The 141,432-nt window shown below is 40.4% G+C and overlaps 1 protein-coding gene and 1 long non-coding RNA gene across 5 annotated transcripts; one reads left to right on the top strand and one right to left on the bottom strand.

The window, feature by feature from the left end:
- Positions 1–31,517: 31,517 nt before the first annotated feature.
- On the bottom strand, positions 31,518–34,442 carry LOC130151441 (uncharacterized). The gene is made up of 2 exons (XR_008822572.1): positions 33,715–34,442; positions 31,518–32,721 (listed from the first exon to the last, which is right to left on the bottom strand). It is a non-coding gene; the product is annotated as an uncharacterized LOC130151441 (long non-coding RNA).
- Positions 34,443–73,178: 38,736 nt separating this feature from the next.
- On the top strand, positions 73,179–141,180 carry ARMC2 (armadillo repeat containing 2). Of its 4 annotated transcripts, XM_056343690.1 has the most exons (20): positions 73,181–73,275; positions 73,837–74,017; positions 77,202–77,423; positions 78,703–78,775; positions 81,032–81,197; positions 82,455–82,662; positions 87,563–87,613; positions 97,794–97,864; positions 101,574–101,666; positions 103,842–104,020; positions 105,258–105,360; positions 108,355–108,575; positions 113,328–113,473; positions 115,743–115,842; positions 127,728–128,049; positions 129,582–129,704; positions 131,577–131,690; positions 133,089–133,221; positions 135,409–135,566; positions 139,951–141,180. In XM_056343690.1, the coding sequence occupies exons 3-20, from the start codon at positions 77,206–77,208 to the stop codon at positions 140,106–140,108; spliced, it is 2,637 nt and encodes an 878-aa protein (XP_056199665.1). In that variant the 5' UTR covers positions 73,181–73,275; positions 73,837–74,017; positions 77,202–77,205; the 3' UTR covers positions 140,109–141,180. The 4 variants fall into 4 exon arrangements, with proteins under 4 accessions (XP_056199666.1, XP_056199665.1, XP_056199668.1 ...); XM_056343691.1 differs by lacking the exon at positions 73,837–74,017 and having other exon boundaries at positions 73,179–73,275; XM_056343693.1 differs by lacking the exon at positions 87,563–87,613 and having other exon boundaries at positions 103,845–104,020.
- Positions 141,181–141,432: the final 252 nt, after the last annotated feature.

Genomic DNA, 141,432 nt, shown 5'->3' with positions numbered 1-141,432 from the left:
CCACGGTCTTCCTGTTTTGTAAAGAGATGGACTTATCACCTAGACGCTGCTGTGATGGGTGCATTGGAAATGCAGGAAGATAAAAGTAGTGCACGGGCAAGCTCCGGCCCCGTCTGTTTGTGTTCTCGTTGTTTCATCCACGCATGCAGTCAAGCAAAATCATCATGACTCGATGCAACCAGAAGACAATATTGACATGTTCCTTGCTCACCAGTAGTCCCACGACATTTTGCAATGTAATTGCTGTTTCACATCTGGCTGCTGAGCGCAGAACGAGACGTGGAGCTGGCCCTGCTAAGGCCAGGATTCAGCACAACAGTGACCTCTTACACACTTTATTTGACTGCTGTCCTGTAGCATCCTAAAGGGCGTGCTGCATGGTGCATGAACTGGCTTCACAGCTTCTTCAGTCCTCATACATTTTCAGGGGGTATCTGTGGCTCCTTTGGGCTGAAGTCGTGATCCAGTCCTCTGGCACGTGGCTTGGTCTCAAAATAGCAGGGCAGTGGCTGAATGAGAAGAAAAAAACCACCTGCTTTGAAGAGACAAGGATGTTTGGCTCCTGCCTGTCCTTCTGCCACCAAATCCCTTGGCCTGGGCAGCCTGGGGCTACCCACCACTCTGTCTGAAAACAACACTGCTTGTGGTTTTGCCTGAAAACCTTTTCTTTCTATGGCCAAACTCTTTCTCTCACTCTCCTTGGCCTGGAAAATGCTGTGCCAGGCAGGGAGCTACCCGTAGGGGATTTTTGTGCATCCCCTTCAAACTGAGCAGGAATGGTCTGCTGAGCTGTTGGTGACCCAAACCATCAGCAGCCATCCTAATGGCCCAGCTTCCCATCTCAGGCACCAAAGAACTGCTGTCACTGTCAAAAATATTTTCAGAAGTGTAACCAAATAGAAAACAAGAATCTAGAAATTCTCCTTCTTGACAACAGTTGCAGTGTGTCTGCTCTTGGGAGGAGAAATGATTTTTCTTCAGCTGTTAAGCTGACACATCCAGCAGGATTTGGAGGGCAGAGGTAATTGACAAGGTTAGATTAAATGAACAGCAGGTCTTGAGAGAATCACTCCTGACACTGATCCCAGCCTCATGCAGGCAAGGCCAGATAGTCCTTTGTGCAGAGGGTGCAACATGCACTTCATCTGCACTGGAAAGATCAGTTGAGGAGAATCTTCTCTGACATCATTTGGACTTTGCCTGCTTCTGTCCTCCAGGTAGCGAGGAGCATTTTCCACTGTACCTTAGAACACCTCAGGCTTATAACCATGCACTTGCCAGCATAAAAGTTTCTGGCAACATTTTGCTGAGAAGCTTTTGTACTTCTGATGGTCACATATGGTCTCTGACACTCAGCAGGAGCGAAGCTGTGGAGTCAGAAATATGCTTTGTCTTTGTTCCTTTAGCTGCTGCTCATGTTTTTGGCTGAGATAAAAACTCTTTTGGAAATTATACATGTCTTCGTTCAGTGCTCTGGCAATCTGAGGGGACTGCATTACTCGACGATACTTCGAGCTAGCGATGGTAGGGCCCAGATATTCTTGGATTTGACAACCAACAAATGTCTTCATCAGTGAACTCATACAAGCTGATGTTTTGATGTGCAATTAAGTTACTAGGGATGTAGTCACAAAGCAGAGCTTTGAACTGAGTAGCTTCACTGTTTGAAGCAAACAGGGGAATAAACACAAATGTGTATGCTTCTGAGGCTCGGTTTGCCAACGGGCAAACTGATGTAAGCGGGGTGATATTCCTCAGCAAAGCTGGCTCAAGTGGAGAAGGTGGAGGCTTGAATGCTGGGGAGGCACAGGAATGGAGGTGAGGGATCCCGCAGCCTGCCTGCTTGCTCCACGTGTTGGTGGCACTCAGTTCTCTGGTTAGTCCTGGGGAGCCTCAGGAAGGCTGTTAGGAAGTTGCAAGGGTTCACAGGCTGCAGAAAGAGGACCCGGTCATTCAGAGGTCAAGAAACATCAGTATAATTGTCAAAAGGAAGCCTGAGCAGAAACTTGCAAAGTATTCCAGAAAAACTGGGTAAAACGTCTTCAAAACTCAATGCAGGAGAGGAAGAAAAGCAGAGTCAAGCTGCTGTGCAGTAAATGAGATTAAAGATGATCTAGGCATGGCCTAAAATCAAAGGAGTATTTTACCTCTGTTCTCATTTAAGGAAGACAAATCCTAGGGGCAAAAGCAGGCTGGTTAATGGGAACAGGGATATGGAAATGGAATCGCAACTGTGCTCCAAAAAGCAGGCTGCATTCCTCTTGCGGGGGCAGGTCATGCCTGTCCAGGCATTCTGGAAAGACCAACATGTGAGATGGCACTAACAGCAACTGTTCTTACACATCTGTCAAGTCAGTGAGGGACCCTGTGGCTGTGGAATATCCATTACAATGTGTTTGGTTGTGCAGGGTTAAAAAATAATCCAGCCAACCATCGTCCTTGTAACTCTGACCTCACTGGTATGCGGGGCTTTGGAACATGCCTTGAAGGTTAATTAAAAATGCAAAGGCACATCAAAAATGGTATGAAATGCAACTAAAGGTACATCCCGCCAGACTACCTCGATGATTCTCTTTGATAAAACAATTATTTTTCCAGACAGGTGATATCTGCCAGATTTCCTTTATCTAGACTACTTTAATGTATTTGCTATGATGTCGAGTGTGAAACAACCGATGTTGTTGGAGACAAAATAGATTAGCAGAGGAATTGCATCGTTGGTAGGAAGAGGAGATACTGAGTGCTGAGGGTGGAGATCTCTGGCCAGGAGGAGCTGGGAGAGTTCTTGAGATGGGAGTTTGGGGACTAATTTTGTTTTAATGTTTGCATTAATAGCACGCTCCTGGCCCATGCAAGCATTGTGCTGATGAAATGTGCTGCACAAAGCCGTGACGCATTGCTGGCACAGAGGTGGTTTGCAGGCCAGGCAGGACGAGCGGGGCACCTTGAGTACAGCTGTAATAAAAGGAGGATGACATTCAAGTAAAAGACAGAGAGTCGTGCAGGTGAAAACCAGTGTCAGAGGTGGCTTTTGCTATTAAGAGAGAGTGAATCAGTTAGGAAAATAACCGAGGAAAAAGAAAAATCAGCATTAGCTAGTCATAGAAGAGTTGTGTGCTGCCAGCTTGATCCTTAATGTTGCATCTATTTCCAGTTGAGATGAGGAAATATAAGTGCCAACATACACAGCCCAGATCAACTCGCTTTCTGTCCCTCCTCTTGGGAAAGGTGCATTAACAGCACAACAGCTACAGAGAAAGGCTGCAAGGGGGACCTGGGGACTGGAGACCCTCTCTCCCGGGAGACCACAGGAAGGTCCTGCAGCACATGCAAGCAGTGATGGGGATGGAATTTGATAGAGCAGACCCCCTCCTGCAGTCATGGGCTCAAGTATCCAAATGCTGCCTACACAGGGCAGCTCTAGCCTAAAGCCAGTCCACATTGCTGCCAGCTGCTAGCATGGTCACATTTATTTTCTTTGGATTAGGGGCAAAAGCAACCCCTGGGGCAAGCGGCATAGGCAGGGGTAGGGTAGAGGAGGGAGGAAAGGCCAGGCTGGACCAGCTCCGTGGTGTCTCCTAGTGCTTGGGTGCCAAATGAAGCCCCGGTGCAATGTTTTGCCCTCTGTCCTGGGGGTTACCAGCCCTTCCACCAGCACCTCGTGCTGCAGCTAGGCTCAGGCTGTGCCATAGCGTCAGAGATCCAACTGCAACAATGGCATGCCGTGAGGAGCGGTTGCAGTCATGTGCAATTTAATATTTTTCCTCAAATCTGGGAAAAGCAACTGAAAAATAATAAAAGCAACTGCCTGTCTATGTGTTTCACAGCCAGAGCAATTAATTACATATTGCCCTGCCTAGCAATTACCAGAAGTTTTTTTGCATTTGTTGTGGAGAAGGGAATTTGTAGGGGGGGCCCAGACAAAGCCTGAACAAACAGGTATGAACAGCGCCTGACCCTCTGGCTGTGCCTCAAGCTGGTCAGACATGGAGCAGCCTGGGTCTGGGAGCCACACTGTCACCCCACCTTCGTTGGAGACACTGTTGGAGAGAGGGTGTTGCTGGGGGCAGATAAGGCCCAGAAAGTTGCTAAGAATGGCCTCCAGCCCAGGTTTGTTGCCCAAATACTCAGGCCAGCAAGGGAAGCAGAGGTGCTCGGGGCTGTCAAACTGGGCTGCGGGGACGTGCCCTTTACGGAGACACTTTATTTATGGGCACTGTGTGGTTGCTTTTCTGAATTTCTTTAGCTTCTCTAGGAGCTAATATTGTCTCCATCGCTGATGCCTGTCTAAAGAGAGGGGTGAGAGGGAAAGGCATAGCGTGAGAGGAGAGTAAATAAGAAAGAGAAGAGCTGGATGCCCGTGCGAAACCGCAAGAATTAAAAGTGGAAGCTCTTAAAGCTTGTGTAAGACCCACACGGCATTTGCAGGTTTGGCAAAGCAGCCAAGAGGGCTCCGGCCCCTCTCGCGAGAGCAGCCAGGAGGAGAGTGGGACTTTCCCACCAGGGAACCCTGGCAGCCTTTGATAAACATGTTGGTGTTGAGAAGCTAAGTCAAATACAATTATTAAACTGATTATTCATATTGCATTCTGTTCACTGTGGGAAGATACTCCTTTTGGGGTTAGGTTTATGGGCCATACAGATTGTCAGAGTGGATCTAATTAGCAAGAGAAATACAAATGGAACAGTGACTGGTAATTGTTGTTAACGATGCAAGTGTGTTATACCAGCTAAAATGAAATCTTGGGTCGCAAGCAGTGCTGAAAGGCGAATGAACAGTAACAGTTGTACATTAAAACACTCCGAGTCCCTGCCTCACTGCTGTCAGGTGTGGTTAAGCTGAGCTCCCACCGGTAAAACAGCAATGACTTGCCAAATGCTTCCCAGTGGCCACTGGAATAAAATGCTGCAAGAAATGAATGACCTGCAGAGCGCTGGTAGGAGGGGTGGCCTGGAACATGGACTGAAAACTACCTCCTTCTTTGCCTTCACTGAGGCAAACCTCAGCTGCCTCCAGAGCTGATTTAAAAAACAGGATCCTTTTTACTTGCACAGTCTCTGGATTGTGCTTCTGTGCAGGTGCAGGGCCTCCAGCCTGGGAGTCGGACTGTCCCGGGCTCCCCAGCTGTTGGTGCTGTTCTTGGCATGCCTCTCCAGCTCCACCAAGCAAGTGTGGGGCAAGCCACCATCCAAATGTTTTGGATTAAATTTGGATTTTGAATTATGCAATGCACACAGACACAGACACAGACACACACAACCTATTTTGTTGCTTCTGCCACCAGAGGTGGGCATGCAGACCTTTCCGACCATACGGCGAGCTGTGCATCTGAATTCGTTGGAAAGATCTGGTCCAGAGCCTGCATTTTTGTTAGCAGCCCCCAAACTAGACTGCTGATGACTGGCACTCTCAGTCTGTAGAGACTGCCATGCTTAAACAGTCAGTGGAACCGGGACAACTCGTAGCAGCTGTGGATTTGGCCCAGCACTGAGCTTCAGCTCTCACGTGGGATGGCCCTGGTCCCGTGCCTTGTATTCTCTCTTTCCAGCCTTCAAAATGTTTTGAACTGGTCTCCAGTTCAAGACCCACTTATTCCTCTGTATTTCTTGGGCAGGATGGGTTTGTAAGAGGTGAATTGTTTAGAAAAGTTGTTGGGAAAGGTGGTTCAAGCTGCATACTTTTGTTTTTCCGAGATTAAAGACAAATTAGCTGCCTTTTTAGCAATACTATAAATGTAAATGTGATGGGAAGCCTGGGCAGTTGAAACATTTTCTACTTATTCACCCTTCCAAATGTGTGTGGGCAAGACAACCTGGTACAGACAAAAATGCAATCTCTCCCTTACATTACTTTACATTTTCTGTGGCATAAAAGGTGAGAGTTATAATGGCCAAGGGTGGGAAGGAAAGTGGAAGGAAGAATGTGAGAGTGAGAGTTTTAAGACCACAATATTGGATAAGACTTCTATGCCTGCAGACCACTGCGACCTTGACCAGAATGTGCAAGCTGGCTGTTAAATATCACTTCATTGATATGGTGTGTTGGAGTGTTGCAGATGAAGCTGGACACTCAGCTAAAATGCAAATGTTCTTGTTAAAAAAGAAAAAAAAATATATTAACAGTTGTAGAACTTGAATAAAAACAAACAAGAGGGCTGGTAAAATCGAATCTAGGTACTTTTGTTTGAAATAGCATTTAAGAGTGGTCTGAGATGGTTGGTGTCTTATAAAAACCCTCAAAATTTCAATAATAATTTCCAATTTTTTTTAAAATAGGTTTGCATATTTTAAAAATATATATAGAAAAGAAACTTTTCTTTTGTGTAGTTCTCCTCTTCCTGCTGCAGGTTTGAGTCATAATGAGTCCATTCATAAGCATTCCATTTTAACAAGGACGTGTAAGGTTAAAAATTAAAAAGCTGTGAAAGTACTCAGTACATTTAATACATTTTAAGGGCTTTTGTCTGAGTTTTTGCAATGACTGGCATAGAAGCTTTTTTTCATATATCCAAATTCATACCTAGAAATGTATTTTCCACAGCTAAGAGTGTAATCATAACTTCATTTTTGTCTGTTAAAAATAATGTCGATATTTGACTTTTTCTATGCTTTTATTTCCACAGGAGTATAAATGGTGAATTTTTATTTCTTTTTGCTATTCAGATGTGTTGAGGAATTTCAAAAGAAAGCAAAAATTTGCCATTAAAAAAACATTCCTACACTGTCAGGCAACCCCAGTTTTAAGTATCAGGAGTGAATTATTTCTCTGCAAGTTATTTGAGTAAGAGAATGCATTAAACCAAAATCTTCAATTTTTGGAGAAATTAAAACTTCGTTTGAACAAGGCACTGAGGAGCATGAACTAGTGTAGCAGCTGGTCCAGATCCGAGCAGGTCCCTTCCAGCCCAAATTATTCCATGATGCTAAAATCAAATTTTCTTACTTCACGATTCTTAGTATATCCTTTCTAGTCTTACTTGAATCTAGAGTTCTTCAGTATTTGAAAACTTTTTAATTAATTTTTTAAAATAAAAACTGGGGCAGAGTTCATTTATCTCTTCATTACTATCAATTACAATAAATAAATCTGATACCTTCAACTGGAAGGCTAGGGAATGATTAACAACTACAAAAAGTCCTGTTGATATCTTTAAAAGAATGAAAAAAATGCTCAAGAGGAATCTTCACAAACCATTTTGCTAATTCACTTACAAATACTGTGTAAAAAGGCATAACAGAACCAGCAAGGTATCTCTGATCATGTTATAACCCAGCTATATTCTGTAACAGCTTCAACATACTAACAAAAACCTTGTGTCTTTATTACCAAAACCCATCACACTGTGTCCAACTTAAATACACTGGTGTTTTAAATGTACTTTTACAGACAGATCTCTATAATACAAGTTTCTCACGTACGTGGCTTGAAATTATCAATCAATGGAGCATTTAAAATACAGAATTTGGGTGAAGCATGGCAGTACGAGCCATGATGGGCCCTCCAGTACAGAGTTTTTGCAGTACCTTAGGGCCACAGCTCACATACAGTCCCCAAAGTAGCCAAGAAGGGTGTAAGTTCTATTTATTCTAGAATCCATGAACCTGCACAGGTGGAAATAGTTTGTTAACCCACAGGTGAATCTTCCAAGCCTGTTTCTCTCAGCACGACTGCTGTGGGTTTTCAAGAACTAGAACTGTCCCACCTGTGAGTTGGTGACTCTAGTGACCAAGAGTGGCTGTCAGTAGCACCGAGACTTGTTATCATAACCTTAAAGGATAAAAACTGCAATTAGCTTTATTGATTTAAATGGCATCATCACCATTTGCCTTGATGTACACTTGATGCTATCCCAAGATGTTGTCTGATGTCAGTGTCCACTCCCCCTTTTTGTCTACATGACTTCTTCTCCATTCGTTTGCTTTCCTATGGGTTGATGTTTTGTCTTGTCTATTAATACAGAACCAGAGGAGGCAGCAGCAGGAGGTGAAATCCTAGCAGCTATCCAGCCAGGATGGGAGACAATGTATTCCCAACCTGTGAACACGGAAGTGTGAGAGATCTGCATTGAAGCAGGATGAGGTTTACAGCAACTAAATTCCACCTCAGTCCTGACACCTGATGTCTGCTTTTGGACATTTGTTCATCTCCTGAAAAACAATGGTTAAAAAAAGAGCCCAACATTTTTTAACCTCACCTCCCTAATCCAATAAACCTTCTTAACCGTATAGAATATGGTTATCAAAGAACAAAGAATCCCCCCTACTTTCTTCATTATGTACAATTTACATACTACTCCATCCTTCCAGTGCAGGTTGGTAATATTTTAAGGGCACTGAAGTATGACAATAACAAGTGCTATGCTTGCTGATGTATTATGAAATGTATCCCATTAGTCACTTTATACCTGAAAGGCAGAAAAATTTCCACCTAGCAACAAAAAGGCTTTTAGGATGAAAAAAAAATATTTGGCAGGCAGTAGGCATGTTAAACTGCACCAGGATGAACCCAATTGGAGGTTTCTAGAAACAACAGGAGCATAAGTTGCCATCGGTGTTGCCCACCACAAAGCTGGAAGATAATTTGAAGCTCTGTAACCTAAAAGAGCAAAAGACAAGCAAAAGGCAGCCCGGTGGCAGCTGTGTGCTGGCTGTGGAGATCTCTGGGAGGAACCATTGCCCTCCAAAGCTGGAGAGAGAAACATGGCAGCAGATGCTCCAGCTCACCTGATCCCCTATGTGCCATGCTCCTGCTCATCATGTGGGCCACAAAGAAGATGTCTCACTTTCTTAGCTTAAAAAACCTGATCCACTATCAAAATGTTCTATGAATGATGGTGCTGGTAAGAGACATTGAGGCGTTCTTGCCAAGGCTCCTTTTTTCGCTCCTACATAAAAACATAGCTGGTGCAAGAGATCTTACCACTGGAAAGACCTGCAGAGCCAGCAGATCACTTTTTGGACACAAATTTTGGACACAAAGCAAGCCAGACAAAGGACAAGAACTTTTCCTGTTGTTTATGTCATTAACTACCTAGCAAAGTTCTTTCTCTGGGACCTGTAATTTATCTTGAAACAGAAATGTTCTTGTGTCCTGGTTTCAGCTGGGACAGAGTTGATTTTCTTCTTACTAGCTGGGGCAGTGCTGTGCTTTGGATTTGGCATGAGAACAATGGTGACAGCACACCGATGGGTTTGGCTGTTGCTGGGTGATGTTTATACCAAGCCAAGGGCTTTTTGGTTTCGCAGGCCCTGCCAGCGAGAGGGCTGGAGGGACACGGGGAACTGGGAGGGGACACAGCCAGGACAGCGGACCCGAGCTAGCCTAAGGGATATTCCACACCATAGAACATTGTTCTTAGTATATAAAGCTGGGGGAAGAAGAAGGAAGGGGGGGATGTTTGGAGTGATGGCGTTTGTCTTCCCAAGTAACTGTTATGTGCAATGGAGCCCGGCTTTCCCGGAGATGGCTGCACGCCTGCCTGCCCATGGGAAGTGGTAAATGGATTCCTTGGTTTGCTTTGCTTACACATAGATTTTGCTTTCCCTATTAAACTGTCTATCTCAACCCATGAGTTTTCTCACTTTCACTCTTCCAATCTGCTCTCCCACCCCACTGTGGGGGGAGTGAGTGAGTGGCTGCGTGGGGCTTAGTCACCAGTCAGGGTGAAACCACGACATCCTGATAGGCCAGTCAAAAGTTTTTTTCCAAAAGGACTGTGTTTTAATCACACTAAAATTTCCATTCAACTCTTTTCCTTTGGAGAAGGAGCTCTTTTAGCAGAAGAGGGGAACGCAACCAGCAAGCCTCCTTGCACAGCCCAAGAACAGCATGCTGAAGAAAAATAGGCAGCAATACTTTATTTCCCAACTGTGTCCAAGCCCAAGGCCAGGGATTTCAGAAGGTGACCAGGGAACTTCTGCTGGCTTCGGTGAAGTTCAGAAATCTTCTCCTACCTCAGAAGGACACGTGCCTCAGCCTCACAGTACTGCATTCCCAGAAAGTCATCCTAAAATGAGATGGAGGAATTGCCTTTTCCACCTGTGAAACAACACTACTTTCATATCAGACCACAAGTAAAATGAGCAAAATTAATATGAATGAGCATAGTGAATGCATGTGGCTCCTTGGTCTGGCTTCTGGTCCTGGAAGGAGCTGGTTTATTTATAGGACAGTCTTTCTGCTGCACAGTGGAGACCACCAGAGGAAGGAGACCTGAGAAAGGACAAGCTTTGTCAGCTCCAGCCTTGCTGATGAGGCAGGAGATACACCCACAGGAGTTTATGCCCCTGCCCTCTCCCTATGAGTCATTACATGGACATTGCTGGAGGTCTCTGGCCATTTGTCAGGAGGAATGGATCACATCCTCATCTGGGACCCACCAAGACCCTCCCCTAGTGGGAGGTGAGGATGATTGCTTCATTTTATTAGCGGGTGAGTGACAGGATTTGTGACAAACCTTTGGGAAAGCTCCACACTGCCCAAGGTGGCAGCAGGGTCGCTCTGAACTGAGTGTGTGGCACACTGAAGAACCAAGAAACATGGTCTGTGCCCACTGCAGACTGCCCCCCACATGCCTTCCAGCACAAATGGCTCAGTGGTACCCCATGGAGGATGCCGGTGAGCAAAACATCACTGGGCAGTGGGAAGTGGGCTGTTGCTGGTTATCTAAGAAGCCTTCAGATGCTTTGTTTCTTATTCCCACCTACTGAAGATGGTGCTGGGGCTGATAAACCTCTGCCAGGAGTAAAACTTTCCCCCCTGCTTTGTGTTAAACAGAACCCACTTTACTCTAGTTTGGGGACAAGTCATAAGCCATAATTTAAAAATAACTAAAATGGCTGTGCACTTCCCTTCGGTTCAGCCCAGTCTTTGTGTTTCCTATCGTGAATTAGGTAGGGCAAATGCAACCAGACAAAACAAGGGCTGAAACCTGCCATCAGAGCTTGGTCCCATCACACAACCAGTGCCCGAGGCTGGAATTCGATCATGGGGGAGCTAATAATAACAACACACAGCAAAGAGCAGAGTACTTTGCTGCTGTTGCCGAAAGCATGAAAAATACCATCTTAATTTAGAGACTTATTATGGCATATTACAGCAGGCATGCCAATAAATGTGGAGCAAGGTAGAAGTGCTATGCTATGGTATGTACTCCTATTGCAGTAATAAAAAAAATTACCTTCTGAAAATACAGTTTCAAAAAAATGAAAGGATGTTCTGCTGTTTATTCAACAATAAAAACAAAAAAGCTGTCATCCACAAAATACTTTCCCTTTAAAATGGGCAAAAATAAACTAAAAGGCACCAAATTACTTTTATGCCTCCGAAAACCTGTTAAATGCCCCTGTAGCCTGCAGAATATTGCACACAAATGCTTTGTATCTTTTTCAGATTTGTTTTTCATCATACTTAACATGTCCGTTTTATTGCATTTTATTCTTAAAAATAACAAAGCTCACAGCCAAAGAAACACAGGCACTTCAGAAGCCTGGTGGCACTCCATGGCTTTCATTTTCCCTGGATGTGAGAAAAAAAAGCAAAAAACCTTTAAGGCATTGCAGTGAGCTCGGCTAGGACTTGGCGTTTGCTTAGGTGCACCAGAGGCAGCAGCACGCATGCAGGGCGCACCAGCCTGCTCTGCTGCCTTCCTGTGCTGCTCCAGCCGGGAAAGCAGAGGTGGGCTGCAGACCTGCTGGAGGCTGCCTTGGTTGAAGGAGGATCTCAGTTTCAGGAGTGAAATCCTTTGGTCTTCACTGCCCTCAGCCTCCTGGCAGACCAGGAACTGGAGAGGTGGAGAAACCTAGGTGTACCATGGGGTTGCTGTTGACTGACATCCCTCAGGGCCATTACCGGCAGTCTGTCGACACCCCAGCTCCCCGGTGCCAAGCTGAACTCAGGCTGCTCTTTGCCTTTCCATGGCATCTCCTGTAGCACTGTGGATAAAGCCACTGAGGTACAGGAGCAGGCTGCACCACCAGCAGCAGTCAGAGCTTTCTGCGTGCACCCTGGGAGGTGACCTGCATTTCATTTAACAGTAGCTTATAATTATTATACAGCAATTGTAGGAGGGTTTCTTAGTGAAATACTAGAGAAATGCTAATTTGGTTGGAAAATGGTCAGTCTCTTCTGTTTGCAGTTACTTGGTGGAATGATTATTCTCAGGAGTTATAAACCAGCAAGGAAGGAGTGTTTGGGATTTCCAGCCATAATGCTCCTAAGAAATCATTTGGCTGTCACTAACATTACATAAATAGATGGTTCATGTTTATACTCTACAAAATGCATTTACAAGAAAGAGGATGACTAATTTGAAGGTCGGCTTCTAATTCAAGGTTAGCGCTCAACAGTTTTTCCCCCCCACCACCAAATAAAACCACTAAAGGCCAAATTCAAACCATGTGTTCTAACCTTTATGTAGTTACTGATATAAAGAGGGTGGAAGCAGTTTTGCCATCAAATTTAATGCCACTGTCTAAGGAGTGAAGTAAAATGTCCTACAGAAGCTTTTCCACAAGGACACATGTCAAGACCACCTGACCTAGAAGGTGTGAAGTGCTTAAGTACATAAAAGCCACCTTCAGTGACCTGTCACTGTTACAGACTAGAGGCTTGATTTCCCAGGAATACATTGAAATAAATAGCAATTTAATCAACAAGTCATGCTCTTCATTAGGAAGAACAATTTGCTATAGGAAAAAAAAAAGTGATCAGCATGATGACATTTGATCATCTTTTGGATGTCTGGATATCCCAGTCATGGTGAAAGAAGTTAGGTGTATTAACTCCCTTAGGCCCATACTAGATGGAAATATTGCAGATGGCTGCCATATTTCTGAAAACTATCAGCTGCCAAAATTTGTACCAGAATTTTATTCTGCCTTCTAGCTCTTTGTTTGTCACAGCTTAAAAATTATCTGGTCCTTAAAGTTTCACTTAAAACAGAAATGAAAACTAAACCCCACTGTTTTATTATTAGCTTCTCAGGTGTGAGTAAAACTTGAAATTCACCCGCCATCTACTTAAAATGTTTTGCCTGGAGAGAGTGGAAGTGTTCACCTGAAGACTTGAGCAGAAGGTTAGTGATGCTGCTCAGCTTCTGCCAGACTAAAAGCAGGGTGCCAGGTTTCCGTTCAGCCTCACAATCACACTCCCAAACTGTCTGAGAACTGAGGTCTGTCTGGTCACATCTTTCAAAACCCCTCTAAGAAATGTTTGGCCTAGGGCTGTGAGTGTGTGTCAGGGTGATAAAAAACCAAGAGATGCAGTGCTTGTCACAGAATCACAGAATGAATGGCTGGGGTTGGAAGGGACTTTTGGAGATCATCTCGTGAACTCCCTGCTAAAGCAGGTTCTCCCAAAGCAGGTTGCACAGCATCACGTCCAGGTGGGTTTTGAATGTCTCCAGAGGAGACTCCACAGCCTCTCTGGGCAGCCTGTCCCAGGGCTCTGTCGCCCTCAGGGTAAAGACGTTTTTACTCACACTGAGATGGATCTTCCTGAGTTGCAGCTTGTGCCCATTGCCCCTTGTCCTGTCCCTGGGCACCACTGAAAAGAGCCTGGCCCTGTCCTCTTGGCACTTACCCTTCAGATATTTGTAGACACTGATGAGATCCCCTCTGAGTCTTCTCTTCTCCAGGCTAAACAGCCCCAGCTCTTCCAGCCTTTCCTCATAAGGGAGATGTTCCAGTCCCCTCACCAACTTCGTAGCCCTTTGCTGGACCCTCTCCAGCAGTTCCCTGCCTCTCTTGAACTGGGGAGCCCTGAACTGGACACAGCGCTCCAGGTGTGGCCTCACCAGGACAGAGCAGAGGGTGCTCCCTCGACGTGCTGGCCATGCTTCTCCCATGCACCCCAGGATGATCCCATTGGCCTTCTTGGCCACCAGGACACACTGCTGGCTCATGGACAGCTTGCTGTCCACCAGCCCATGGTGTTGAGTGGCGGGTGTGCAGCATGCAGGGAGCTATCTCCCATGTAAAGCCAGCTCAGTCATGAGCTTCCCAACTCCTCGGCCACTGAGCTACAGACCTTGCTGGGGTCATGCAGGCTCTCCCACAGATCCCAATCACCATTTCTAGTGCTTACAGCTGCAGAAGAAAACCTTCAGTTCATGAATGGAGAATTCAGTTGTACAGCATTTGTCTGGAGAGCCAGCCAGCTCAGAGAGTAGATTTCCTTCTGGCAAAATCATTGTGGTTATTTGAAGTAATCTGCTAACTTTGGAATATAAAATACAAGATGAATTATGAAATAAATAACAAATGGTTGCACTTCATTGCCCCAGTAAAAACAGCCACTTAATTTGTATTACAGGGGTTTGCACCTCATCCGCAGCATCAAATATTTCACCTGTCCAAGAGCTCAAATGTCCTGTTTCTCGCAATGTCCAGCTTTTATAATACTTATACATCACAGTGGCTGACGTGCATAATGCCGACTACTAGTGCTGCAAGGAAATACAAATAACAGCTAACTGCAGGATGTGTCTTCCATTCAGCCAAGGCCAGGAAATAAAGAGCATCCATTTATTTAACTGCCGCAGGCAGGCACAGCATGTGCATAGGGCACCCGTGCACGGGGCTGGGTTTGCCGTGCTGTGCCTGCTTCCACCCAGGTTGGGAAGGCTCCTCTGCCCTCCATGTGACTGGAAGGGCAGCGAGAAGACCGAACACGTGTCTGCAGCCACAGCCGGTGCAGGGTGGATGTAGCAAATGAGTCTCCCAGGTGCTGGGTATTTGTGCTACCCTGCCTGAAACAGAAATAACAGGCAGGGCTTCAGGTCTGAGGCACTGGTTCGGACACTAAACTGACACTATAGCCTGAAAATTACTGAATCTGTCCAGAGCAAAACAAAGATCTCACAAGTGCTGTGAAAAGTGGTACGTATTCATTCTCCCAGAAGGATTTCTCCGATGCTGAACCTCAGCCGCCTCTGCTGAAATCTCTCTTATTTCCCAAACCCGCTTCTGATTTCAGGCATTACATCCATATGGTACCTTTAAACCCAACAAATCATGAATTTCTTTGCAAACTGAACTATCACCAAAATGTAAAAAGATACATTTTAAATACGTGCCCAGACTAGAGGTGGTGACTCCAGAAGAACTGCAGTTAGGATCATCTGATATGCAAAATTTTAGTATCTAAAAATGGTGATCACACACTTTTATAATAGGCTCAGTACTGCCTGTAGGTCTAGGACAGTATCCAGGGGTGTACTGACCCAGCAGAGAGTGGGAATAATCTGAGTGATTAGAAGCTAACATTGAGTCCATGTAACTTTAATCGATCCTGTTCCATCTGTACCTGGATTCTGACCATGACTATAGCAGTAACACATCTTTCACAAGGCAAGGTATGCACCCTGAAAAGAAAGAGCTTTAGGGTTTTGGATTAAGTGGAGAAACGGTTTTGAATGGATCAGCCAAGATAACAATAATTGCCATGAGGCTTAATGTAGCTTGTGCAGAAAATGTTTCTCAATTGCTTATGGTGGATTGTCAGATGTAAAAGCAGACAAATTGAGCAGACTGTGAAATAATTCTAGCGTAGCTTCCAACAACAGAAGTTAAACTTTTTTGTTGCTAAGAAATGTGAAATTACAAAAAACAGTAATACCGGCTGCTGCAGAACCAACAAAAGCATAAAATATCATTAGCTGCAATCATTCATTATATATCATCTGATTAAAAAACTTGCTAAGTAGCATATTCCAAGACTTGCCTTTAGATAAAATGATACGTTTTGGCAGAAAAGGTCTTCTGTATTGACACGTACACAGTGAAGCTCTTTGCAAATTGAAAAACCAGTTTTAAAAACTTTGCTGAAAAGAGCGTATTTTTTCTGCTGTTCACTAGAGACTCAAATCATATTAAAACACTTTCAAAGGTTTTTCATTATCTGAAAGGGGACTAATCAGTTGTTTTTCTGAGTGTTTTCAGTATAACGATGCAATGTTAGGAATTTTGGAAAAAAACAAACAAACACACACCCTCGATTACAACCAAATTATATGAATTTCAATACAATCCTTATTTGGAGATGCCAGTATTAACTTTGGGAGATGCTACTTTCTAAAGGTTTAATGAAAAATGAGAATGAATGATTGCTGCCAGCTAACTGTTGAAATCATATATATTGCATACATCCATAATAGATGAACATTTAATCTTCATTTAATCTTGAGGGTTATGCATAGCTTTCAATCATTTAGGGGGTTTAATCATCTCTCCAAATGTCAGAATTACTAACCTTTGTCAGACTTCAATTCATGGGAATGATAAGGCATGCCCTCACATGACAGTCTATCTCTATACGCTAAAGTTGAAAGATCTTAAAATGTTTTCCAGCTAATAGAAGTTATTTTTGTCCAGTAGTTAAGAATTGCTCAATTGCAATTTAAAAATTCCTTAAGGATGAGAAAGACGGTGATGAAGGAAAGATGTTTTCAGTGACTGAATACTCCTTATCTTCATGTCATGCTGTGCTAAAAGTTTGACTGCTCTAATTTTAAAGCTATTCTAATCTTTTATGTGCTAAAGGATATGAAATCATGCATTATTAGAGTTACGAATTACAAGAAGAGTTCATTTATTTTGTGTTATATATAACCTTTATCTAAAATGCATTATGTGGTTAAAAAATTTTCATTTAGTAATATTCATTAAGTCTCAAACTTTTATTTCAGAGAACAAAATTGCTTCAACCTGATTGAGATATCTTATCTGGGGGGGAAAAAGTGACTTTTTTTACAAAATCTATAAGCATCAGTGAATGTTTTGATGCTTGACAGTGAATTGGATGTGAATCCTGTGTATAAAGGATGTTCCTTACTGGGAGATCCATTCAAGTGAGTGCACAGGCCTCAGAAGTCTCACACTGGAAAAGTCACATACTCTTTCTTCAGAAATGCAAGTTTTTCTATTTCTTAGAACATGTGGAATGTGTTATATTCATTTCACTGTTGCATCTGAGGTATGTATGAATATTTTCTTTGTATAAACATAGTTGGAAAGATTGCAGAAATCTTTTAAAGGCAAAGTGCACTTAAGGTTGAGCATCCACTTTAAATTTGTTTTAAATGTAGAAGTAGGGAGCTTTTCCAATTGTTTTTTTTAAGATGTGTTTATATGTACTAAAATTATGATTAGCAGTTTACTGATAAACTGAAGCTTATCAGAGTGGAATGCCACACTTGAGAGCAGTGGACACTTCCACCTTGGAGAAAATCATTCTATACTTGAAAGGCAAAACAGCATTTTCCTGAAATGTCAGTTAAAATAATGTTCCTAATTCCCACCCGGACAGGTGGCCAACCTGCCCAAGAACCATTCTTTCACAACAGATGATTTGTTCTACAATGAAAACACAGTGGGAGTCTGCACCCCTGCTTTTAGTTTAGTCCTAGGACTTGGGGGGGGTTGTCTTTTGTTTTCAAGTGTCACTAAATCTTTCTCCCTGCCCCTCTACTGCTAGATTAATTATTTTTTGTGCAAGGGCCCTTCTTTCAAAGTCCTCCATTATTCTGTTTGGACCATACTGGGGAACTTATCCAAGTCAACAAAAAGGCAGCCTTTATCACAGAGAGGCTGTTCATGAAGTGGATGGTTTCATACATTACTGGGGGAGAATTGCCTTAACATCGCCTATTCACGCTGATGTGCCAGGTGCATCCACTTACAGAGCTCAAAATGCTGCTACCACCACATCCTCCACTGCCAAGACCATTATGTACTCTGAGTGATGGAGCAAGAGGCAGGACTCACATCTCCTCTGCTGGGAAGTGGAAGGAGAGAGACTGATCTTTGTGTCTCAAAAAAAAAAATCTGCTGTAGGGAGTCTTTTAACTCTCTGTGGCTCTGCAACTGTGAGAGCTTTGGAAGAAGACAGGGAGGAAAATAGCATGAGTTTAGAGCAAGACACTGCTCTGCATCACTGCCCCAAGATACTGTAAAGAGGACAAAGGGAAACTGGGATATAAATAGAGAATGACATTTTCCTTGCATTGTCCACAATGAATACATTTGTACATGAACGAAATCGTTGGAACGAGACAACATGCATGCCTGATGTTGAAGAAAAGCCTGTTTGTGCTTAGTACATTGGAGACATTGTTCGAAAATAGTTCATCCTTTTGTAAATATTGCCTCGGCATTGGTGCCAGGGTCACTGTTGCTTTGCGCTATCAGCTGAGTAAGTATCAGTCATGCACATGCTGCTGGGAGAAATTTTAATATGGGCACCAGATTTAAAAGGAGCAAATTATCCTCCTAAGGACTGGCCCATTCATTTGTAGTTAATATTCCCTGCTTTCCTCTTCTTGTTTCTTCCAAACTCACCCTGTTTTCTTGCACCTAAAGGGTGTTTCACACGTCACTGGGAAATAAAACTTGCCCCATCCCTCAGGTGCTGCTAGTATGTGTACAGAAAGCAGATGTCCTTTTTGGACAAAACCCTGGTTGGTGGAAATCTTGCCTTCGTTTTTCATCTGTAGTGATACAGCTACAACAGGTCCAGGCTCTGCTCCCTGCTCGTGCAAAGTGGCTGATGTCAGCTAAGTGGTGCTGAGTTGGAGATCTTGGCTCTTCAGTTTGTTTGCTTGTTTTCTGGAAAGACATTTACATGGAAACATTTTTTTTCCCCCTCCAGAAGTTTTAAGAATCCAGGAAAAAACCACACCAATAAAACCAAAAAAACTTGTATCACATGCAAAACAATATTTATGAAATGAATAAAATATGTTCTGCACCCAGTGAAAGCCTCCTTGTATCCCTGAGCAAAAGGCAAATCTGATGAACGAGGTACTTTTGTATTCGTCCCCATGCCCAGCTTTTTTGGCATGAAATACAGAAAAAAAATCAGAGTTCATTAACATACTGAGATAATGGACCACAACTTGTCTTTAAGTATGCTTGTGCAGCTCCACTGTTATTAGTGCAAAAGAATGGGTGCAAATGAGGCAGAATGTAACCATCAAATGAAAAAAAACCTTCCTATGATGTATCACATCAAAACATTTGTGATCCAAACAATTCATGCAGTCCCCCTTTAGTCAATGGGAAAAAATGGGCTTTCTGGAGCACAATTCCCGTGACCTACTTCAGATCCCTAGTTCAGACTGAGATGACCTGGTACTCATTTCTCTCTCACAAATGTAACGGGAGTTCAGAGAGGAAGAGGTGCCTGCTGTGGCTGTTTAAAGAAGGGTGAGGTGAATCCCAAGTTTTTGTTAACGGATATGTACAAAGAGCTTTTAGCAGTAGCTATAGCCTTGTATGAATACTTAAATAAAACTGAAAGCAATACCAAGAGGAGAACAATTGCTCCAAACAAGGATGCTGGGATTTCCAACAGACTGTGGTTAGTTTTGGGAGGTAATTCTTACTGCTTGCTATTCGTTTAAAAAGCTTTTAACCAATGTGTTGGGTTTGGCAAGCCAGGAGTCATGCAGGTGTGGAGGAGTGTGAAGGACGGCAGAGTCAGTCTGCTCCCTGGCTGTGCTGGCTGAGACCTGGTTTCAGAAAAGGTCGTTGGAAATGGAAAGGTCTTAACTGAACAGTCTTTGAGTGACCCCCAGCAGACAAATCCTGGCTCTAGGTGGCCTTGGCCTTTTCTTAGACCCCAGCTACCCATACTCAGTGGGGCTCATTTATCTCTAATACAAAATAGAATTTTATACAATTTGAGTCAAATAATATTATCATTTTTCATATTTCCTTGTTCAAAAAGCAAAGTCAGCACACTTACATGTGCATCTTATTTTAAAATTACATGTATTTTGTCTCATTTTGGATATGCCATGCTGCTCTCATTTCCCTGCCTCACTAGGAATGGGCTTTTATTTCCTGAAAACTTCCCACTCCAGGAAGGAAATGAATACATTTGTAAACTGAGAATACTGTTCCTCATCAAGATAAACCATGATCTGAAACTGCAGAAATTTCAGGACCCTCCACCATTTCATGCTACTGGGCAAATACAGTTACCCCTATGATACAGACAAATCAGGGGAAAGTGAACTACTGACTTGCCCAAAAAATAGTCAATGGAAAAGCTGAAAATTATACCTTTAAAAAATGCTATGATGTTCAGGCAATTTTGAAAATGTTTCTCTGCCCTAAAGAAGGTATAGTTCAAGTTCAAACAAGATGCAGTAAGAGCTATTGTATCCAGCTCATACAGTGTCTGAGGATAATGATGCCACACATCCTGAAGATTACTGTACTCTGCCACTTGCTGCTTTTATCTCTGTGGACATGCCCCAAGGTTAAAAAGTGGCACCCTTCAAATCAGGCCTCCAGATTTTGCAGTTGGCAGTGGGAGTTTCATTAAGCTCCCTGACAAAATGGGAACATCACGAGTATTTTTCTTTCAGCTTACATTGCACCCAGTTTGAAGTTAAGTCGTGTTGCGCTCACCCACCTGCACCTGGGCAAAAGGGCCAGTCTGCTCCCAGTCAGCAGGACAGGGCTTGGGTGACACAAGTCCTGCTCTGCTACTGGCCTGCTGGGTGACAGCGGACAGCTTCTCTGAGAGCCCTCTGGAAGGAAAAGGACCATGGCATAGGTAGGCACCACAGGAATCCCAGTTTCTTAGGAGGTCTGTATGCTTCAGTTCCACAACTGCTTTTGTGCATTTGACCTCTGCCTGGGTTGACGGCACAGAGGCTGTACTCTTCTGGGTATCCACTTCTCACGCAGACGTGTATTACCACCTTGACAGTGGTTGCTTAACTGATTCCTTTTATTTTTTGCCATGTTATTATAATAATAAAGGGCTCTCATTCTGCTGTATCCTAAAAAAAAAAAAAAAGGTAAAATAATCTATAGGTCAAGATGAATGTCCAAAGACTGTAGTAATTAATTAATGGAAAAATTACTTCATATCTGATAATAATGATTTCCTAGAAATTAGTCCATCATATGTTGCTTCAGGCTTTCCTGATGAATACCTTAATGCAGTCAATTTCCATGTCTTCTAACTCAGGTCTGCTGTTCAGGAGCTATTTGCAGTTTGTGAAACATTAGATAACTGTCTGCTAAACTGTTGCATCTTTTTTTTCGCAGAAACAATGCCATAACCCCCAAAATTAAAACATAGATATGTTTTCACACATATAAGAGTCAACTAACAATGGTAATAAGTACAGAATTGGAAAGAAAAGGCAGACAACTAAAACTCATAATTCAGTCTTTTTTTTTAATTATTACTCAAAACTTTTGTGGTTACAACACACAAGGTGATAAATAGATTTTATTTTTTCCCTAGGTTGGTTATGTAGTTTTCTGGACAAAAATGTTTGGAAGACCGCTCAAAGCCAACTACAGTACCCAAACAGCTTTTGCTGGAACTCTGAACACTCTGGGCCCTCATTTCGGTGTAGTTCTCTGGACGTTTTCCAGCACTGCAACAGGGCTGGGATTCCATCCTTCCTGTTTCAACGATTCGAAAAGAGTAAGAAAATCGGGGGTCAAAGTAAAACGAAATGCTTTCATAGTAAAATTAGGTTGACTAGAAGTATGAATTTAAATGAGAGCTAGAATCCATTTCTGCAGCATATGCTGTAAGTGATTGACTTTCATGTATTGTAGAACTCAGCAGACTTTTTTAGTAAAATCTGTAAATTTTACTCCAAAAAACTGAAGTAAAAAAGTTCCTCTAGTCCAGCAGAAAACAGAAGATCAAAAAGTTACCATTGTAGAAGACTGATTACTCACAGAAATAGAGGACTGAGTAGCCAAGGAGACAATATACTAAACCTAAGCAGCTATAGCTTTCTTCCCCAGTTGCACTCTGCAATGGTTATAGACCTTGACCTCGTGCCATATTTCTGTTAAGTAGCAAGGAAGTTTCTCCGTATCTTCACAGGACAGAATGATAACACTGCAATACAATGGAGCTCTTCCAAAACACATTTTCTCTCAGGGTTGGGTGGTTTCTTGGTAGACAATAAATAGGGAGTTAAGTATAAATATTCAAGAGAAAATACTGTCAACCAAGGAACATCCTGCTTTACACCTTCGGAGTGATTTAAAGTAAGCAATTTTATTAATAGGATTCTAGCAGTAGCCTATACTACAAGGTTTTACCACTGTCTTTAGATGACATTCTGACACCATAAACACAATATATTATTAATTATAATTTGCTTTTATCATCCAGGTGTCCCACTTCAGAGCAGGGACCTTTCCTCTAGGCACTGTAAAAATTCATTAGAAATGTGTCTGGAGAGATTAAGATGAGTATCTGGCTACATCTTGGCCTTGATTGCAAAAGAGCACACTGTCAAGCATCTTAATAACATATTTACTGATGTTCAATTAGATGCTAGAGAAGAAAATTGATCACCACGCTTAAAAATATTTGCTGCTGCCTTACAGTTATGAAAAGTGTTACCATCCATCATGCATACAGCAGACCTGTTGGCTGAACACCAGTTGCCGCAATCGCTCTCCATGGCTTGCGGAGGAGCTGGCAAATGCATTCAGTGCTGCTTTCTCCTCACCTTCAGTTTCCACACGTACCTGAGCAGCACAGATGGGGAAGTCTGTGGGAATCAGAAAACAAAAGCCCTTCAAGAAAAATATCTCCTCCCTGTCCATCGCTGGTTAATTAACACAATGTTTTTAACCAGTTCTTGCAAGACAAGCTCCATCTTGTCTTTGTGCACGTGAGTAAGTTTCACATTTCCTGAGTGCAGGTGTCCTAAATCATGAATGATGCCACAGATGTCATTTGGTCTGAAAAGCAGGTACTGGAAATCCTGCATATGCATTTGCTATACCCTACACCTGTGTTTGCTTCTTTCCCAGCTGCATCACCCTAGTGCCCCACGAGGTCATTCCGTGAGCTTCGCAGATCCTCGTGACTGTGTTGGAGAGCCTAACTCATAAGCTCCCATCTGTAGTTGAAACTCTGACAAGTTCCTCAATATGCAGACATGGTTCTTACTTACATTTTTACCTGCTTTTATGAACGCAGTGCACACAGCCATTCACCACCACTGTTAACAGCCTAGTCCTCTTCTGTACTGACAGCGACTCCCAGCTCTTGCCTTGTTAGCAGTTTTCACCTGTACAGCTGATATATGCATTGTGTTGTTGGTGCAGGGCCATTAATAAAAATATTAAATAACCCCAATGTCTGAGCTACTCCCAGTTGCCTCATCTAGGAAACCATGTCAGGGGACTCTGCCATCACATCTCTTTTGCCCAGTGTTTTGTGTCTGCCACAACCTTGGCCACAATGTTCCCTCCTGCTTACTAATGATTTTTGGCATGGCATTGTAATAACTGCTTTACCATTACTAATAGATTTGATCTAGGAAGATAAAAGAGGGGAAGATAGGCGCAAATAAGGCTCAGGATATAATCAGACTATTCTACATACTCAACTTCATCAACTCCTTATCGGGTTTCCAGCAGCGTCACAGCTGCCCTCTTACATTGTTTTCTTTTCCTCTTGGCCTTTCTAAAGGTAAGGGAGAAGCCTGTGAAGCAGTTGCTGTTTTCTTTTAGTAAAGTGGGGTTTGTTTGTTTGTCTAGAATTGGTTTTCTAGCTTTCATTTTGCAATGTTTTTTAAACATGCATGTTGCTATGCATTCATATTAAAAGTAGCCAGGCCAAAGAAACATGTGCAAACTTGGAAAGTGGCAGAAAAGTTTCACATAGCACTATAATCATGTTTGCTTGCTGGTTTTTTTATTTATTTATTTTGCTCGCTGTCCCTTTCTTTGTAATTCCTAACATTCTGCTTGCTTTTTGAACCACTGCCAAGCAGCGCATTGACGTTTTCATGGAAGCATCTATTACAGCCCCATGATACTGCTCCAGAGGCAACAGCCAGCTGAGACCCCATCATTTCCCCCCGTGTGTCACAGTGCTGTTATCTACCCCAAGGTTCATCTGCTGCTTTGTTGCTCAGTCACTCAGCTTCATGGTGTCTTCCCTTGTCCTGTCTTCGTGTTGACAGTAATCTCTGCAACTTTTATTCGTGCCTCGTCCCAGAACATCTCTAAGCACACTGTTTAATGCTGTTTGAGGGGCTCTGCTATATTTGTCCCCCATTGTCATGAAAAGTGTTCATTTCTGTCCTCCGCTTCCTCTCTTTTCATGTGTTATTTGTCCACGTGAGAAGCCGCCTCTTTGCCCATGCAGCTTAAGTTCTTTGACAGCCTTTGGTAAAAGATGTGTCTTTTTTTATTATCTTGTAGGTGTATCAACCAGAGCTCCTCCCCCTGTACAGAGGGACTCATAAGGCACTGCTTCCCTTCACAAAAGCTGTTCGTTTCTTTCCCTAAGTCACACTTACTTACCCATTTGTTCACTAATTCTTTTCTTTAACTAGTTCACCTGGCTTGGTCATCAGGCTTAATGGTCCGTAGCTACCTGTATCTTTCTCTAGAGCCATTGCTAAAAATTAGTGTCATGTGAGCCAGTGAATTTTTCCTCAAACTCATTTTTTGACACAGTTAATAGTGTTTATATAACCTGCCAGATAGATGTTCTTTTCCATTTTCCTCATTTGGGTATAACTTCAGGTTTTTAAAGGATGCCTTTTAACTTGTAGCGACCTTAACCAAGTTCTTTAGCTACATTTGCCTTATTTTTTTTAAACTTTATAAAACCTCCAAGGTATGACCAGCCCTTGGCTGGACTAGAAGTGAAGCATGAAAAGCGTGGAAGTTTTTGAGAAATAAATTGCAGGATTCAGAGGCTTTCATGTCTATGGTCTTCTCTGTTACATGCTAAAGACTCCAAGAAAATCCATGTTTCACCACCACCTCTGTGAGCTTCTCCATGAATCCTTTTGATGGAGGTCAAATGGAAAAAAAAAATATTAGTTTCATTCTGGCTTTCTTGATTTCTGGGTGGGAAAACTTGTACAGATTGGCCCTTGAGTTAAGTAGAAGAGTAGCCACCTTAAATAGGATTTTAGAAGTAATCAGAGTTTAAAAGGGGGGAAAATTGGGACTGCCCACCAAGAACTTGGATGCAAGGAAGTGTAGGACAAAATTGCATAAATAGAAAATAAGAAAAACACTACAAAGTTTTCCTAAGAATAGGTTATGGCACACTAGCCAGACATTTTAAAAACCACCAAACTCTACTTTTCTGCATGAAGGAAATGAGTTGACCTAATCTGACTGGATTTCAGGAAAATACTTGTTAGTACGCTACTTGGGTAAAAAAAAAAACAACCAAAACTAATGAAGACAGTAATTACTAAATGAACTCTTAATAGGAAAAAAAGCTTGTTGAAGTAGTTTTGAAGGCAAAGTCTCGGGATAGAGGAAAGTTGATGGTGGACTTACTCGAAGAATGATCCCAAACAGATCTTATTAATTATTTTCACTGACTACCTTAACCTAGGAATGACCAGCTGATAACACAAACCTGGGGTACCGTTTGCACAAAGCGGGGTTGGAATATCGTGTAGCGAAGGGCATGAAAGTCATTTTACATGACGGACTTGACCCAGTATCCTGGAACTTGGCATACACCAAACCCAGCAAAAGCTCTTCGGTATGGTATTTTCACTATAAAGATAAGCCACAACGGTCAAGTTTCTTAGCTGTTCCACAGGCACAGAAGTTAAAAAAAAAAAAAAGCAGCTATATAAAAATGAAACAATACAAATTTCATAGAGCAAGTTCCAAGAGAAGGAAGACATTTTTGCTTGTTTAGAGACAGTCGTAATGTTACTTAACTTCCAGAAACACAACCACTGAAATCCTCTAGAATCTTCTATTAAAAAAAAAAATTCTTATTTTTACATGTTATTCAAGAGTGCCACACAACTCTTCTACATCCCACTCTCCCTTCAATCTCACAGGCATAACCTGTAAACCGGAGATTAACCTAGAGGATCAATGGAAACAATGTAATTGACACTAAGTCCATCTCCTCTGTTGACCCCGGAAAAATATTTCAAAATTCAGTCTCTTGCTCCCAGAGCTGTCAAATGAGGCCACTGCAGGACACTGAGTCACAAGTACTGTACAACTTTCTGAAGGCTCACCTGAAATAACACACCATAATGTGCCTGAGGTAACGTAACACCAGAGACAACTCTGTCCCACGAGCCAAGCTGGCTCACCTGTAAAGCCCTGCACCTGATCATGTGCATGTGCCAGTTCACGTCCATAGCCATGCAAAGCACAGAGATTCCTGAACAAATCTGGACACGTCAGAAAATTCACAGGAAGCTCATGGCTTGGATGAAGGTGATGACACCCTTTTTATAAAAAAGCCTTTTGACACACTTGTCATGCAATACCAGTGTAATAGTGAAAAGGTCAAGGTCATACACTAGGAACAATTAAGAACTTTTGCTAGCAGCATCTATAAAAAAGGGTAAGTTGGGTGTTCCAGTGAGTCCTCAAGGCCTATGAGATATTGATAGCAGGTAGCTCTGAATCTAAAAATTATTAAAAAAAAAAAATCAAAACATTACTTGCTGTACATCTAGCAGGGCTAGGAAGGCATTAATGCCACCATGAGAGGACCCGTTGACATCTTCTCTGGAGTACCGTGTCTACTTCTAACCCTGCACGTTAAAAGAGACTTAATGAAGTGGAAAAGGTGCAAAGGAGCATTAGAAAAATGTTCAGGGAAAAGCATCCACCTCTACAAAAGGTATGGCATGGCTGTTTTGGCTGAATGGAGGCTAAGCACGTGTCGGTAGTAACCTGTGAAAGCTCAAGGGGTGACAGATTGGAAGGAACTTTACACCAGATGAGAGAAATGTTCTTTAAACTGAAGACCTCACAGAATGTGAGAGGTTCAGCTGGTCATGATACAGTCATGAAAATAAAGATTATCTGAAATCTTTAACCATTCAGAGGAATGGAAAATGAAGAGTAACCTTATGCCAAGGCTAGCTTCAAGATGGAGGCTGGTATCTCTGCAAGGAAGCTGAACAGTGCAACACAGCTGCCTGCAATAGCTGGGATCAGGCCTGACTGCCGAGGAGGTCTTCTCTGGTCTTGCCTACATCAAGGTCAAAGCTGACTATGAAAGCTCTGACTTTCAAAATGCATATCAAACTTACACACCTGTCCCCAGCCAGTTTATCACCACCTGCTATCTTGTATTCAATAACGTTACACAAGAATGTAAATGAACGCGGAGTGCAATCCTCCCAACTATTACAGCTGGGGAACAAATGGGGTTGTGCACATGCAAGTATCTAGCTAGTCACGTCACAGTCGCGTGTATGTGGCAATACCCTGTTTGACTATGAAATCATACTGCCTGCTTTGGCTTATTATACAATGGTGTGTGCTGCTGCGACCTGCATAAAGAGAATTAGGCCTTCTGTTTTAATACTCCACCATTCTGGTCAATTCTGAGCCCTTAATCTTGCATCACAGTAAAACACTGCAGAAGCAACATATAATTGCCTATTTTTCCAATTCTTCATTTTGTAAAATGCTAGTTCCTGACCTCTGCTAAATGCGTACAGGGGCCTACCTTGTCACAATTAACTGAAAAGACTCCCAGCGTAGCTATGTCAGTAAAAAGAGTATGGTTTTACCTACTCACGAATTCCATGTTTTGGTCTTCTTTTCTCAGGAATGCTGTCATCTTAGTACATCATATATGTAGTTTCACAAGTTCTGTTTGCTTTAGACTGAGATGACTTGGCCTTATTAGCTCCCTCTGTCCCCTCTGGTGTTGGTGGGGCCCAAATGCCCCCTTTAGCAGATTTGCAAAGGAAATCCCCGTAAAGCACATAAAGCCCTAAAAAAGCTGAGGGCAAAACTGAGGAGCAGATCTCCGCTCTCGCAGGCAACATCCTCCCCTTGCGCAGCACTGCCACGGTGTCAATGGCAGCTCTGCAAAGAGAACGGCAGCCCACAGGTTTTGCTCGCTCTCCGTGTCTGAAAGGACACCCTCACCCGGAGCACCTTTTCTTTATTTGCTCCATGCTTAAGGGAGCTTATTACTGGGATTTCCAGGGCAGGGTGTTAGCACTGTGGTGCTTCTGTAATTTACAGGTAACAGGCGATGAAACAGAAATGCAGTTTGGAGGACTGGGCACGGTACGGGGTTGTGTGCTCTAAGGCTGGTGAAACACTTGCTTTTCTGCTCAATTTGTAGGGTCACCTGCTCGTTTCTGAATTATCACTACTTCACTTAGCTGAACATCAGCAATGGAGAGATAAAAATTCGTGTGTTTTAAAAGTACCTGGACCTTTTCTCCAGAATAGAATTTCTTTTGCTTATATACAGTAATTCAGATTCCTCCTAATTACTAATTGATTTTAGGGTTAATTTTATCTCCTTCTCCCTCTCACAACACACAGATGCATACACTCGTGTACATGCAAATATGCATACCCCATCAAAATTATTTCAGCATAAGTACAAATACCATGAAACAAAACTTTGGCATCTCTACTACAGTGAAAGCTGACTGCCACCTATGGGTAGGAGTTCACGTTAACATATTTAGATAAAATTTTAATAATATTCTTTGTAACTAATTCAATTTGTCATTATGTAGCAGGATAGAGTTTCGATTCATTTGCTATATATTTTTTCAACAACAATCACTGCTCATCCTCTGAAAGCCGCATATTAAAACCAACTCCCTTACCAAGAAGCATCAGCATTATGACAAGTAAAAAAAATGGGGTACAACGTTCTCAATTTTCTTATTCTGAATAAGGAATACATAGAAGTACCCTCACTCCCTACGCAAAGAAAAAAAGACTCAATGCTACAGAGCTAGGTTTGTTATATTAGACAATGCTGTATTTAATGATCACTTTAATTTTAAAGTTTAGCCATCTCAAGGTTTTAGTATTTTGCTTGCTGCTTTCTTTTACTAAATACATACAAATAGCTTAGCTATGCAGTCTCATGAAAAAATGTATAGAATCAGTATGTCATAGTAATTCTCTATTCAAAATTTTTCATTTTTCAGAGTAAAATGAAAGCTAAGTGGTAGAAGGGAGGCAGTAGAAAAATGTATGGCTTGATTACGTAAACCTCAATTTTTCTGATAATCAGTCTATGTAGCATTTACTTAGAAAACTCAAAAGGAAGTACAGACTGAAAAGCCAAACGTTGTATCAAAGATTTTCTTCCGCTTCAGCTTTCAGGTACTTAAACGAACCGGCTGATAGTTCTGTGTATCTGACTACCGAAGAGAAAAACAATCGATTACAGCTGCTATATTACAGTAAGCTGCCTTGAAATGGACATCACTATTTTTCTCAGAAATACTGTATCTAAAAAAGAGCTGGAAGTCTAGAAAATTACCGCATACATATCAGTTTGGGAAAAAAGTAATTTTGCTACAGTAAACAGAAGCTAATTGTAGTCATTATATTTCTCCCTTTTAGGGCAGGGTCATAGTATTTCTCAAGGAAGAGAGACAGAAAGGAATTTACAAAAAGAGAGAATTATTTATATGTAATATGTATGTATTTTAAAACAGACAGCAACCAATACAAACTAAGAATGGGTCTGACATTCATTTTTTTTAAAATCCCCCTTTTCAGTAATCTTAGTCCTGGGCCTTCTCATTAGTATTCTACTTCATTAAATAATCAGTCTATCTGAAAAAAAATGAAGTAAATATTACACTAGTGCTTATCTCATGCATTTTCAGTAAGTTTTATTACTAAACTTATGTTATAAACTTAGGTGATACTGTAAAAGCAGTCAGTAAGTGTCACTTAAATATCACAGGTTATCACATCAACATTTCATGCCTGCTCTCCGATAGCATCAGTACCCTTTAAAATCTATGTAATTCCAATGCTTATGGTAAGTCTTCATGCTTCATAGACAAAAGCATCTTGCAGCTAAAGTAACTCTGCTCCATAGTAATGTATTTGTGACTCATTTTCCTTCTTACTTCTGAACTGACATATTTTAGACACTGCAAAAATAGCATTCTCCAATTTACATCCTTGCATCCACTTTGGCTACCGAATCAGGCTGTCAACTGTCCAGTAACATTTCCCTGTATTTTCAAACCACAGTTCAAACTTAACCCACTTACGCTCCTTGCATGGAAGCCTCATATCAGACAGAAATTACTCCTTATCGTGTTTGATGAATCCAGCTTAAAACAAAACATCAGAACTGCATGAACATCTGTGACAAATGACTTGTCGCAGCCATTCTGCTCCTTATTTAATCTCCCACTGGAGTACAATTTAGCAGGTACACTATTTTATAGTGCGGACCTCCTTCCACCAACCTACTGCTTGCAAAAGGGATAAAAAAAAAAATTCCATGTGTCGTACCAAAACCTGAACAGAATATAGTTGAAACTTTTAAAATAATTACAAGTAGGAAAAAGGAAGAAAACCCCAAATAAGCTAGTACTCCAAATCTACAAGAGCAATAAAAAGGTAAAAATATTTAAAACTGCAAGAGAGGATTGTTAAGTATGTCTATTAATACAATATGAAACAAAACCCTCCTTTCCTGCTGACACATCAGTGAGTTACTACTTGCATACTTCTACAAGTATAAATCGAGAGCAAAGTTTTTCCTTATATAGTCAGTATTATGAATATTGACATAGTCAGTATCTTTCAGTATCTATTTCAGTATCTTTAAAACTGAGGCCCTGTTAAAAGGACAAGGTACATGAAAAGATCTCTGTGATACTGGAAAACCTGGACAGGTTTCTCCTGATTTTTTTTTCCACCAATGGTCTCTATGTTTCATAAGAGGCAAAATCCCACAAATCAGGCAGTGCACCTAATTCTCTGAAGTGCATGTTGTTAATTTTATGCCTTTACAAAAATACAAGGAAAATTCCACTTCCCAAGTAAAGAAATACAGAACATCCCAACATCATAGCTTTAAAAAACGATCATTTCTGTTCTATATAGATGTCTCATCAATTCCACTTGAATGCTACTTATACTGTACAACATAGATTTTACCTTAAATAATAGTGCTTAATGCCTATATAGATTTTTTGTTATCTAACAGCTTTGCTAGATTGATCGTAGATTTTTTTACTATGCTACGTATTTTTTCAGTATTTAGTTATATGCCTGCATTTTCCAACAGCCATTCAAAATGTTACTGCATTCTGGTCTATTCCACTGTTTCGACACTGGAGAAGCACATTCAGATACACGTAATATAATATGCTTATAGATGCAACTAAACAAAAAAAGAGACTACCTTGTGATATACTGGAATGAATGGGACTTTCTTCTAATGGGGAAAAAAATTTTTGTGCATAATGATTTATAGTTGGGAAACGGAACAACGCACCTGGAACTGACTCATTGTAAATTCCAGAAATGCAAGGAGCTTCACAAAAAGTCTGTGGTTACCTTGTTTTTTAAGTAACCACGCAGAGCTGACAGCTATTAACAGCAGCAAGGACTTGCATAACGAGGACTTGAAGGAAGGCTTAGTACTATCCATGCTGGAGTGATTTAAAGAGAATGAAGGCACGTATTTCTTTATGATGCATTATGTAACAACACAAAGGGCAATCTGAGGCATACAGAAAAATACAGGACCCACATTTGATCTTATACTTGTTATTTATCACACAAATACTTAATAGTGCTTATAGCTTAAGGGTTATGAAACACCTAACTTAGGAATGTTATCCGGTACAAATGACTTTGAAATGTTTTAGATGACATATTTTATGTTTTGTACATCTTTATGAAAATATAATAGAATCTATAATTCATTGTCTTCAAACTTCTGCAATACATACAATCTCAGATAAAATAAAATTGTCAAAATCAGTGATAGCTGGACCTTCTGGTTCACATTAGTGTGAAGAGAAAACTGCTGTTGAGCTGACACATTGATAGATTACAAGTTCTGCTGAAGAATAGCTAAAAATGGTGATTCAATCTTATCGCTACTATATAAGAAGAATAATAGAAGTGGAGATGTTACTCATGATATCATGTCTTTTATCAAAACCCTAAAGGGTTCTGGTGCAGTGAACACATTCTCTTCCAGACAGCTTCTGGCTCTAAAAAATACTAGTGTAAGTAAATGAAACTATATTGGCCTATTAAAAAAAAAAAAACAGGATGAGCTTGTGCCCTAAATTTATTTAAACATGAAAATAAAGATCAGATTGCGAAAAGACTATTTTAAAAGGGATCTTTTTCTCCCCCCCCCCCCCTTTTTTTTTTAACAGAGATGCTGGTCTTGTAATGATGAAATGGAGAGCTAGGAGGATTATGAAACACAAGTAACATGAAGGGCAAATCTGACTGAAAGAGAGGGAGAATATTCCAATTATTTAAAACTTAGCTGGGTTAGTTTAACTAACTTAAATTGATATAGCTCCCCTGAAATCAATAGGGTGATGCAGATTCACCCAAGACGATGTTTCTGGTGTGTAAGATAATGCTGACCATCATCTTCTGTTAGGACAGTAAACATAAACACACGTGGAGAGTCATCTTTTCTAAATAGCTCCTTAATCTTTAGATACACAAAAGAGAACTTTTAAAAGAGGCACCTTAACTACTTCTGCTATTCTACCCCTGGTCCTCCACTGATCTGAAGCTTGCAGTTATTTACGCTGAAGTCAGGTTTAAACACTGACTGCAGTCCCTCAGTGCTTCACTTCCCTGTGCTGCTGCAGATCACCATGGAAGGCTCAAGATGGAGGGAAAGGGGCCTTGGTGGCTCGTGCCTTCCTCCCACGGACATCACCAAACACTCCCGGTGCTTACTTCCAATTCATCCAAGGAGTTCTGCAACAACAGAAGGGGAAACAAGTCCTTCATGGTCCTCCTCCTTCACTGAGAGGGGTAACAGGTAAGCAGGAGGAGGAAACAGAAGCACAGGTGGAGCAGATTTATTATTACAGGCTCCCCTCTCCCAAATGTAAAGAAACCAGGACACAAACTTAATCACATCATAAAGACATACACAGGCAGGCACCTCAGATTTCTGCTAACTCAGTGGTGTTGTTTCAGGGAACGATAAACTATGCTGTTTATTTTGATTTTTACCGGGCCCTCTATAGTAAGTATTTGCAGCTTCTCCTACAATAATATTCACATTGCATAGGCTTTATTTTAGCTTTTAAAAAAAAATTCTTTGCAGCAGAACTGACTTAAGTTCTGTTCTTAATTCGAGGATGAATGGGGATGAGGGGAAGCAGCAAAGCAGAAAGTTCATCGGCTTGCTTTAAAACAGGCAGAGCCTGAGCTTAAATCCCAGAAGCATCTCAACCCTGTTCTGTTTTGCCTACAGTTCTTAACACACACATTTGCCTTTTGAGTACACACCCCGACATCTTCAGGATATTCAGGCAACGTATTAACGTGGGTAAGGGAGAGAAACAAGCCAGAAACATTTGGAGGGCGTGAAGCGGTAACCAGCTAGAAAGGTTTTACGCAATGCTCTTACAGCTTGCTGGCAGAGCAGATTTATAGATCCTCCTTTCCAGCTTCTAAGCTTGGTAGCAAGTGAAAGGAGCCACGTTTCAAGAGTTTGGCACGTCACTGGTTTCCGTGTCGCCCACTCCGCCGCTGCCAGGAGCGCCGGGGCGGCCCAGGTGAGCCCGGCGGGTGCCCAGCGCCGCAAGCCGGGCCCGGCCGCGCAGCCCGCGCCTCGCCAGGCCGAGGAGAAGGGGCTGTTACCGCTCCCCGTGCGGCGCCAGGCCCAATATCCGCATCCTCGTAATTTTTATTTATTTTTTTTTCTCCCTCCAAACAGCACATCTACACACTGGCGTTTACCTATTCGCTCGAGCCGTGGCTGCCATGCAACCTATCTGGGCGGCCGGCTGCAGAGCCTACGTTCACCGGAGCGTTGCCGAAGAGGAGACCCCCGTCCCTCCTGGGCGCCGGGCGAGGGGCGCGCTGCAGGCCGGCTCCTGGCGAGCGGCTCTCCCTCGGCGGCGGGGCGGCTCCGCTCTGCGGCCAGCGGCGGGCAGCGTCCATTGCAGCTCGGCGGGGCGCCTCCCCGCGCGGCGCCAGCGTCCGCGGGCTCCCGGGGCGCGCTCCGTCTCCTGCCCCCCCTCCCCTAACGCCGCTGCCGGGCGCCCGTTACTGCGCATCCCGTCCTCTTCCCTCGAATCCACCGTCTCCGGCCGCAGAGCCCCTGCAGCTCGGCCAGCCCCGAGGCACCGCGGACATCCCTTTCTCTACGCTCTCGCCGAGGCAGCGGGGCGGCGGAGCTGCTCTCCGCCCGGCACTCGTCCTGCATTTCACCGCCCCAGGGACGCCGCCGCCGGAGCCCTTAAAACAAAGGCGAAACCCGCCACTTTCCACGCTCCCTTGCCTCCCCGCACCAGCACCGCCGCGTTACCCGGCTGACTACAGCAGCTCGCCTAGCAGGGGTAAAAAAACACCGAAGGGGGGGGGAGGGGGGGGGCTAAGGAAAGAAAAACCCACCCACCCACGCACCCGGCCTACGGCTGAGCCCGAGCCCCGGCCCCGGCCGGCGGCGTGGCGGGAGCCCCGCGCACCTGACAGCCCACCGCACCGCGCTGTATTTCCCTCCCTTAGCGACAGGGGAGGCGCGCGGCGGCAGCGGCCCTGCCATTGGCGGAGGGGCGCGGCGCGGCGATGCCATAGGCTGGCGGCGCCGCCAATAGGACGCGCTGTATCCGGGAGGCAGGGGGCTGTGGAGCTATTTAAATCCAGCTCGGTGATGTCAGCGGGGGTGGCGGTTGGCGGGGGCGGCGCGGGGGAGGGTGGCGGTGGGCGCGGAGGGGGGGCGGCAGCCGCAGCCCCAGTCCCGGTCCCGCCTGTCAGGCCGTGTTAGGCGCAGGGCGGCCGCTGCCGGTGAGGTGCGCGGGAATGGGCCGGCGTACCTGGGCCTCCTGCCCGAACGTCCCCGCGTTACGCGATCCGCCAGCCCATCCCTTCCCCGCTAACCGGGGGGGCAGTACGCTTGTGCTAGTGGCGATCGTGGAAAACACGGGTTAATCTCGGGGTGTTGGCATGGCGCACGCCGAGGCTGAGCGCACTCGGGGCGCCTCGCTAGTTGTGCGAGTTTCATGCTAAGCCATCCCTTAAAGTGAAGGCGAAAGGGCTGCTGCCCGCATTAAGAACACTTTTGCAACTGTTCAGGGGAGAGGTTACCTCACATTACCTCTCTAGGCTGCTCTGATTCGTGTCCGGTGCCTCGCCACGGCCTCGGCGGTACCGCAAAGGCGGGTGCGTCGCGTTCCGTCAGGGGGGCGCGGCTCCCCCCTCGGCGTTTCAGGGTTCCTGGTTTTGATCCTGAGGAATTGCCGCAGGTGGGATATCCCCAGCTGCTGAGGCTGGTTTAAAGGTGCACGTTTGGGTAACGAAGCATACCAGTAGTAGACTGAGCCACCGCCATGCCAACTTTCTTCTTGCATTTCTGACTGTGGGCCCCAGGGAGGACTTTCAGGTGCTAAAACTTGACACGTGATTCTGGCCACAGGTGTGCTGTCCTGGAAAGACAACAGAAATCACAGGTGGAGTTGAAATGTTAGGTTACAACAGAAGATAAGCAAAACCAAGATGCAAATACACTGGTCTGTCTCAGCAGAAAATGTTTTGTAATTTGTTCTGCATTTCAACATGCTGGAGACCTGTCCTGGAGCTCAGCTTGTTTAGCCTAATAAAGGCTGAAAACTGAATTAAAGTAGACTTGTTTGACCTGAGGGATTTAATCATCCTACCTGCAGCCTGATGCCCAATACCCTGATGGCTGCACAGCTCTTTCCCTCTTGTGTGACCCAAACTTATGCAGGATGTGACCAAAATGCAGGCATCTCCCATCATGCAGTGGCATGTCACTCGTGTGATGGGAGTGCACCTAAACATCAGGTAACAGACTGCAAGCTTTTCTTAGTTTGCAGATGGAAGTGCACTGTGACCTGTCATTTTGGCCTGTAACTACAGGCATTTTGTTTGCGTAATGATGTGTGTTCAGCTACGTGACTGCAGAAGGACACAAGGTGTGATGACCTATGGAAGTCATTCCCTAAAAGCAGTGCTGGGGTGTGGTAAGCTGAATGCACAGGGCATTACTGAGCTGAATGTTATTAGTGCCAGAGAAGGTCTATCATGAGGAAATTGAGACTGGAAACCAGGAGGAAGGAGGTTGCTGACAACCAGGAGACTGAAGGTCTCAACAGCCTCCCAGGCAGGACAGTGGGAGCAAACAGCCTATGCTATTTCATGGTGGAGCTTCCTAAATTTATAGTCATGATTAGTGCGAGAGGGCACGTTTGACCTGGGACTTGGCAATTAAAGCTGGAGTAGGGAGTTGATATCCCCAAGGAAGGGTGAAAAGCCCTTACTGTTACCTGTGAAGGAGCTGTTACTGAATTGTTTCTTCTCTGTGGCAGGTTATGGCAACAGATACAGGAGACCGCAGGGAAAGGCTGACCATGGAGGTGGCTTCTGCAAGGGGATGGGAAGGCTTGTCATAATTTGGGGTTCTTGAGGTGAATCTCATTTTCTTTTAAGGACTTTCTTTCACTGATAGTCAGAGAGAAAACATGAGAGCACCTTTTGTGAACTGGCTCTGTGTGTCTTTTCAGTCCTGTTGGCATTTCCTTGCTTTTCCCTGCTTGGAAAACTGCTTGGCATAAAGATTAACTCACTATAGTCAGTGTGTTGTTTATGTATCGTATTTGTCCATTAATGCCACATTCCAGATTTTCTGTGAGTTCCCTGCAAGGCTCAGGAAATAATATTTTTTGTTGTTTTGACTGAACTTTCTCCCTGTGGTCCCTGGCTGTGTTACTTCTAGGGTGACCTGGGGAAGTATCACCTTCCTCTGAAGTACCAGATCAGCATTAGCAAGCGATGAAAAGCTAGGCAAAGGTGTTCGTGGTGGTCCTGTTCCTGACTCATGCATCTTGCGTACATGCTTGGAACTAATCTTAAAATCAGATTTGAGAAGAAATTTTTTGCTAATGTGGGCCATTGCATTTTTGGGTGAAAAAAATAAGGGGGAGGCATTCAACTTCCTCTGCAAGATGGATTGTGGTTGGCTTTGTAAAATGAACTTGGGTATTTTGGGGGCAGCACCTACTGAATGGACATAGTCCTTAGGCTGGAGTAGCATAAGCCTTAAGTTTGGTGCGGATGGTGGTCATGCTAATACAAGTGGGTGGAAGAGGGGAAGATGAATGGGTCTTTCTGTACTTCGTAGCAATGGCATAAAGTTACTGGGGCAGAAAGGAATGTAGAGTTCATCTGGTCCATCCTGTCATTTTACTACCATAAAGCAGGATCCAATCTCCCCATCTTTTTCCTGGTAAATATCCAAATTATGCAAAAGTCTTCTGGGATGGAACTTTATAACCTCCCCAGGCATCTCTTCCAGTGTCCCACTTTCCTTAGATTAGGACAGTTTTCTGTTGCCTCCAATTAGAAACTCCTTAGGTGCAGTTTAACCCCATGACTTGCTCTATCCATGTAGAAAACAGGTTGTTCACTTCCTTTTTACCATGGAGTTTATGTATTTTGAAAACTGCTAGCATATGTACATTCAGTCTTCTCTGTTTTGGGGGGCTAACCAAACTCATTCAAACCTCTAACCAAAATCTGTTCAATTTTTTATCATCAGTAATTTTTTCTAGTGCTCTGAATGTGACCCTAGGAGACTATAATCCCACACCCCTCCTTACTTTCAGTCGTACGTATCTGTTTAAGAAAGGTCTGGAGAGAAAAAAGGCAAGTAGTGATGTCAACATTTCCTCATAGTCCTTTTTCTGTCCTAAACAACCATGGTGAGTGAACAAAATTAATGGTAGGTGAAATTTGCAGCCTCTGGGAAAGGAGCACACACTGCAGGGGAAGATGGATGGATGGTGCTGAAGTGGTGACATTGGCTCAAAAGGGATGTAGGGACAGCTGGCTGATGAACTGTGTGCAGTTCCATTGAAAAAGAAAAAAACCAAAGCCCAACAAACCCCAAATTTTAGGATGCTTAAGGAAGGAGGATGCTGAATGATGAACAATAAAATGCTACTGTAAATGACACTCACTGGAGATTATGGTGTGTTGCAGCACCTCGGCTCCGGAGTTTCACAGGGTATACAAAGGTTGCTGCTAAGGCTGAGTAAACTGAGGCACAGAGAAACTAGGAGGCACATGAGTAACTGAAGTTCAGACAAGGCAGAACTGGAAATGCCCTTCCAGTCTTGACACTGCTTCTTCCTGGCCAGTCTTTAGAAATCATTCCTGCTTCAGACTAGTGATACATGATACTGTATTTGTTTTCCCACTAAGAACGCATTTTGCAGAAGGGTCTATAATACTGTGTAGGATTCAGCTGAATTCAGTCTGTAAGGTGAAGTCAGTTGCTGTCCTCTGCTTTAAAATAGCATTGATTAAAAATCCATTTTAAATGTTCTGGTCAGGATTAGGGAAGCAGTTTTGCACAGAACATTCCTCTTAAATAATTAGCAAGTGCTCTAAGCATTGCTGCGTATTTTATATTTCATCTGCCTGGAAGAAATGGACATTTCTGTTGCTACACATTAACTGCAATTTATTTTGTGGCACTTTTGACTGCTAGGAGAGAGACTTCATAGTTTATTTCTTTTATGTCTGATTATTCAAGGAATGGAGTTGGACAGAAGAAGGGCTTAACCACAACTTTTCTTTTACTCGCAGTCCCAGCAGACATTTGAATTTATAAAGAAAAAAATCTGCACAAGCTGAAAATGTGAGAAACAGCGAGTGGTTCAACAGTACATAGGATTGCAATGCTGGATCTTGTTTTCTTGGCTGGCACTGCCTATGATGGCTTGTTTATTTTACCTTTGACATAGCCTTATTCCACATTTCATTATAAATGTTTCTCAGGCAGAAAAAAAAAATCATCACTGCAGCTGCTGTTGCATTAATTAGTCTTAGGTACCAGTGGACACTAATTGTGTTTAAAATGAAGAATTTGGCACAAAAAGCTGTTCAGATTTAATCTTTTCCTCACAGAAATGGAGTTACAAATGATTCTTTTTATGGAATGAGGATAAGATCACCTTTTAATTCATTTTTATGATCAAGTCTTGGTTCCTGAGGCTCTTTGAGCAGCAGGTTGTGTCAGACGCATGTCCCTGGCTCTGCTGCAGGCAATTCTGTCCATCTCAGTGCTGTTAGTAGACTACACCAGCAGGCCTTGGAAAGAAACACAGAATGGTAACTGTCATATCTGTTTTCCTAGAAAGTTGTTTTGTCCTGTCTTTGAGACAAACTTTGAATTCTAAGATGGTTTCGTATTTTTTGCACTGCAATTGGCAGTGCCATTTGTAGAGGAATAAAATGCGTCAATTTTCATGTGTGTTGGACCCAACAGCCCTCCTGACAGTCTTTAGCTTTGGAGCCTTTAGTATGCCAAAAAATGCAGATGTGGGCTCCTCAGCCTGAAGAAATTGCCCTAGGTTAGAGAGTGCAGACAAATGTTGATTAACCAAACATGCCTACAACACACAAAAGTTCTCTTAGAGTATAAGCTAACTTCCAAGTTTTATCCTCTGGTGTAGCACCAGTAGCCTAGATCTCTAAGCATTCCTCCGCTTAGTTTCACAGCCATTGCTTAGGTAGCCAACCCAGTTTGTTTTCTAAGCTATGTTACACAGAAGGCATGCTGTCTCTGCATGGACTGGGGCTCAGTTGTGTATTTTGCCTACATCAGCTTCTTCCAGTGTTGCCTGGTTAGCGCTTGCAAAAGCATCTTGTGAAACCTTTAGAAAAATCTCTTCCAGCTTGCCTGAGACAGACATGTAGGATGCTGGTGACCATCTGGGATGGTTGCAGTGGTACTCAGTGGTCTGTTAAAGGCCAGAGGCCAGTGAGGATTGCAGGGAAAAGTTCAAGAGCTTGAATAAAGCTAATTCTCCACTCTGGCAATCAAACTGTGGAAGTGCGTGTTTTCTTGCAGCCCTGTTGAGGCTTGCAAAAGCTCTTCCATCTCCAAAAGATTACTGTGACTGATACCAATGAAAGTAACACACAGAAACATTTTTAACGTCTATGCCGCTCATTTGCCATTGGAGTATATTGAGCTCTTGTGTGCTGAATTGCAGGGAGCGGAACAGACCAGACCAATCTTGTCTATGAAGACTGGAGAGGGTATTTACCATCACTAAGATTTAGAGGATTTTTTTAATGTTATTGATCAATATTTCTAAAATAGTGTTGAACCGTAGCTTTCCTGTTGCGGTAAAGCTGTATGACTAGTGTTTTGTTGGTTGGTTTGGTTGGTGGTTTTGGTTGGTTTTGGTTTTTGGGTTTTTTTTGTTGTTGTTGTTAGCACCTTGGGACCACGTGTCAAAAGGCAGGAGACGCCAAATAAGGCTATAAAAATGTTTTCAAAATGGCACAAGGAGGAATTTTATATAGTATTTCCTAGGTACAGTGTTCCTAAGGCAGTATAAAATTTTATTCTTTCATTGAACTTATCTATGTATATATATCTAGCAAAGTCTGCTTGTTAAATATTGGCCTGTTTGGGCAACTACTTTTGGATATGGGACAAAGTATAGTGTGATGTGATAGCGTGTCAGTAGGTAATATTGATATCAGCATAATTTTCCATGAAGGGCAGGGAACTTAAGAGGAATGTCCTTTTACAACGCCATATAATGAAGGGGAAAGGTTGTCAGCTGAGTTTCCCAGTATGTGGATTATTTTTGTTTTTAAAAGTTAGCTCTCACATTTCAGTGTTGTCTTCCTTCACATTTCAGTGTTGTCTTCCTTCTCCCCACAATCCTGAAGAACGGCTTATTCAATAGCTAGCATAAAATCTAAGTTCGGAGATTACTATTACAATAAATATGAGTGTGACGTTTAGTATAAATTCTCGCCTAAAATACCTGCAATAAAGCCTAGATCCTATAGGTATGCACATGTATATATTGGTACTAGAGTATAATCTAGGTAGGGTTTAAGCACCATGTTCCAAAAAAGCAAATCCATGAAAACTACTCATCACCTCTTCATCATCTGAGCATATGCAGACACCTACCGTATTTGTGACACTGTTTTAATCCTATGTGGAGTGGCTTCCTGAAGACAGCTACATCTTTAGCATACATGGAGCTTACTGAGCTCAGAACAGCTACTTCCAGTCAAGAATGCAAACCAGCAGAGATTGTTTTGTCCACCTCTTGCCTAATGGTCAGCCATTAGAGGACTTCCTGATGAAACCAGACTTTCAGTGCCCTCAGACAACTCCCACTTTCTTGTTGAGAGATCTCACTTTAGTGGCATGAGTGAAATCATGACACAGACTCTTCCATGATTTTCAGAGTTGATTTATATTCTCTGCCATGTTTGCAGGGGACTATTTTCCTTTCTATAACCACTTTAAATGCTATATTCCCCTGGTTTCTGTGGAATTCCTGGTTGGAGTAAGGAAAGGGATAATTTTAACACAAGAACTGAAATTGTCTGACTCCTGAGTAAATAGAAAGAGGAAAATGACTAGTGCTATTTCCTTAGGTCTTTAATTTCTGAGATAAAAAATTTACATCTTCGCTCTGTACATATACTTTCTACCTCAACTTCTTTTGCATCCTGTGAATAATTACTCTGTTAGAAGTTGTAAGTCATGCAGTGCTTTTCAATTTATACAATTCAGCATGCAGAAGCACATATCAAATTTATAGGCTGAAATGGAATCATCAACCATTCAGGAAGCAACACCTGCAAGAAGGAGCACTCACAGCTTCTTGTCCTGAGCAGTACAGAATGCCAAGCAGCTACTGGGTTAACCTGTCCTAACACAGAGCAAAAGCCCATGGAATGAATCCAGCATTACTTATCTGTTTAAGAGCTGTGTCCATGTGTCTGATTGGTTTTTTCTTCTGGTCTTATTTTTCCAAGGGAATCATAACTCATTTGCAGAAAAAATCCCTAGTCCATAATGAATACACATACCAGGATTTATAATAGTTAAAGGACATGTGCTCATGAGACAGCAAAGCATGAAGTAATAGAAAGGATAAGAAGTACCTTTTCATGCTGTCTGATGAGAGTGATCACTTAGGGCAGAATATAATTTTAATTTCTAAGCTATCCAAATACCTGTATCAAAAAAGGAAAACAGAGAAAACAGGTATTTATGGGCACACTGGTGTCACAAGTGCTTTGGTATCCTGCTTTTGTACTTTGAATTCAATATCTGATAGGTAATATACAGCACCAAAGTGCACAGTGTTTATAAAGATGTCATTAAAGAATGTGACAGTGTAGGCTGCAGGAGAAAAAAAACCAAACCAAGGACTGTTAAGCAGAAAGTGTGTCTGGTGGCAAGTCATCTGCTTCTCAGAAAAAGGGGTGAAACTGTATGGCGTCCTCAAAAAAAAAATGACAGCCAAGAAGTTGTGATCTGCTGCAGAGAGCTGAGGGTGCCTGTTACTCTTTAAATTAATTTAGGTATATGTAATTTACCAGTAAATCAGCTATGATAAGATGTTGGAGAGAGATAACCATGTTGTAGGTGTGGGTGGAAATAATATGTGCAGCAAAACAAGCTGGTTGGGTATGTGGAGAAGCATGCTGCTGGAAAATCTTGTGAGATACTCCATACTAGCTGCAGTATCGTATATAAATGCGTGTCACATGCTGTTGATCAGGCAGAATTCAAATGCTTAAGAGACTGAGCTGTGGCAGAGTCTCTGGCTTTGTGTGACTGCCAACAGTCCAGTGTGGAACACTTTGTATCATCTTAACTTTTACTTCTTGCTTGTTATGATTATGTGGTGCTGTTTCATGGCAATTTTGAGATGATTTGAAGGACTCTGGGGAAGGGAGTCTGAATGGTATGGCATACAGTACTGGAATGGACACAGCAACAGCTGGAAGATGCAAGATAATTCATAGGGGAGAAGAAGAGCAGAGGGTAACAGAAGGAAGCAGAAGTAAACAAGCATGGAACAGAGGTATATGATTATGGTATAGTTTAAGACCCTACCTAGGGATGCTAGGACCTGTGGGATGCTGTTTGCTTAGCATGGCAGACCTGCTTACCTTACTGTTTTATCTGTAGTATCCTAGAATACAAGAATGCTGGTTTTGGCTGTGCAAGCTGTACAGCAACATGGAGACAAGAAGTAAAGTCAGTTCAGCTGCTGGGATCTGCAGATGCTGATGCCTGTGGTCCCTCATAATCTGGTACATGGCTGGCAGGAGGGGAGGAAACTTGGTAAAGGAGAGTCACAGTACAATTGGTTCTGTGGTTCAGACACCTATAGCTGTCAAACAATAGTGTTTCTTGTTTGGGAGTTAGCTTGAGTTAAAGCTGTTCAGACCTACTTGCCTGGGGCAAGCCTCCAGGCTGGAGTGCTGTTAGGAATTTGCAGCTTAAAGCTCCTTGGCAGTATTTACTATTTTTCAGCTTTTGTGGCAGCAGAGCGGGTTCCTGGGAGTGGGGAGAGAAATCTCGGAGGGTATTTGTGAGACACCTGGGAGATGCATGTAGGGATGGGGAGGCAATCTGGGAGAAGCCTGCAGGTTGTTGTGGGTCTGTGGCAGACCTGTCGAGGAGGAGGGGGGTGTCTCTTTCTCCCCAGGGGTGGCTCCTCGTTTTCTTGGAGTTTTCAGCTTGTTTCCAAAGCCCACAACTATCTCCTTCCCACCTTATAACTGTCTTCCTCTATCAACTCAATTCTGTCTAGAAAAAACCCTGCTCATGGCTTTGCTGTAGCCTATAATTTTTCTCTGCTGAAAAGAAGAGGGTGTTGGTGTGACTCCTGTTACAAAGCAAACAGGGGGACAGAAGGTGGATGAGGATTATTTAGTCCAGAACAGCAGGTTCTGTCTTGGAAGGCATAGGCAAAGTGCCTTGCAATCTTCAGCTGCCCCTACCTTGTCTTGGCCTGCTGAGCTGATGTCACTCAAGTAGTCACACTGGTGTCAGAGGCCCACAGCTTGACCTTCATTATGTTATGTAGTTGCTAGGGATGTAACTTTTGTTAGGTAAAGCAGGATCAGGCAAGTGTTATGAAGAAAACATAATAACATAATTGGTAGAAGTAGCAGAGCTAACCTAATAGAAGAATACTTGCCCAGCAGCTCGCTACACCCGTCATCAAGGAATACTTTAGAGCAGGTCACCAGCCGGTAAAGAACAGCCAACCTGGATGGTGCTCTCCACCTCTTAAAACTCATCTACCTCAGCCTGAAGGGCACTAACACAGCCCTACCTTCAGGGACACCTGACCGTGGAGGACCTTCAGGAACATCTGGGACCAAGCTTGCATAGCTGGAACCACCACACTTAACACTACTTGTCCTGACTACTGACAGCTGCTGATCCTGTCAGCAAAGGGGAAGTAGAGGTAACCACTCATCTGTAACTTTGTAGCATTCTTTGCATTATTTATCACTCTTTCACAGAGGTATTGGATATCCACACTCCTTTGCACATATCCAATTATTGCATAATAATTAGTGCATGCATTTAGCCCATCCTGACCTAAACCACAAGCTGCTGAAGTCTCTTGAGTCAGTTCAAGCCTGCCTTGTAGGTTTCTAAACCAGAATCAATTAATGGTGGGTATTTCCTGCACACTCTTGCCAAGCTTCTCTCCCAGTTTCTGCCCTTTCCCTTCAAAGTCTGGTTCCCAGTGCACTGATAGTTAGGCAGGGGTGACTGTTGGATACATCAGGATCATAGCTCAGTGGGAAGAGACCTGATGGACACAGTAGCTTCGTCTCTATACCTTTGAGTGTATGTAGAAGTTATAGGTATGCAGCTTTGTGACTAGCTTAAATAAGCAACCAAATTAATGCTGATTGAATGTGCGTGGATGGAATAGAACATTTTCCTCTTAATTCCTGATCTGTTTTCTATCCAAACTAATATCTTGGCCAGTTGACCTATCCACCTCATTGATGACATCCTTTGTCTCCAAGCATATATGAAACACACCTCTATGTTTTGTGCAAGCTATCCTGACTTCTAATCATCTCTTCATTCAGATGTTGCCTTTGGTCTCCTCAGGGTCTTCATATCCATGCAGTGTGTAAAACTGGGTGATTTTCCCCCTAAGTTATCTCTAAAATAGCTCAGTGGTTTTGGACAATTGAAACTTACCCGGATTTTCTTCATCTCATAGCTTTATTAATGAAATTTCAATTTCAGTGGTCTGAGAAGCCCTTTGTTCTCTCTCCTGGTTTTCAAAGAAGCTGGTTCCTGTCTTTGCTCAGCCAATGCTTCCATACTGCTTTGCCTACTTAAGTTTCAACTCATGCTTCAAAATGCTTTCTTCCTCACTAGTCTTGAAGTCAGAGTAGTCCTTTACAAACATGTGCAGTAGGCTGTGTTAAATGTTATGCTTCTTCCAGTCACTCTCCAAAACTGTCATGATAGGCACCAAACATGACCAGAATCTAGCTGGAGACATTCTGGGATTCATACTCAGCATTGTAGCCACTCCTTCATAAATACCATCTCTCTCTCTGCATCCACCTCTCTTATTCCTAGTAATTAGATTGTGAAATCTTTGTGACCAAGAATGTTGTCATTTTGCTCTGTAGTTAGAGTAACATCTAATACAACTGGCTTATCATTCATGACTGGAATTCCTACGTATTACAGAAATACAGTGGTTTTTTATTTTATTAATGTATTCAATTTAAAATAGCATGTGATTTTAGGGAGTATTTGTGAGATGTTTGTGGAATTTTCCTGAGAGAAAATATGAACTGTCGGTGAGTCAGGATTCTATCCACAAAACGTTTTCTCTATCGCTCAAATTGCCATGGAGTCCTTCTTACCTTGTTTGTAAAACCCATATTCAGCACTTTTAGCTTTTATCTGGACCATAAACTGGATCAACTTTCACTGCAGGAATGCTGTGATATTAGGACAGAACAGTTTCAAACCCTCAGCAACTGTGTATTCTTTTAGATACTTAAAAGTAATATTAATTTTCTAAGCTGTATAATCTCACCAGATTCTTAATGGACACTGTCTGTACCATCACAAAAGCCCAAGTATGCCCTCCCCCTCCCAAACAATTCAAGACTTTTTGGAAGCATAACCGTTGAATGTCATTTTTACAATTAAAAAAAATTAACAACGTATTTGAAAATGAAAGAGCATCAACAAAACTAAGAAGACTGTGGAACTCTCCTCCTTGGGAATACTTGAAAATCGCAGACCTGATGGAAATTTGAAATATGAGCAATGTTTGCCCTTTGTTCCCTCAGCTCAGGAACACTGCTCTTCCTGCACTAGGGACAAAAATCAAAATATAGATCTCTGAATGTACTGTGGGAATAACAGGGCAGGATACAGAAAGTAAATATTTACTTCTGACCAAGTCCCACTCTGTTTAGTGCTTTCCTGTATTAGTATGTTTGCTAGCAGTAGATCTAATGATAAAAACAAGCTTTCTTATCAACCTTCTTTCTACTGAACTATGGCTTTCCAGTATCCTGCAAGACCACAGGTCACAGCCCAAGTTCTAGTTGTGCTGCATCAGGGGTCTGGCTTATATTAACATCCCTAATAGATGAGAAACTTGCTCAGTGTGTAGAGGAACCTGAGACTCCATTAAAGCTTTATTGCATGTTACTACACATTTGAGATGATCTGCAGCACTCCATCATCTGCATGAGGTCTACTACATTCCACCTGTGTGTGGGCTTGTTTTGCCAATGAAAACCCCTTTTATTTTTGTGTACCCCCATTATTGTCCATCAAAGAAATTTTGTTAGTTTACTTAAGTGTTCCCTCTCTGCAGGAATCACTCACACTTCTATGTACATAATTTAAAAGTATAAATGTTTGCATACGTGTATTTAAAAGGGTAAGTTTACACACCTATAAGAAGAGCAGATGAGAGATGAACTGATATTTACAGAGTCCTAGGCCAGTGATCAAAATGCAGAGCCCCTGTGTCAGAAGGTGGGAAGCGTTTCTTTTCATAACTGAAATCACAGGAACATAAACAAGTAGAATGAGACTTCTGCTTGAATGCTTATTCTCCGTATCCATACGAGCCCTGAAAGCTCTGCTAAGGTGAATTTCAGTTCTCATTATGGATGTGAGGAAGATGCAAAGAAAAAAAATTCCCATTCAAAATGTCTCATCTGATCCTGCTTGAACTGGCAGTTGAATGGGCAGAGTTCCCACTTTTCTCAGCTGTTGGGTAAGTATATTTATTTTGTACCCATGATAGCAAAGGGCGACATTCTCTATATGTGTTGTTGCTGGTCAGAGAGGCTTCCCACACTTGGAGACCATCACTCCATCTCCTTTCTCAACAGTATCATTAAATCTTACGCTCACATGGGTTTCTGTGGAAATCCCTCCTGCATATAAATGAGTTACTCAACTATCATGACAGCAAACTGCCTCAAGCTGAAGTCTCAGGATGTAGCTTCACAACTAGCCTAGGCTGCTCTCAGTCTGTGTTGCTGTATCCTTCCCCTGTGCGCCGCACCCGCCAGCAGCACAGGTGGACCTACGGTTACATACTCGCAGATCAGCCACCTGATTTGGCAAAACCAGCTGCTTTTGGAGAGGGGATAGGTTTTGTTCTCTGCTTAGGCAGGTCCCTTCCCTGACTGCACAGCCCCATGAGAGCGAGTACCAACACACAGCAAGGGGGCAGGATGTAAGGATGTGTGTCGTGTGGGGCAGGGCATAAGGTTGTCCGTAACATTAGCAGCAATGCGGTTGACTTAAGCTGGTAAAACCTGACATTAAAAAAGGTATTAAAGCACACTGATAAAAATGAAATGTGCAAATTGCCAGGACTTGACAGTATCTATTCTTGAATTCCAGCATAGCTAAAATATGAAATTGCTGTGTTGCTTTATGTGGTGCGCCACTTGAATTGGCCTGAGTAACAACAGAATCAAAGGTGGAGGGTTTGGGATCTTTTTGAGGCTCTGCCATGTGTTTGGTAAGCACAAGCCAGTAAGTCTGATTTCTGTACCAAGAAAATAAAGTAAAATTGTAACTAGAACTAGTGTATACAGTAAGTAGACAGATAAGAAGAGTCAATATGGCTTTGTCAGAGGGAAGCTGTACTTCAAAAATCTAAAAGAGTCCTTTATGATGAGTATATGAAAGTGAATAAGGAGCTGAGAGGGATCAAGTAACATTTCCAAAATACTTTTGACCAGGTCCCTCAGTAAAGACTCATAAAAAAATTGAATTTCTGATAAGGTAAGAGAATCTTCTGTGGGTCAGTAAGTGTTTAAAAGCTATGTGGCAGTGGATAATTTTTTTTAATTTATTTTTTTCACAACAGAGATTTGTTACAATTTCATTGGTGCTTGCCTTTTATTACTAAGTGATGTTGCAAAGGGGAAGTATACAGTGATGAGGTTTACTGATGATACTAAGTTTTTTAGGATACTAAAGTCAAAAGCCAGTTGTAAAGTGTTGCAGAAGGACACCATGAATAGCTGAATAAGAGCTGATAAAATTAGGTTAATTTGAGAAAATGCTAATTTTTCAATACAAACTAATGGTTTCTAAATAATATTACTGCCATGCAAGAAATAGGCCAAGGAATCATTTTGTCCAGTTTGATTAAAATAGTCACAGTTGAAAGGCAAACCCTAATGAAAGAAACTGAGAATAAATGGAAAACATTGGTGTAGCACTCTATCTCATATTTCTCTAGGTTACAAGGAAGAAAGAGCAAGAAGAATGATCAAAGGTGGGGAACTTTTCCATATGAGGAGATAATACATGAAAAGTAAACAGATGAAGATGTTTCTGTTTCAAGAAAAGGTAACTGAGAGGATACTATGAAATAAATGAAAATGGTTGACTGGTGTCAGGGCAGATAGGGAGCGATCATGTATGGCTTCTCACAATAAGAGCACTGAATGGGAATCTATAAAATTATCATTTGGCAGGTTCAAAACACAAGGAATTAATTTTTCCCATAATGTAGAATTGAATTTATAATACACATACTGTTGTAACAAAAATGGGAATAAATGGGAATGGGTTAAAAAAGGAGTCAGAGCGATCTGAGAGACAGGCCTATTGAAGACTATTATACAAAGAAATCTCCAGCTTAGAATTATTGGGAGCTACAGGATATGCCCTGGAAAGAATCAATTTAGATATCTAATGAGCATTTCATAAGTACCCACAATTGGCCACTGTGGGGAAGTGGGAACCAAGCTACACAGACCTTTGGTCTGCTCAAGTACAGACATTTTAACTTCTACTTTCTGAACAGAATAAATGATTTTAATGAGGCTTCTAATATTAGCCATGTAATGTGAGGTTAGCACAGGTAAAGGATATGTCAGATATTACATTTAGCTTCATATTGCCTTGATAGTAGCAATGAAATAGCCAAAAGGCATTATTTGGCATCATTCAAATGGCACTGGTCATATGCCGTGAATGCAACAAGTCTATATTTAAGACCAGAGCTCTTTTTCCTGGTAAACACCATGCCATATGTTTTTATCAAGCACTAATTTTGGGGAGAATTAGTCTTTATAAAGTTACTATGTTGGAGTGGCCTGGTTATGTCAAAGTATAGAATTGGGAGCTTCTTCATTTATACAAATATTGCTGAACATTTAATTTCAGATACTCAATCTGGTGGATAATAAAAAATGACTACCCACCAAACTTGTAGTATTAAATGGAGACTGTATTTTTGGCAGCTCATCGGAGAGGGATTAATATTGCTGGAACTGCTTTGTTTCTCAGCAATGCCTCCTTGAAAACAGCTTCCTCTGAACACATATTTCTATTTTATTGAGAAAAGGAAATACAGTATTAGCAATCAATGTTTTTAAAGGGTAATTTAAAGAAATCTAATCTTGGCAGATGCTGAAATATTTTCAATTTATAACAAATACTATTTCTGTCATCCAGTCGGCCTTCTAAAATTAGACCATTACTCCTTGATAAGTTAATTACAAAACAGAAGGAGACTCAACCAATCCAAAAAAAGCATATTAATGAAAGTATAGAGCACAAGTCTAAAAGCTGCTCTTACTGATTTATTGGTGAAATTTTACTTTTTATAAGAAAAACCTTGTCTCCAATGTCTTAAATCATAGGAAAAAATGCTCAGTTTTTCACCCAATCACAACTAATTTTTTACATTGGCACACTGATGGACTATTGTTTTTCTTTGCTACCATCCATTATAAAAAGTGACACCATCATAATTGAAATTATTTAAAATATGGCACATTTAGACAATTCTTTACTTCAGTATAAATATGACTACATAAGAAGTGCTGCTACTGGGAATTGCTGGGGTGAGCTACCGAAATGGTATTACTGCTCGGGCCGTATTCCTCTGGGGGTAGGAAATGAAAAATATCAGAAATTCTTTTGAAATGCAGAAAGGTAGGAGAAGTGGAAAGAACATTTTTTGTTCTGTCTGAGGCCTGGTCATCTTTAGTCAAATCTTCATGCTACAGGGTAGATACCCAGTATCAAATGCTGCAGAAGTTTCACACTGCACAGGCACTTAGCCTCTATGCAGACACAGAAAACCCAGAATATGTTGCAACCATGGGCTGAAATGTCTCCAGGTCCATCAGCTGAATCGTGGCCTCACTGAAATCCCTTGCAAATCTTTCAGCCCAGTGATGTCATAATTTCACCCCAAGGATTTTGAGTAAAAACAAGCAAAACTCACAAAAAAAAACCCCAAAACCAACAAAAAACCCACCAGGTGATTAGTTTCTTAATAACTGCCCATGGATGTCTCTTAACTGTATGGATCTCTAAGCTGGATGGCTGCATTTTGTGTTTCTTACAGTAAGAACCAGGCAAAGTGCCCAGTGGGAATCCTTCCTGGGTAGTGCTGGGGTCGCTGTCAAAAGTCACGGCAGGTATCAGTCTAACAAATTAATGGCATGAATAATGGCAAGCCAGAATCCAGACTAAATACTCTGCCCCTGATTAGTTTACCAGTATAGAAATTGTCCCACAGAGCCAACTGATTTGGCAATCTCTTTGGGAACCTGTCACTTAGTGGTGTGTGCTGACTGATAACAAAAATGCTATTTAGCCTCAAACAACTGGAATAAAATATAATGGAAGAGGAAAAGGTTTTAAACCTTAACAAAAATATCAATACATATCTTCCTTACCCCAAAATGTTGCTCTCCTAAAATGGACAGGCGGGTTTAGCCTTTTCAGATACTGTACAGTTTCATAGAAACAATACCCTCCATATCCCAGATTTGTTCTCTCTGCCATTTTTTTGCAGTCCCACAGCAGCTGGCACACACAACAGAAGATGATAATATCTCCGTACAGCTATTAAATTGCATACATAGTCCCGTAACAGTCCCCTAACAATTAATGGGGAATGATCTTAGCTCAAGTCAGTGTTTCATTTTCCTGCCTGTATTTCAGCAAAATGTGTTCCAGCCCAAAACATTAATTTCTGAGTGCTGCCATACTATGCATCTTTCCCCCTTGACTGTAGCCAGAACTAGAACATCATCTACATCAGGATGCTGATTTTTCTTTCAACGCTTGCCATGGGTCAGCCAAGAGATGGTCGGAGTTTCATGTAGACAAGGTTGTGTGACCCAAATAAGTGCAAGCCAAGATCTTGATAGTGGCAGCTGCACCTGCATTGGTTGTGTTATGGAGAGGAGGGGAGGGGAGAGGGTAGAACATTTCAGTTGGAAGGGACCTACAATGATCATCTAGTCCCACTGCCTGACCAGTTCAGGGCTGACCAGAAGTTAAAGCATGTTGTCAAGGGCATTGTCAAAATGCCTCTTAAGCACTGACAGGCTTGGGGTCTCAATCACCTCTCTAGGAAGCCTGTTCCAGTGTTTGACCACCTTTTTGGTAAAGAAATGTCCAGTCTAAACCTCCCCTGATGCAGATTTGAGCCATTCCCATGTGTCCTGCCACTGGATACCAGGGAGGTCAGCACCTCCCTCTCCACTTCCCCTCCTCAGGAAGCTGTAGAGAGCAGTGAGGTCACCCCTCAGCCTCCTTTCCTGGGAACTAGACAAACCCAAAGCAGTTAGCCGCTCCTCATAGGACATGCCTTCTAGCTTTGTTGTCCTCCTCTGGGTGCATTCAAGGATCTTCACATCCTTCTTAAATTGCGGGGCCCAGAACTCCACACAGTACTCAAGGTGAGGCCACACCAGCGCTGAATACGGTGGGATAACGGCCTCTTTTGACTGGCTGGTTATGTTTGATGCACCCCAGGCCGGGGTTTGCTCTTGGCTGCCAGGGCAATCGCTGCCTCACATCGAGCCCACTGCCAACCAGCACCCAGATCCCTTTCTGCAGGGCTGCTCTCCAGTCACTCCTCTCCCAATTTATACTTGTTCCCGACATTACTCCATACTTGGTGTCAAATCCAACATTTTGACTTGATAAATTTCATCCTATTAATCACAGCCCAGTGCTCCAATCTATCTAGATGCCTCTGCAAGGCCTCCTGCCCCTCAAGAGTCAACAGCACCTCCCAGTTTGGTATCATCAGCAAACTTGCTAATGGCACATTCAACTCCTGCATCCAAACCATTGTTAAATATATTGAACAGAACTGGCCCTAGAATTGAACCCTGAGGAACATTGCTGGTGACCATTCACCACCCAAACGTAGCCCCATTAAGTACAACCCTTTGACTGGAGCTGGTGATGTCCAACACCAGGCAAAATCGTAAGACATTTTAAGGGAAAAATGTTTGCAGACAATTTCTATAGTTCAAATACAGAAAAAAAGAGCACAGGATACAGTGAAAAAAACCCAACATTCAGTATACTGTCCAGTGGTAATTTTAAGAACCCAGAAATTCAAAAAAAACCAGGTTATTTTTTAATTACATGTGAAGTCCCCTTTATGCAAGTTTTCCATATTACTCCTCACATCAGTACTATCTTAGAAACAACAACCACCTATAAACTGCAAAATTGCAATATTGTTCACCTTCCTAAATGTGAAGTAAAACTGAGGCAGACACTATGCCTGTGGCTGAACGCTGCCCCCCACTTTTGATGAACAGCAATACAGGTGCCACTGTAAAGTTTGTAACTTTATACCGTTAAATAAGAATAAGCAAGGGAAGCAATGTATCCGTTATAAGGAAGTATATGAATGCAGTGTCCAGCATCATGTCCAGATGTTTAGCCACATCTCAGTGGACACTGTAATGGGACATCTAAGAGTAATCAATCTGACCATTTCTTTAAAAGTTGCCCAGCAGCTGAACATCTTTTCCTGTGTACTTCTCCAGCTGTGCAAGTAATTAAGTAGCATATCCCAGGTGAACCCAAGGAGCCCTTAAAATTAAACCCCTGAGCCTCACAATATTGTAATTAGCTGTCTTTCTTACTAGTTTTTTTTAGTTTATTGCATCTGTCCTGTGTGCTAGGGAAGACAACCCATAACTTGACACAAAATATTTAGAATGGTTTATTACTAAGATGAGGGCTTATTTTCATTTTCCCAGACTACATACTCATTCTTTTCTTTGCTTTTTGTGGCAGTGAGAGACAAAGTAATGATGTTCACCCCTTCTGTTTAGAGGGAAAACCTGTCTGGTGATGTTTGGTTTATCTTCACCTTACAAAGTGACACAGTCTAAGTACCCTGAAGGACAGGCATGTTAGCTCTGAAGTTCTGATCTGGGCTTGTTCCAGATTAAACCATTCTTCAAACACCACTAACTACCACTGTGGAAGAGTTTGCATTTTAATATAAATGAAATCACTTTCTTTAAGTGCAAACATCTAATCTTCACAGAGGAAAAATGGAAGTCAGGAGTTCTATATGAAAAATAAATATAAGCTGCACTGAAAATTGGACTTTGGATCTTTATTCACTAGTTCATGTTAACATGCATGGGGGAAGTGACTGTGTGACAGCAGAGTTCTGAACCCATTTCTGTCACTTGCTTGTGACTTTTCAGCAGGAGTTTCTTGAGTTACTCCATGGTGGAGCAATGTGCAAGGTCAAGTGGGGAGTGTCACCAAAGATCTGTGTTAGGGACTGTGTTTGGCCCGGGAGAATGTAGTCTCCCAAGCTAAGTCCATTATCAGGGACTGCATTTGACTCCTGTGATATTTCTCATATTTATTAATGCACTAGCTCAAAAGGTCAAGTGACTTGCATGGGATTTGAGGAAAAATGTGTCACTAGCCTTGTACTTCTAGAGAAAATAAATATGAAAATATAAATGTACAAAGGCTTAAGAAGTAGAAGAATATTTAAAAATCATTAGAAGACACAATAAACAGGAAGATTTTATATCTGATTTTATGATCTGGGGGATGAATTCATGATTCTTGAATGTCAGCAATATGATGGATGGACAATAGAAAAAGTGGTGGAGGAATCTTCCAAGATACTGATTATTTGAAGAGCTGTTGCCACATTTTTAAAACATGAGATGGTTTTAAACATCTTTTTTAAAAAAGATTTAATTTAAACAACTTTTAATTAACTTTTAAAATTAACTTTAATTTAATTAAATTAATTAAATTTAAAGATTTAATTTAAACAACTTTAAATAATTAAAAAAAATTTAAACAACTTTTGTCTGTTGCTTAAAAAACAATAAAATTATATCCAGTGAAGGCAAGAAGAAGAATCCATGCAGTATTGTAGGCTACGATCTTTCTGGTTGTTACCTCACTTTAGTCAGTTGTAATTGTACCAACCAATAACTTGACCCCTGTTGTTGCCAAGTAGATCCACAAAAAACAGATCCACAAAAACAGATCCTCATCTGTTCATGCAGCACAGAATTTCTCTTCCACAAGGGCCTCAGGATCTGCTTCCTTGCTGGTGCCTCATCAATCAATTAAATATGTTTAATTTTATTTAAAAAATGAAACCAAATTTTACATGAAACATGGTAGGATTCTGCTGACTACAGTTTGTTGTGGGATGATTAACAATGGCCAGGCCTGAAATACTGTTTTGCTAGTGCTTGTTCAGAGTAGTTAAATGCTGGAACAAAAAGTAAGGTAGTTCAGCCAGCTTCCAGCTGCTACGAAGCATACATATAACAGCAGTAAGATCCAATAGTAATAAAGAAAAGAGTTTGAGCTGAAGCACTAGACTGAGTGTGAGAACTCTTCGGGAAAAATTTTCACACTTGCCCCGACTCCAACTTTGTGCAAGTGCCAGGTTCCTTCCTAGCTGGGGAGAAGTCTTTTGCAGCAAGAATTATTTGTTCCATCCCTGAGTATCCGGTAAAGGGCTTCACACAGGCTTCTTGATGGAAGCATGGGGTAGAAATCATGATAACTTGCACAGTGAAGTGTGTGTGTGGGGGAATGGCTCTGCTACCTGCATCGTCTGCCATAACCCAGAAGATCTCCATCTGTCAGTCTTTGAACTTCATGGCTCAAAAATTCCTTTTTCATTAGGTAGCCAGTAGTCAAATTTCCAAGGGAAGGGCACAGCTGCTTCAGAAGTGAAGTCTACCACTTCTTCATAAATGTCTTTCCTTTCATATCCCCTGGCATAAGGCAATATGTGAGAAGCTTCCAACAATTGTCTTCTAAAAATCATAAAATCAGAAAATTTGCTTTAAGTGACCAATACCTTCTTATTTTTCAATTTGAATGCATTCTCTGCAGTTCGGCTTCATTTGTTTTGTTCATCTATTGCCTGCAGACTGTTAACACACTGGATTCCAGTCATGGCCAGGTCTTCATAATGTGAGATGATGGATAAACACGCTAGCAAAGTGATGCTCCACCTCAGAGACAACCTAGAATTGCTGTTGAACACAATCCTAAAGATTACGAGATAAACAAGGAGGTAGGAGGGTTATTGATCAGTGCACTGCGTTACCAGAAAACATGACAGGCTGTCTTTACCTTAGCAGTAAGCTATCTTTTGTTACATATTTGTAGTCTTAGGGTTGCAGCTGTACAATAAGAGACCCTTATTTGCTTCTCACATTTATTAATCCATTTGTATCACAGCTGGAGACCATTAGCAAGTATTTGGGAGCCTACTGAATAGAACTTGCTGTGTTTCTCCCTTGTGTGGGCTTGCTCCAGGAGCAGTGAGTGGAGAGCTGAAAGGTAGAAAAGAATTGTCTCAAAAAGCAGTGTGATAAAAGAAGAGAGCTAAAAGAAACACCAGGGTTTTTAAACCTTTCTCACCTAGCAATGCTGTCTCTTGTGCCTTCAGTTTCATCTGCTTCTCAAAATCTATGCTACCAAAGATACCTACCTTTCAAAATAACCCTGGCTTTGGAATGAAGGTGTCAGCAGCTGCAAGACTCTGTAGGGTGTGATTATCTTATTTCCTCTCTGTCAACTATGTTTAAACATAAGCCAAACTGGAAAGGTCATTTTTCTAGTGTGACCGTGGAGTACACTTAATGGTAGTCTTGTTACTGACTGACCTCCCACACCTACGGAGATTAAACTGGACAAATTTTCATTGCTTGAATCTGTTCCAAATCCTCTTAATGCGTGAAGGACTTGATCACTTTTAAACCAGTGATGTAGAGCAAACAAGATTCAGTCATTTGATGCCTAGGGGACTGCTTGATTTTTGCAATATAGAAACAGAAATTCATAACCACTGTGGGGATAGCAAAAGAAACTGTATCTGCTCAGATCTTTGTTGACAGTTTAAATCTGATTGCTTGGTATCGTCTGCCTGAGCCAGGCTGAGTGACACTGCAGCAGCCAGCAGTACTACAGTCATGCTACCTTGTATGATGAAAACACATTATCTGTGTCCAGGGCTTACCATTCAGAAGTATAACCTCAGCTTTCAAAATAAGGGATATACTTTTTAAGTATTTATATTGTGGAAATGCAAGTATATTAGACCATGTTGTAATGTTGGTTTTAGCAACTTGGACTTACTCTACTTTCATCATATTTAGACTTAAACGTAGCTGAAAAATCTTACTAAATCTATAATGGTGCTATTTTTAGGGCTTTTTTATGCAACATTGACTATTAACATTTCATAGCATCCAGCAACACTGGCCTTTCTGATTATATGGAACCTTACTGAATGGGAATTTTGGTATTATTTAAGAGCAACTCTTTGCACTGCCTGTATTCTGTATCTCCTCTTCAGAAGTAGGAATGACGACAGGTGATGTCCCAGAAGAAGTAATCTTCCACTACATACCTTCTGTCTACAGTAAGTTCTCTAGATGTTGTACATGAAGTTCACCAGGAAAATTCAACATGGCATGTTGCCTACTTTATTTATCCATTCCACTTGATACACCTACTAAAAATAGCTGTTCTTAGATGAGTGACTCTTTTTCTTTCACATGTGTCAGTCTGCAGGAGCTAATCTGTAACTAATTTTACAAAACCGAGGACTCATAAGATGAATGGGCTGCATTCACCTACTAATAAAATGTGAAATTGTATCCTCTAGGAGTATTTTGATGATTTAAAAAATCCTTAGGATAGATGTCAATTAAAAGGAAAAAGAAAGGGGAAGGATTCCATCCATGCTTTCACACTCATTTCCTCTTCTTCACCATGTTACCCTCTTATTGCTTCTATCCTCAGGTAAGCTTTCACCAAATTAATTTTGCCAGTTTGTATGTCTTTTTTTTTTAATCTTTCCTCTTCTTTACTTTTGGATATATGTCATGGTTTAACCCAGCAGGCAGCTAAACGCCACACAACCACTTGCTCACTTCGCCCGCCCCACAGTGGAATGGCAGAGAGAATTTGGAAAAAATAGTAAAACACATGGGCTGAGATAAAGACAGTTTACTAGGACAGAAAAAGAAGAGAAAATAATAATAATGAAGATAAAAGAATTAGAATATACAAAACTAAGTGATGCACAATGCATTTGCTCAGCACCCGCCAACCAGTGCCTAGCCAGTCCCCAAGCAGGGGTCCGTCGCCAGCTTTCCCCCTAGTTTATATACTGAGTATGACATCGCATGGTACGGAATATTCGTTTGGCCAGTTCAGGTCAGCTGTCCTGGCTGTGTCTTCTCCCAGCTTCTTGTGCCCCCTGGCTTACTCACTGGTGGGGTGGGGTGAGAAGCTGAAAAGTCCTCGACTTAGTGTAAGCACTGCTCAGCAACAACTAAAACATCAGTGTGTTTATCAACATTGTTCTCATCCTAAATCCAGAACACAGCACTGTACCAGCTACTAGGAAGAAAATCAAATTTATCCCAGCCAAAACCAGGACAATATTCTGTGTTACACTACTATTATGTGAGAGAATATTTCTACTTATTTCCAGGCGTGTTCTGTATTTTTATTATTAATGGGAATGAAATCGGAACCAAGTTCAGCATCAACCAGTGGCTGATTAGTGGTCTTAGTATTTGTGATAAGAATGGGCAGGTAACAGTCCAGTTTTGAAGGCGAGTATAACTATTACAAACTTTTGTGTACACCCCTGGGCTTTTGTTGGATACTTTAAGTAGAAAAGTAGGCGACTGCATGTAACCTAGCTTCTCACTACTAGAATGATTTTCCTTACATCATGACTGAAGACTGCACTGAGAGGAGACCACAGAAAAGCTTGCAAAACCTGAGCTTGGGGTTTAACATTGACAATAAATCTGTGCGCTGAGCCAGAAATGATGGGCCAGATTGTACTTTGCTGGGGAAATATGACCAGGGATAAGGATAGAAGGAAAATTCATTCTTTCACCCAATCCTTCCTTCCTGTGCTCAGGGGCAGGTTGTAGAATACAAAAAGTGATGAAAAACAGCAGTTGCAAAAAGACAGCACAGCTCAACCTTTCTTCGGAGGTCAGCCAAGGAGGTAGGCTTGGCGCAAGTATGAAGAGAGTACATCTACAAGAGTCACAAGGTCATGCAAATATCACTCAAATATCTCTCAATATTTGAGCTGCAGCTGCTGCCAGAAACTGAAGTGGTTTTTGGCCAATGTAATTCTACAGGTAGAATTATATTTTTGTACGTAGGATAGTATCACTCCCCACATGGAAGTTCTTATTCTAAAGTAACAAAGAATGCCTCTTTCCTTAGTTTCTTGATCATGGAATAGAAGCGTACATGCAGGGAGGTTTACATTCATAAGTATATTGCTAGATTTTTACTGCTTCATTTTTCAGTGTAAGCAAGTCCTAAAACTATTACTTGGTAAAAAAAAATGAGGAAGAGCAGGAATACTATTGATGCTGGGATGTCCTGGGGATGGTACCTTCATATGCAGAATCTATTGCTGACTCAGGACAAATCCACACCATTACACAAAGCAGTGTCAGCAATGAAACACCATGTTTAGCAATTTAGGAAAGATAAGCAAGGCAATAGAAAGGAATCCAAAAAAGCAACAAAGATGGTAGAGACATGATTGTGTGTTTCACAAGCATTGAGCTCTCTTAAAATAACACGGAAGGAAGAAAGAAAAGCCAGAAAATTATATATCAGCAGTACTATTTCTAAAAATAATGGTTTTCAAACTTTTCCATGAGGCATTAACAGCTCTTTAAGGGATAATCTTTATTGCTTTGTAATGTACAAAGCAATAAACAGCTGCTGAGATTGATTAATAGCCAAAGCAAAGTTGAGGCATGTAATCAATCTAAAAAGCCATTTATTGTGAGTATACTACAAAGCAATAGAGATTATTGCTGTTGCACAACAAACCATAACAGAGAAAACACAGACACATAGACACACACACACATAGAGCGAAACAAGTTGTTGTCAAGGCTTGCAGTGCTATGCTGTCTTTTTCATGAGCTTTCAAATGGCAATCTCTTTGACTGAGGAAGGTGACCTCCTTACAGCAAGCAATCCACTGCAAAAAGTAATGCTCTAAGAACTTCAGTGTTACCTGAGGGAGAAATAATATTTGGGGGTTTATTTCTGTAACTAGAAATACAAAATTCCACATGCATTCATCTTGTCCTTGGAACTGGTACTGCCATTCATATTATCAAGAAAAACAATGAACTGGCTCACCAATTGAAAATTGATCTAATTTGTGCTAATGCAGAACTCGGTTAGAAATGAAGGCTGTTTACTTTTGCTTTTTTTATGAATGGCTACTAAATGACTTCAATGTTTTTAATAGGAATACTAAATGGGACAACTGGGTCTCAGCTCCAGCTGTTTTGGGCAGCTACCTCACCCCACTCTTTATACAGCTTTTAATATAGTTCAGGTTTTGCCTCCTCCAGTCTTCCTGGGAGGTTGTTTCAGAAACTTATCTCTCCAGTACTTTTTAAAAAAATTGCATTCTGAATTTTTCAGGTCAGATAATGCCCATTTATTCCTGAACCAACACTGTCTTTTAGCATCAATTGCTCTTTATCTTCTTTAAAGAGATATAAAGAGAGTCTCTCACTTTTCACTTTGGAGGAATAAACAAGCTGTGCCATTGTAGCCTTATGCCATGATGGGCTTGTCCCTTTTTCAGCCTTGCCACCCTTCTCTGCACCCATCCCCATCTCAGTTCTTCTTTCCTGAAGGCAAATGTTCTGGATGGCACTGAGCTCCAGAGGGGCTCTCAGCACTGCCTTGTCCAGTGTAGAATTATTAGTAAAATTACTAGGGTTTATATGAAAAATGTAGCATTGTTCACCCATTAAGGAAAAGTATAAAACCAAAGAGCTCTGAGGATGGGTCACAGCTGCAGCAGACTTGCGAGGAATCCACTAACACAGCAACTCCCTGCAACATATCATAGAGGGTGGAGTGGAGTGGAGACTCCGTGGCCATGCTCCGTGATGATAAATGGGAAGAAATGGTCCTCTAGAACTGATAAGCAGCTCATCTGGTCCCCTGAGCCAACAGTTTTTCGAGACCTTGCCAAAGTGCTACCCTTTTGTAAACTTTGCTCGTTTTAGTGTCATTTTAATACAAAACACACCTCCATCCCAAAGGCTACCCACCTCCAAGGTGCAACCACTCCTCTTTGAGTCTGCATCCTCGATTTTTTGTAAACTATACCTTTAAATGTGAAGTGGGAGAAATTCACACCAATCATGATTAAAGGTATGTATGACTGCAGTCACTCAGTCTTCACCTTGAATGTAGAAAGGATATAAAAACAGCCAGGGAAATGGGGAATTTTTGGAAGAAGATATCATTGTGAACAAGTCAAGGGAAACTCCATCTCAGACTGCCTCTGACTACTGGGATCAGCCAAGGTGCTGAGCCTTGCTTCTCCCCGCCTTGGGACGCCTTGGGTGATATTTAGACTAAGCACTTTTCTCGGGAATCTTAGAAATCTCTCTAGAGAGTTACTCCCTAACATTTATAGCCAGGCTGTATGATTTATAACCTTTTCACGCATTTTGTACTTAATGACATCGTATTTGCACGTGCTTTCTTGCAGACAGTCACTATCACTGGCAATCCAAAAAACCTATATATCTGTTGCACAAATAAAACTGCAGTGTTTAAATACACAGTTATCAAAGTTTCTCACTGAACGCGACCGAACCCTAGCGTGCGGCCATGCTAGTTCATGAGCATGACTGGACTGAAGGTGCAGACCGCTATCAGTGTATCCAGAATCATGGTAGTTTAATTTACATATTAAACGCAACTCGACTGGTAGTGGCAAATTGGATGTCACTCAGAATTTAAACCTAGGCACACCTAACCTCCCTTTCTGGTGAGGGGAGTTATAAAGCAAGGGGGTTTACTTTCTGCCAGATTACTCCATCTCTTTTAATGCAACGCTCCAGCCACAGTCACCCGCACTGTCTACTGGAATTATCTCTCCCAGTAAACCTGGGGATCAAATTTGCCTTTTTCACATCCTCTTAACATTTGAAGCCAGTTGTTAACCTGCACTTCCAGGCACAACTTGTGTATTTCTGTTCCTGAACTGATGACCTTGCAACTTACGACAGAAATTTGTATTAGTTCACAAGGGCACAAGCTTGGAATTTGCACTATGAATTTTCATTCCATTTCTATTACTCTGGTTCTCAAGGTTATTCAGGTCCTCCTGTATCATATTGCCATTCCCTTCCATATTAATGATGTCTCCCGCTTTTGTGTCATCAGCAAATTTCATTAACAAACTCCATCTTCCTATTTTAAGGTAATGAATAAAAATATGACTGAAGATGTATTCTTGAGGAGCTCTGTTAGTAAAATACCATTCAAAGCCAGGTATCACAATAGTATGAACTGAATTCTTCAATTTCACATTTGCAGGAAATATAATTCAGCTCAATGAAAATTAAATTCCCGACCCTAGTGGATATAAACTTTCAAAACTCTTGGCTTCAAAAATCTGAACTAGTTCATACCTGAAATTCCCTAAAATTGAATAACACCTACTTAAAATATTAGAATAAAGGTTTTCATAATTCCATGTACATACCTTTTTACAACTATAAAAATTTGGAGTGTAAGAATTGTACTCATGGTGTAGTGGTCACTTTGATTGTTTCTAAGAATTTGAGTCTGGTAGTTAAAATATTTGTTTTAAAATTACTTTTACCCTAGAAGTCAGTTTTACTTTTCAGCCAGTCTCATATTTAATTTCTTTTCACTTTTATACTGTTCCATCATGTCACAGCTTCCTTGGAGAAGATGATCCTCATGCTTGAGATCTCATTCTCCATGAATTCATGTTCTCTGTGGGTCTGAAAGTTCAAGTTTCCTCATTTTCCCACTTTGGGCAGTCAGATCATTTTTCTCCCAGGAAACACTGGGCCTAGATTAATGACCCTTCCTCATTTTTTTTTTTCCAGTTGGAGAGTCAGAAAAATCAACTAATATCTTTCAATAATTGTCAGTAATATTTCTTTTTTTCCTGTTAGTATTTTATTTGCAAAAATGATTGTGACTGCAGTACATGATCTTTTGTCAAAAATTTTAAAGAAAAATTCCACTTACAGCAGCCAAACCAAAACTCAAACCTCTCGCAGCTGCATCTAATGCTACATTTGTATTGTGATAAATTAAGAGGAGGGAAAGGGATCTTGTTTTTTCCAACAGAGTGTAGATGGCCTCTTGTTATCACTTAGCAGAGAATGACCTACTGGAAGCTGGGTTTGCTTCATCAGCATAGTACTGGAGAGAGGGGACTGCAAGTGGTAAGGCAGGAGTAAGCAATGAAGGATGTACAGTTGCACTGCAGCCTAGTGAGAAGTGCGTGTAACACTGGTGTAACTGGACCTGCAAAGAAGTCCTCTGCAGACCAGCTGTTGAATATCAAGAGTTCATGCTAGCAGAACATCTGCCTATAAAACTGCCTTATTCAAACAAGGCCAGCCACAGGAGTGTAAAGAAGAGTAGATACAAGTTACGATGTACGTTGGCCTGTGTGTTGTGAGGAGAAGGCCAGCTGGGCTCTCCCCTCACCTCTTGCACTGCTGCCACTGTGTGAGCAGGCACCAGGATGCCCACTCATGAGGTACCCCGAGGCTGCATACACCACTGTTGGCCTTGTTTGAACTAGAAAGTTTTGCTGGCAGAAGATCTCCTGGCACATGCTACTGACATAGCTGTTTTGGCAGGGTATGTTCACATTTGGCTGTTTTAAAGATGCAGTATGTCCTCAGAGCATCAGGCTTTCATCAGCAAAAGTCTGGCATTATGGGAGGGTAACCCAGAATACCTTGTGCTGCATTTGGTAGATTGCCTTCTGGTGATTTTTTGCAGCATATTGTGGAGCTGCCATTGAATACTGTGATGTACAATGCCACATCATAAAATCTGTGTAAATATTGGGTCAGATTTTCAAAAATTCTTCTATCTTATGTGATAACCTATTTTTGTATGTGTTGTTTCTCCATATTGCAGATTTCTGACTGCCAGAAACCCAGACTGTATCAAACAGCAGAGCTCTCTTGTTCATTTAGGGCAAATGAAATGATTCTTTCTTATCTAAAGAGCAGCCCAAAATATAGGGTACCGTGGACAAGTGGAACACAGAGACAATGAACAGTAGCTAACTAGTTTAGAAACTATTTGCTAAACTACAAGAACAAACTGTAGTTTTGAGTCATACTGAGAACACTGGATGTGAGAAAATTTCAGGGTTGGATATCAAGTTTCTTTTAACCTCATAGCACATTCACCCTGAGTCAAGAGCTGCTCAAAGAGGAGACAATGGAGAAATAGGTGGTGCCAGCTTTCTGGAAAGCTGTGCTGATCTGGGCATTCTGGCATTATTTGGGGTGCTCAGTCTCCAGTGAGCTACACAAAATTAAGTATTTCCTGCTTCACGGTCTTTTCATGCTGGGTAATGTACTGGAAATAAGAGATGAACCTGATACAATGGGCTTTGCTAACTGTGGCGGAACAGTAAATAAAGTTTATGTCCAATTTAGTCCCATCTTGTTTTGAATATATAAAATGATAGCAGTGCTGCTCCATGGTGATCTCTCTAGACAGTATTTTACATCAATGTTGTTTGGGAGAAAGCCCATGCTTTCCTCCTCATCTATACTGTTATCATTAAGAGTTACAAAGCCAACTCTGGCAACAGAGACAAGGCAGCTCTGGTTGGAAAGGTATTTGTGAAAACGAACCCCCTGTAACTGGAAAAAAACCCAGACAAATCCACCAAACCACAAAACTCTATTTTAGCAGTCTCCTGCAATAAACATGAAGGGTCTCATAGGGTCCCTCCATTTGCTGGGCAGAGATTCATTCTGTGTCCTGAATTCAGCACAGAATCAGTGGCACTGCTTTGGTTTTTTTTCCATGACATTCCCAGATACTAGAGACAAGTGCATTCCTTAGCAGCTATCATACGTATATAGATGGATGGAAAATACATAGAGCTTAGAGACCATATCCATGCATTGAACCTGCTGGACCTCTGCATAACTGTATGCGTAATGTGAGTTCCCGAACAGTAAGTCTGACATGTTATGGACATGCAGTACCTGTGGTCTGCAGGCAGCCTATATTAAGTGCAATGTGTTCTGGACATGTCCAGTTTATCACATATTCACAGATATTATGCTTAGGACATGCACAGAAGGTCTGGCATGACTGTGTATGTGTTGTGCCGCACACGGACTGAGTGCTGTCTTAGATTTCCTGGACAAAATTCAGGAAGTCCAATTTCTATAGAACTATTTACTGAAAAGATATACTCACCCATTTGATTCCACTGTCACTAAAAAATCATCTAAAGCAATTTGGGTTTGTTCCAATGATACTGCATGTTATAATTTTAAAGCAAGTGTGTTTGTAAATGATGAATGTGCTCACTCACTGCTTTGCTATAGCATTGTTTCTGCTCTGTGAAAGTTTTGGGGTTGACTTTTTTGACTTTTGCCAAATAATGACATTTCAGTACTCTCAATATACTCTTAATATTCCCTCCCACCAGCAGCTAATAGATACAATTTGGCAGGAGAATGCATTAGGAGGAAAGGCAAGGAATGCTGATGCAGAAACCCTGAGAAAGTAAGACCACTGTGTTAACACACCAGCCCTATTACAGTAAATTCCCTTCCTTATTAGCTACATGTGTTCAGTGACTTCCCTAAAGGGTTCTGTATCTCAATAATTTTTACTCTACCCATGTCTCTGTTCCCAAATATCTATTCCAGTTTAGCCAGTTCTTGGTATCCTTCACCGCAGGCTTATGTGAATGATAACAGCAGTATCCCAGCTCAGCATCTTGTCCGTAATGAATGCACAACCATTGAAAAGTGTGCACAAGCTGGTCAGAAAAGGAACACCTTGGACCACTAAACTGAAGGTTGCGTCTTAAGAGGAAACAAACTGCATTTTCTCCTTTACCTGGCACTGGCTCTTATCTCAGCTTTTAGGCTTTACTTTAGACTGTGGCCTCCACAATCTTCACATTTTCCTTCCATATCTATTTATCATTGACAAAAGGCTGTTTCACCAAGTATCCCTTCCTGCTGTAGACATTTGGGTCTTAAATGGAGTAGCAGCAGCAAAGTCATGTGGAGTCCTGTTGGCAGTCTAGAAGAAAAGCAGGCATTTTGCTAACACACCAGGGATTTCCAGTCACTGGCAGAGGCAGCAGAGTTAGCAGGAAATCAATGAAAGCAGGCATTGATGTAGGGACAATTGCATAGTGGGTGTGTGGCTGGTAGATTGCTCACAATGCTTAGTTGGTACAAGAAGTCCTTGCATGCCAAGTGTCAGCATAAACATACCAACTGAAGGGTATTTCACTTGGGAAGCTAGCATAACTTTGCCAGGAAATCTCAGGTTTTTATTGATGGGACTAAACAATGAGCATGGAGGGAATCGAGTGCTGGCCAGAGTGAGGGTTAGGTGCAGAGTCTGCAGGATGCTGACACAGTGACTGAATCACACTGAGCAATGCAGGTTAGAGATCGATCATGGCAATTTCCAAAATCTTACATTTCAGGGAAATCTGAGTAAGATTTTAAGGAATGAGAAAAAAAAATAAAATCTATCACTGAACTTTTAAGGTTGGAAGGGGCCTTTGGAGATCATCTAGTCTAATCCCCTTGCTCAAAGCAGCCAACTAGAGCAGGTCACTCAGGGACTTCTTCAATTAGATTTTGAATACCTTCAAAGATGGAGACCACACAACTTCTATGAGCAACCTGTTCTAGTGTTTGACCACCCTCACCACAGAAATTTGTTCTTACGTTTAAATGCAGTTTTCTGTATTTGTGCCTACTGCCTCTTGTCCTTTCACTTGGCACTACCGAGAAGTCTGGCTCCATCTTCTTTGCACAATTCCTTCAGATATTTATACACACTGATAAGATCCCACCTGGAGCCTTCTCTTCTCCAGGCTAAACAGTCCCAGCTCTCAGCCTTTCCTCATATGAAGGAGGCTCCAGTCCCTTAGTCATCTTAGTAGCTCTTTGCTGAGCTTGTTCTAGTATGTCCATGTCTTTGTTGTACTGGGGAGCCCATGACTGGACCCAGCACTCCAGTGGTGGCCTCATCAGTGCTGCACAGAAAAAAAGGATCACGTCCCTCCACCTCCTGGCAATGCTCTTCCTAATGTAGCTCAGAAGGCTGTTGCTGCCTTTGCAGCAAGGGCACGTTGCTGGCTCATGTTCAACTCAGTGTCAACTGGGATCCCCAGGTCTTTTTCTGCCAAGCTCCTTTCCAGCCAGTTTGCTCCCAGCACGTCCTGGGTTATTCCTCCTCAGGTGCAGGACTTTACATTTCCCTTTGTTGAACTTCTTGAGATCCTTCTCAGCCCAGTTCTCCAGCCTGCCAAGGTCCCTCTGGCAGCACAACCATCTGGTGTAGCAGCTACTCCATCGAGTTTTGTATTGTCAGCAAACTTGCTGAGGGTACACACTGCTGATGACTGGCCTCCCGCTGCATTTTATGCTGTTGATCTCAACCCTTCGAGCTCTACAGTTCAGCCACATTTCAGCCTAGTTCACTATCCACTTAAATGGCCCATACTCCATCAGTTTGTCTGCAAGGGTCTAATGGGAGACAGTCAAAACCTTACTTAAGATAAGCAGCAAATACCGCTCTCCCCTTATCGACCAACTAGTCATCTCCTCATATACCCCATGCTCTTTTCCTGTGACAGGTTTCCCTGCTGCATATAAAGAGATCTTCATAAATCTGTTTGATTAAAACTTACTAGACCACCTAGTATAGGGGTTGTTTTTAACTGCTGTAAAATGAACTGCTTCATCTGCCTTTGTAATGATCTACAAGTGATAGGAAACACAGAGCTTATTTAACAGCACATACCAGATGGTCTATGCAAGTTGAATATGACAGGAAGACTTTTGTCCGGGTTGGGGCTGGGACTTGTTTTGAAAAAGAGGAAAGCAATAGGGGGAAATGGGGATTGCATTGCCACCTGTGTTGCTGAAGTTGCACTGGAGGCTGCGCTTACAGGTCAGCCACAAGAAGCAGCAGGTATGATCAATGAACACTTGGCAGGCAGAGTGTTTAACACTGTAAACTAATTCTGAATTGCGCTGAAATATAGGCCTTATACGCTTGGATATCCAGGTAAGTTTAATTTCTAGACAGATTTAAGTTAGCCAGTCTGAAAACTGAGACTGGATACCAGCACAAAATCCCTTTAATGATTTTCAAGTCTGAAAAATAATGTAATTTGAATGAATATGACATAATTGAATACTTTGTATTTTTTTGTTACTTAGCCAGAACTCAGATCACATTGCTTGTACTTCAGCAATCTCTTGAGTGAATACTGGCTTGCCTAGACCATCAGTTTACATGTTTTGATACTTCCATCCTAAAGCAGTATTATTGCAAGCAAGGAGATTTAATTAAGTACCTGCATTTAAAGTAGGTGTTGAGAGAGTTCATTCAATAAAAAGCACATGAGAAAAGGGATTTAAGTAAAAAAGCTGTAACAGCTGAGATATAGCAGAGACATCACAAAAGAAGTACTTACTATAATTGCAAAAGCTCAGGAAGTGAATAAAAAATTAACTCTTCAATTTGATGACCTAGAAAATAGAGAGGAGAAATAATGTGAATATGAAAAGGATTAAAAAAGAAGCCAAGAAGGATGGCTTAGTGGGTCTAACTGGGTGGATTTAAAAATTGTTTAAAGAATGATGAGATGATAACAGTAAAGAGATTCAAACTGGCTTTACCAGGGAACAGATCTACACATTTTTCTGTGAATCTTTGCTTGTATTATCCCAATAAAAGAAAGGCTCAAAAGAAAATAACAGAGAATAAACCAACTGTGAATGATCTGAAAATAGCATGCACACACATACATTCTTTTGGCTTTTAAGGAAGAGTATACAAAGAAAAGCAAGTACAATACTAGAAAGGTTTTCATTACTTCTGAGGTATTGAACTTGGCTGCATAAGAAAGGACTAGATGCCTAATAATTACAGATAAGTAAAAGCTAGCAGGGATAACAACATATATTATGTAAACCAGGTAGGGTTACACATGGAGATCTTTTTACAGCTGTCATAATGCCTTGTTAGAATCAAAAGAGGAACTGGAAGAGGACATTTTTCTAGAAGAGAGGTGTGTAACAGGCTTATAATAATATTCAGACAGGCAGACTAAGTTTAAAGTGTCCACAGGGTTCTTGTCTAACAAACATGAGGAAGTAGAAGTTATGATGTTAGTAAGCAATCAGTAGAAAGTTAGTAATATATATATATATATTTACATATAAATACATACACAAGATGAATTTATTTGAAGAGTGCTTTCAGGTATGTCTGAAGTATGTTATAAAGGAACCAAGGAAGAAGCTGCATCAGATGGAGCTGTGTTTGTTGCATTTTTCTGTTATTCACAAAGAGATAATAACCACCTTCCTATAGCAGTTCTTGGATAAATTTCAAAACACATTCAGAAATAGTGAACAAAGGCTGTCCTCGCCAGTCACAAACAACCCACTAGCCGCAGCCCGCCTGTCTTTGTTGTTGCTACATGTCTGGAGATTTTCTGATACGGGCCGTGATCACATTACTCACCTAGTGGGAGGCATGCAAAGGAGCTGTTCAGGGAGTGTCTGCAGCACCTGGCCAACGGTGTCCTGAAACCTGGCGGTGGACACACCTTTGGTTTCAGGACCTTGCCCTGGAGGCAGCCTGCGGGGAGACACTGCAAGAGGCTGCCTCGTGCCACTCCAACAAAGCTCTTCCAGCCTGCGGGACTAGTTTGTGCGAAGCTCTGCTATGGACTGATACCACTGTATAGATATCACTGTATATTAGGACAAGAAGGATATTGTGTATCAATGGGCAAAGCCAAATTAGGAGAGGAAACTGTGCTCTACCTGGGATTTGAGATTTCCCAAGGACAATGGAAACTGAGAAACAACAGGAAAGAAGCAATCTGCCAAACTCCAGAACCAAGAACTCTGTGGGAGCTGAGAGCATTTCTGGGCATAGGATGATGCAGATTGTGAATCCTCAACTATGGACTATTGTTAAAATCCCTTTATGAAACCCTGAAGGGGTCAAAAGAGAACCACTTACTAGGGACCCCTGAATGCCAAGCAGCCTTTAAGGACTTAAAAAGGGGCTCTGATGTCAGCAGCTACATTGGCACTACCTGACTTGTCTAAGCCTTTTGAACTATTTGTATATGAAAGGCTACATTTTGGCCTGAGTGTGCTGACTTAAAGACTGGGAATGTGAAGAAGAGCTGTGGGATATTTTTCCAAACAATTGGACAATGTGAGGAAAGGATAGCCAGGATGTTTGCATGCCATGGCTGCAACTTCTTAATTCAAGAAACAAGAAAATTAACAATGGCACAGAGAATTAAGGTGTATGTTCCACATATGGTAGTTTCTGTTCTAGAACAAAATGGGGGACATTGGTTGTCTCCAAGCTGCATACTCAAATATCAAGTTATCTTGTTGGAGCAGGATGATGTGGAACTTAAAACCCCCACCGTGGTTAACCCAGCAATGTTTTTAAATTCAGAACCAAAGAATTCTGAATCCCCATATCATGATTTCAAGCAGATGGGATTAACTGATCAGGATTTGGAATTTTTTACTGATGGTAGTAGCTTTGCACGAGATGTAAGATGGATGGTTGGGTATGCAGTGGTTACAACTACACAGGTGATAAAGGCTGAGGCTCTACACATCAATACATCACCAGATATGCATTTGGGATAGTCCATGCACATGGGGCTATCTGTAAGGAAAGAGGACTGTTGTCAGATCACCTATTAAATACATGGAAGAAATTCTTAATAATGCATTGTAAAGCATGTCAGTTTGGAGAAACTACAGTGAACACGGGTAATCAATTGGCTGATAAAACTGCTAAGGAGGTGGCTGAACAAAGCATCCCTACATTAGTGCCAGTAAAACAGGTACAGCTCCCAATTCTGAGGCCCAATTATAGCGAGACAGATCAACAATTGGCATCGCTGTTACAAACAACAGTAAACAGAGAGGACTGGTTAATAACCCCCCCAAAATAAGTCATTGTTCCATCACAGCTTGATGACTAGGACTATAGAAAAGAGCTATGAAGAAACACATTGGGGTTATGGAGATATGAAGAAGGACAAGTGAGGCCATGATCTCTACTCTTCAAAATTTGGTTATATATATAGGAATGACTGGAATAGCAAAGTCTGTAATTTGTTTTAAAATAATCCTATGAACAGGAAAAGACCACCCCCAGGGACCACTAAACGGGGCAATTCACCTGGAGATTACTGACAAGTTGCTTTTTCTGAACTACAAGGACAGAATGGGTATAGGTGTATCTTAGTACTGATTGATACCTTCTCGGAATGGCCAGAAGCTTTCCCCTGTCACACCAACAAAAGTAGAGAAGTAACTAAGATACCACTCACAGAAATAATACCAAGGTCTGAGGTATCAATAGGAATGTCCTCTGATCAGGGTCCACATTTTGTAGATCAGAATTAGACCATTTAGGTGAGACACACAAAGAGAATCACTTCGAAAATCTGACTGAAATAAATAAGACTTATTAGAAAATTAATAAGTCTCAAAGGGGTGAAATGTTATGGAAGGGTTAAGATTTAATCTTAAGAAGTAGTTGAGCATCCTAGGTTTGAACAGTTAGTATACCTTGATTGTTTGAAACTAATCTTTGTATACTTATAAGCAATAAATTCAGGTTCTAACAAAGAGGTAGCCCTGGAGGATGAAGGAAAACTGGCCCAAGGCCAGTGATTCCAGGCCAAGAAAGAGTAAGCGACCGAGATGACCTGGTTTAAGACCATATATGGGGACTACAAAGGAAAACACTAGCCAACTGGATAGAGGAGTGGGTGAATTTGCAGACCCTCGAGACCACCGAAGACCCCTGCTTTGGACAGCTGGGCATGCGTAAGGGGGAGGGCAAATATTATAATTAGTATTGGGCAATCTCATGAATACGTATGTCTTTTCTGGGAAATTTGTTGAATATGTATACATGTACTGCATAAAGCTACCTGAGAGAAGGAAGCCATGCATGTTATGTGGAGCGATCCCCCGTGCACCGCAGTAAACAACGTCTGCTGCTTAATGCTGCGTTGGTGTTAAGGTGTTTCATAATCCCGATTTCGGTGACACTCCCAGCGCAGTAATGAAGAATGCCTGCCTTCTAAAACTTCAGGTTTTAGAGTTTTTTTTCTCTGTGCCTGACTTTATGGTATCGGGTCAATGTGAAAGGCGCTTTTGGCCTCCCAGAGAAGGAGGCGAGCAGGAGATAGTGATTTAAAGAACGAAGTCAAAAGTTCTTAGTGACTAAGTATTCTTTATTGGCAGTGCTGGATACACGGGGGATCCTTCTGCCTGACGTGCATGTCTAAAGTAACTAACTATCTTATATTTATACAATAAAGCAATGAATATTCAATTACCGCCTATACATATTCATTACCTAACCCCGCCTACTCTCGCTTCGTATGTTAATTAGCTTAGCAGTCCTTTGCGCTTGCGCAAATTCCTCCAAGCATTGTGGGCAGGGGTCTTCAGGATGTGGGCGGTGGTCTCTGGGAGGAAGGCCGTAGGTCTTCCTCATGGTGTACTTTTCACCTTTTGCCTGGTATGTGATGGTTTTGCAAGTTTGCACTGTTTTTATTGGTCTAAGCCAATCTGTCGACCATCTGTTTCTTCTGCTTGTTTCTTTTAGTCGCTCCCTCTAGATAACTTATAAACAGGCCCCTTGTTAGAGAAAGTTAAAGAAACAGACTCTTTCTTTCATCAGTTATTTCATTAATTATTTCTATCAGACTATGGTTACATGACCTAATTACTATACCTACATTCTTTGAGTAAATATAAGTTCTTAGCCTTGGTACAGGGCTGTACAGAGGATTTCATAGCAGCTTTTCTTGTGCAACTACTGGTTTCATTAGAATATATTTCTTACATTCATTATGTTTTAACTACAAGGTTTATTCTATCCTAAAAGGAGTTCATACAATATCAATAGGACAGGCTCAGTGCCCAGGCGGGGCGCCTCCGGGACAGGTGACCCAGCCCGCGGGGCCTGACCAGCGCGGCTCCGGAACGGGTCGTGCAGCTGCTGCGCACCGTGCCCGAGTCCCCGGGTTTCGCTTTACTGGGGAAAAATTTCAACGTCTCCATTTGTGATCTGAGCTCAGAGAGAAGGTGTCCTGCCAGGTCACACAGCATCGCCGAACCGAGTGACTTGTCAACCCTGACCTGGCCTTCTGCCACCTGCTACTATGCCCTAAACGCGGGCCGGGACCGGCTGGGGGAAGTGCCCTCCACCACGACCCCCATCCCGCGGCCCGCCGCTGCCGCTGGGGTGCGGGGGCGCCGCCCGGGCAGACGGGGGCTGCCACGGCCGGTCTGCCACAGCCGGTCTGCCACGGCCGCTGCACCGGCCCCGCGCGCCTCGGCCCGCCCTGCGCATGCGCCTGAGGTGGCCGCGCAGCCGCGCTGGCCCCCGGGCTCCCCCGGGCTCCCCCGGCCCCGCAGGTGCGGCTGAGGGAGCGCGCGGGGCGCACGGGTGCCGGCGGCGCGGCGGGGCTGCCGTCTCCCTCGGCGGAGGTGAGTGAGGGTCCCGCCCGGCCCGGCGTGTCGCCGCGTCGGCCGCGCTTCGTCGGCCGCCCCACGGTCGCGGTGTGTACTGTTGCCATGGGAACAGCAGGCGCCGGTGGGCTGAGGCCGCCCGCGGCGGGAAGGGTGAGGGGGGCGCGAGCCCCGCGGAGGCGGTGGCGGGTGCTGATCCTCGGCGGGGCCGTGAGGGAGACAGAACCGCAGCCGTGCCCCGCCTGACCGTAGCGTTCGTCCGCGGGGGCTGCCGCCTCGCTGCGGGGGCGGAGGGCTGGGGGGTGCGGTGGCTGGGGCGGGGGGCTTCGCGAAAGCGGCCGGAGCGGGGGGGCTCCGCTCCGTTCCTGGCAGCTTGCTGGCGGCCGCGGCCTGGAGGGGGTCTCGGCTGCTGGTTTGGTTGGTTATTCGCAGAGCCCGGGTTCAGCTCGTGCTCCACAGGTGCTGCTGGTTTGGGGAGTCCCTCTTGTGCAGCTATCTGAGGGCTGCGCTGGAAATCTCGCTCTGTTGAGTGCCCCAGGCTCGGTTTCTTGTAACTTTGTTCTCGTTTCTTTTTGGTAGTGATCTCTTGGCTTCAAAATTCCACCAATCTGAAAGCGTAGCGGTTGTGGTCGATACATTGCTGATGTTGAAAATGACATCTTACAATACCCGTTATTAGTTCACTCTTACTAAACTTGCATTTGGGTGCTAACTGTTGTGGAAATTTGCTTGGGCAGACGGAACGTGGATCCAGATATAGGTGAGCAAATGTTCATGGCTTGAGTACAGGGTTTCTCCTCACTCGGTGATTGCAAGCATACCACTCTGCGTGCTAGCTGTTAAATGACACTGGTTTTGAGGTGGGAGGTAGGATGGCAGAGCCAGTGTGGTGCCACATCTGATGTAGTCAGCCGTGATTCTCTAATGTGTTGATTGACCCAGAGTAAGTGCTGTGAGGGTGCAGCTATCTCACTTCTGGAGATAGCTAGGACTAATCCGGGGTTCTCTGATCCTGTACTGCTATCTATTACTTTCAAATCTTCCTGTACAGCAAAGACCAGACCTCCAGAGGAAACAACTGGGGAAAAAAGACAAGAGCCCCAGTACGGCTCTTCAGACACTGGTGCAATACTCTTCTAGCTTCCAGTAGAGAGTCAGAGAGGAGCTTTTAATCTGTGCAGGTTAAAGGCTACCTGAGAAATGGTGACAGCAGTGGGGGACAAGATCTATGTGCACTGTTTATGCTGTCCCCACTGACACTGTGACGTTCCTTTTATCTGTCCCCTGCTGGCCTTGGGAATCAAAATGGGAATACTACTGGATTTTTCAGGAAGAAGCACTAAGAATTATTTCTTACTTGCAACTAAGATACTTTATTTTAAAAAGGATGTAGAGTAGAGTTTGTGGGAAAAATAGAAATTCTTACAAATAAATACAAAACCAGGCAGAACTAACAGTCTTGTATAAATAATGAAAGTCAAGGGTAAGACCAGATTGTACACTGGGCAGCCAGTCGCTTCCCTTCCACTCTTGTGCAGCTCTTTCATCCTATACTTCCACTTCTGGCTTGTTGCACCTTACTTTGAGTTAGTCTTTGGCACTGTGATTGAATCATTCGGGTACCTTATGCTTATCAAAGTCAAGAAAGCTTCTGGTGACTGGAGGGTTTTTTCCTTATGCACAGGTTGAGGTAGTAATTTTCTGGGAATAGAGCTGGTGTCATATAGCTGAAAGTGCTTCCTCAAATCCTCTGGGGTGTGCGACACTGGAGAGCAGATGAAGCTTGTTTCTTCAGTGTTGCTGCAGCAAAGCAGTTGCTTGGTGTTTCAGCCTTGGGCGTTATAGAAAACAAAGAGTACAAATCATCTTTATCCGTCTTTTGAGAGACAGTGGTTGTGCTGTGATGGCACAGCAGCCAGACTCATTCAGGTGAAGAATTACTCATGGTTCCTAAAGGTTTGAGAGGAAAAGTAAGCTTTCTTATCCTATCGTGTGTGTGTGTGTATATATATATATATATATACATATATACACACACACACACACGCATCTCATATTTTATGACACTGCCTACTTGTTTCTCTGCATTCTATTACATTTTCTGGCAAACGGTTATGGATCAACAGTTAGTAATGCATTGGTATTGTATCGCTACTACTTCTGAATGTGTGCAATGCTACCTTAGGCCAAAATGAGGAGGCGTTGGTGCTCTCCCCGGCCCGGTGCTGTCTGACGTCCCGCTCGCTGCCGCCCCCCGGTGAGAGCTCGGAGCGGGCTCCGCCTCGGCGCTCGGCAGCGGCTGCTGCGGGGCTCAGCCAAGCGTTCAAACCAAGCTAGGTTCTCTTTGCAACGTTAGTGGTTAAAACTTTGTTTTTAATGGATTGGAAAGGTGACTAACGGCGGCTAAATAGTAGGACCTATCTAATGAAGCCTGTAGTACAAAAGTTCCTTTGTCAGTTGCATAGGTAAGAGGTGAAAGCTTCAAAAGAACGTTGATATTGTAATAGCAGTTTGGTCTCAACTGTGGCAAATAAATGCACTTCTAGGATAGAACATCTGCAGTTGACAGCCGAATTAACAAAACTTTAAGCTGAGTGTATCAGAGATGGGCTGTTCCACAGAAACACATTGTACCTCTCAGGTTGCTTCTTAGTTTAACTCTGTAGAACGTATACGTAAATCTCATAAAATACACATTTCAATATCAGATCACAGAGATTTTAAGACCTAAAGAAAACAGTGTCCTTCAAAGATTAAATGTAAGATATTAAATTACATGAGAAGACTTATTTTAAAATTTAGCAAGGTGGGTGGAAATATATAGACCAGAAAAGAAGTGTGAATTAAGTCAAATTTCTGATCTGTAGAATCATGTTGATTATGTTTCAGTATTTATTCACAGCTGTTGTTTCCATGTATGCTGGATAACTACTGTACCGGACATATGGCCCATGCAGAAGACCTTCCACTTAAAGGTCAAAGTCTTGATTCCCAGTGGCTAGGAGAATAGGGAATGATAATATACCTTCTCTATTCAGTGAGGAGTGGCTGTGTAATTGCTCCAAACAGACTGCTGCAGTGGTATTTCTCACTTAACTCTTTTGAATCATATTGTAACAGAGGGATAAGTAGGGAGCATAGACAGCCAAATTCAGTCACAATGAAGAAAAATAATCTGTTAATGGTAATTGGAAAGATTAAAAATACTGTCAGGCTCCGGCTCCTGATCTGTTCCTGTGTTTTATAATTATGCTTCTTTTAGTGACAGAGGTTGGTGCATTGTTCCTTGGCATCTAATTTTATCTGGTGTAGTTCAGCTGGGGGTGGGTGGGTTGTGTATTAATTAAAGAAACTGTGCAAGAATGTATAGGCTTTCAAAATAAAACCAGAAGAAGCAGTTGGAAGTGTAAAAATCCAGAATAAGAAGAATTCTTATTGCTTAGTTTTTCTTGTCTCTGCTTATCAAGTTCTGATAACTGTGCCTCAGGTACTGATAATAGTAATACCTCTGACTAATTAAGAAGCTGGCCTTGGTAAGGTAAATCACTCGTATTGGGTATTTCACAAGTTCATTGGAAAGAAAGTATCTCTTTACAGCATATTACTAAATTCCTGTAATCAAGTGTTAAGAAACAGCGTTGCTGTAGTATTGGTCCCAGAAAGCACTGTGGTACTGAGTGTGGTGTATTTTAGCTCCCTCTACAAAATTAAAGGCCCTCCATGTCACATGCTTTCTGGCCATCAGGATTTTCCTATAGAACTGAGAAATAGTGAGGGAAATGCAGTATCAGCTACTTGAGCACTGTCTAGGATTTTGTTATAATATCTTTTTTAACTACATTGCAGCAGCATAACCATTGATGAATTAACAGTTTGTAATTTAAAACTAGCATTATATTCTGTGCCTTCCTTATATATTTTACAGTGTTCTTCCTACTTTGCAGAGGAATGCAAGCTTCAAAGAGTAAAAATACAGAAAAGGCGGAACCATTCTACAGGCTTTCAGTGCCAAAGCAGAAGACCAGTTCTGAGATTATAAATGAAGCCAGAAATGTTCTACGTACGCTAAGTACTCAGAGACCATTTACACCTACAGAAGATCAAAGGAAACTTTTTGGATATGGATCCTCACGAGCTCCTCAGAATAGACCTCCTTCAGTTTTTAGGTACTGTGGCTTTAAGATTTTTTTCAAATATCCTTTAGCAGCAAGAGATTTGATTCTGTAATTATGTTTCCAGTGACTTTTTTCCCTGTGTTAATCTATTCCTAATCACATCCTTTGCGTTCTTCTAATGATCCTTACTGTTGGTGTTAATCTAAACATCCAGGAAGTTCCTGTGGATTAGAGCTACCAGAGGCAGTCATTACACTGGTTTTGTATGTGGAGAATAGTATAGGCAAATGGTCTGTAATTCACCTTTTTCTTAAGACAATGTATGCTTTTATGTGAGATAGTCTTCAGCTTTTCCCTAGAAACTGTGAAAGCTTGCTTGTTTCCACATAAACTGTTTGCTAGATCTTTTTTCAGAGCTTTCTCAGATCTTTTTAAATACGAAATTGTAGATCTTGAAGTTTGAAATGCTCATTTTTAAACAAAATTTATACTGCTTCAAAATTATTTTTATGTGGAGCTTTGTTACATACTATAATTCACAGAATTCAATAGATCAGTCTTCTGTGACGAGAAAAAAAATGTGTATTGGGCTTTTTTCATCCATTTTCCAAGTCAGTCTTTTAGCTCTCCTTATATGTCAATTCTGTAATGATTGTAGGGAGAAGATATGAACTGTATTTGTAATGTCAGGTGCCAGGCATGCCAGAAGGGATGCTCAAATGTGTTTGAATGGCCATAAAGTAAGTCAGTGTCTATGCTGTTCTCATGGCAGCATGACTTCAGGCTCTCAATGTATCCCATATTCCTTATTGCGTAGTGTTGTGCCCTTACAGAAGGCAAGAGCCTGAGTAGGACTTGGCTGTTGGTGACCAGGTAATGAGGTCTCTCTGGCAGACATCTGTGCTTGTTCTGTCTGTGCTGCTTCAGTGTATGGGAAGGAGCATGCTCATGCCTGCACAAATACGGGTTTTCTGCCATGCAGCGTTCTGCAGCTTGTGTCAGATAGCTTGGGCACTAACCACTGTTGGGTTTGTGCGTGAATTTAGGCTAATATTAGAGAATTATTGCAGATGTGTGTGAAATAGCCTGCACACCTACCATAATACAGTTTATCGTGTAATTCTTCTCCCTTAATGCTGCTGGATTAGCAGATATCAAAGTTAAATAGCATTTGTGGAAGAAGAGTATAGTATAGAAGTGCTCTATCACTTTTCCTTTCTTCCCCCTTTTCCCTATATTCATTGACAAAGGGAAGAAGCATGCTATTAAAAAACTGCCAGAAAATACTGGGTCCTCTTTATTCATATTATATTTGATTTATTTATGCTAGCCTTCATGCATCCAGTTTTGATTTGGCTGAACCAAGATCAGTGTCTGGAGTTCGTCTTAGCCCGCTGGATCATGTGAGTACTCTGGAAATAACTCACGCAATACTGACATATGTGTATCGGTAGCGTTAGGGAAAAAGAATGGTTTGACTACATTGGGGAGAAATGGAAGCCTGTTGTAATGCTAGTCTGAGACTTATAAAGTCAGTTTTGTCATTTTTTTTCTCCCCCAAAGAAACCTGAAAATAATTTTAAGTATTTAAATATTGCTGTACTGCATTGTAATTCTAAGTGACATTAACAAGAATCAGAAGATGGATACTTGAGTCAGCTTTCTTGTGTAAAATTACTAAAATATAAAAAGTTCATGAGCATCAACATGAGCCAGCAAGGTGCCCTTGCCACTAAGAAAGCAGCTAATGATATCCTGGGCTGCATTAGGAAGAGTGTTGCCAACAGGTTGAGGGAAGTGATCCTTCCCCTCTACTCAGCACTGGTAAGGCTACACCTGGAATACTGTGTCCAGTTCTGGGCTCCCCAGTTCAAGAGAGACAGGGAGCTACTGGAGAGAGTCCAGTGAAGGGACTGGAGCAAGGCTGAGAGAGCTGGGAATGTTCAGCCTGAAGAAGAGAAGGCCCACGGGGGGGGATCTCATCACTGTATATAAGTACCAGAAGAGAGTGTGCAAAGAGGGTGGGGCCAGGCTCTTTTCAGTGACAGGACCAGAGGCAGTGGGCACAAACTGAAGAGATGGTTCCCTCTGAACTTTAGGAAACACCTTTTCCTGTTGTGAGGTAACGAAGCCTTGGCACAGGCCACCCAAAGATCTTCAATAGCTTCCTGAACATGGTCCTGGGCAACTGGCTCTATGTGGCCCTGCATGAGCAGGGGGGTTGGGCAAGATGACCTCCAGATGTCCCTTCCAACCTCTACCATTCTGTGGTTGTGTGATCAATAACTTGAAAGTAACTAGGTTGATTGTGATTTCTGTTTGACTTATACGTCTACAGTATGTAGTGATTGTAGTTTATTTAAAACCAAATAAAGGTACTTGTAAGAACCCCTTTTTGCCCCTCTGCGAAAGTTTTGAATTGTTTTTGATTTATAAGTATATCTACCCTTTTAGGTTTTTGTATATTTAATCTTCACGTATAAGATTGTCATGATCGTTTGTTTAGTACCTGAGAAAACAGAGCATGTTAAAGCAGTTAAGTATGCTTGCTGTGTATATTCTTTCTTCAAGACAGTAATCCAAATGTAGCATTCTTCAAAAAATTAGGGGAAAAAAAATCCAAGAAATGTTATTCTTCACTAATTTTGATAAGGTAATGATATGAATCAAATTTTAAAAATTCTGACTGTATTTATATTTAGATTAAATGTATCTCAAGTTGGATTTAAATACTGGTGTTAATTTTTAATTTATCGTGTGTGTGAGAGTGGAAAAAAACTATAGAGAAAACTACTGTTAAGACCAATGCAAAACCAGCCTTTTCTGCTTTACCAATGGAGATAAGTTAGTACACTGTAAATGAAGAGCTTGTATTAGTCACGGTGGTTGTGGGGGAGTAGATCTCACCTCTTGGCTATCTTCAAATAACACGAGGTAGAGCTCTGAAGGATCAAACTGGAGAATTTCTAATGGATTCTTTATTTTAGGGAAAGAACCTTGATCTTAGAGGGAAATGCACTTATGTAGGGCACAACAAGTTTTTTGTACCAGAAGTTCAGGGGGTTGGTCACATCTTCTAAGGTGAAAGGCAATGACATATATAAAACTAGAACTTACACATTTCTGGATCTGCATGATTTGTCTCAGTGTGATAAGGAATGGTACATACGATATGAACACATTTGAAGTGTTTTGGAAATACTACTTTAGTGCTCAGAAAACCAAATCCTAAAGAATAGATGTGCCTCTAGAATTGTTATCACCAGTCTTTGGCATAACATTTTTTTTTCTTAAATAAGCATACTGCAGATGATGTTAAATGAGTATTTACGAGGGAAATAAATAATTTTTAGTTTAAGTTGCTCTGCTCAGGCTAGTTATTGTTTGTTTTCTGCATCCCTGATTGTTTGCTTTTAAATAGATTTCTATGGTGATAATGGTACAGGTATCTGGCTTGTTCAGTGGAATGGTATCATTAGATTCTGGATATGAAAATGAAAATTTCTTAAAGACCAAATCTATGAAACTTTTATCTGTTCTATTGTGAACTGAACCCTTCTTATAAATAATTTGGGTTGGGGTTTTTTTTTTTTTCTTGCTTATATGAAAATGAATTTACCTGTGCTTTTATTAAAATACCTTTTTTATCTTTGTCACAGAAACCAATACCAGTCACTTTTGCAAAAGATGAAGAATGTTCCATTTCTTTTCCAAAACCTCCTGCTGATGCTGCAGGGGTTAGAAAAGTCAGCAGTGTTCGGGCACGCTTATTTAGAACTTCTCAGGAAAATTCCCTTTCTGCTAAAATGGTTCCTCCTGATCAGAGTAAGAATGTTTTGATATGTATTATTTCCTAGAAAAATAAACTGCATGATGGGTTTTAATATCATTAATTACATGAATTACTATATTACATTAAAGGACCTGCATGTCCTTTCAGGGGACATTTTAAAAACATTTAAATGGCTTTAAGGCAGTTTTCAAAATGTGGTTTCCAAAAATCATACTGACTTTCACTTCTGAAAGTGAGTTGAAAGCTATGCAGGTGCCTTTTTTTCCTGCAAGTTTCTAAGTAATGGAATTTTTACTGGAAGTTTTTGTCAGTGGGTAAAATTAATATTGAATGCTGAAATGTTTAAAGAGATAATGAGATAATATCATCTAAGGAGATTCCTTGATGGATTATTGAGTGTAAAAGGAGGAGCAAAGAAGAATGATATGTCTTGAACAGATTTCCAACTACTTTGTATTTGTTGTTGAGTTACATTAGTGGAGACTTAATAAAAGTTGCTAAACATGGGATTTAAAAGTGATTTTCTTGCACATGGGAAATGACATCTTGGTTTCCTGCACATTGGCTCATAATAAAATGTGCTGGAACTCTGTCTTTAATGAAAGCTTACTTGTAATAATGACAATTCTTACATTGCCTGGGATTGTCACTTTATATGATAAGATTAAAAGTGAGCTATTCAGTTTATTGCAAAATAAGTCTTATGCAAAAAGTACTAAACTTTACTTAATTATTATGTATATGTTCTATAAATATATATTTATATCATGTACCTTGATATGTAGTTTAATCTATTAGCCTTAATAAGTTGATGTTACTAATTGGACAAGTTGAGAACCTAATGTAGTTATAGCCTGAGTTTGCCTCTTCTTCCCTTTGAGGATATTGTAAATGTTTATGTAAATTTTTGTGCAGGTCCTTATCATGTGTACATACCAAGGTACAAGTTTAACAGCTACCTTTTGCTTGTGTTTCTTCATAATATTCAGATCCTGAAATACAATAATTTCTTTCACAATGTATAATCCACCTATCTTTAAAAGGGAAATGAAAATAAAATAGATGAAAGATTAAAATGTTAAAATGCAAAACTGAAAGACTTTAAGAAATTATGTTCATAAGAAGACTTTGACTACATTGCTCTGAATAGTCTCAAGCTTTCTCACCTTTTAAATTGATACAAGCAAATTCTGGTAATGTAACATGACAAACAGTAATTTCTTTTGAGCTCTGTCACGTGTATTGTGTAAGAACACTTCTACAAAATGTGTTCTCTTTGGCTATTTCAGGTGAAGAGAAGCTAGATTCTGAAGAACCAGCTATGATGAATAATCTTTGCAGAACTAATAGTAACTGCTTAGCAGACCAAAGGTCATACACACCATTTAATGATGAAAGTAGACTATTAATTTGTAATGAGCATATCAGCAGATTGGAGAGGGAAGACTTCCTGAAAGGGACAGCAGGAAAACACTTACTCCATCTGAGAAGAGAAAGGTCAGTATTGCTTGGGTATGGTAATGTGTGCTTTCTGCACAACCCTCTTCCTAGATAGTAAATTGTGCAAGTATCAAAATGTTTGAAATTGATGGAATTTGAAGGTAGCACTATTTATGCATTAAAGCAAAATTTTGTTTAGATCATTAGGAAAAAAAACCCCTGTTCTTAGGAAGTTTCTACACTTAGAAGACTAATTTGTCCAAAAATTGTTAGTAGGAAGTTGTTTGATATGAAATAACTTTAATTTTGTTTGATTGTTAACATTTCAAAACTAAGCCTTCTAATGATTGAGTATAGAATACTCAAGTTTGAATTCAGTGTCCTTGCTTTTACGGTTCAAGCCTGTTTTAAGGTGCTGTACATTCTTCCTTTAGCTCCACAGATGAGTAGAGCCATGTTTTCAGTTCTGGTATTGGGGAAATATGTGGTAATGCACAAACCCCAGGCTTAAACTCATTGGCAATAGAGGCAGAATATTTCTGTGGCTTTGCATTTTTTTTCAGTTCATTTTTTTTTCATGACCTAACAGGTGAAAGAGAGTAATGAGACTTATGTGCGTGCAGTCTGTTTTTACTGAACCTAGGTTATTACATCCATTCTGTAACTCACAATTAAGTCCTTCTTTTTTCCTTCCCCCCCCCCCCCCCCCCCCCGCCCCTCCTTTTGATTCAGATCTGAATTCTTGCACAGTGAGGAATAGTCTGTGGCACTATGCTCAGTAGGTGTATTGGTTGCTGCATTAGTAGATGGATGAACAACTGTTTTGTGCTAGTAACGTTCACAGATCTGACAGTCTCTACAATAAAGAATGAATAAGAGTTTATTTCCAAAACATGTCCTATAAACACTTGGTCACTATTAAATATGTTTGCCAGTAGGTATATTCTTTCTACCATGTTTTTATGCTTAGGAAAAAAATATTTCCCTGGATATTCTTAAGCACCTTCGATGTTAAGGAGTATATTCTTAATTTTATAAAATGAAACGTGTTTCATTTACTAACTTGATGATATTGCTGAATAGTTTAGAGAATGTTGTCCATTGAGGCTGTTACAGCAAATGATATGTAGCAGTGCTATTGTAGCACTCTGAAATTAAACTGAAAGCAGGATTATTTTTTTTTAAAAAAAGACATTCTGAAAGACTTGAGACTTGCGGGAGCAAAGAAGCAGCTTCATAGATATGGAAGGAGGGAAAACAAGAAACTAAGTCCAATGCCAGTGATGAAAAATTTGGGTGAAGGAAAGTGCCAAGGGGAATGTTTCAGTGCAAAATCATTTTCTCCCATTAAAATCAGTGACCCAAAAGACTTTTTAGGTAAAGGCTGTATGGATTATCATACTACATCAGTTACTGTAATTTGACTTTTATTTAGTAAAGGTGTGGTGTGAAGTACTTCGGTGTTGCAGTTGAAATGGGTAGTTAGTTAATGGTATCCAAGTGTTTCTAATAAGAAAAGGTTAGTTGATACTTCTGCTAAATGGAAAGCGTGGCCTTCCTTCTGAGTCTTAAGTTTTAAACTTGCAGGTATAATTGAACAGTTAACTCAGTATACATCCTTGCTATCTTTTAAAATTATATGCTTCTCCATTATAAGCTTGAAAGGTCTGCAAGTTTTTGATTTGGGGATTTTTGTTACTGGAGCTTTTTGTGATCACCCATTCATGTGGCATTGTGTACTGTAACAATTGAGTTTTCTGCTAGCCTGAACCACAGAATGTCATGATTTACTTTGATTACCTTGGTAATTTTTGAGATTTGATATATTCTTAGGAACAGGCGAAGAAAAGCCTATTACTGAAAAGATTGCTTATTACAACATGAAGTCTTACAGGACTTTTTCAGTTCAGTTTCTCTGTGTGAGAGGAGTTTTAGAAAATACAAGAAGTTGAAAGGGGAAAATTATATTTTTTCAATTTTATATTTTTCAAATATCATTATGCATATTTGAAGAATAGGTTGTCAAGGCTCATTTTCTGTAAGCTCCTCTGGTTTAATTTCTTTATGACCTGTTACTTATTTTCTGACTCTTAATGTGATAGGTAAGATACTAATGATTCTAACCATAAAAGATGGAATATTAATGCATGTATCTTGTCATACCCATGTTTGAACTAGGGAGAGTAATACTAGAGACAATTGAATTTCACCCATCACTGAAATTAGATCTCAAATTACTGGCCTTAAGATAATAGAAAAAATGTTTTCCAATCTTGTTCTGACTAGTTTTCTCCAAAATAGAAGAGTATAACGTAACATTCTTCCCTCTTTCTGTGTTGAATGCAAGATCTGTATTTTTGCATGGGGCATCTTTTCCTTTGTGGTGGTTTGGCCTGTCTGGATATCAGGTGCCCACCAAAGCTGCTCTGTCGCTTCCTCTCAGCTGGGCAGGGGAGAGAAAATACAACAAAAGGCTCATGGGTCAAGATAAGGACAGGGAGACCACTCACCAATTACTGCCATGGGCAAAACAGACTTGACTTGGGGAAATTAATTTATCACCAATCGAGGCAGAGTTGGATAGTGAGAAATAAAAAGCACATCTTAAAAGACGTTCCCACCCCCACTCCTCCCTTCTTCCTGGGTTCAACTTCACTCCTGATTTTCTCTACCTCCTCCTCCTCCGAAGTGGCGCAGGGAAATAGGGAATGGGTGTTGTGGTCAGTTCATCACACATTTCTGCTGCTCCTTCCCCCTCAGGGGGAGGCTCCTCACACTCTTCTCTTGCTCCATCATGGGGTCCCTCTCACAGGAGACAGTTCTCAATGAACTTCTCCAACATGAGTCCTTCCCATGGGCTACAGTTCTTCATGAACTGCTCCATTGTGGCTCTTCCACTGGGCACAGTCCTTCAGACACACACTGCTCCAGCGTGGGTCCACCTGTGGGGTCACAGCTCCTGCCCGCAAACCTGCTCCAGCCTGGGCTCCTCTCTCCCGATGGGTCCACAGGTCCTGCCAGGGGCCTCCTCCAGTGTGGGCTTCCCACGTGGAAGGGTCGCAGCCTTCTTCAGGTGCATCCACCTGCTCTGGTATGGGGTCTGCTGTGGGCTGCCGGTGTCTATCCATGGCGTTACCCTCCATGGGCTGCAGGGGGACAGCCTGCCTCACCGTGGGCTTCACCAGGGGCTGCAGGGGAATCCCTCCTCTGGCACTTGGAGCACCTTCTCCCACTCCTTCTTTGCTGACCTTGGCGTCTACTGAGTTGTTGCACCCGCAAATACTCACTGCTCTCTCTGGCTGCAGTTGCTGTGGCACAGGTTTTTTTCCCCTTTTAAATACGCTATCCCAGAGGTGCTACCACTGTTACTGATGGGCTCGACCTCGGCCAGTGGCAGGTCCCTCTTGGAGCCAACTGGCATTGGCCCTGTCAGAGTCAAACACAGGGGAAGCTTCTAGCAGCTTCTCACAGAAGCCACCACAGTAGCCTCTCTGCCACTACCAAAACCTTGCCACGCAAACCCAATACAGCCTTCCTCTGTGGGTTGTGCATGCTTTCTGTGTACTTGAGACAGAGCTGATTTTTTGCTGATGCTGCCTGTGCTGCTTTATACACTTGTATCAAGGATCACTGACAACATTTAGGTGCACATATGGCTTAGAGTACCAAACATACCTGTGATGCTGCAATATGCACAAAAATAGTACAAAATCCTTTCACTTCACTAAAGGACAAAGATTCCTCATCTATATCAGCCCAAGCAGTTCATGTCATCCTATGACTGAATGGCTCTAGGTAATCTCAACTTCTCTCATACGTTCTAACTCATTGCTAAGACTTGTGCCAATAAACACACTGGTTCAGTATTTGCATATGATACTACATGTCAGGCAGACTTTAATCTATATTCTTTTCTGAGTTCAGAGATGTCGTTTTTCATCTGACAAGGCAGTTAGAAGATATTGCAGACTTATTGTTCAATGTAGTTTGTTGAGTTTGGCCTTGATAGGAGTTGTATATAAAAAGTTCCAATACTATAGAGGGGTCATTGCAGTAACAGAGTTTTGGCATACTTTCTCAATGGAATGTGTTTACAGGTTATAGATGATTGCTGTGAATTAGATTGCATCTTATTCTATGTCATAAATACCTGAGGCATCTTGTACGAAGTTAAAGGATAGTTTCTATTTAAAGCACATTGTATTCAGGAATAATAGGATGAAGGCTTAAAGAAATGTGAAAACTTTTATTACCTGGAATCCTGTCATTCTCCATATGAAGCAGTTGTGTCAGCCTTGATTCTCTATCCCAGTGACTTAAAATCCTTGGAAGAATTAAGCAAGAGGATTATAGAAATAGTACACTTCATACAGGAGAAGGTGCATGAGTCTTCTTACTCCCTCTTCCCCACAGTTCCTATATATGTTCCAAAATATAATTTCTGTATAAAGCTGTGTTTTTTCTGTTAACGATGAAACTGTAAAGCATGCCAAAATAGCATTAATGGCAGGAACCTGCCATGCTATTACATTTATTTCAAAGAGAACAGAGGGAATTTTTTTATTCCAAGAAGAGAATTGCTCACTTTCCATCTCAGGTTCTTGTGTCGTCCCAAGGACTGATGAAAAGAATGAACAGTGCTAATGAAATAACTACTGCTTTATAAAGATACTGGAGGGGAAAAAAGAGAAAAGACCTTTTTGAGGGGAAGTGATTTGTCATTTTGTTTGCAATTCTGTTTTTCAAATAACCATCTAGTTATAATAGAATAGGTATATTAATTGATGGAGATTGAATTTATTGACACGCCTCAGTAAAGCAAGGAGCAATTTCTAACAATCATAAGGAAGCTAAGTTTTGATTACATCTTCATTCAGCCATTGTGCCTTGCCATCTATTGTGATTGCTATAGAAATGAAACTTCTAAAATGTTTTCTGCATTCATATATTTCAACAGAAGTGTCAACAGCGATGGCAGATTTGCTGATGAAAAGCAACAGTTTCCCTGGTGAGAAAAGATGATTTTTTAAATTTTTTTTTTCTCCTCCTCCTCCAATTTCTCAATATTCTGAAAGCTTAAATGTCATTCCAAGACTCCTTAGAAAGATAGGTGCCTTCAGTGAGGAAAAGCTTGGTGGCAAACAGTTGATTCCCATGTGGCCTGCAGTATGTTTTTTTTTTTTTTAAGCAATTTCTGTAAATAGCTACAAAAGTATTAGAAGGTGCTATAAAGAAGAGATACTATGCACTGTTTTCTGTTGCTGTCCTTATTAAATGCCTGTTTGACAGAATTCTTGAGAGGTATTCATCAACTGCTTCCATAAGATTAGTTTCTCTTTCTTGTGCTGTTTAGAGTTTTGGAATGCTTCAATAGAAAATGATAAAAGCAGGGGACAAGTGAATACTGGAAATCACTTCTGCTTGATTGCTTAAACTAGCTTCACATCTGTGCCCAAAATATTTTTTCCTTTTCTCGTCATAGAAGAGGATTCCTACAGAGGAGATAATTTCTTTTCTGAAGGGAACATCCATTGTGTTTTGCTCTGGATGGATATTTGAAATGAATGACATGATGTGGATATTGCTTTGTTGTATGGTTTAGCTGATACTGCTGTAGATTCTCCAGACTTCTTTCAGGATTTCTGTTCTCTTGTTTGTGTATTTTTGCAACTTCTAGAGTTCTCATAAAGCCACAGAAACAGGAAATTAATCTACTAGCTAATCTTTATCTGTTTCTGCCTCAGTTCCACTAGCTATTGAGACCACTAATTTAAGAAACAAACAATCAAGTGGTGGGAAAGCTTTCACAGGTAGACCTTTCTACAGTGTTATCCAAAGACAGTAACAACACCTGTTCTTCCCAGATGGTGCCTGGTTTTGTATAGAGTTAGGTATACCAAGAGAAGATTGGGCATGAAGAATTCTTTTTTTCCAGAACTTTTCGTAAACTATAGATATATCTCTAATATCTATATACTTTATATAGACTATAGGTAATGTATCTCTCGTTTCTTTACTTGTGAAAGAGAGGGTGGAGTTTAGGCTCATTTTTACTGCCTACTCCAAAGGGAGTCTTTCTACTCTAGTCATTAGTTTCAGGATAAGGTCATTGGTCTCCAAATCTGGGAGATCAAGGTCGTGAGAGTCCTTATTACCAATTGAATGGGAATTCTATGATGGGAAAGTGTACCATGCAAGGGGTAAAGAAGGAATGCCAATTCAGTCTAGGTAGGACTATAGTGCCAATGGATTTAGATTGAACTTTTGTTTGGAATGGGAATCCTCATTCGAAATTGCAGTTAGGAAGATGAAGCTGTGGTTTTCAGACCCAAATATATTTAGGTTAGCATTTTCAGTGCTTTTTATGGTTAGAATTAGGCTGTTGGTTGTCTGCTTGCTTAAAGATACACTGGCACAAATGGATAATGTTTATATTTTCTGTATTAGGCAGAAGATGCAAAGACTGTGAAGAATAAAAAGGACACAGATACAGTTTTTTCATCAACCTCTATTATTCTTGTAAGGCATACTATTTAACATGTGTCTTCATCAACAGCCTGTATAAATAGAATACTATATTCTTTTTATTGCTGGAGCTGTTGTAAGTAATGGACTATGGCCATGATTGCATTTATAGAGGAATTGTTATTTGCTCATCTTTAGGAAGACTCAAGAGTGTACTTGACCTATTTGTCAACATACTTTTGCAAATTATGTTGCCTTTCTATTATTTATACTTGATCTTATCAGTGGTATCCGTTATAGTCTCAGTTGTAGTTTTCAATCCCTTTGTTTTTGTCTTTTCTGGTGGTGTTACTTATTATATAATCCTCTACAGCTCCTGAAATAATTTTAGGATATCTATATTATCAGTTTTTCAACTATTTGCATGCTTTTGAAAAGCTTCATAGCTGAGAAACAGGACTGACTAGAAGTTGTGTAATTGGTTTAATATTCTATATTTCTTTTAGTTGTCCACAAGTAATTTACTATGTTATGTTTTCAAAGAAGAAAATTGTCTTTAAAAATTGAGCTCTTACACTAATTCTTTTTTCTTTAAGGCACATGTGTTATTTATTTCCACATTGTGTTTGTATCTACTTTGTCTGTGAGAGGACATCATAGAAAGGAAAGTTCAGTGGTAGTTGAGCAAAATAGGGACATATTCTCTTAAGTGTCTCAGTGAAAGTCCATTCTTTGTCTAAAAGAATAGAGTGCCTTTCAAGTGCTAAGTTACAGATCAGAAAGAAATTGCTTGGTTTGAAACAAGACAAAACCCACAAAAACATATTCCGTACTATTCAACCAATGAAAGACAATACAGAAAACTAATTCTGATGTCCTTTTGGCAACATAAAAGTTCTGGGTAGTATAATTAAATAGGAATAAATGGGTTAATGAAAAATGCAAATGTTAATTGGCATATGGAAAAATTAATTTCAATAAGAATGAATGATAACACAAAATACATATTTTCCTCATTTTGCCAAAAGCTAAACCAATTCCTATTAGTCGCTTTGGCAAAAATACTAGGATGTTGTTTACACTTACTTTCAAAGTCTGCAGAGCAGTATCTTGTTATTAAACTCAGTAATTACGGTTTAGAGTTAGAACTGTCTTGTTTCCTGATTGCTGAACATGGTGGGAAAATGGTAGCAGAGGGCTTATGTTCTAAAGCAGTGGTTCCTAAGCATTGTGTAACTGAACATTGCCTGGGGAAATCAGTCACACTCTCTGTCACTTGCTCCAGGTCCGCATCTGACTCCCCTTCTACTTTGCCTTGGGGTTCTTGTACCACCTTGTCCCTAGCTGCTGACTCAGGGTTTGCTGCATCATCCTTCTTGTCCTGATTCCCAGGATCACCATTAGTTCCTTTTGACTTTCTTTAGAGTTGCCGTCCTCTTTGAGATGAAGCTGCTGAGTCTGGCTGTGCCCTGATAAACTTAGAGCCTTAAGGTATCTTTGCATGGTGCTCCCCAGTGCTCCTGCCAAAAGACCTGGTGGGTAGTTCTGACTAATATAGAAAAACCGTAACTGGCATTCAGTATATAAGCAACCCATTGGTTGATATGTCAGAGGGTTGTGCAGCTGTCCAGAAGCACCTTGACAGGCTGAAGAAATGGATTGACAGGAACCTCATGCAGTTTAACAACAGCAAGTGTGAAGTCCTGCACCCAGAGAGGAACAGCCCCAGGCAGCAGTATATACAACAGTGTATACTGGGGGCTGGCCAGCTGGGAAGGCAGCTTTGTGGAAAAAGACCTAGAGGGGTTCTGGTAGACGCTAACTTCACAGAACAGCTCAGGTTGGAAGGACCTCAGAAGATAATCTGGTCCAATCTTTTGTGGAAAAGGGAGTCTATATGAGTTTATCTGGCACTCTGTTCATTCGTATCCTGAAAACCTCCACCACACTTGGAGTGCTGGGTCCTGTTCTGGGCTCACAGTCCAATAGAGATATGGAGCAGCTGGAGAGAGACCAGCTACTAAGATGATAAAGGGAGTCCTTTTTGCAAGGAAGGGCTGAGGGAGCTGTGACTGTTTAGCCTGGAGAAGAGAAGGCTTGGAAGGGGTCTTATCAACATACAAATACCTGAAGGGGAGGGTGTGTTGTGACACCCTCATTGGTTGTGTGATGAGCTCTTCCTTCTCCCCCATGACAGGCACTTGAAAGAGGAAAAAATATTTCCCTGTGACTGCTCCTCTAAGTGACTTATTGGCTGTGTATACTTTCACAACATATCCTTGCAGCTTGTCTGTAGTCCGTATAGAATTTGGGAATCATTGTTTGAAAGGAAGATACACAACTGCTTGAATAGCCAAATGATCCTTGTCAATAGAAGGCATGCCTTCCTGGATACTGCTAGCATTAGAAATAAACCCAGATTGCAGTGTAGATGTCACACTCAGAATGTACATGTCAGTAACATCTCAAAGAACAGTCTTTCTAAATGGCATATGTGTTTCAGGATTATCTGCATTTGGGGGAACTGAGCTCTTAACTGCTCTGAAAGAACACCTTTGTGCCTAGTAGTCCTTTTGATATTTCTGGTTTGCCTGAGCAGGCCCTCAGGGTCTGCTTAGCATTGCTTTAAGTCTGTTATTCTTACCACTTAATGAAACATCTTGATTTTTGGGTGTAGATACATCATGTCTGGCTTTCCAATGCACACAACATATGTTTGTAAAATCAGATGTTCAGTGCTTGTATTTATGTATAAACAGTCTGCATCTTTTACTTATTGCAGTGCCTAGGCTGGTTTTAGAGCCTTGTGTAAAGGTAGAATTTGCTCTCCTAGATGTTTGAAGGCCTGAAAATGGGGATCCAAAATAAAACCTGTAAAAATGTGAGTCACATTTTTGGGTTTCAAATTAACGAGAAGAAAGGAAGTTTGTGGGGGCTGAAGGAGGTGGAATTAAGGAAAATACATTGGGGAGAAATTGGGCGACAATTGGAGGAAAATGGAAGAAAAAAGAAGAGCAGGGGAATGCATCACGGTGAAAAACATGAAGGCAGAATCTGAAGAACTGCAGACAGGGCACCCCAACAGCAGTCTCTATGTGCTTGAGGCATTGAGAAACTTTCTGGTCACTGTCAGAAGACACTGAGCAAGGTGGACTTTCAGTGTGACCTATTATGGCTTTTGTATATTTTTGTTGCATAAATGGCTAGTATACTTTTAACTTAAGTAGGACTGGTTTTGTTTACCTTATCAAAATAAAGACAAAAAAAATAAAAGGGCTGTAAGGACAAACAATGAAACTGTCAGGGGCTTGGATTTGCTTACGTGGAAGGAACTTAGAAGATTAGAAATATTCTACAGATACAGAAAATGCTCTGCAGATAGAGATGTGTAGAAATTGTGTGCTCATAATTACAGTTTTCTGACTCAAGAAAAGGGCAGCGAAGAAATAAAAGGGAATTGAGAGTCAGTAAACACAAATACGGTAGAAAATTATTTAAAGATAAACTTAATGCCGTCCCCCAGCCAAATACTACTTTACTTTAGGAAATGCTACTAGAAGTTAGCAATGAGGCCAGTGTTTTATTGAGAGCACATGGATGATGAGAGATCTTTCACATGGCAGTAACACAGACTAAGGCTTCTTATCAGGAAGGAACTTCTGAAGAGGTTTTTCTGTGAGTGTCTGCTTGCCAGTTTTATGTTGTCTTCTCATACGCTATAAAGAGGTAGTTGAAGACAAGCTTTTAGACTAATTAGACCATGTTCTGTTTCATATTTTTATAAAATGTATGTAAACATATGTTCTGTAATATTTAGTGTTGGAATTTATGCAGGTGACGCCTTCAGAAGGCAGCATGCTATGCGTTTTTCCAAGTATGTTCTAAGTTACCTTTTCTAGTTTAAATATTGCTGATGTTTGAGTTTTATTACTGTTTGGAATGTTTCGCATGGAGCTGACTAAGAGAAAATGGTGTTTGTTAGTCAGCTTCATAAAGGCCTTGGACATTAAGCCTAATATACCTTCTATTTCTGTCAGTGGAAACAGTTTGATTCTTCTGATGTCTTCAACCACCCCTCCCGACCCCAAAGAAGCTGCCTTAAGCAGTCATGTGGAATTTGCCAACAAAAGATATCTTTAAATACAAAGTTAAGGGTGATCTGCAGAATTATGTTATCTACCGGATCACAGAGTTGGTAATTCGTTTTCATTTCTTTGTTTAAAAATGGAAAAAAAATCTATTTCCAGACACCGGGTAGTGTCTACTTTGTATGCCTTCCTCACAGTGTTTACCCAAGGCACGCTATGGACTGTCTGCATGTGAGTAGCTCTCTCCCTTTGTTAAGAGTATGTTCAGATTCTGGTTTACATGCGATAGTCCCAGTTCCTATCTCTGCTTCAAGTGAGGGAGCCCACAGATTCCGTTTACGTGGGTGCAAGAGAGGAGGCTCGTAATCTCTGACGGAGCAGAGTCGTGTGAGATTTTGGCATGTGCAGAAGCAGATGGTATGAAATTTATGGCCTTTTCCATATCCATTGCCCTTACCTTTTGCTCATTCCCCATTATTCCTAGTCTTCTCATTGAAAACTATCAGAGCCTTCATCCTTTTTTGCAGGCAGTTATGCTCCCTTGTTCTTCTCCCATATTTTCTACTTTTGCCTCCCAAAGTTATAAGAGTATGTGGGTGTTACAAGAACCTTACTGAGAGGAGAGGGTAGTATCCAGAGGGGGATGCCTTCAAGTCTGACAATTCAGAAAAGGTGATTGCGTTCCCTTTTCTTTCTAGTTAGGCTTTGCTACCTTGCTGATCAAAGGTGCTTGTTAAAGACAATTCTGTAGAGCAGCATTGACTTCTTAGTATCAGGCCATGTGTCCTTAACTGGCAACTAAATTGTGGGTGGGGCACCAGGGCTACATCTGTACTAATGATTAATAAAAATTAAACGAAGGAATCTCTGGCTTTGTGGCCAGCTGCTGTGACATGGGTTATGTTAGTACAATGAAAGTATTTTTAACCCCCTCCCTGCCAAACACAAAGTATTGGCTGGGAACGCCCCTACCTGTGCTTGTCTGTGACCTGTGCCCAGGCATTTGTCAGGGAAGGTACTACCTTTCTTGGCACAGAACTGTAGCAGGGACCATGCTAAGGGTCTAACTGTACGGAATGGCGTGGCCCAAAATGCAGGCCCATTGCCAGAGTGTTTCACAAGTAAAGAGGTAGCCAGATTCTCAGATGTTTAAGGCTCCGCAGTATGAGGAAAAAGCCATTCCCCTGTTGGGATCTTACACTCATGTTTGTGAATCAGACCTTGCTTTTGTGTGCAGCTTCTTCAGAGAGAACTAGCCCAGTTCTTTGCTTCTGGGATGCAGTTCTTAGAAATGTAGTTTTCCCTGGAATACCACTGAAGGGTGAGTTTGCAGATTTACCATTAACAAGAGGCTTATGGCAAGAACAAGCAAGTAAACATCTAAATATGCAGAGTTTCTGAATAAATGCTGCTTTCACTTAATCAGGCATGCTTTTGTCAGGGGGAAAATATTGAACATGTGTTGGGTCTGGCTGAGGTGGACTTAATTTTCCTCATAGCAGCCCTCGTAGTGCTGTGCTTTGTATTGGTTGCTAGAAAGGTGCTGATAACACACCAGTGCCTTGGCTGCTGCTGAGCAGTGCTCACATAGCATCAGGGCTGTCTCACTGACATTCCACCCCCCTCACCAGTAGGTTGGGAGTGGGCAAGATCTTGGGAGGGGATGCAGTCAGGACAGCTGACCCAAACTGTGCAAAGGAATATTTCATAACGTATGATGTCTGCTCAGTAGTAAAAGCTAAGAGAAAGGAAGGGGGTGGTGTGTGTGTGTCTGTGTGCATGCATTAGTATGGGATTTGTCTTCCTAGCAGGAGCAACTGCTATGTGTACTGACTGCTTCCTGGGAAGTGGCTGGACATCACCTGCTACTGCAAAGCCTTTGCTTTTGCTTTATTAAACTGCCTTTGTCTTGATCCGTGAGGTTTTTTCAATCTTACTTTGTCCCCACCCTCCTGCTGAGGAGAGCAGTGGTAGAGCAACTTGGTGAGCACAACACACTACTGCAGTGCTGGTTCCCGTGCCTTTTGGAAGTCCTTGTAGTCTGTGTACATTCAAGAAGGCAGTGTTCCTCATAGGGGCTACTATGATCTCCCTAGTATGAGGAGGACAGAGATGATTAGTTGCCAAGTTTTTTCTCTGTAAATCATCAGAGCCTCTGTCAGTTGATTTCTTGATGAGTCCCTTATCAGATGATCAGATTTCTGCCAATTGACTTTGTTTCCAAGGCAACCACTCTCTTGACAAGCCAGTTCCCTTCAGTAGTAAGTAACTTATTTTTTAGAGTAGGTTGATTGCATTTTAACTGCGTAGTTCTCAACAAGATATTGCTGCTCTAAGTTTCAGCCCTACATGAAAGTGAAAAGATAACAAAGAAGCAGAAGTCTCTGTAACTCAAATGAAGTTGGCAGCATTGTAAAGATACATAAAGGGATTTTATAATCTCTTACAAAATTCATAAATTGTACATACTCCCTAAAGATAAGCCTGCCCACCCGTCATTCTCATTTATGTACATGGTGTATTCTTTGTCTGAAAATAATGCGAGTTCTAGCTAAGCTGTTTAATTTATGAGGCTGTTTCCCAAAAGTACAGATAGTTCAGCGAATACCAGCACTACAACAATCTGGTTTCCTACTCATAGATCTTCAAACTGGTTGATACTGGTTTATAAGAAATCATAGGTTCCAACCAAGCTTTTTTTTACATAGTTAAGGCTTTGACATTGTCTTACCCTTCATCTTCCTATGTAGTGTTTCTATCTGATAAGTGTGCGTTCAGGTTACCACATCCTTTGCTTCAGTGTCTTTTCTATTCAGCTACTTCTGTTTCCTATGAAACTTGTAAGATTGTCTTTGTTGAGGTTTCTTGGATTCATCCTGTGAATTTACATTTTAGGAGAAGAGGCACAGACAGGATATAGTTACAAAAACTCTTTTTCTGAGGAAAGCAAACTGAAACATCCATATTCATATAGGCAGATAGTATCATCATGCCTACATATAATTCTAAAGATACTGATTTCTGAACATAGCTGGGTTTGTATTAGGTGACTGAAGTTGTTGTTGTCTTGCTTATCCAGTGTCCTTTCAGGTTATAGCCTTGACTTCAGAGATGGCTGAACCTCATAGAGTCATTTCTTAAATTTATAAAGTTTGCCCGACAAGGTATTCACATAAATGGAACCAAATTTTGATTTCTTTTAAGACATTGGACTGTATTTAATGTGTGCTTAGAAATTCTGTTTCTTACAGATGTCAGTCTTAGAGATGTAAGCACTTGTCTATTTTTATTTTATTTTTTTGAAGCACTCTTTCCCCAGAGGAGTAGGAATTGCCATATATGAGCTGAAATGATTTCAGGATAGTTTGTGTAAGCATTTGGATTTTGGAGCATTTAAATCCTCATGCTGTAAAAAGAAAGTGTTATTCACTGTTAGCCATAATGAAGCAAGTGTTCCTCTGTAATGTGATTGCTTGGAAATTTTTGACTGATCACAGTGAGCTATCCAGTCCCCTTTGTAGGGAAGTGATCTTACAAGAGCTTTGTCTTTTATTCTGTCTCCATCTGTTGATAGGATGACTTACATCTTCTGTCTGGAGTGGCAGATAGGATGTAGGCACCAATCCAGCAAAGCACTTAAACAGTTTAGCTTTAAGCCTTGTAGCAACTACATTAACAGGTTAAAAAAATTGAAATAACACTGCTAACACACTACTGTTGTCTTTAGAAGGAACTTTAGGAGATTAGATTGTACTGGTACGTGTACTTTAAATGCAGTAAGAAGTGTTAAATTAAACATACACTGAGAATGGAAAACATATTAAGACCTTTGTCTTTAGTAAAGAATTTAAAGGAGGAAATATTCCTGTTTAATAGCAAAAGGAGTCTTTAACTTGTATGTTTCCTTTAGATCAGTGCTGCTTGAGTGTGTAGCTAGGCAAACAGAATAGATTTATCACAGATGTATGTAGTAGTTCCCTCTGGGCAAGGAAAGACTAATACAATCATCAGGAATTATGGCATTACTCACTGTTGCTTTACAAAGAAATGACAACATACATGTTTCTTGTACTAACAGAACTAGTGACCACTGCACAGTTAGCAATAGTTCACAGGCAGACCTGGAAATTATGATGTTTACATTAAAGGTTACTAAAGTGCTTGTTTCTTTGAAAAATCTTGTCATTACATCTTTTAAAAGTGTTAATTCTATCAGAAGAAAGCACTGTCCTTGTGAATGGATGTGAATGGAGTTTTAGGGTAGTTGAGTTTATATTCAGTTAATGACACTGGTGATAAAATAAAAATTGGCTCTTGCTGAGTTTAGTTGGGTTCAGCTTTGAGGGTCACTGTACAAGTGGCAATTCTTTAGGTTTTGTGTTCCGTAATGGTGACCTCTTGTGGTGTAAATATGTCAGTATTTCTGAAGGGGCTTTCTGTAATGCACAGTGGAGAAAGTTGTATTTATATGTCAATTTTGAGGAGCAGATAACCTACTAACTTACTAAAATAAGTTATAATCTTTTCCACTTAGTTATCAATATACAGATCTCATACTGAGTGCATATGAAGAAAGAAGCATTTTGAGCACTGTATTCTGATACACTTGGCACGTGTCTATACTATATCTTTCAGTGACCAGATGAAAAAGCCTGGCACAAGTTCATCACGGCCAAGGAGTACAGGCTGGAAGAGAAGAGTAACAGGTACTTCATAAGGCATTTCAATCAAAACAGTCAAATAGAAATAATTTATTTTTTGTGATTCTGAGATGGTTTTATTCTTTATTCTTTGAACAATATTTGTAATTTTTTAAATGGTTTGGGGTTTTGTTGTTGTTGCTGTTACTAGTAAATAGAAACAATATTCAGGGAACTTCACTCTAAAAATGTGTTGATATATTCTCTCTTGTTTTTCCCATATGTAGCCTTAAGAATTTGTCAATCTATTAACACCTTGTTTGCCCATCACTTTTTGTAAACTGGCATGGTTGCACAGAAACTAATAAAGCTATGCCAAGCTGTATTAGCTGAAGATACAGATTCTGATTGCCCTGTAGGGATGCATTTTGCTAATTATACATAACAGATTCTGATTAATATTTCCTCATAGCTGGCATGTTTCATACATGGCAAGTGCATATTTGAGTCTGGTATGGAAACCTGAAGTTTCTACTCTGCTATTATTATGCTTTACTACTATTTTTCTAGAACTGAGAAGTTGCATTATTCTGGATCATTCTGGCAAAGGCTGTAATGAGCTCTGCTTTCATTTCCTTCAGAGGAGCTGACAGTATTTACTATGTCATGGGAGTTAGTATTCTGTGGGACTGTATTTTCTCTTGTTTATAAGCCTTTTAATTTATTTGTGCTGTTGAAAAAATGATGTGTGTTATTAGGATTGTTTCTTTTTATATCTATTCTTTTTAACATTATGTAGCTTTCTTAGTTTGTGCATACTTCACCTTTAATCCCAGAATGAAAAGTGTGATAGCAGTGGGAATTCTCAATCATTTCTTCTCTATCGTGGGCTCCTGGGGGGAGCGTTCACTTACAGATTATTTCTGTTTTCTGGTTTGTGCTTATACTTTCACATTTTTAGAGAGGAGGTAGACTTTTTTTAATATTGATATGTTCGTAGCCACTCAGTATTCCATGAAAAGACTAAACGTGGTAAGTCAGGCAGTACACAGCTTTTGAAAGAACGGTGTTGCTAAGGCTCTTGTATTTACATGCTAAAAACAGCAACCAATAAATGTAGACTGATTAGTGATTTTTTTTTTTGACCAGAATGCAAAGCTGTGGTTAAGACCTATGAAAAACTGAGACAATGAACTTGAACTTGCTGAATTCTTTTGCTTGAGTATTTTTGCTGTTGAACTGTAATCCACTCAATCAGAAAGTTCAAGACAGCTTCTGCAATATTTTAAATACAGCTAGTGTGTAACTTTTCATCAGCACCTTAAAAATCTACCAGGACTGAGACATGTGCAAGTTTACAATTTATTAATGTTGCTTTCCTTTATAATCATAATTCCTGTTCATTCTTATTACTAGGATTAATATCAATTAGTAAAAGCTGATTATCTCTTTTTTTTCCTAGTTACAAGAGATACTTGTTTAAAAAAATATGCCATTGTGTCTTTCAGGTCGTTACATTTTTCTGATGAATGTGAGACAAGTGCAGCAGAGTGGCACAAAAAAATCAGTTCTTTTTGTTCTGAACTAAAAATTGAATGTCTTTTTTTTTCTAGTGGAAAGTTTGGTCATATCTGCAGATGCATACATTAACTATTTATTTCTTGCTTAATAAAGTTAAGCATGTGTGTAGTTAGAAAGTCGGTCCCATCTTTCAGTTTTAGAGAGGTAGCTATGACTTGGAAAGAAAAGAAATAATTAAGTCAGTATGTGGGTTTTTTGACAGGAAGGAACGGTGCAGACTATTCTAGTGTTCTCATTTCAGCTGTGCTCTTACATTACCTGGAGCTGAACTTTCACTTCATTGCAAATGCTGCATAGTGTTTTATTAGTTAAGCTACTCATCGATCTAAGTAAGACTGTTAACTCATTTGATCTAGAAAATAAAAAAGGTCTGCAAAAGAGGTGATAATAATATTACCTAATAATGTGTTCTTATACTAATATGTATATATGCACATGCCAACGATACATAGTTGTTGTATTGACACACCAGTATATTACTTATGATAGCAGCACGTGTTGAAATAGGTATAACTGATAGATACATTCTGTGTAAAATATAGGTAGACAGTTAAAGCTAATGCAGATTAGAAAAAAGGAGTCTGGAATATTTTTAGAGAGCAATGTTTTCAAATAGTCAGGAATTTTTAATTGTTTCACTGTTCCAGGTAATGCTCAGCAGGCTGTAGTTATTTTAAGGTATGAGATACTGTTCTCATGATACAAACCTCTCAATATCAGTATTCTCATGTAGTACAGTGGTTTTTGTGTTTGATAGCGATTATGTTAAGAATTTACATTGTCATTTTAAATGCAGGAGCTAGTAATGAACAGTAGCAGACACTTTCTGACAAATCTGCAACTTAAGTATTTATTCTAATCTTAATGGCTTTCTTTGTGTTATTTGGTGGAGTTGCATGACTTTTATTTTCCTATTTAAAAAAAACAACAACCAACCAACCAAACCCCAACTTTATAAGAACAAAATGGTTGCCTGCAAGAGAAGGAGCTTAACCTTAACTTGAACTCTAAAAATATGCCTACGTGCACCTTGTAAGCAATTGTTAGATCCTTTAAAACTCAAGTTGCGCAGAGACTCTGTCTGTTCAGCTGTAGTGAGCCAATGGTCAAGACCATAGTGCCAGGTGAATGTGAAAAGGTTGTTCAGCAAGTCAGAATAGTTCCCAATGATACTGCAACCATGTGAAAGTCAATCCTGGAATCCATTTTTTAATAAACCGTGTTTCACCAACTCCCATCTCCAGTCTGAAAACAGATACATGCTCTCAGTCTTGTTTCCAGAAGAATTTCAGACCGCTGATTTTTAAGTCTACCAGTTTTTAGCTTGATGTATGCTGATAGGGTTTTTTTTGTCTTTTCGAAGCAAAGTATTAAAAAAGCTGAAGTATTTTTAAAAACTTATCTTTTTGAAGTGGACAAGGTTTCTGATAATGAACAGTAGCTCTTTCTCAAGTCACTGGAGGAAACTGGTTGTGGGTGGCCAAGAAAACTGGGAACTGGTTGCCTTCAAGGTTTCTGACATGTTAACTGGAGGCAAAACATCAACATCTTTAAGATATTTGTAGTTTGCTGTTTATTTCCCAAAATGCCGTGTGAGAAATTGTTTACTGTAACAAAGAATAGGACGGAAACATGCATTTTACAAAAATTTAGCTGAGAAGTTTTCAAAACTAATTGCTTAAAGTGGTTAGAATTGCTAACAGGATTTCCTAACTAGTAAGACCATTTTCCCTAACTGACCAGAGTCAGTTAACCAAGCTTAGTGTAATACTGTGCATGTGTAATAGATAAAATTGTACAATCCTAGAGGATTGTGTGTAGTATGGATATTTTTTAACATGGAATAAGCTGTCACATGAACACAGGGCTAAATGTTGATGTAAAAGTAGTCATTATCTTCCAATTCAGCGATCAAATAAAATATTAATGTCAGCAAACAAAACCAAATCTGGCTTTACAGCACAGCTTTGAGTTTCCAAACATTTATCCATCTACTTTTGTTTAAAACTTTTGTTTTTGAGAAAATGTAAATAAAACCAAAAGCTTGAATAGGTAGAATAACCCACAATATAGCAAAAAGTGACATTTTCAGATTTTTTTTCTGACTGATGAATAAAGTATTTGTAGCTGTTTATTTGTGTAGAAGTTGAAGCCTTCATTGAATATGTACTTTTGTTTTGAATGTATTTTGAAGGCTTAGAGGATGAAACAAGAATAAATGAATCAGAAGAGGAAGAAATCTTCTGGCATAAAAAAATTTTACCAATTCTGCATGAACTGGAAAAAGGTGGGTAACACTGTTCTTGAAAGGGGGTGTTTTCTGTACTGTTTCCTGCAGGAAACATGGGGCTCATTTGTATTTACTACAGAGGAGTAACAGTAGTTGGACTACGTAGCCTTTTATGCTTTCATGTGTTCAGTGACTTTGCAGTGTAAAACTGGCCTGGGCAGCTGTCTCTAGGTGGCCCTGCTTGAGCATGGGGGTTGGACCAGATGGCCTCCAGGGGTCCCTTCCAACCTCATCCATTCTTTGATTCTGTTAAATAAAAATACTGGTTTCGCAAAGATCTTGTCTGATTAAATTACGTTATTTAAACAACATAGCTCTGTCAGCTTAACAGTCAGTGATGAGGTAATAATTTTAAGACTGAAGTGCTGCACGGATTCACTGTTTTAAGCATAGACTGTACTGATGGTCTCAATTAATTTTAGAAAACTTAAGGAAATCTTAATGAAAAATTCCATTTTAGAGTGCTAAATGTCTCAGAAAAGTATGTAATGACCCACAATACTGAAGCAAAATTGAGTAAATTAAGTATCTCTTGAAAGATTGAACTCTGAAATCCATTTTAATGTTTCATTCAAAAGGTGCTTTAGTTGATTTCTATAGGCATTGTATTTATTCGTAAGGTGGGAATATAGAAAGTATTGCAGTTTTTCCTATCAAAATGAATATTAGAATTCCATAATTTTAATGTTTTGAGTGGGTCTGTTGATAATTCAGTAAGTTTTAATACTGTGTGCCATCACTTACTTCATAGCTTTCAGCTAATTCCCTGTACATGCATTTAGGTCACATTTAGGAGTTTTCTTTTTTTGTTAATAGAAAGCCTTTTTCTTCCGCTTTCACCCCCAAAAATATTTGCAGAAAACTTCCCATTCAAAAACAAATCTGAAGTTTAACCTGGAACTTAATTATTGACTGAAATCTTATGAATATTGTGCACTTGAGATGATTGTTCTATGACAAAACCAAAGTCTCTTTTTCTGGAGAAGCAAATACTTTATTTTGTAACGTTCCAGTACTCAAGGGAGGGATACGCTTCAAAAAACGTCCCATGGGATGAGTGATGAAGAATTTTTGTTGTTCTTATTAATTTTGATGAAATGGAATGGAGACCTTTCAATGTCGGTTTCTTGCCACTCCTGTTTCACTGCTTACTGGAGCAGAGGATTTAGAATCATGCTAAATTTTGTTAAATTTTCTGTCATGATTGGAGTAGGAATGTAATAGTCATTGCTGTTTCTTGAGTATGATGATTGCAAATTGAGAGATTCCAGGTGCTGCTCAGCATGAGACTTGGGTCCTTGAATTCGCCTAGAGGTTTGGGGCCTTAGACATAATGGTTTTTTGTCATCACTTCCTGTCCTATTTCATCACAAGTGCTTTGCCTACTTGAATGTGACTGTTCCAGCTGTGAAGTACATTTTGAGTAAATGCAGAGTTTATACAGGCAGTTTTGATGGATTTATATGGTGCTTTTATCAATGTCACCTTATAGACAAAAGCAAATGTAAGAAAAGAAAAAACTCAAACCCCTAATGCCTGAATTTTTAAAATAATCAACACTTTTCCCTTTCCCTCTAAAGTAAATGTACAGGATTTCATTGTGTTGAAATGAAGATTTTGTAATAATTTGCTGCAGGTTTTATTTTCGTATTTTTAAAATAGTGTTTGAGGGACTCAGGTTAGGAGGTAGATGGCTTTTTTGTCAATAGGCCAACAGTCGACTCAAATATTCACTTGTTCTTAATCCCAGCAAGGTTTGATATATTGGGTTATGCATATGGGAAGAAAAATATTCCTTAACTGTCTGTTTTTTCATGTAATGTTTGGTGGAATTCTTTAAAGAATATATTCAGATTCACAGTTTCCTGGTAGACATTTGGTCAATCTGATTATTAAAGCATTAAGGGGAGTTTCATTTCAGCTTTTTTTTTTTTTTCCAGGTATTATTTTGGCTCTGTGATTTCTTGGCTTGAGTCTCTTCTTTTTGAAGGAGTAGAATGAAACTGTTTCTGAGGATCGCGTTACCTTTTTAAGAGATTTATTGGGTGCCTTAATTTTTGTTGTGCAAGCTGTTCTTTCTTTTGTTCTCCTGTATCTTTGCCTATTGAGATGTTCTGGAAAGGGTGGCACTACTAATTATTTTTTTTTCCCTCCTTCTCCACCTCCTTGAAGTAGAAGACAATGTAGAAAAACTTTGTCTGGCTTGCACCAAGCTCTATCAAGCCTTGAATGAAGGAAATATGCTTGGAAAAAGATTTAAAAGAAGAAGTGTGCTTCTGAAGACATTATATAAACTTGTAGACATTGATTCAGATCCACTTTGCCTGAAGCTGGCAAAGATTATTCTGGCTGTAAGTGTTTTAAAATGCTGTTTGGTAGAATGTGAAGCTCAAAATTGTGAATTACAACTTGCATTTAATTTTTCATTTCATACTTGTATATTGTGTCTAAACTAACCCTTTCCTAAGCCCAGTTTTGTACCACACAGTTATTATTCTCCCATTCATCCAGATCAGCACTTGTTGGAACCTATTTTCTACAGAGATATTAAGTCTGGGAGAGGAAGGAGGGGCACAAAATAGGGTAGATGATATATGGTGGCAGGAATACTGCTTAGGCATGGAAGAGAGACAGTGTCCTGAACTGGGATGCATATGCAAGGATTTAAACAAAACAATAATTTTAAACATTACACATCAAAATGAAGCTTAGTTTCTGAATAACCTATTGACCTTTTTAAACAGCTGTATCTGAAAATGCCAAAACAGGTTTTTTTTGAAAGATCTCTTTCTCTAGTATTTCTGGTTAAAATTCTCCATTAAGTTGGTGCATTTGAACCTATTTGTTCAGCTTCTTATGTATGGACTGGTGAAATACCAGCTAGCATTGTGTTGTAGACAGTAATTTGTGTGTGTGCATTGGGAGAGAGAATTCTTCTTTAAAGTAGTGTATGTTATTGTGATCAGAAGATATAATCATATGTTCAGATACTACATAGATGTGAAGTGGTGCTTATTAAAAATAAGTTTATTACAGACATTTTTCTGTGGAATCTTTTAAAAATCATGAACAAGAGAAGAAATTGCCCTTGAAATGCAGAGGAAAGGAAGAGATTTCTTACTGTATTTTTAATACTTTTACTTCCTTTTCATGATCTCTCAGTGACCACCATAAGATGTTGTTTTCTGATATTTGAGAATAATTTTCATTATGACATGTACTGTGGTACTGGAGTTCTTTGTGGTATGGCCATAGATGCCAAACCAGCGAATCCTGTGCAGAATTTCTTTGTAAGAGAGAATTAGATAAAAAAAGTGCAAGTTACTGATATGCTACATTCAGAAAATACATAATAAGTTTATACATCATCTGTCGTTTTGAAGTCAGTCAGCACAGTTTGCTAAATAGAGCTTCAAGTAGCTAGTTACAGAATCCATTCATTCTACAAACTTTTTTGGTTGGCTCAGTGTACTGTGAGGGTTTCAGCTGGAATTTAGTAGTTTGCCATGGTGTCTGTACTTGTAAAGTGTTATGGTGCATTTTTGTATGTAGATTTTAGTTGTGATTTTTATGTCTTTTACTTTGCAGATGAAAGTGGATAGGAATAATCTTCTCAGTGTTTGCAAGCTTGCATTTAAAATTTGCAAGAATGAAAAAAATGATTACCTCATTCAAAGTGATAAATTATTGGGTATGTATTCTATTCTTGTGTATATGTTAGATGTTGAAATTCCGTAGTTAGATTGATCATCTTTCAAGAAACATTCTGAGTTAACTTAGTCATGCACTAAAAATTGCCTAGGTCCATCTAGTCCGGTATTCTGTAGTGATAGGGAATGCTGTTTAGGGAGGGCATGGAAGCCTACATGTTTTTTGTGATCCATTTCCCCTGTACTACCCCAGCATCCAGAATTGTTACATTCCATTAGGGACATTAGATGGTGCATCCCTGCCTAATCCTTTTTGGTCTTGGTTTATAGATCTTTTGTTCATTAATTTGCTGAATTTCTTTTTGAACTTTCTGATTCTGTCTGCCTTTACAGTCTCATAGAGCAACAAGTTCCAGAAGTTCTCTGTCTGCTCTTTTACACCTATCTACTTTTCATTATGCTTCTGCTTGTAGTTTTGCAGGATTTGTAAGAGTTTCTAGTCAGCTTACCCTCTACTTTAATGATTTTTTAAACCGCAGTCATCTCACGTATCTCTGTCTTCTCTTCAGACTGAAGCATCTCTTTGAAAGGGTATTGTGTCATTCTCTCAGTTGTTTTAGTAGCTCTTCTCTGTACCTTCTCTGGCTCCAGATCCTTCTTGAGATGTACAGAACAAAACTGACTACAGAAGTCAAGATGTGTCTGCACCAGATTTCATAGAAGTGAAATAATGCTGTCTGTGTTGTTGGCCATTGTCAGGAAGGATATTGAGAACAATCATTGGCTTTTTTAGCTGCTGCTGCATATTGAGCCGATGGTGTTGGAGAATTGTCAGCAACGGCTCTAAGATCTCTTTTGTGATTGTAACTGTATTTGTGCCATCTATACACACCTTGAAAGTATGAGAAATATGAAGAAAATGACAGCGTGTGAATGATACTCAGTATAGATTGATGGTCATTCCTTTCGTTAACACTTCATTGTGTTTTATTAATGTAGGCCTTGACCTTGCAAGCATTTATTGCGTATGCATAATTTAAAGCGTATGTGTATATCTGCTTAAATAGATGAGAGTTTTCACGGTCTTAAAGTTTAGTATGTGAGTGTTGTCAGAAATAAAGACCAGATAAGCCTTTCCAATAGTATGATCAACAGGAAAGGACTCAAAAAAAAAGACAGTATCTCAGATTGCTCAATTGACTTCAGACACTGAAAACTAAAACTTTGTAGAAATTAGCATCATAGAAAAATCTGGACAAGTTGAGTGGCTATGTCTGTGTAAGTATTGGGGTTTTTGCTCTCATTTCCATCGTCACTCGCTTCTCTTTCACTTGCTTTTCTTTCCCTGTATTTTTAAAAACTAGTGAAGGAAAGAACATTTTTGGTAGGGATTTGTTTGTTTGTTTGTTTATTCATTCTTATGTTTTGGACCCACCTTATCCAGGCTGGGTGACATGGACATAGGTTATCAATATAATCACCCAGATTCTTGTTGCAGTCACTGGGTTATATATTCCATTTCTTTTTCTTCCTCTGGACCTGTGAACTATTTATGTGCAGTGGAGCAGCTCCAGTAAAAGAAATAAACTAACTGTTCATCCCAAAATAGACAGCTAGTGTTCGAGACTCTGTTTGATACTGAGCAGAGCAAGGACCTGAAACTCATTTCTCACATTGCCACAACCCAACTGGTTTAGGTGACTGCTAGACAGTTTGTGAGGGTGAGAGTTTGAGCAAGAGTCTAAAGTGTGTATACTTCATCCATATACACCCATATAGAATTATAGAATCATTTAGGTTGGAAAAAGACCTTTGGGATCATCAAGTCTAACCGTTAACCCAGGACTGCCAAGTCACTAAACCATATCACCAAGCACCACGTCTATGCATTTTTTAAACACCTCCAGGGATGGTGATTCCACCACCTCCCTGGGCAGCCTGCTCCAATGCTTGACCACCCTTTCAGTGAAGAAATTTTTCCTAATATCCAATCTAAACCTCCCCTGGTATAACTTCAGGCCATTTAAACTTACCCTGTTGCTAGTGCTCTGGGAGAAGAGACCAACACCCAGCTCACTACAGCCTCCTTTCAGGCAGTTGTAGAGGGCAGTAAGATCCCCCTGAGCCTCCTTTTCTCCCGGCTAAACAACCCCAGTTCCCTCAGCTGCTCCTCATAAGACTTTCTCTCTAGACCCTTCCCCAGCCCTGTTGCCCATCTCTGGACACGCTCCAGCACCTCCATGTCCCTCTTGCAGCGAGGGGCCCAAAACCGAACACAGGATTCGAGGTGCAGCCTCACCAGTGCCCAGTACAAGGGACGGGAAAATGTTTTTATTTAATTGGATGGAACACGGGGAGCAGAAGTAAATACTGGTTTCAATCAGTTACTAGAAATTGACAAGTGTAAAATTGGTTAGGATTAGTGATTTAAGTTAACACCCACCAAATTCAGAATGTCTTAATTTGACTGTGAAAGATACACTGTGGTTGCACTAACAACTGTTAATTTTAACATTTCAGATATCTGACAGTGGTAACATAAAGCAAAACTTTTACAGGAACTTTACCTACATAAAAAGTAAATCTGAAAAGGCTACTAACAGACTTCAAATATGAGATCTGAATTCGGCACCTGTGCTTTTTAGTGCTCCATTTGAGCTGGTTTAAGACATTTGATTTTTAAGGAAGCAGTGCAAATAACCCTCTTCAGAATGTCTCAAGTTTAGCACACAAAATTCCAGGCACACACAATCACTTTTGCAAATTGTGACTGAGGATTTCAATGGTTACTGCTATGTGTTTACAACTGGTGCTGGTTCTTGAAGCCTTGGACAAGAAAAGTGAGGCCCATTCACTTATTCATCGATAATTGTTTCTTGGTTTCAATACAATACCCAATTTTTCTAGCCTACTTATTAGAAATGTAAGAGCTCGATCTGAGGTTTTTCCCCTCAGTTGTTACTCTCTTCAATGACTGGACTGTATCAAATATAAATGTTGATATTGGGCTTACTGAATAATGATTTTCCTTTTAGATTGCTTGTTGGAGGTCCTGAGAACTGAAGATCTACTAAAAAATAATGAAGCTCTCCTGTATTGCATGGGAGCTATAAAATTCATGTCTGGAAATGCAGTACTACTTAATGAAATGGTCAACAAAGGAGCTGTTGAAATGTTGCTGCAAATAATGAAGCACATTAATAATATAAAAGAAAATGACACATATTTCTTCAACTTGGGCCACCTATTAGTCCAGGTTAGCATTTACATTTATGTCTAAAAGTACACACTTCAAGAACAAATTAATTTAATTAGAGGAGATAAGCTAACCCTGTGTTCCAATGACAGAGGTTTTACCTATATTTGAATAGACTTATTTTTAAGAAGTTTACATTAAGTTGTTCAGGACCTAAATTTTAGGTCATTTAGGTAGGTCATAAGAAAATATATTGGACAAATTTCTGAAGTCGTATTTACACTAAGTTTCTCTACTAGTTATGCCAGATCTCTTTAATTCTTTACTAGCTTACAAGCAAGGGGTTTCATACTACTTGAAGTTATGAAGAACAAATAACTTACATCATCACATTACTATTAACTGATTTTTGTTGGTTTATTTTAGTGGAGCTATAAGGTTTGTCTCTCCAGAACAGCTTGTATGATCTTGATACTGACATAAGTGGATTGGTAGGTGCTACGAAGCACTGAATGAAATGATCTGACTTAATACTTATATTTGGCTAAGGAAGTCCCAAGTGGCAAATTGCTAAGGACTGGGAGAATATATGATGAAACTGGATATTTTGTACTTGCCGTGTTCCTATTTTCTTTCCTATCTGGTCCTGTCATTAAGTTCCTATATGAATCACAAAATTCTCTTTTATACACTTCTATCTTTAGAATTGGGAGTGTTAGCTTTCTTGTGGTGCTGTGAATACTCCAAAACAATTCTAAAGTAATCTCTGCTGTTTTGTGTTATACAAGAATTGTATATGGGATTTTCAAGCCTTTTTCCTGGTCTGCATGTAACCAAGATTTTAATGACCATATTTTCCTTGAATGCTGCTGGTTAGACTTTGTAAATCCTGATACTACTGCAGTGCTGCCTTAGGCTATCAGTTTAGTTAGAAATCCCCTCTTGAAAAGTATGGAGGGGGGACTGGGAGTCCAGAACAGATTCTGTTTTCAGTAATTTGCAAGGTGATAGGCAGTGACTTGAAACACCTGAACTATAAGAAAAGTAAGCTTAGATGAAGTAAGAGTATGATGCTTCATGTATGGAAGCTGTGCAGCATTTCAGTGAGTGGACGTTTATGTTGTAAGTAGGCATTTTAAAAGCTAAATAAGAGATACATGTCCTGTATATTTCTTTTCATGTCTGTATAGTTTTAAAATATCCTTTTGAGAGCAGGAAGGGGATGGTTAAAAGCAAAGCATATTACTGACATTTGCTGGATGCTGTTGGCATTAGTCATGTATTACATGTAATGGGAATCCTGTTGAGTAGAAAGAGATGGAAACGTATGTTAAATAGATATAAAAAGAATTTTTGCCAGTTAGGGCATTTAAAAATAACAAATGATGTCTAAGTAATAAAACTAATGAATCAGATTGTTCTCAGCTGTTTGACTGGCTGTCTAAACTTCTTCACAACTTGGCAGAAATGTTTTTTCTTCCATTATTTGTATGTGAATACATTTATTTTCTTTACCTCAAGCGTCTAGTTTGCAAATGTGTGAAAGGAAAAAGTTACGTTTTACACTTTATTTTGGTCGTTATCTCTGCTGTTTTCACTGTGGTTGGAAGTATAGGAGAACTATTTTGTACAGTTTGAATAGACTGGCTGTTTTCTAAGAAGGCCTCGAGTATTTTGTGGAAATACCAACACTGACAACTGTCTCTTACTGAGGTTGCTGTTTCACTTGTTTGTATTCTTTTCTATGGTAGTACAGACTTAATTTTTCTTCTTCTTGAGAAAAGTAATAATTCCTGTTGCTATGGAATTCCTGTGCAACTTTCTTGTATCAGTTTATTCAACAAAAGTACGTCAATGTGCACCATTTCTTCCATGTGATCATCGTAGACACAGGAATATTTCTGTTTTCAGGGACATAGCATCAAAGAAAGTTTCTTCTGTGATCCATGTTCTTCAGATTAAAGGAATTTTTTGTGGCATACTTTAACTTGCAGCAAAAATCAAATGTCCAGTGACATACAGAAAAAATGAATAAATACAAGTCATCAGGAATAGAGAACAAATTATATTGGAGGAGAAAAACACTGTAAATGGTCACAGTGGTCTCTGAGGGAAGCTCTGCCATCTCTTAATCCTGATAACTGAAGTATTTCAGTTAACTGAGACCAGCTATTCCTATTTAACCATATAATTGCGCAATCACCAGATGGCAGTGTTATACATAATCTTGCCAGATCCTTTTTGTGGGAATAAAGTCTCTCTGCTTTATTCGTTGTTACACAATGGATTTTATGCAGAAATCCCACAATACAAGCATAAAAATGTTTGTAATTTTTTTTTTCTTAATAGAGGACATTAAACAGAGGACATCTTTGACTCATTTTATGTTGCTTCCCCTAATAGTCTGATTATATTTATATGAAATATGGTAATGCTTACTCAAAAGCCAAGGCTTTTGAAGTGTCCCTGTAAAGATTTAACAAGTACTCCATGTTACTTAATTGAAAAGCACATAAATGTCATCTTCTTTTAAAATAGCATTTGTCTGCTGTAAAATTTTCTGTTTGGGTGAATTTGATCTTTCACATGGCAACATAAGGAGTAGGGCTGGTGGGGACTGCTAGCGCCAATAGTTACGCATTTCTCCCTGAATCATGGTGTCTGCTTGAAGCAATCGGAATATCTCTTGAATTCATCTGCTGTCTGGCTAGCTTCTTTTATCTTTTAATTTGTATTCTTCAAATGTCACTTGTGTACTAACTGTTCTTTTCTGGATATATACTTCTGTGAACTTCTGAGTTTCATTGTCTTGCACACTTAAGTGTATACGTTATTTTACATTGCTTTTCCTTTCCAGCCTGTCTTTGTGTGAGGATGTCTCACACAATTAATAGCATTTACTGCTGGGAGGATTTTGAACATCTGTCTCAAGCAGTGAAAAATTTTACTCTCTTTTTGAGGACCTCTGCACCATTATCTATCGATAAAGATTTTTACTTTTTTCATCATCTAATACCTAAGTCTTTTTGCTGCAGTGAAAGCCCTGGTTTGGGTTTCAACAAGACTTTTAATATGTGGTTTGTCCATCCTTTCCTTCATTGTGAAGTTTAGCTAGAGCTCAACAAATACTAAATCCAAAACACAGCATTGTACCAGCTACTGAGAAGAAATTAACTATTCCAGCCGAAACCAGGACATCATCCTAGACTGACTGTGAACATCTTGTATGGGAGTGCTGAATGGAGTCTTCTGTGTCTATTCCATTTGGCAGGAATTTTTCCACCAGAACTTTTAAATAGCAAAGTAATTGATCAGAATATTTTTATTTTAACATATTTCTCCAGTATCGTGTTGATTTTTGAAGCATTGTGACTTGTGACAGAATACAGATCTAGGAATGTATTTTTTGGAGTTGTTTACTTAAAATAACAAAAACCTCCAGCTGTCGTCTTGAAATATGAGCAATATGAAGCAAATGGCATCCACAGGTTCACTTTCTGTTTATTCTGAACATAGTGTAGATTTCATATTTAGTGCTGAATTTAAATCCATTCATAGATCACATTCACATTATCAAATAACTTTTTCCCCTCTGTACCTTGCTTCTCCATTCTAACATATTGTTCCCTCTCCTATTGTTCCATTACAGAACATCGTGTGGTAACTGAAGACGTACACTTTTGTCAAATTTGTCAAAATAGGACAGCAAATTTGAAAGCTGCTGGAGGATGGACAGAGTAGTGCATAGAATCCTATGAGCAAAAGCTCCTCAAACACAACAACTTACCCTGCTCTTTGTCAGATTTTTCCTTTAAAATTAGCAATTACATATCACTGGACAAGCAGTCCAATTAGTGATAAAATACTTAATTTCTAGAGCTTTTTGTGATTACAAGCAACTTGAACCGATATTCTTTATGCCTTGTCACACTACATTTAAAACCAAATTGAACTTAAATACCCTACTCTTAGAATAAGGAAAATTTGAAGAATTCCCATATTGGCATAGGATTAAATGACTTTGCATTAATTTTATAGTAAGTTCTGGTTTAGATCAACAGTTAACTTAAATGTCATTGCCTGCCTGACCTTGACACTTGAATACTTTTACCTTGGAAGAGAACCAGAACATTTCAGATATGAGATAGTTGATTAATTTTGCGTATCTACAAGTGATAGATATTTCATGCTTAAAACTCCTTGAAATAGAACAGTATCTTCTGAACATACTTTAGTTTCTCCAAAATAAACTTGAGGACTTAAGTTTTCCATTTTTATACTGTTTGAATAGTGGAGTTCTCTTGCTCTTGATTAACTTCAATATTTTTCAACAAAAATATTTTTGTTTTTTTAAATTATTTCATCTTTGTTTGCAACTTGTAGTTATTGTCAAAATATGTATTATGTACCAGTATTAATTTGTAAGACTTAAATCTGCAAAATCAGACAATATGCAAAAAATCACTTTATCCACATCATTTCACCTAATTTCCATTTGGTGTATGATTGTATACATGTGTACAAGATCTTAAAACATACAAAAGACCATGTTTCCCTCAAAGGAGGTGCTTATGTGCAGGCAAAGACCACTATTAATCTTTCATTTTCAAACAGTTATTTCAGTATATACAGTTCTGTTACTTAGACATTTCCTGTTATAATTTATTGGTTGATAGATACTCGCAGAACGTTAACAGGGCATTCAGACTGTCACAGACATTATAAATGTGATCTGAGCTTTATTAAATTTTCAAAACAGGGTGGGTTCTGCTGTAAATGTGATTAATAAGTCTTTGAATATTCTATATGCAGCTGACAGCTACATTGCGAAACTTGGCTGACTTACCTCCAGCAAGACGCCTGCTGATGCACAGCGGTGCGGTCTCAGAGCTCTGCGTGGCGCTAGAGCAGCGTATGGATGATAAGGATGTATGCACCTATATTGTCAGGATATTCAGGTATGTATCGAACATGGTGCTGTTTCTGTGTGCAGTCAGGTCAGTGTTACTGCTTCAAGTGACCTCAGAGAGGGCAGGATCAAGCACTGAAATTGGAAGATTTACATTGAATTGTGTTTTTTTAAAAGCTCTGTGTAGTTTTTAATGATTTTGTATGATAATTGTGTCTTTATTCATACTGACAAATTGTTTAATTGTACCCATACAAACTTGGATTCATTGTCTCTGTGAAAAATATTTTGTTGGATTGTATCATTGTTTGATCCCACAGATTCTGATTGAGGTTTTTTAAGTACCATCTCTTGTATTTTAAAGCTGCATAAATTATTAAGTATTTATTAATCCTGTTTTAGACCATGTTTTTAAGAAATGAATGAGAGAAATTACACAAGCCTAAGTTATATTGGGGACTGTGTATTGTGAAATAAAATACAAAAGAGAGAAAATATGACCAGTGTTCATTGTTTTGAGCTGTCACAGAGTGTTTGAGGAGATTAATCTGTGGGATCATGGCTTGAGTGTGCAGATGGAAGTGCTGAAAGAATCTGAGTTTTATGAGCAGCTCAGTGGCTGCTTCCCAAGATGTATTTTTTAGAGGGAGATCAGTATGTGTGAATCACCCCGAAAGATCTTTTTGGCAGTCTCAGTAGTTTCTCAGTCAAAAATCTCTCAGTTACCAAGCACCAGCTTGCAGTATCCAGTGCTAAGTGGACTTGCAAACAGTTCAAGGATTTTTAAGAAGTTGTGAAATCAACTTCTGGTAATTTAAGGAGTTGGTTATAAGCAGAATTTATGAATGCTATTATGGATGAAATATTTGCCACTGCTGCTTTGCTGTTGTATTGGGTCATGTTGCCTGTGGCTCCACGTTCATTGAGATTCTGCTATGGACTGCGCTTCCTGTTCAGCCCCTCCAAATTACCCATCACGTTCTCCTTTCTAGATGAGATGGGGTTGTGCTTTGAAGAGCAGCTACCTGAGGGACTGTCATTCTTTCCTCTCCACAGCCAAAAACAGGCCAATCTGGCCCTTTGCTGCTTGTGTTACCTGTAAAGCATGTGAGCTTCCTCAGTTCCATGCCACCCTGTCCGCATATGTCTTTCTAATATTGTTCCTAAACATGAGTTGTGTTTGAGCAATGATTACAGCACTTTGAGCATATTTACTTCTTCTGAGGAGAGAACATTTCTTTTACTTGGAAAATACCGTGAAAAGTGGGCTAATGGGTTTGTAATTAAATGTAATCAATGCTTACACTGTTATTCTGACAAGGACATTTACTTGATCTAGAATTCAATATGGAGCAAAAGTAATTTGTCTTATTTAAAGTTTGCTACTGCTTCAGGTTTTTTTCTTAAGTTTAGTGAACTGCATCCTCTGGGGAATACAAATTAGCCATAAAATCAATTTAACTAGCTTCCTGGAAGTTACAGTCACCCCCCAAAAAAAATCATGCTGTGCAGTACAGAGCACAGATTTGAGTTTTCTTTTGTCTTCTAGTACTACAGAATGATTATTCTTTTCTCAAAGTCGGTAACTTTAGGCAGCTTCTTTGTAGAGAGTATGTTCAATCTATTCAGATTATTAATTTCTCTTAGTCTGTAAATCTTACTGTAGCTGGTTGCAATTGAACATCAACACAGATATTTGCTGGTGACTACATGGGAATTAACAGCATATCATAGTTTGTTCTGTTATTGCAGTATTTCTGGTATGACCAAATGTATGGTCCATATGTCCAATTCTCTGTTTTTGTAATGCTCAAGGTGGGCACTGTAGGACTGAAGCAGATGTTAGGGAATATGCAGGGATAAAATCACAACTGCAAGAAGGTTCATTCTCTCTGTTTGTTGGTGAGATATGTACTGTTAGTGCTGTTGCTGGTTAGTGTTAGTGCTGCTCTACTAGACGTGCGTTAGGAAGGGACCCTTTATTTCCTCTCCTGTCTGACTCCCCATGTCATCTTGAAATTACAGTTGTCCCATTTAACACTAAGAAGTGCTAGTGTTAGCATATTGTGCCCATATGGCAAGCAGGTTAGGGAGCTCCTTACGTTTGCTTCTTCCTGTAATTTACTGTGGCAAGGATAGCTAGGCTTCTGTTGTGCTCTTATGTAACTGCTTATGCCTTTACCAGGACTCAGAGTATTGGCATTCATTTCGTTTGAAAATGCAGCTCTGAGAGTCAAAAGCAGAGTGATTTTTTTTAAAAGTCTTTCGTGGAAAAATATGATTTCATTCATTTGTGTTTTGTTTTTGTACCTTCGTAGCAAACTTTCTTCCTACAATGACTTCTGTGCAGCTTTAGCAGACTGCTCCAGATGTTACATCTTATTTTTAGCCCTACTAAACAAACACCAGAAGCAGCAGGTCAGTTTTTTCATCTCTTGATTTTTATATATTAATCCTCTGATGTGCCTGTGTATTATTGTTATAAGCTTGTTTTCAGTGACCTACTTTTATGCATTTAGCAAATAAAAATTTTAAATGGTTGACAGCATTTCTAAGTAGTAAATAATTCAAATGAAATCATTTAGATTAAAAATTCAAAGCAATACAGTGGACAGATAGTTGATTAACTTGTCTACCCTTTGCATGTGTAGAAACGGTCCTTTGAGTACGTAATTATTTTTTCTAAGTTTTAAAAAAATACTTTTAAAAGCAAATAGTTCATTTGACTATTTGATAGTAGGAAATTGTTGGGATTTCTCCTACCTTTCTCCCCTGCAAAAGAAGTGTGAGTTTTCCAGAGTTAAGCAATTGGAAAGCAGAGGAAAATTTGTTCCTTGATAACTGTATGAGGTATCCGAATCTCTTGCTGCTCTACCAGAGAAAACAGTATGCCTGGAATACCGCATTTGGGACATTCACCTAGCAACAGATGTTTAGAGTTTGTCAAAATGCCTTGTATTACAAAGTAAAATTATAGGAGTATATTTGCTACCAGCTTAATTAGAACTGCAGAGGTCAGGTGTTGCTGTATTGTCCTGCTGTATCATAGTGTTCTTTTCTACCTTCACTGGAGCACCAGGCTCTGGATCTTTGGTGCAGGATCACAGTTTTAAAGATCGCTATGTTGCTAGGAGTGGAGTGTCCCATGTATGGCAAATTGCTCTCTCAGGTAACATTTAAGAAGAAAATAATTTTTGTGTCAAGCATAGATGTTCAAAGGTGGAACAAGGTTTCAAAATACAGAACATTAAGTCACATTAAGTTTACTCTTAAAAGTAATGAACTTTTTTGGCTGCTCCAGCATCTAAACTAGTTTGAGGATATTTATCTATTCTATACAATTTGTCCCAAAGTTAGTAATTCCTGGAGAACGGTTGAAAGGAGATCTTTCGTGCCGCTATTGTTAGAGGCAGTTAATGAAGGTAACCAGATCAGTTGCACTGAACAATCTATTCTTTACTTTGCCAAATGCAAAAATAATTTCTCCCTTTCCTGTTGCTGTTTACCTGCATCCCTGTTTTCTGTGATAATACACATGGAAGAGGAATAAAGATTAAGTCGTTTCTATTCTCCTAAATGTTGATGAATATTTCTGCGGCATAACTGAGTATTTCTAGGTTCAGGTTGCTCTTTCATTGTATAGTCTTCAAAGACATTTCAGTAAAACACTATGTAAATGCTGTGTAAATAATAGGAGAAATATTAAATTATATTTTACTAGATCTGTAGTTATTTTTCCTTGTGAGCACTGTATTAAAAATTCAACAAATGATGGGACTGGGATTAAGGAGTTTAAATCGAGTAACATCTTCCTCTCAATCTTCATCTGTAATTTTAAGGGGAACTTTTCTAGGCTCCTGAGATAATAGCTTTGTGTCATAACGAATTGTAGGTTCATATATAAATTCAAATTGTTTGTTGTCAGGTAATGTTCAGAATTTAACTTCTCATTTGTCTACTTTATTAAGCGATTCTAAGGTATGTCTGTCTTCACAAGTTTAGTATTGCTTTTTGTGTTAAACTGTCAGTTGTTTTATCAAAATACAAATTATTAAAGAAATAGTTTATCTTTAAAAAACTTAGTTATTATGTGATGATTATATATGCATTGTCTTCAAAATAATGATTCTTACAGCAGTTTTTAAACAAGCATGCAACTGTCAGTTGTCGGCTTAGTGAAGCCGTGCAGAAAAGGGACATAGATAATGTAGTGTACCACTTTTTCTGTAGTATATAATAAACACTTGAGCTGTGAGGAGTGCATATGTTTTTCCTGAAGTGTAGTTGGCACTGCTAATCTTTCTTTTAAAAAGCTGACAGCTACTGAGTTACAGTGTGAGTTGGTATGTGTTGAAAAGAAAACAAGTAATAGCAGTGTGAGTAAAATTGTCTGCTGTGGGAAGAAGTGAAGAGGTAGATAAATCAGTATTAACTCAAAGCATTAAAAATCCTTCGGACTAAGATCTGATAAGTTAAGAAAGGAAGTATGTGTGTTCTCTGAATTTTCATGTTGCAAATTTTGTGGGATCAGGGTTTTTTGCTGGCAGTCATGGCAGCTAGAAACATGCTGGGGAAAAAACCCTGAGCTTTTAGACTTTCTCATGTGTTTTTGTAACTTTGACTTTTAAAAAAAAGCATTAAATATTGTGAAAATAAAAATGTGAGCACTGGAAGTAGGATTAATGGCTTGCTGCCACTCCACACACTGAATTCCACAACTGCCATCTAAATAGTCGCTGTTCTTTTCACCACACTGCAGTTCTAGCTCTTTTTTTTTTCTCAGCTCGTTTTCTCTCTTGGGTAAAAGAGTCAGAAGGAATGGGAGTATTAATTTAACTCTGTGAGAAAGACTTGTGGGGAAATTGAGTTGGCAAGACTTATTAAAATCCATGTGTCATAGTCTTAGGTAAGGAGAGGAGTTCAGAAGATTGGAAAAGCTGGATCTGCAAGGTAGGACTGGGGAATTCAGCTGTGCTCTTCTACATGTTTGAAGTACATGTTCTGTTGGACTTCACTCGTGGTTGCTTTTGGAACTTACTTGTGTGGAGTAACAAAAAAGTCCTTGGTGGCTGCCATATGCCATGAAAGCTGTGAGAAGTGTTCTTGTAGATCCTCTATCTTGCAGGATGATTTTTGCATGCTTCTGTTTCTAGTCAGCATTATAGGCTTTTGCCCATCTCCAGAAATTGTTTAACAAGATGCTGTTCCCCTTTCCCATATCATTATCATCTCCAAGTTCTTCAGATAAGCTATATAAAGGATGACTTTCTCAGGCTGTGGTTAACGTCATAAGTCACAAGGAGGCCACGTTTTTGCGGCAGGGAGATTGCTTAAATAGGGCAGTAACTTCTGTCGGTAAGTCAGGCATTACCAGGCATTACCTTTTGGTAACTGGGGCCCTGCCAACTTCCATATAATCTTTTATCAGGGTACAGTTAGGAGTCTGTTTTCAATCCGAAGTGCACAAGCACAGAGTGTGATACTAAAATTTGCATAGAAGAAATCTTGTGCCTGTTGTATAGAGAAGTCCCATTATACTTTAATGCAGCCTACTTTTTTAATTAGGAAACATTTGTTAAGTAGCTAACATCACTGGATGCAGCAGTTGCCTATTCAGGAAAAGAATAATTACACTGGGTCACATGAAAGGTTCATCCAGCCTACTATCCATACTTGGCAATGATGAAAATCAGATGCCTAGAGAACAGTAAACACAGACCAACCATATATGATACTTTCTATGTACACTTACCAAACCTCTAGCTCTTTGCAGTTTGGAAGCTTCCTCAGCCAGCTGTGGTTCTCTGTGTATGAAATAAAACTCAGTTGACTTCTTTTCCATGACATTTTACAGTCTCCCCTCTACCCCGTATAAACTTCTAATATGTTGAACATCCATTGGCAAGGAGTTGCCATAGCGACTACTCATTGCACAAGTAATTACTTTTGCTTGTTTTGAATTTGGCCTTTATTGTCTTTACTTGATACGTTCTGGTTCTTGTATTGAAAAGTCAGTGAATATTTAATCCTGTCATTCATTTCACACCACCCCTGACTTTCTAGACTTATCATCAGTGAATATTTAATCCCATCATTCATTTCACACCACCCCTGACTTTCTAGACTTTTATCATAGCCTCTTCGAGTTACCTCTTTTCCAGGCTGAAGAATCCTTGCTTACTTTGTCCTTTCTGGTACAGAGGCTATTCCATACCATTGTGCATCCATGTTGTTTTTCTCAGAACTTTTTACAATCCTTATTCCTGTATTTTTTTTTTTTGAGATGAGGAAACCAGAACATGCTGGCAATTAAGATGGGGCCATATGGTAGATTTGCATGCCTGCGTAAGTTTATTTCCCAATAATTCCCAATATTTTATTTGCTTTCTTGACCTCCTGTGAGCATTAAACCCTCATGAGGAATCTGTTGTTAACCCCAAGATTGCTCTCCAGGTTGGTTCAAAGGCTGTAGTTTTATACCTGAAGGTATGTCTGTTCTGTGTTTTTCTACACACGTCATTTCATGTTTATCTGCATTTAAATTTCTTCTGCTATTTTATGACCAGCTGACTACCAGTCCTTCTTCTGCTCTTCAGCCTTCATCTTTGCTACTTTGAATATGTTTGTGTCATCAGCAAACTCTTGCCTATCACTGCTGTCACCCACTTTTCCGTGTTGTTTATGGGTAAGTTGAACACAACAGGTCCCAGCACAGAACCATATGGACTTCCACCGGTCATCTTCCACCACTGCAGGAGCTGCTGTTTTCCAGATTTCCTTCTGTAATCATTTTTCTATACCAGGACATTCTCCCTTACAGCATGACTTAGCATTGACAGCTTATTTTCACTAGGATTTTAGTGAGTGACTTTGTCAAAGGTCTCCTGGAAAGCCACATGGGTGGTATCAGATGGGTTGTCTTTATGCATGTTTGTTGATCCCTTCAAATCCACTTAAGAATTGGGTAAGTCAGAACTTAGTAGTTCTAAAGCTCCTTGCACTTATCCAACTGTCCACTGATGCTATTGTTACTTTTTTGTGGTCCCTTCTAATTTATCTGCTACAGACACCAGACTTGAATCTCACTTGGATCCTTTTCATGTTTGTTACCCTTCCAGTCCTTAGGCATCAAGGCAGTTTAGAGAAGTTGCATATCACTGTTAGTAATTAAGCGATTTAATTAATTAGTTTTTAGAACTCTGCAGTGATTATCCAGTCCTGGTGATTTGTTACTGTTTGCTTTGCCAGTTTGTTCCTTCAAGTTGTTTGCAATTACTTCAGTTTTGGACAGATCCTCTGATGGGTCTTTCCCAGAGAAGGCTGTAGCGTTGAGACCTCCCCAGTCACTTTCATAGTGGGCATGAATCAATGCAAAGAACTCATTTAGCTTCTCTGCAGTGACATTTTCTTCTTTGAATGCTCCTGTTTTATCCTGGTCATCAACTAGTTCTCCAGATTCTGGCAGACTTTCTGGTCCTGATGTGTTTGAAAAGATTTGTTATTATTTTTGCATCTCTTGCATCAGCTAGTAGAACTGCACTAATTTACAGTTATGATTTGTGTGCTGCTTTATCTGTTTGACTTAACAGTCAGTTGTCAGAAACAATTTATTAAATGAAGAATAGACTGATGCTGGCTTGTCATCCTCTCTAAGGATATGTCCGCATTTATTGGGTTCACTGTTCCTGAATCTGCCCAGCTTTCTTCCCAAATGCATCTACTAGGTACTGGGTCCCCAGTCAGTTTATAGTCTTCTGTGAGAAAGCAGGCTGCTACTTGTGAGACTTTTTCTTGTTTCCCTCCAAGGGAGCCCACATTTCCGGGCTGTTGAATGTCCTTTTTGTGCCTAGTATTGCTGCAGTGGGGAAGGTTGTCACAGACGGGGCCTGTAAATGCAGAGAATTTCTCCACTTTGTTTCTGGCTTGGTTTATTAGGCAAAAGCTTATCTGCATGCAGTGACTGACCTTCCTGTTTTTTTGCCTGGCATGTGGAGAATTCTGTGATGAGCTCCCAGGAGCCCACTATCTGTATGTTTCAGTCAGTCATTTAACGTAAGTCATGTAATACCCAAAGCAACCACAGGCTCTTAACAGCAGAGTCTAATGCTGCAGCTATGTTTAGTTCAGATATCCATGCTTGCCTCTTAAATGCTTTGAGAGTAGTATTGATGCTCTGCTCAGTGACATCATAGTCCTATGAGATACCAAAAAATTTAAGATTATTTTTATTGGGGGTGGTGGGGGTGGTGCTGTGTTTCCGTATCGATACCTTGCCTCCGAAGAAATGGTCATCAGTGTTGGCGTTCAGTGTTCTTTGTGTTTCGTTTACTCACTTTTCCCCTCTGTGCCATCACTCATTTGGGCTGAGGACAGCTGTTGGTGTGACAGCGTGATACATCATGTCACAGAACTGACCTGGCTTCCAGTAACTTTAAAACTGAAAAAAAGAACCCCAGTCCTTTGCTGGGTTGTCACCTGCATTGCTTTCCAGTCTAGTTTGTTGAATAACCACACAAATAGTTTCTTGTTCACAAATACTGAGGAAACAATATGGGGAGAGGAACCAAATTGTGGATGGAAAGGAGAGTGGGTGCTGTTTATGCCACCAGTTCTGCTGAAATGCTTGTCAAGGTTACCCTTTGAAGAACTTGCATAGATAATGTAGCTCTTTCCTCTTACATTCACAAATACGTATTTTCAGTTATATTCCTCCTCCCTCTAGCCCAACATTATAACAGTGTCTTAGACAATTTAAGAAAAATCTATGAAGAGGATATGATAATTGACTATTAAAGAAAAAAAATGTAAGATATTTGTCCTATGTTTGGTGTGTGCATATGCATATTCTGATCATTCATTCTCTCTGAATTAACATATTTTTCAAGAAGAAAGTATCCATTTTAGGTTAAATTTTCTGGTGGCTTTGAAGGAATCTCCCTGCTGATAAATCTGAATAACTTCAGAAAGTCACCATTTCCCTACAGTATGATTTCTGACATTATGCTGAGCTGAAAGTGTATTTGCATCTTCCTAATACTTTGGTTGTGATTTTTTCTTTCTTTTTTTTTTTTTTTTTTGTCTGAAAGAAAAAGCAAAAATGAGGACAGTGCCGAGTATGTGATATGTACTCTGTGAACAATCAGGAATGTAGAGCTCGGAGTTCGTAGTGAACTAGCCTTCATTGTCACATATCATATGGAAACCTGTTCTGTTGTATCAGATACAAGAGAATGAATGTAATTAGTAGATAGGTAAACATTAGAATATCAAATAATAATAAGAAAATATTACTCCTTGATGTGACAGACATTCACTAAAATATTTTGTCTTAGGTTTTGGTATTAATTTCTACAAAATATGCTGAAATCTTGGGAACAGCTCTGAAAAGAGCTAAAGGAATGATTAGAGTTCAAAAATACCCCAAGATTAAGTAAATTAATTTAGCAATGACAAGGGTCAGACCATTAGCAAGTTGCTTATTAATAGAATCTGCACAAGGAAGACATTTCTGTTATTAGACCATCCTTTAATCTAGGAAAAAAGAGATAAGAAATAGTGGCTGAAGCTGTACAAATTCAAACTAGTAATAAGAATGAAACAGAACAAGGTCTTAAAAAGATTAGTCAGGATGAGTTTGGTACAATGCTCTGGGTGATGCTCTGTTTGTGTTGAGAAAGGAAGGTACTCTGAATAATTAGAAAAGGTTCCACTGAATGTACTCTGAATAATTAGAAGGGATAAGGTGGGCACCTGAAGGAGATGAGGAGACCATCAAGTCAGGAAATCATTGAACAAAGAAAATTGAAGGGTCTACTCCACCTAGATCCCACCTATTGTGAGTGGAATGAATAGGTATCAAAATCAAATGAGTATGTACGTAAAGATGTTGTGTAACCTCTCATGAAAACTGTATAAAACACCTAACTTTTCACTGAAAACTTCAGAGCTGGTTTGTCCGGTGCGAATTGGCTAGCTCCCCAGTGTTGCACGAAATAAATACCTTTGCTGCTTAAAGACATAATTGGTCTCTGAGCAGTTACTCTGTGCCGTTTTGGCATCAAGAATAAAGATTTTAACCAGAGGGATCAGTAATCATGGGAGCAATATCATGGGGGATATGGCTTTCAACTTTTTTTTCAATTAGTCATTTCTGAAATGTTTTTTGTTAGAGAGCGTACACTGCTTTTCATCAAATACTGTTCTGGTGACAATGTGCTTGCTTTTCTTTATTACCTTTCCCAGATCTCTTGATGTCAACAGACCAACCTAAGGACATGAGTTCTTCATTGCTAAAAGTCACTAAGTGCAAATGAACCCTTTTCTGAAAAGTTTACTTAAACAGATCACATTTTGGAGTGTAGAAATTACTAGGTAGGGCCCTGTGGCGTGCGTTACACAGACATATAACTACATTCTTCTGCTGGCCTTTCCTTTTCCTCAAATGCATTCATATTTGTGGGAAAGGAGGTTCCCTCTTTACTGACAAAAGTACTCCCTGCTTTCACTGTGGCAAAGCTCCTCTCTTTTCAGGTCCCTCAGTCAAGAACTTCTTCATTTGCTTTTGAGACTTCCAGGGTATTCTACACCCCACCCCACCACTCCTCCTTTTTTCTTCTTTAAGTTTAATTTTGGATCAGTTGTTATTTCTGGGTTTGACCAGGAATTTTAACAGTCAGAATATCACTTCAAGATAAATCCTTACTGTGTTTGGAAGAGATTAGCTCTGGGGTGGCATAGCTGCTGTTATTTTGTCCATAAGTAGACTATCAGACCTTGCAAAGAAAACTCCCACATAGGTACATAACAAAGCAGAAATACAAATTTGGAAACAAAGCGTAAGTTAGATTTGAATGAGCAGCAGTTCATACTGCTAGGCAGGTGATAGAATTTTGACTGCCTCCATTGAAGTTTGTATAACATGGAAAGCACATTTCATTTATAGCTGGAGATTCAATAGGAGCTCAGCTGCTGGCATCTGAATTTTTGTTTCATACTACCCCTCCCCTTCTGAGGGTCCAGATACCAAACAGACTAACAACAGGTACTTGGCCAACATGTACAATTCTAGAAGGGACTTCCCTCCCTTATTTATCTCATCTCAGTTAAAAATTACTGACCTAATTGGCTTTCCTTTTCTACTGATAAGTAAACCTGTACTATTTGAACCGCTGTTCATCGAGCTTTACACTGAAAGGCAGGTACACTTTGATTGCCAAGATAAACTGCTGTCAAGTTCTGTGACTCAGCAAGTACATTGGGTACCTTTGTTACTAAGGGCTGTGCAAGGAAAAGATTTCTAGAAGTAGATAAGCAAAGAAATCTTTCATATCAGTGATTGAATGTGTATGTTCCTGTTGTCAGAAAAATAAGTTAAATGCTGATGGAACATGTGGTGCCATTACTGCTTTAAAAACAAAAATATCACAGTGCCTTCACAGATTGGAAGCAAAGAAAAAAACCAGTTCTCTTTCTCAAGCTTTTCTTGATAAGTTTCTTCTTTGTTTATGTAAGTGAAGCTGTGTGGTTTCATATATAATCTTCCAATCAGGTTTGGGTACACTCTCTGGACAGCATGTCTCACATGAGTGTCTAGTTATAAAAAGATGAAATAACTTTGGTGTAATTCCTGTCTTTAATCTAATTTGGCTTTAGTGTCATACATGGTAAACCCTCCATATGATATAAATTTATCTGATAATTTAAATTTTCTGTAAGTGTGCCAAAATGTCTGAAATTCCATATGCAGTTGACAGTCCAAACATTTGGAAATGCATAATAATCTCATTTGTTAAACTGATTTTTTTGTTATGTACAGAAAGGCTCGTGGGCCTTGTACAGGTTTAGTCTTGTAAGCAGTTTCAAAATGCCATTCATCTTTACATGTATTTCTCTTCACACAGCACTTCTAAGCTCATGTTTCTTACTCTTGCAGTGCTTACCCCGTAAGCATTTTAAAAAAATATAACCAAAAATAATACAAAACCTTGAGTATTATACTACTCAGGAGAAGCTGTACCAGCCTTTCTCTTTCACTCTGCTAGTTAAATTTTCACTGGAAGATAATGTAACTTTGGTAATGTGCTATTAAAACCGGATGTGCTTAGCTAAAAAGAAGTGTTTTATAAGGTTGTTTTGCTAGCCTGTAGGTGGAAAGCACAGTTGAGATCACTCTGCTCAAAATATCAGTTGATTGCTGTACCGTACCTGTTTGTCTGGTGGCTGATTGGGTAGAGCTGTTGCTGGGCTGATACTGTTTTGACCAAAATTAGAAAGTCAATATAAACGAGTCAAACGAGACTGCCTGCTTTTTTTCAGTTCTCTTTTCTGATTCATCAGTTGTTTGCTTCTAATTCTTGCAGACTTTGTGAATTGGGGGTTGTGTCAGCAAAGGTGAAAGAAAGCTCTTAGTGGTTAGTCCATAAGAATATTCATAAAAATCTGTCTTGATGACATTAGATGCCAGCAAAAATATGGAGCCTAGGTAAAAAGAAGTGGAAGTGGGTCCTACAGAGTGATCGTATTAAATACATGGATACAAGAACCTATTCCTCACTTGGGAGACTGCCTGCTTCTCTTATTCAGGGATAGCATTCATCTTCTTGACCCGAAGAGGATGGTATTGCCGATGTCTTGTGGCAGAGGCTTAAGACCTGAAACTTAACTGATGAAGGCATATATGAAAGAAGGATTCACTGCTTATACGTCTTTTTTTCCTTCAGTATTAGTGCATGGACTTTAACAAGTTGGATTCTGCCTGGTTAAATTATGTTAATGCCAGGGAGGATTAGCAGAGCTGAGATTATAATTACTATATTTGAAGAAAAACAGCATGTAAATTGTTTAACAAAATTCTAGGTTAGTGCAAGTACAGCAGTTTAGCAGCTAAGGGTAGATGGCTGTGCTGTACTTGAGGAAATGCTGTTACTTTACATGTACTGTTAAGATAGAGCTGTGGACTTTTCTTCCTGGAAATGAGTAGGTTTTGATGCAAGTGACAGAGGCAAATGTTTTAATTCGTTTATACCTGGGTTAGTTCAGGCTTTAGGAATTTTTTTTTTTTCTTCTTCCGTACAGGTGGGTAAAAAAAAGATGGGGATGTCGGTGAATGACATTCAATTAGGATCCATTAGTCTTGCCAAGAAAAAGAAAGCTACTTCTCAATATGAATGAAACGACAGGGGTATAATTCTGTATCCCACAGAAGGATATAAAAAGTGTTTTAAGAGAGCAACTTGGTTAAATCATAAGATTTATGTTAAGATACCATAGAAAAATAGAAAGTAGGTCTCATTTAGCAATGATAAGAGGGTAGCAAGCACATCAAATCGAAATCAGGAAAAAACAAAGCACAAAATGAGATGCAACTAGAAAGGGACATAAAAAGAAACAATAAAACTTTCCATACTACGTTAATTGTGAGAAGACAATAAGGAACTAATTGCTGCAGTGCTCAGATAATGAGAATTATTGACAGGTGCCACTGTGAATACTGAAGTGTGGAATGCCGTTTTTTGCTTTTTTCTGAAAGTGTTAACTGTGATCAGATGATTAATCTCTACTTCAGCCTGAGTTCTTTTATCACTAACAAATGAGCTGCAGAAGATTTAAGTATCTTCAAACCCGTTAGGCCTGATGAAATTTACCCTTTGGTGCTTACAAAAGGTCGGAAGGGGTAATGTCTCTAGGATTCTAGGAAAAGTTATGTACGATTGCAAGGTTGTAGGGCACCTGTCTTTAGAAGAAAGAGGAGGAACTGAGGAAGAACAGGCTGATCAATTTAGGTTACATTTCGGGTAAAACTTTAGAATAAACAATTCATCTGTAAGCAATTGTACTTAACAAAGAAATGAGTAAGAGCTAACATGGATTTAACAGTAACAAATAAAGGGGAAGCAGTTTAACCTCTACAATGAGTAATTTTGGCCACCACAGCTGACACTTGCTTACTTGAAAGATTGGTAAGATCTGGCACATATGATTATTCTAGTTATATAAAGTGCCGTTTTAAGATGTTTTAAGATTACTGTGGGCTTGTTAAAAATAGATGACCTATACTGAGTATATGCCATTAGTAATTACCCCAGCGCTATGCTAGTTCTGTCAGATGCTTTTTATTTCTTCTGTAAACAGGATTATGAAAAATAGCATAAAAATTATTTCTAGATGCTGTATTTGGCATTCCTTCAGTTGTTCTGGACCCGCTATTAACTGAATTGTGAAGCAAGTTAAGTATTATCTTCTTTTTAAGCAGCCAATAGCTTCTGATGTTCTCCATGTAATATAATTTTTCTGTTTCATTGCAGGATTTGGTTATCCGTATCATCTTCGTTCTTGGTAACTTAACAGCAAAGAATGACCAGGCCCGTGAGCAATTTTTTAAAGAAAAAGGAAGTGTTGACACCTTGATATCGTTATTCCAAACCTACTATAAACTTGATTTGAACACACAGAAATGGTACTGTGAAGGAGGAGAGGAAGGAAAAAACCACCCAAAACATCCTTCAGAAGCAGAAGATGTTCTGATAAAACTGATAAGAGTGTTGGCCAATCTCTCTATTCATCCCGGCATAGGAGCAGCTCTGGCAGCTGCCCATCGTGTTGTAGAATTACTTGTTACGGTACTAGGTAATAAAATCTATGTTGTGTTTGTTGCATTTGTTCAGTCTGTAAGGAGACTTTAGGATTCTTCTGCTTGACCTTCTTATCTAGGTTGAGCCATAACTAAATCAGTTCCTTTGCTAAAATAACAAAGTCAATCTACTGATATTCATGAACTGGTTTATGTGGAACGCCTGTTTGAGCCAGTGGAAGCATTGCTGCTTTGGTACTGACTTTTCAGTGTCTGGGGAAAGATGTTGTAGAAGTGTTTAATTCTGTGATCAGATTTGCAGATACGGTCATTAAGGATAAGAAAACAAATTTTACTTTAAATACATCTCACTGAAAGTTCTTATATAAGGGAAGTCTATTATCAGGTGCAACAGATGTGTTTGGTGGTGGGGTTTGTTTTAAGGTTTGGAGATTTTGTGACTGTCCTGGATTAAGTACTCTTTTCGTTCCCTGCACCCATAACTTTAAGCTTTCTCAAAAAAATTCCTGTTATTTTTCCTTCTTTTTCAGTTTCAACCTGTATCTGTTTCAGGTGGGAGAGTGTCCCTTTCCATCCAGACAGAGGCTTAGGACTGCTCTTCCTTTACCACTTACTGATCCCTTTGTAAATCTGATTACAAGCTAGGACTGGGCAGTCTGTTCTCCCTGTAAAGAGTTTAGCAGCGACAAGATACCTCTCAAAGAACTCAGTATATTTTAGTGTGTGACGCGAACATTAAATATTAAGTAAAGACAATCAACCTGATTATATGCTGGTTTACTAGTCTTACCCACCAGCCATGGGGAATTAGAGAAGGCAGACTCATAACTTCATCCGTTCTGTCTTAAGGCCCTGTGGGAGCTTCCAGGGTTGGAACTGTCTTAATCATTGTGTAAGCGCTTTTGAGCCTCCAAACTTCTCTCTGTCACACTCCCCTTTTCTTGATCACTCTATCAGTTAGTTTACTACAAAATGTTCTCTCTGTCTATGAACTAACCCCTCGTTACTTTCTTTACTCTTGGTTTCTGAGGCCAGAAACTTCAGATAAATTGGCATACACAACTCTGACTTACTGCTGTAATTTTACACTGGTTAACATTCTGTCAGGAACTCTGAGAGAGACTCTTTCAAATATTGTTGAAGGAGTATTTTTTTGGGTTTGTTTTGGTTTATTTTTCATGGTACCTGACATTTTAGTATAGCTCCTTGGTCCTCTGTGTCTATCACACAGGCCTATTTCTGCATGTGGATTCTACTCAGTTCCATCTTAAATCAGCAAATAGGATCTGTAAAATGTCTTTTAACTAACTAGATTTTAAACTATGTTGCCTGAGTCACAATGATTTCTGTAGATGAAGAGTTGGAAAGAGTGACTTTGTATTGCCATTTTTGGATCAGCTGTGCCTGTTAGCTTCTGCCACGTTACTGAAAAACAGAATAGCTGTCTGTAACAGTGGCCATGTAAGCTATGATTCAGTTTGCTTCTGAGATACAATGCACTGCTAAGTTAGACTCATGTGCGTGTGTGTATCTACATATGCATGTTTGTGGCATTTTTTACTCTCAGAGTACAAATCAGTTGATGACTGTGAGGAGTTGGTAATCAATGCTGCAACAACAATCAACAATTTATCCTACTACAAAGTGAAGAGTTCTGCTGTCCAAGACAAGAAGCTACACATTGCTGAAAGTAAGGACTTTTAAACTAGTACTTCTTGTATGGCTTCTTGAAAGTGGAAATGTTTTGACACTATAGAAAAAAAGACACTGGTAGTGTTTTGTGGTGTCATATTGCAAGAGTATAAAGTTCATGGGGCTAAATTCTTCCCATAATTTCTTATTCTTTTAGAACATAATTCTGTGACTTGTGTGAAAATAGTTAGGTTATTGACAAAACCCCTTCTTTTCCTCCCCAAAGGATTTTGTCATATTTTTTTCTGTTTAGCAATTTTTGCTAGACTTGTTCAAAATCCATATGCCTGAGCCAAGATAATCAAGTTACTTTTTACTTCTAATCAGAATATGGTAAGAGTTTTTTTCTTCTTAGTACCTTCTAAACCTGCAAAATCTGATTTACGTCTGTTTTGGGCTTATAAATCCATTGGCAGTACAGGAGTTGTGTGATTCTCTCCCCTCTGACAGTATGGACAAATCATATTTTAATGATGTATGGGAACTGCATCTGAGCTCTGGGACTCATAGTGTTGGTGTTATACAAACGGTAGAGTGTCTATGTCTTGCATACCTTTCTTTCTAAATAGACAAGACGTGGGGGAGAGATGGAGCCTGAAGTTTGCACAACAGGTAGAATGAGGAGTAGGAAAAAATATTCTGGCAGTTGACCTAGTGCCCTGACTGGCAGACATCATTTTCTCTCTAGGTAACAGTTCTGCTGTTCTGTCACGAGCCATTTCATCACCCATAAGCCAGATGTCTCTTATTGCTAGTCGGAGAATGTGGAAACAAATGACTTCTCTGCCTGTCCCATTCGCTCGCCCTCTCATGTTTTTATTGTTAGTATGTGGAAACCAGTCCCATCACCTTTCCTCTGCTTGTATTGAGGAGAGAGAAAAGCTTTCGATGGAAGACCAGCAGGCTTCCTCCTTCGGGAGACATTTTGAGAATACTTGCTGTTTGGTACAACTGGTGGATCCCAAAGGCAAAAAATAATCATTTCACATGTCTCTTTAAGACAAGTCCAAGGCATGTTCAGTATTGCAACACTCAAAGACTGAAGTAATGGGAAGGAAGCCAACCTCTTCCCTGTATTTTTTTCTCTCACTTTTTTGTGGTAGAAGGATTAAGGGTTGACTGATTTGCGTCCTTTATTTGATGGACTGATTTCAGTGGTTCACTTCATACTCGCACAAGACTTATAAATACAGCTTCTGTAACATTGCCTCTTTGCTGTGCACCAAAACCCTAGATGATGGTAGCTCTTCCTAGGAAATGCTGAAGGTCTCATTCTGCAGGCTGAAGTTACACGCTAATCATATGTGAAACTGCTAAGCAGGAAAGCAGCAAGAAAGTAAATGCTTCAGACCAGGGGCAATGTTAAGAAGCTGTTCAGAGAAAATCTGTGTATTTCTTATAGCAGCACTGAGGAAAAAATAGAGCTAATGTCTCCTAAAAAATTATTTTCTGACATCCTACGGTAAGACCATCTGTTCAGGATCTATGTATATCAATTCTCTTATATATTACAACATTTTTTTCTTCTTTGCCTTCCTGGATTTTCATATGAGCCCACTCAAAACTGTATATCAAAATCAGCTCCCATTATTACAACTGCGCTTAGGCTATCTTCATAACTCCTCATTTGTTCCTTTGCATTTAGCCCCATATTGGAGCTCTTTGTCTCATCTTCAAAGCTCTACACAATTTAGCCTTTGTTCTGCCGTCAGCTCACCCCTTCACTGCAACCAGACAGATAGATGACTGTTCCCATTTATTACATTTATTGCTGTTGCTGCTTGCAGTTCTGATATTTATTGGTAGAAAGCCAAACACGTTTGCGATATACAAGTAATTGTTTTTATTTCATTTCTTTTCAAACCAATAGTGCTTTTAAAGCTGTTAATGAGCAACAATATGGATGGAGTTGTGGAGGCTGTCAGAGTATTTGGCAATCTTTCCCAGTATCATGAGATCTGTGACTTCATCGTACAGAAAAAGAGTGAGTTACTTTTGCATTTGTAGGAGTCCTGTTTTTAAATGTCCATAGTGTTAAAAAACAAATATTGTTAATAAGCTGTGTCAGTTAAAGGGTAGAAGCAATCTTCTCTGATGTTTTGCAAATTAAGAAAATGTTAGAATCCAATAGCAGTTGTTATATACACCATTTCATTTCAATTTCATTAAAATGGAAATATTGGAGTAGGAAAAATATGCCATGGTGCCTTCACAAAGGTAAATACTACAGAAAGTCTGTTTTTCCTAATGATTATAATTTTTACATTTTCCTTCACTCCTTCAGTTTTTCAGATCCTACAGGTTAGTAGTGATATGATATAAAACGAAAATCCAACTAAATTCTTATTTAGGTTCATAATCACAGATTTTTGTTTCCCATATTTGACAGCTTGTTAGCACTTTGTAATATGCATTTAAGACATTTGACTGCCTCAATGAAGAGACCTCCCATTTGCCTCTGGGTGAAGTAGGATTCAAGTCTTCTCAAGTCCTTTTGCTTTGGGCGTCTAAATAGCTTTGGGAAAGAAGATGTGTCATAAGTTTGGTTAAACACCAGCAGTTCACTGTAAATTTTTTTTGAATCTACCTGTCAGTGCTGAAAATTAGTTGATACGTCACAACACACAACCCCTTTCACGGGCGGATGGATCACTGCTTTTGAAGGAGAAGGTATCTTCAAAGGGAGAGCTGACACTTGGTAGCTGGTTGCTGATGAGCTGTCTCAGTCAAAATCTGGGAGAAACTGTGGTGTTGATGTGTAAAGCTCAGGAAGAGCTGAGAGGCTGCCTTGCCTCTCCGTTAGGCAACACTGACTCCCTCGCTGGGGTTCCCTTCCACCACGGCCTACCGAGTGCAGTGTCAGCAAGTGCTGTGAGATGCTGCACAGCCAGCGTCTGCTTCTTGCCCGTCTCCCGCAGGAGCCCCAGGCTGCAGCAGTTCCAGCTGGACTTGGTGCACTCTGGGGCAACCCTGCTGCTCGTGGAGGTAAGAATGTCCCTCTCTGAATGCCAGATGTCGAATCCTCGCGGTTTCTGCTAACCTTGTGATTGAAAGGAGGCTGATACTTCTAAAAAATAAGCTGTACTTCAGTTTGGTCAACTTAATCTCTTCTGCTTGGATTCTCACATTACTTTGGTATATTTTTATAACTAGAACTTTGTATGTGTTGATTTGAAGAAAACTGGTGTTCTAATGGCTGTTACTCTGGGTCATAAGCCTACTCTACAAACATCACAGTAGTATGCTACAAGGTTAATTTTTTGGGTAGGGTATCCTGCATTTAACTACTTTCGAAGTATACACATTTAATAAGTATGTTACGATGCCACTTGTAGGATAAGTCCACCTTCCCAATAATACTGTTTGCTTCTTTACAATCCAGTATACAAGTTCATGATTGCTTTGCTTGATGCTAAGAACCAAGATCTCTGTTTTTCTGCCTGTGGAGTTCTGCTCAATCTCACAGTAGATAAGAACAACCGAGCTCTTCTGATGGAAGAAGGAGGAATTGGAAAGTAAGTTCCTGATTATGCTTATGAAAAAGACAATTTTGAGTAGTTTGGCCAGAGTTTCAATCAGATTGTTTTTCACTAGGGCAAATAACTTGTAATAAAGGGTACATACTTAACAGATATTCAGCATATAATGTTCTTCAAGAGCCTTTCATATTCTTTCATATGTTTTTTGCAAAAGCACCAGAGTGGTTTAGCCTACTGCAGAGCCAAAACCCCCAGAACAGTCTCTCAGAGATCCTCCCGATACATACAGCAGAGGAGAGTACCATGCAACAAAGCAGCTAAGGCATGGCTTTGCAGTAGCTGCTTATGCTTGACTTAACTGGATCCTATGTGGGCTACCGTTAATAGGCACCACTAATGTGTATGTGTTGTGTGAAGATTACTTCAGGAACTGATATTCCATGGACATAATCGATCTCTTGCAATTTTTGTAACTACTTGGTACTGTAGGGAAAACTATCTGATGTAGCCACGCTCACCAGAGGATAGCTCCTGAGTCTCCTCTCCCTGAGAGTTCAAATTTAAGGCACTTGTATTGTAAGCAGCATTAGATCTTGAAAAACCACTCTGGATGCAACACTTGTGGCTTTGATGTTCAGATAATAGCGGAACCAGCTTAATTGGAGCAACATGAAAGATCATGTCCGTATGCTTGTAAAGCAGTTGACAGAACCCACATTTATGAAACAATATGCCTAGCTTTGAAATGCTTTCCTGTTCACACATCATATAGTTACTTTTTTATACAATGTAAACAATGCATAGTCCGCTCATCTTTCCTTCCCATGTTCCAGTTAACTTACAAAATATAAAGCTGAAAAAGAAGAATAAAAATAAATTACAGGCAAATTGAAAAATGTGAGAAATTTCTATTATATAGAATATAGAATTTTCTATATCTGAAAATCTGTGAAGAAGGAAGGAAAAATAGTAACTGTGTGGAATACACATAGGAAATTTGGAGGTGATTGTTAAGGAGGTCACCCTGACTGTGCCAAACCAGTCTGTGCTCTGTGGATTTTTGGAAATGAGGTTCTTGTACCAATATATAGTGGCCCTACGGAAACATGGAATTAGTCTTATCAGAGGGTTAAATTTCAAAAAATTAGGGCAAGTTCTTTTGGCTTTTCATGAGTTGCTTCCCACTCTTCCACAATGACTGCCTTCAGAGAGGAGAGAAAAAGGATTTGATTGCTTTACAATTACTGCTATTTTCAGCCATACCTGAGTGTAATCCTGTGTTCCCTTTACTAATCACAGGATTATAAATCTCGCAGAGAAGTGAGGGAAAGGGGGGGTTCCGTAGGGCTGGGGAAGAAAACAGCAGTGAGGGATTACTATTAGAGGTCACTAGGGACAGCAGGTGAAAAACTTTACTGCTGCTGCTCCAGGACTTGCTGCTGTTTGGTAATGGGAACTCTGGATAGCTGCTGTATGTATGTAAACTGGTGCAGGCAGAAAAGTCATAGCTTAATTTCAGAGTCCTGCTTACGATCCAGCCTGCATTTGGTATCTGCAAGGAAGCGAGATTAGAAGAAAGGTCAAGAACCTAATGGTCCTTCATAAAACTGGCATTTCTGAGAGGATTCCATTGGGAGTGCAGGCTAAGGAAATACAAGAAGGGGCGAGATCTGCAAAATACTCAGACTTCACTGAATGTAAAATATACTTCTGTGAGTTATGGAAATAGCGAATTCCTTTTGATTTGTGTTCTGCTCAGATCCTCTGATATGTAATAAGCTGGATATTCTGCCTGAAGCTTTTTCTGCATTCATACCATCTTTTCCAGATGAATTCTTGGTGCCTGATAAGGTTTGGCTTGCATTGCAATCTCTGCAGTAATGGTAGCCACAGGTTTGGGACAGTCACAGATTGTCATGAAATTTGATGGAATTTTGGTGTCTGGGAGACGGTTACATTTGTGATGTATGTGATTGAAATTGGTCAGTTGGGTTAAAAAGTTATAGGGGATGGACAGATGCAGGTATGTTCACATCCTTAGGGAACTAGACTAAATAAAAGGGGAGAGGTTACTGAGGAAGAAAGTAGCATCTTAAGTTTATTAACGCAGAATTTTCTTGCGAACTTCCATGGGGCGTGCATATGTTTCTAGACTGCCAGATTTTGATGGGTTCAGAAGAAAACTATGTGGAGCAAAACACTGTTTTTGTTTGGTACTGACAGGTTAGTTGACTGTTTAAAAGACTTTGGGCCGGCAGACTGGCAGCTGGCTTGTTTGATCTGCAAAACGCTGTGGAACTACAGTGAAAACATCACAAGTGCAGCCTCATGCTTTGGAGAAGATACCGACATGTTGCTGGTGCTGCTTACATCGCTCTTGGGTGAGATTCGTAATCTTGGTCTCTTTTCCTTAATGAAAGAAATAGAAGGTGCAAAATCAAAGCAGTATTAGTTGGGGTGGGAAGTCTGTCACACAGCTTTAAGCGGCTGGCTGGTATAGACTACCCAGCAACGCAGTGGTCTATTGCCATTCAGCACATTCCCTCAGAACTTACGGATTGCCAAGGTGGAATTGGCCGCTGTCACTCCCCACTCTAGTTTGTCTAGTTAGCATGCCGCTGATGCTTTTCACCAGCTGCCTTTTTGCCTGCTTGAGCCAACTATCCCGTAGACCTTCAGTGCAAAACATACTTTTCACTGGATGTGGGCCCTTCTGGCCTCCAAGGTCACTTGACATTGACAGGCACTGACAGAGGCAGGGGCTCAGCTGTGATGCCCCTGGTTGCTGCAGAGCACACACCGGGCAGCCTGGGCAGTGTGGCTTCCCCTCAGCCGGAGGGCTGTGTGGTGCAACGGCCTGAGCTTGCCCGCTTGTGACAAGAGTCCCTTGGCCGCCCTTCTTTTCTCATCATGATCGCCTTGTGGGCAAGGACAACCACCTGACAACTCCTCATCTGCTCCCTAAAGCTAGGCAGGGTGTGCTCCTCCACAAATACAGGCTGAAAGGTGCCTATAAGTGAATGCTGAGACCCTGGTTCACTTACCCAGTTGGATCTTTGCATCTGCACTTCTATGTTTGCTCCAGATTTTACAGAGGTTAATTGCTATGTAATGGTCCTATAGTCACTATATGTAATTTTCCTCCTTTATTTTATGAGTAGTGCTTTGGTTACGGTTTTGAGTAGATCAGTTGCAACTATCTTTTAAAAAAATCGGTAAAATGTAAATGAAATGGAAGCAAACTTACTAATTTTTGTTTGGTTTTAGTTGAAAATTTACTAAGTATGTATGGTTGCTGTGGAGAAGGCTGTATGTTAATGAGACCCAGACAGAAAGTAAGATTGCCGTGGTCTCTTTTCTTTTCAGACAATCAGAAAAGTGGGTGGATTTGTGAGGGTTTTTTTCCAGTTACAGCAGAATTACTGTTATTCATTGTTGTAATCATTCCTTGCGTTGCATTCCTTGCTATGATAGAGCATACCTTAATGTGGGCGGTAATTCCATATATTTATCTGAAAATACTTGGTGTTTCAAGATCAGTAGTGCACTTTTTAACATTCTGCAACAGAACTACAAACTTTATAGCCACAATCATGCTTGAATTTTCTGGCATGCAGCAAGGTATACGTACCTTTGTTTTGAAACACTCTTATCCAGCAATTAATTTGACTGCCAGAGTGGGTAGTAATTGGAACTCTCATTAACTAGTGCAGCTTTTGTGAACTGCAAGTTCATGTACAATTGCAATTGTAATGTGACTGTAGTAACAATTAATTAAAAATAGGTCAGAATTAAGTTGGAAGACTAGTCTTTCTTCACACTGTAGTCAGAAGAGTAGCTGTAGAAAAAGCACATCTTTTCATTGGATCTGGTTCCTCTGTGTGTTAAAAGCCAGAAAATTTTAGTAGTGACAGCTGGTGAATATTTTCCTACGTCTTCCTCCCCCCATTGTATCCAGTAACAGCCTTGAACCGTCATTGCTCTGATTCTATCATTCAGGAAGCAGGAGGCAACCGCTGACAGTCAGCGGACTGTACTTAAGCATCAGCACGCCCTCAGGAAGCAGAAAAAGTGGAGCATGGCACAGCAGACATGTCACTTCACCTGCTGTGCTTGGCCTCCTCCCCTTTATTTTTCTTTCCCCTACCTGGCACAAGATGACAAAAGATATGAGGGAGCCAAAAGGGAGTGGAAATAGCCTGAAAAGATGTTGGGCCTGAAAAAGGCTGGACAAAAGGCACCGGCACCATTTGTTTTTCTTATTCCCTGCCTGATCCCAGCAGCCTGAGATGTGGTGGCGCTGCTTTCCAATGGCACTGTCATTTGCCTTCTTTCAGCTGCTCTCGAGTTTCGTGTCACTTTATTGGCTCAGAGCTGCTGTTTCCAGGCTCCTGGCAGCAGCCTTGCCTTGCTGCGGTCCCTCAGGAGCAGCAGTGATGAGCCTCTGACTTGAGAACGTTGTGTTTGGTCATTCAGTGAAATCTCCTTTTGCCCTCCCTTTTTCCAGCCTTTTCTTCTGCTCGCCTTTGCCTCCGCTATCATTTTGAGGATGCTGTTTTGGAATCTCAGTACATGTGAACTCTTACATGGCATGACACTAGCTGCCAGGGCCCCTGGCCCCTCTCTTGCCAGGGTTAGAGGGGTGGCTAGCCCTTGCAGACTAGAGTCTGCACTCTTAGTTTTCAGCTTCCCCCGCAACATGCAGACCCAGTGTGCTTGTCTTGTTCCTGGGCTTGCAGCCAGTTCATATGCTGTTTGGCCAGTACCCAATTTTGCTGCTTTTGAGGAGGGTCATGGGAAAATTAAATTATCTGAGGATGCACAGCTTGCCTGTGGGACACTGATCCTCGCTGATCCCCGGTGTTACTCACATTCTGCTTTAGGAAATTTACTGTTTTGGTTTAACACTTCAGCTTTTCAACTGGTTCTGACCCTTCTTCTTGCAGGCTGGAATTCCCAACCTCAGTGAATCCATAAACATTCTATCAACTTCTGGGAAGCACAGAAACGTCTCTTGCATTGTGAGATAGTTAATTTGGGTAGAAGAATAATTTCAGCAGTAGGCAAAGCAATTCCCCCTGAAAATAAAAACCATAATCCCTTATCTTCCTCTTCACAGGGTCTCTCACTTCTCTGCTGCTGAGATTAATTTTAAGTATGTTGGACTACTGTGCCATCGATAACAACAAGAGCTAATGGGCACAAGTTGCAATAATAAAAATTCCAATTAAATACTAGGAGAAGAAGTTTCCACTATGGCAGGGGTCAAGCACTGGAACAGACTGCCCAGAAAGGCTGTGGAATCTCCATCCTCAGAGATGTTCAGTACTCAACAGAACATGGACCAGAGCAACCTGATTACGGTGGCTCTGCTGCAGAGATCCTGTCCAACCTAAGTGACCTTATGATACCATCCAATATAGATCTGATGTCTGGGGCTGGATTTTATCTCTGGTGACAGGGTTTCTTCCTGCAGAGATATGACATGCCTTCCTTCTTGAAAGAATGGGGGGGTTTCTCTTTGTTTTATTACAGAAAGCCTCTAAATGACATCTTCTCTTTATGCAGAATCCCTTTTGGAATCTACCTCACACTTGGCATCTCTTTAATTTTGGTAATTTAGAAACAGTGTTGTGGCATAGAAGTATTGTTTGCAGTTACTGGTAACGTTCTAGGAAATGGAGCCCATCTCCATGCACAAGTAGCAAAAGTAATGTCATCTCTTCTGTTACAGCTGTTGCAGCTCAGGCCATATGCTCAGCAAAGGGACCTTGGCATTCTTTCAAATGGGGATAGTTGCTCTTTAAGTGTCTCTTTTCTACACAAAGTTTGATTCAGAATGTGTGTAACTGAAGTTTCTCTTCAGCTCCAAGTTGTCTTTTACCTCTGTGAATGTGCAGTAAGATCCCTTACAGAATAACAGATTGTGACTCTGGTGCTCCTTCATAGTCTAGGACAAAGAGAAGTCACGCTGCCCGTTGGGTGCAGGATCGTATCTTCAGTTTAGGTCCATTTATGGCCTAAAGGCTGTCAAATATCCTTCTGTTAAACTGTATGAAAACTCTTCTTCAAAATTATCACTTGTCTGTAGATTCCTGATTCAGGAGCATGCTTCTGATTGCAAACTGATTTCTTTTTTCTGCAAGGGTTTGTTTCTTTGCCACATCCAGTGCCAGGCAAAATGTAGGGGGAATGGCGAGGGATGACGTCCTTTCATTCCTAACAGTGCTTGTCTCTCTTAGGAGTGTCCTATTATTTTATTTAAGTTTGTGAGGAAGGGAGGGTGTCAGTAATACAATAGCTAGTGTGGTTCAAGTTCTCTAAGTATGATAGTAGATACAGTTTGAAAGAGTCCTCATGAACCAGGTTAGCAGAGCAATTTCTGCCAGGAAAAATACGGTTGCACTTAGATGACCCGGTTACTTATATTAGCAAAATTGTGTGGGTCATGTTAAAACCCAAGTAGTTTCCAGGCTGACAGTCACAGTAAATGCTTGACCTTAAGACATGGTTTAGCTACACCTGTGAGGTGTGAGAATAAAGGAACCTGCAGTACCCTTTTTACTGTTTTACTGACCTTAACATCCTTTCTTTTCGATTAAACCTAAGTCCCTCAGACAGTGATGCTTAGTTTGTCTTAAACACAGAGTTGTTTTCAAGCCATCAACATACACAACTGGTAAGTTGTACATGCTGTGGTCGTGAAATACGTAGTTGGGTATGTTTTTATTCGGAACTGATGTATGGTATTTTCCTTGATTACAGATGAAGAGCTAGCATTGGATCACAGCCTCGACAGAGATTTAAGGGACTACCAGAAACTATATTGGGAAAGGGAGTTCAAACCTGTGGCAGAAAAACTTCTTGATAGAATTCAAAGCCATCAGTCCTTTCTTCCAACTGTGACCATTACTCCATTTTAGTATTTTAATCGGGGGGGGGGGGGGGGGGGGGGGTGTTGGTGGGGTTTTTTTGTGTGTGTGTGTGGTGTACATTGTACAGCTTTGTATTTCCAACATGCCTGTACGTTGCCACCAGTAAACATGCTGGAGAGCATAGCAATTTAATTTTTAAAAAGTCAGGAAAACTTGGCATTTATACACTGGATACTACCTTTTGAGAAGCTTGTATGAAAATTTTGCATGTGTAATTACTTTTTACAATATATTTGAGCTGATCAAACAGCTGTTCAGTGTGATTTGTCTATTAATTGCAAAGTTTCTTGGCTAGGAAAATGAAACAAAACTACTTGCTGAACTTCTTTTTAAAAGGTAAATTACCACTGAGTACCTGGACCCCTGCGGTACCAAAAATGCTGTGCACTGTAAAAGAATGTTACATATTACAGGAGCCACATCTTACCTACAGCCTTTGACATGCTTTTATGTTATAGGAAATTCTGTGACAGAGTAACCTGATGTGGTTGGGGCATTCTGCTGTGCTGTGTCATAAGCTTCACTCTTTAGATTGAAAGCTGTCAATGGTCGGGGGCAAGTTGCTCCCCTTTCCTTGGAGATCCCCTTTTCTTTACCCAGTGCTGTGTGGCTGGGCTATCCCAGCTCCTGCCCTGATGCTGTGCGGTATAGGTCCAGCTGTGCTGGGAAGAGGCTCTTCTGAATTAGGGCTTCACATCTTAGGGCAAAACATCCCTACCCCTGACGTAAAGGATGATCTTAGCTAGACTGGTGCGTTTTTCTTTCAGTTGTTCCTGTGTTCCCAGGAGCCACCTGTCTGCCTGTACTTCTGAGACCCTCTTGGCCAGCTGCCTTCCCTGGGCTTGTGTCTCCATCCACGGGGCAAAAAAAGGCTCTACATCCTTCACATTCCTTCTGGCTGCTGCTGGCTTGTTCATTGCTGTTTTCATCCCTTCAGTGTGTGAAAGTCCCTGCTGTAGCCCATGGGTTAGCTCAGCAGGTGCACCACTGGCCTCAGGCATTAACAGCCCAGCTGGCTACAGAAAGCTCTACAGACCTGACCCATTTGTCTCTTTTCTGACCTTAGATGATGAAGAATAAACCGCTGTGCGGCGGCTGCCAGGCTCCTGGCTCTGATCCGAGGGTCAGCAGCTTTGCACTGTGCTGTGTGCAGCAGAACAAGTCTCCAGCTTGGCAGTCCTGTCGGGAGAGGCTGGAAGAATTTGGTCTCCTGAGGCGACAATTCAGAGCTCCCCCAGTGGCACCGCTGTACCTTCAGCAGTGCCTGCACATCTGCTTCCAGGTGAGAAGATGAAGTGAGGAGGCTGGGAAG

Source organism: Falco biarmicus, chromosome 6 (assembly GCF_023638135.1).
Source record: "Falco biarmicus isolate bFalBia1 chromosome 6, bFalBia1.pri, whole genome shotgun sequence".
NCBI lineage: Eukaryota > Metazoa > Chordata > Aves > Falconiformes > Falconidae > Falco > Falco biarmicus.
The sequence above is the reverse complement of the archived record's forward strand: the minus strand, read 5'-3'. Positions and strand labels throughout refer to the sequence as shown.

Coding starts and splice junctions, on each gene's coding strand:
- ARMC2 (XM_056343691.1), top strand. CDS start 77,206: ATGCAAGCTTCAAAGAGTAAAAATACAGAAAAGGCGGAACCATTCTAC. Junction 87,614..97,793: donor GAAAAGCAACAGTTTCCCTG/GTGAGAAAAGAT, acceptor TATATCTTTCAG/TGACCAGATGAAAAAGCCTG. Junction 104,021..105,257: donor TGGCAAAGATTATTCTGGCT/GTAAGTGTTTTA, acceptor TTTACTTTGCAG/ATGAAAGTGGATAGGAATAA.